The 144,179-nt window shown below is 40.0% G+C and overlaps 1 protein-coding gene across 2 annotated transcripts; it reads left to right on the forward strand.

Moving 5' to 3' along the window:
* Positions 1-771: 771 nt before the first annotated feature.
* On the forward strand, positions 772-112,028 carry TBC1D4 (TBC1 domain family member 4). 2 transcript variants are annotated; one of them, XM_074859503.1, is made up of 20 exons: positions 777-1,479; positions 64,919-65,521; positions 66,885-66,974; positions 70,562-70,666; positions 73,231-73,363; positions 75,250-75,341; positions 76,136-76,246; positions 77,234-77,353; positions 81,044-81,118; positions 82,078-82,304; positions 84,137-84,286; positions 93,308-93,468; positions 94,375-94,584; positions 98,216-98,374; positions 99,201-99,359; positions 99,813-100,057; positions 102,946-103,105; positions 105,335-105,504; positions 108,061-108,237; positions 109,790-112,028. In XM_074859503.1, exons 1-20 carry the CDS (start codon positions 964-966, stop codon positions 110,006-110,008), a joined length of 3,882 nt encoding a protein of 1,293 aa, XP_074715604.1. In that variant the 5' UTR covers positions 777-963; the 3' UTR covers positions 110,009-112,028. The 2 variants fall into 2 exon arrangements, with proteins under 2 accessions (XP_074715605.1, XP_074715604.1); XM_074859504.1 differs by lacking the exons at positions 102,946-103,105; positions 108,061-108,237; positions 109,790-112,028 and having other exon boundaries at positions 772-1,479; positions 105,335-105,496.
* Positions 112,029-144,179: the final 32,151 nt, after the last annotated feature.

Here is a 144,179-nt window from a genome sequence, read left to right on the forward strand (position 1 = left end):
ATAAGCTTTGTCCAGCTACTTTCTCAGGTAGAGGAGACTAGTTACTAACATTTACAGTAGGTGGCGGATTTTTCGTTGACAAAAGAGATGTTATCGCGATAACGAGGGGGAAAAAAAAGCCCCACAACTGGAAGCTCAAGCAGGAAAAAGAAACCTAGAAAAAAATATTTTAAAATTCAGTCTTGACTTGGCAGTGCCTCGCCAGGGACACACTACTGTAACACAGCCGTGGAAGTGCCTCCGCGCGTTTGCGACAAGGCAGTTTTTCCCTGTGTGGGGGAGCAGCCGGCGGGAGGGAGGGAGGCAGCGGCGGGAGCCGGGCGGCTGCGGCGCCCCGGGCGGGGGCTGCCCGCGCCCCCGCCGGCTCCGGGGAGGCTCCTCCCCAGCGCCCCGCCGGCTCGCCAAAAGCAAAACCAACTTGGAAAACCTTGGGAGCTTCTGCAAGCCGGGCGGAGGGCGGCCCCGGCGGTCTCCCCACCTCCCTCCCTCCGCCGCTCGGCGACCTTCCTCCCCTTGCGGACCTGCCCCCTCTTCCTCCTCCTCCCTCGGCGGCCGGTCGCGTTGCGGGGCCGCAGGGAGAGGCCAGCACCTCCCCGGGAGCGGCGGGGCCGGCAGCACCTGGCGGAGCGGGGCGCGGAGCGGCGGCCACGTTGTATTTTTGTTTGGAGCCCGGAGCGGTGCCGTCCCGCCCCTCGGCCGGGGTGGCCGGGCCGCGGAGCCCGCTCGGGGCGTAGCCTCTCCGCTCCTCCCCGGGGCGTTGGAGGAGGAGGAGGGTGACTCGGCCGTCCTTCCCCTCCGCGCGGGCAGGCAGGCAGGCAGGCAGGCGGCGCGGCGGCTCCGGGGACGTGCCCGGCGGGATGAGCGCTTAGCGGCGGCCCCGGCCGAGCGCAGGCCCCGCCGGCTGCACCTGGCGCCGGGGGGAAGCGGCGGCGGAGCGCCGCGCCCTCTGCCCGGGGACCCGCCATGGAGAAGCGCGGAGAGGGCGAGCCGCTCGCCCACCCCCTGCAGCCGGAGCCGGAGCCCGAGCCCGAGCCGCAGCCGGCGCCGCCGCCGCCGCCGGGGGAGAAGCGCTTCAGGCTGTGGTACGTGGGCTCGTCCTGCCTGGACAGGCGGACCACGCTGCCCATGCTGCCCTGGCTGATGGCCGAGATCCGCCGCCGCGGGCAGCGGCAGGAGCCCGGCGGTGCCCTGGGCAGCGGGGTGCCGGCCCGGGAGGTGCTGCTGCTGCTGGGCTCGCCCACGCTGCGCTGCGTCCCCGCCGGCCCCGCCAGCCCCGGCCGCCCCGCCGGCCCCGGCCCCGGCCGCCCCGGCAGCCCCGCGCCCGCCGTCTTCATCTTCGAGCACAAGGCGCAGCACATCGCCCGCTTCATCCACAACAGCCACGACCTCACCTACTTCGCCTACCTGATCAAGGCGCAGCCCGACAACCCCGACTCCCCCATGGCCTGCCACGTCTTCCGGGCCACCGACCCCAACCAGGCGAGTGGCGGCGGGGACAGGGGGAGGGGGCGCTGCCCGGGATACCCCCGCTTTGCTTCTCCCCCCGCCCCCTCCCCCCTCGCCTGACGGGACCCCAAGCGCTGCCCGGCGTGCTCGGACGGGGCAGGGCAGCGTTTGCGGGGCGCTGCGGGAGCGTAACCTCCCACACACCCACCCGCGGAGTGGGGGGAGCCTGTCGTGCCCGCTGCCGGCTCGTCCCGGGGCTGCACCAGCGCTGCACCGCGCCCGGCAACTCGGGCGGCTGCAGCGCCCGCGGAAAGGCGGCGGGGGGGCCGCGGTCCCGCGTGGCCGTGGGGCGCTGTGCCACCCCCTGCCCGAGTGCCGGCGCGCCCAACTGCCAGCCCGGAGATGGAGCCCCACTCTCCCAGCCCCCCTTCCGTGGGGAGGCCTCGCATCCCGCAACAGCTCCGTGACAAGCCCACAATTTGCTCTACGAGTAAAATGCAGAATGTATGTTAAACCGGCCTTAGAGAGGTGTAAATGCATGAAAGAAATCGCGTAGCCAGGATTGTGCTTTCTTGCAGACCCCCGGTCCTGCGGAAACCATCGGTTGTGACCAGTGGGCACTAGTTTGGTCACAGGTCACGCTAAGGACACCTGGCTGTGCTCAGGCACACTCAGTAGTGCTACAAACAACCCTAGGTTTGGGTGGAGACATTGTTGATAAAGTGCCAACCTGGAAAAAAAGACCTAACAGTAAGACTGTATTTTCCTGACTCTCTAACAGGCTTTGGCTCGCGCATCAAATGTGCAGCAGTCTTTCTCCTCCCTGCTTAGAGCATGTGAGTGATGGCGGTTTGGCGAGTAGGTTTGATCGTTGATTAAGCGTGGTGACAGCAATAAAAAGGCCTTTCAATAACAGTCCTTGGGCTGAGTAAGTTAAGACACCTTCCCCATAGTTTTCACAGATGTGTATGGAGGAAAGAATGCATGCAGTTGGAAATGCTGGACTTTACTGAAACCATTTATCAGACTTCCTAGATCTACTGAACAGTTGCTTGGGTTTCTTTTGGGTTTGTTTTGTTTAAGTGGAGGGTAGGAAGTATTAAGAAAACGACTGAAAAGTTCTCAGTATATTAATTTTTATTTGAGCCAACATACTGCCAGAGATTATAACAAGGGAGGGATGTAGATTGCGTACATAGCTGTGGCGTGAGCCATCATCAAAGATATGGTATCCCAAGTGGAGGTAACTATGCTTAACTTGTCGGCCACTTCTGCCACTGTTGTGCTTTGCCAGAAGAGAGCATACAAAAAGAGCACGAAATGGAGGGGATTGTCTCTGGCAAGGGAGGAGCCAAAATGTCCCTTTAGGAGTCTGACCATATGGACTGAAGGGAACCAAGGTTCCTGTTGTTGGCAGAAGATGCTGAATCAAATTTATTTCTGGGCTAGGTCTGCTCTGGTACCATGAGTTTGTGAGAAAACCTCATGCTGTAAGATAGTGGATCCCTATTACTTTTGGGAACATGCAAAATACTGCATACATTTACATTTTGGAGGCTGTTTCTGACTAAACCTTTTATCTGTATGTTTTCCCTTCTCTCCTTGTGGAGGAAAATGTCCTTACGTGCATGGAATTAAGTCAAATTGATACTATAGGTAAAGTCTTCCTATTGAACGGAGTTATTAGTGTGAGCAAGTTCCCTTTTATAAACTCCTGTCTTGTTCTGACAATATAGTCTAAATTTTATCTGTCAAATTTTTTTTTAACCTTATCATTAATAAAGAATAAGTCCCTGCAGGACGGCTACTCAGCACGTGATTTTCCAGACAAAGAACTGCAATAAGGGTAGTAGATGCACAGCCAGCACGTGATTCACAAGCATCTAACAGGTTTTTTTAAGGTAATCAGAAGGAAAAGAAGGTGGAATTTTTTCCCCTCCTGAGTTTTGTTATCAATCATTGAGGCTTGGTTGGCTTTTTCTGTGGAGGTCTCAACTCTTGATCTGGACTTAACCCTAGTCCTGAACAGATGAAATCAGGCTACAGGTTGCTAGCTCTGAAAATCTTCTTTTGAAGCTCTTAATTTTTTGTCATAAAATAGATGTTCTTTCATGCTTTCAAGATCTTTTAAGTATGTGCTTCTGTTTCATATTGGTTACATGAGCTTCATGATGCGTATTAGCTTAGAAAGTATTTTTCACAGCTGTTATTTTAAGACGACCTCATTTTCCATCTTAGGCCATAGTCACTTCCAGCCAACGTAAGTTGGCACTGCTACTGAGAGAAGTGATCCTGTCCTCTTCAAGCCTCGACCCCTCGTTCCTTCCTCTCAGCTTTGTCCTACGACAGCACAGCTGTTTGTGCAGCCACAGAGCAAACAGGATCGGGGAACTGACTGGTGTTAAACTTGCTTTTCCCCCACCTTTGCTGGATTAGTTCCAAACCGCTTCCCTTGTTTGCTTTTACTATGCAACCCTAATTCCCGTTACATCAAGACAGGTAGGCTGGAGGCACAGGGTAGCAATGAGTGGCCAAGAAGGGGAAGGGTCAGATAGCCTTTCCAGAAGTTATGCTGACTTCAGACTAGCCAGAGATGACTGCAAAGCCATGGTGTTATCCATCTTGGCAGTAATAAGCTCAGCAGCATGCTAAGTCACTCTGGAATGAAGGAATGGTGCAGGAGATATCATGTGGTCTTTGAGTGAGAAGACAGCTAGCCGTAATTTTTAATGGTGGATGTAAATTATGAAAGTGAGAGCATAATGAGTGACTTCCAAGAGGTTAGTGCTAGCGTGGTAACTCAAAAAATAATGTAGGTGAGAATGAAAGTTTTGGCTTTGAGCCCATTGCATTGTCCGCCAGCAGTATCTAGGATGCACGTCCATTCACTGTGACCACGTAAGGGGCTGTTATTTGCAGAAAAAAGCAATACTTTTTGCCAGTCCCTGCAAATTTCTTTAGCAGGTGACCAATAAAAAGCCAATGCAGTATATGCTCTGATAACATCAGGTGGGCAGATAACATCTTCTAATGTTATTTGCCATGCCTGAAGAAAAATGAGAGAGGGAGGTGGTACAAAACACCTTTACGTTTTACTTGAAAGTTTGCAAATTGTAGACAGAGCTGAAAAGTAGGAGCCAGTGGGTCAACTCCTGTTCTGCAGTGGTACTTTGGCAGTATCAAACCCAGAGCTTAGCTGTCAGTATGGGGGTGGATGCTAAGATGCTTTTATTAAGAGGGGTCTCTTTCTTTTGCCCTTTAATTACAATGGGAGAGAAAATGGCTGGAGCCATCTGACTGGTGAGGATGGGAACAGAAGTTTTTGACTTTTTTTCCCCCTCAGAATTATTATAGTGTCTGCTGCTTCTTGTAACTTTTGAAAGCAACAGCCAGATGAAGTGGATGAGGGTAGTTGCCTGTTTAGTGCTGGCTACTAGCTTCTGAATAGCAGCCAGAGATTTGTTAGTTTTGTACTGCTGTCATTTGAGAATTATGTAGGATGCACGGAGTCTGTCTGTAGACATCAGATGACAGCATTGTCTCATTTTATATTTGGCAGATTTTCTTCACAACCCCAGAACACCTTTTTTTTTTTTTTTAAAACTGAAAGTTAAAGTTTATAAACATAGCAGGCATACCCTTCTTCCACCCACCAAGAAAAGCCCTTTTGATTTTTTTTTTCAAGCTCAACTTCAACACATTTTTACCATGAAATACTGATTTTATTCCATAAACCAGATTTTAATTGTGTGAAACAAATCAATGCTGTTTAACAGTTGCGTTGAATTCCCTGCTCTCTGGGGGAGAGGCTTACGGTCAGATCTCTTTCTATGCTTTTCTTTTAATTATTATGTTGGTCTAGACTGTGCATTTTCTTCTTGAAACATGAATAAGCCTGTTTTGGGGGAATTTTTTTTTTAACCTGAACTGGCATCCTAATCTAATTATACTATAATTGATTCTTATTAGTGAAGATAGTTGTATCCTCCAGCAAGAACTTACTTAATGCATTTTGTATTTCTTTTAGCAACCTTATAAGCAGTGATCGAAATATGTCGTTATGAGATTTCAAAACTAATCCAAGCTAGCTGTGAAAGAAAAATGTTCTGATGCACAGACCTCAGTAGGGTTTAGCTCTTCTGTGTGTAATCTGTAGCTGTGGTGTTTTGCTGCAACTGTGCGTTAGGGGTCTAGGCTGCCTCAAGGAGAAGCAGAAATAACGGAGCATTTTGCTGACAAAGTAAAGCTGTGATAAGAACTGGAGAAGTAGAAGGCCAGAGACAAGAGCCAGAGGCTGCCTGTTTGTAACCCAGATCCCTGCTTTGTCATCGCTGCATGGGCTAAAAGTCAAAAATGTTTGTCTATTCCAAGACTGTGTTAGATGCCCGTTAAATAATGTATTTCAGTAAAGCAAGGCCATAAGACAGTTTATTCTGAAAAACAAGGCATCAGTACAAAGTCTTCCATTTTAGCTATTCAAAGGAGGCTTCTAAGCTGTAATAATACCACGTTCTGTAAGGCTTCTTATTGAAGAATGTAAGTTAGAAATGTTTGAAGAAGAAAGTTCATGAACTTTACATTCATATTTCTTCTGTGCTTTGATTTTTATGTGACATAGGAGCATGAGCTGAATGGCAGCAAAGTCTTGACATACTAAGTACGTATGTACAGCATTGTTGAAATTCACATTAAAATGTTGCAGAGGTTGAGTCATCTGATAAGCTGTGTTTTGGATAGTTATAACAGACATGATAAAAAAGATGGGCTCTGGGTTTTGAAGGATTATGCAGGAACTGGGAGAGATGCAGTTTGGTTGCTAGATAGACTTGAGTGCACCTTTATTGCAGAGAAAAGAGGTAACACTGTTTTCCATGAGAAAGATAGGTTGTCCCAGTTTTATCAAGAAAACAAGTCTTGGAGAGACCAAAAAAAATTTTTCCTCTTAAGTTTGTGTGGGTCAGAATTTCATTCATGGGGTGAGAAACTGAAAAGGGAGAACTCATAACAGAGTGTGGATGCTAAAGGCTTGCAATGAATGCAGAATTGTTCTGTGAGGGCCTCATTATCTCTCCTGTTTATATGGGGCATACAGCCTCAGATGAAAAGTCTTTCACTCCCTTTTTCTGTTGGTTGTTTTGTTTGTTTGTTTGTTTTTGTTTAAACAGTGTCTGACTTAAGATATGGGAAATGGAACTGAAAGTTGAGAGCTTAAGGTTTCATTTTTGTTTTCCTTAATGATAAATTCAGCACTTTTTTTCTGAAAATGAGAGTGCTTCTCATTTTAGGCTTGTAGAGCTATCTTTAAGGTCCAGTTTTGAACATCTTGTCCATAATAATTTTCTCCCGTGTCCCAAACAGAAGAAATAATAAAAACATTAAAATTGTTAACTGTTCTAAGTGGTGATATGTAGCCTCTTTATCCCTGATTAATGTTTAGGAGAGGAAAGGGAATGGTTTTAAATACTCTTATCTGCTGTGTTTGTAGAAGGAATTAATTCGTTTTTCCTTTTGCAGTTCCTGAAAACCACTCCGTTATTTGGGGAGTAGAAGTGACATACAGAGGATTGTATTTTCAGAAAGGCAAAATAAAATACAGGATGATAAATACATGAAATTATGGTAAGCTCACTGAGAGTGGCTGTAGGTAATACAGTGACCAGATAATAAGGGTATTTTATTTAAAGAAAGGTGCTTGTATGCATACCAGACCCAAGGCTCTTCTTCTGATTATCTGTTTCTATATTTTTTTGTCCTGTTAGAGGCAGTTCCTTTTAAGAATAATTAAATAGAAAACTGACTTCCAAAAGGTGTGGCTAGTTTATGTATGTCTTGGCACCAGGCAGAATCGTGATTTTTAGGGATGGTAAAAATCTTGGACCAAAATGCTTGAAGGTAGTGTTTATAAAAGTGAATGCTAAAAAAGATTCAATTTCTAAAGAGTCACTGCAGAATAGTAGTGTGACTGACTCCTACCAATCTCTGCTCTTTGCTAGAGTTTGGTATAGCATTTCATGTGCACAGCTCATCCTTCTTTGCATCTCTTCCATCCATCTTATCCATTTGCCTGGAACTCCCTGAGCATCTTGAGTTTCTCAGAGGTAAGGTGCTGAACACCACGATGAATTTCAGGGACTGATCACATAGATTGCTGTCTGGACTGTAGGTCATGCAGAATTTTCAGCAGCATTGGCATGGTCCCCTCATGGCACCAGCTGTCCTCTGCCATCTGGCTTTGTTTCCTTTGTGGTTTCAGATACTATTTCAAGTTCAGAGACAGGAAAAAAAGAAGTTTATTTCCTTGTGGCTTTTATCATTTGTCCCATATGTGAACTGTAGCGTCATCTACCTTCACATTCTGCACTTTTCTGAGGCACCTTTAGCGACCATGAAGAGATGACTGGGTAAAAAGACAAGACCTACTGAAAGTCATGTATAGGTCATTAAATAACATCGTGCTTGAAGGCCCCTGGAAAGCAAATTTAAGGCAACAAAATGATGTGACTTAATTCATCAACAGGATCTGTGCTTTTCTGTTCTGTATAGACTGTAATATAATATCTATCACCTTATGTTCTGACACAAATAGGTACATCAAGACCACATGCAATAACATGGGTTCCAAAATAAAGTAGAGCATCACTAATGCAAGATAGTGTATGATCATGTCATGAACAACTATATCTGCTCTGAAGAGGTCTTCAAAATATAAAAAGACAATACTGAATGTCAGAGGGTGGGTTGAAAGCACGAAATGTGGAAGTGGTTACCTCAGGGATGAATGAACTATGTGACCTCCTGTTTTGTGATGTGTTTTGGGTACCAGAGAACATGCATCAGTTTTCAATATGCACATTTTCACCCATGAACATATTGGGTTTTTTTCCCTTTCTGGTGTATTAATTAGGTAACAACTGGTAGATCAGTGAGGTGGGCAAATAAACATTTTGGCGATCCTGTAGATCTGAAAGTACTCTGATAATTCAGTCTTCCTCTTGGCATTGGTTGGAGGTAAGCCTGTTTATGCTGTAGGGGATTAATTCTAGTACTATATTTAGGACTGCAGGTAAAAGGACGTAAAAACCCAAACAAGCAAACAAAAACACATGCATTCACCCCAAAGGGCTCATTGTAGCCCATATTAGAGTCTTAACTTCTATTAAAATGTAGAAGTTAACTATATATCTTGAAAAATCTAGTTAGTCTTTATTCTGAACACAGTCGTGCTTTACCAGCACAAAACCTACCATTGTCTGTAGCTGTGCTCCCTTGCCTCTGCCTCTCCACAGCAGCCCTGCCGCTTGAAGTGAACAGCGTTACATCCCGCTGTTTGATGCGAAGCCTGCTTAAAGCCATCCCTCTCTTAACTGAAATCGGCTGCTTAGTCCTCCCCTTCCCTGCTGCAGGGAATTGGGACTTCCAGTGAGAAGTTAATTACTCTGTTCTCTTCTGGAGAGGATGGTGCAGTTGGGATTTCCATTGCTCCCTGAGCAGACCCTCTCTAGGCAAAAAAGGAAAACCATGGCAGCAGCATGGCCTCTAGGTATTATTTCACCTTCCTGAGGTGAAATTTTGTGTGTTGGTTTCTGCTGCAGTGCTTAAACATGTTTTTTCTGTCCTTTGACGTGGTTTTAGTTACTTAAGTCAATTGAACAAAAGCCTGCAACATGTACTTCAAAGGCTGTCATACCATGAAGACTGTTCAGACAGGGTAGATGGCATATAGTAAGTACATGTATAGCATGTCTTAAATTTTGTTTCTCTGTTCAGAGCCTCTGAAAGATGTCATGAACTAATAAGCGGTTACCTAGATGCATTACAGTTCCCTTCGGTTTGGATCATTTGTAAGAGGCAAAATATTTTAGTTAAACCACGGCGAAAAGTTATACTTTTTTTTTTTTTTTTTTTTTAAATGGGCTCCCAATGCCATTTAGAATCTCTGCTTAGTTCTTTGGAGGAATTGTATGTACTAAATCATGTTTTCTGACTTTATAAGTTGCTTGTAATAGTGATTTGTCTTCATTTCCACTCAAATTTGGTTGCTTTCTCGTGGAATCCATAATTTCCTTTTTTATTATTTTATCTCTTAAGAATTACATAGGCTTTTACAAATGATCTTTTGTGGAAATTTGGAAGGGCAATATGGCAAGGTTTTTCTTGTTCTGCATCTCTGGAACCACTGAACATAGGTAGCATTCTACAGTAAGTGCACATTGCACTTTTCTGAAGGATTGAATTAATTTAAAACGCAAACGTGAGAGAGATCCTTGTTCAAAGTCTGTGTGAAGGACTTGTAGAAGGCATTAGGTAAGATAAAACTGGTACTCTGGAAGTGTGGCTTTTTTCCAACTCCATCATCCTGGGCTCTGTGGTTTTCCCCCTCCCATTACAGCTGACTTTAAAGTATATTTCAGTCGTGAAGTTCATTTTTGCATGATGATAAACCTTAACAAGCAGCTTGCTCTGTTACAATGACTGGGGTTATGTTTTATTTCATTACTCTTCTTGGCAAGAACATGTAGATCTGCACAGTGCTGTTTAGAGATCCTTGATGCATTGAAAAACATGTTGTGGGAAGTCAGAATATTATCCTCTGGGGCAGAGCAATGACTGCCTTCCAGACTGTTCACAATTCTGTTTTTCCTAACAAGATCAATAAATATTTATTTTTTTAGGATGCTGAGGTTAAATATATTTCATGTACTCTGATGCCAATATGGGTTTCCTGTTATGTTCATTAAAAAAAAGAAGAAAAAAAGAGCAGTGTCCCAGGAACTTTGGGAGTAGTCAGTGGTCTGTGGGTTCTTGAGTATTTCTGAACTAGAGTAAATATTCAGTAACAGCAATGAAAGACCAGGACATGCAGTGCTAACTTGTATTTTTATATACCTTCCCATGGTTTGTTTCTTGCTTTGGTGTGATTATTCCTAACAACTTGATCTCAAGTTACCGTAGGATTTCTAAATAAAAATAGAAGTAGGGTAGTACATATTTAACAGAGTGGCACTTGCCAGAGAGGAACCAGTTGCTTTCTTTAGGACGGCTCGGCTGAAAGGGTAGAAACAATGCAGCACATTAACTCCAACTAAGCCTTGCGCTGAAAGCTGATGTATGACCTTCAGGTTGATGTCCACGGTGGATGGCAGTGCACATGCAAAGCTCTGATTCCTGCCTGCCCCAGCTCTGTCATAGCATGCAAAATTGTGGCTTTGGTAGTCTCAGGTGAAAAAATTAATTCCTGCTAGTGTGCAGATTAGAAAGAGAAGGGATTGTGTGTACGACCTGCTGCCATACTTGACAATGGAAATAAATACCAAACTGCCCTCAGTGTCATGGTTCTTTTATGGCAATCTAAGTAGTTTAGGATACAAATTGCCAAACAAGCTATTGTAACTATACTTTAAAACAAAACCATAATTTGAGATGCTGAAATGTTGCTCTAATGTGCAAATCCCATAGCATCTGATAAGAGAGCCATCTATGGAAAAATACTGCTCTTCCTGTAACATTTGGTTTAGGCTTGTGTACAAGACTTTGTTTTCTGTGGAGAAAGATTTTAAACAAGTATCCCTTTTGTAGAAAATAATTTTGGCCTGACTTTGTGGTCAAAGTCAATGAGAGTCCCTTAATTTTCGGTGCAGCAGGACTGCAAGCTTGAGCAGTGCAAAACAGTTTGTAGAGAGGATCCACTTTTTTTGTAAACTAACTACCTTATAAATGGAGGCAAGATGTTGGCTACTCTTCAGCAGCACTTTTTTGGGCAAACCTTGCCAGAAGAGAAAATCAAGTGGGCCTTTCAGGCACATCATACTTTTATCTGAATTATTCATGAAGAAACACACCCAGATTATCCATGGCATATGTGTGCATGTATTCAGATTTAGCTTTGAGGAAATTTGCTGACCTAAACATGGGAGCAGAGTGGGAGCAAGGCAACATGATTAAAGCCAGCTCAGAAGGAGTGGGTTTACATCCTGGCGCTGCGCCTTGGATTCCCTGTCTGCTTAGTGCTAGGGAGAACTAAAAATAATATCTGCAGTTTAGTGGGGTGGCGTGAAGTTTACAAAATGAATACGCTTCCTCCATAGTGACCTTCTCTCTGCAAAATCACCACGGAAGAAGGCAATATAAAAAAATTACATAGAGTACATCATGTATGAATGCTGGTTTGTTGTGGTTTTTTTCTTTGCTCAATATGCAAGTTGTCCTTGAAAATATACAGCATCAGAGTTGGAAGTGTGAGAAATGTGGAGACCAGTCCAAACTGCTAGATTAATGAGCTTGGTGTTTCTTTATGTAACCAAGTATTTTGTTTCTGTATGTTCACCCACTGTTCTGCACTTCATTTGTTTTACTTAATATCATACACTTGCTAGTTTAAGGGAGCTTTCTGTGTTTAGTGAAAATTATAGATTAAAACTTCAGCAATCCTTTTTAATGATACCATCAATAGTAAGCTATACAGAAGCTTAGCCGTGTGTCATTTTATTTCTTATCTGAGTCTAAATTTTTTGACTTGACAAGCTATTTGATACGCTTCTGCTCTGAGTTCTCACATGACCACCATAAAAAGGTCAGATTTTGAGAAGACGATTAATACTTGGATTTCTGCAGCACAACAGAGTGGATGCTTCATCTGAATTCTGTTATTTCTGGAAGTGTCAACCTCAGGCAAGCCAGGGATGTATATATGTACACTGCTGTTTATTACCTATCGAGTAATAAATCTTCAAGCATCACATTATAAACTGAATATCATAAGCTTTCCTGTTATGCTAAGCTTGAAGAAAAGTGTCAGAATGAAACATGGCAGTGCTAATTAATTGTTTGCTAATCCAACCTATAACATTGGAGTTTTTTCAGCTGTTTAGTCCTGCTGTTATGCTTTGCAATTGTACTGTTAGATTTTATACGCAAAGTATACCACCACGTGAAAAATTCCCGCAGAGTTCCCCTAGCTTTGACATTCATTTTGCCGATATTAAAATTCTTACTGTAGCTCTGTGAGAAGGTCAAAATACTCTGCAGAGTCCCACAGATTGTTGCCATCCTTGTAGAAATGTAGCACCCAGCTCTTGTGCATGCCTACACAGCCATGTACATAATAGTTAACACCTAATGAGGACAAACACACTGGTAAAATACTCAACTCTGCTATATAGTTTAGCCTTTTACATAATGATTTGAAGCATGCTCGCAGCTATATCATGCTTATGAGTGGGATTACTGATTTCAAGTAGTGACAGGTAGGGTGTAAGGTTTAAACCTAGGATGACCTGAGTTTATAGAAAGTTCAAGGTTTATTTTTGCATTACAGTCTTCTTTCCATCAGTTACAAAGTATTTAAATCTGTTATATATGTAACATACAGAAAATACTTCCTTTCAATCCTGTACTGGGCCACTTTGTGGGGAATAAAGGGTAGGCTTCATGGTGTCCTGTTACAGAGGTTAGTTAATTCACTTGAGCATACTGCTGCCACGTGGGCTCCCCAGCCATGTTACAGGGAGCAGCGTACATAAATCGTAATGGATCACTGCTCCTGGAAGGGCTGTTGTTATGTACCCACAAGAGCCCTGCAGGAAACTATGCAGGGTCTGCTTCATGCTTTCATCCTGGGTTTAATTGCTTTGGGTTGGTTTCAGGGGACTATTCAGTCAACAACTTAAGACTGTCCAGAGTGCACTTCTCTTAAATAGGAACAAAGTCACACAAGTTGTTCCGCCCAGATTGCACAGTGTTTTCCTATAGGATCACCAGCTGCTAAATGTTTACGTATAAGATCACCAGCTGCTAGAAGATCATACTGCTTTACTGTAGCACATTTTGGTTTTTTATACTGCTTTAGGTATCATCCTACCATCAAATATAGCAGCCTCTTGCTATTAGTATGTCGTAAAAATAATAGTCTTGAAGTTTCTTGTTTCTGCTAGTACTAATTCATATTAAAATGTCAAAATACCTTTCAGCTCAATTGAATAAGGAGGTGGATGAGGATATGACAGGTTTCTAATTCAGATTCAGTGCGTGGTGCTACTGTCAATTTGGAGCCCTTCAGAGACCTAAGAAAACATAACAATTTTTATCAGCATGTAGATTTGCTGGCTTTGTTTGTTGTATGCACTCGGAGCATTCATCCAGGGGAGCACATTTCTTAAAGGGATGTTTTCTCTAGTTGATGTCTAGAATGATCACAGGGTTAGGAACTGCAGTGTGAAGATAATGGGGAATATGGTACAGAAGTCAGAGCTGCCCACAGAACAGTAAGGAACACAGATCACTGTGAGGTCCCTTACTGCTTGTCAACAGATGCATTAGCTTTCAAATTTGCAGGCTTTTCCAGTCTTTTTACCATATGTTTATACAAGGCTACTGCTTATTTTCTCATGTCATGTCTCTTGCTCTTCTGTTTTTCTCAGGTCCTTGAAACTGTCCCAATCCAGGATTATAATCTTTTTTTTTTGTAGGAGTTGTCTGTACTGCATGCAGTACTGTTAACCATGAAGAGTCATGATTCTGACCATAGGAAAAAAAAGATGATAATCCATTTCCCCCCACTGCTTCCCACAAGCCCAGTGGCCTCAAATTAGAACTTGAAAGAAAAAAAAGCCATTCATTCTTTTGACTGCATGTTGGCAGGAGCTGAGCTTTTCAGATACAGCTATCAGGGTTATAAAAATTTTAACTTTATTCCTGATCATATTGCTAGTTCCAAGTTTCACATTTTAGAAATAGCACTTTTTTTTTTTTTTTTTGGCCATTAGCCTATTTTTTTTATTTTTTTTAATGTATATTCTGGTAACAGCTGTTTATTGAATAAAAACTTGAACATAAAACTTTATGTAAAAATAAGCATGCGTGATGATAATTTCAGTTGTAATAGAGCTAATGTTTTTAGTTGCTCAAAGTTCCTTTGTGTTTAAAGTTTGTTTTCACCTTCACGCCCTTTTTATAAAACAGATGACCTGGCACATGTTTATTTTTAAGTCAAGACTGTGTATGGCCAATAAGAAGTGAAAGTTAGCTTCCTTGGCGATCAAGGCAGTCCTATCACGTTTCAGAAAGAAGGTATGAGTATCAAAAAAACCCCAAATAAACCAAAAAAGCCCCAACCCCTACTGTGGAGGGAAAGGATGCTGTGATGTGTGGTAAAAGGCTGTAGTATTAGCAAAGTAACTCCTGGAGCATGACATGAACGGCTGAATCATTTATAGCTGGTACTGAGACAAATTGCTGCTGAAGGATGCTTGTTATTGCATGACTGCTGCCACAGCTGGTAGATTGCCTGCTTAAGAGCAAAGTAAACCTGAGCCTAGTAAGGACTGCTGTGAAAAAGTACACTCCAGATAAGCGTACTTTAATCTCTGGAACATTTAATTGGTTCAGCAGCATTTTCTAGTGCCTGAAGATTTCAAATGTGCAAACATATTCATGACATTGACATAATTATCAAATTCTAATTTATTTTTCTCTATGAATCCACTAGTAATAGTAGCCGAGGAGGCTTTCTTTTTTACTGTTAATACAGTTATGGTTCATATATCAAATTACAAAGTTAATATCTGTCCTTGAAAGTCTCCTGATGATTACTTCTCTGCATCTTAATGTAGTACAAGGCTGCTATTGTAGGTCACTATGCTGATCTTGTATCTATCTAATGAGGCTTAGTGTGTTTAATATGAGCCTCAGAGTATGCTTTCCATGCAACTATGTAAAATTCATCCTTTCAAAAATTTGTATTCAGTTTGTGGTTGTTGAACGTCGTCTCCATTGGAAGATTGTTTTTACAGATTAGTTATCCATATTTTTTTAAAGCATGTTTAACTTCTTATGATAGGCATTCTGGTAACTATCAATCAAATATTTTCGTGTATAAGATACTGTTTGAAATTTGATGTTTAAGACAAAGCGGGCTTCTACCTCCCTTATAATGCTTTTGTCTTCCAGCTTTTTTCCAAGCAAGCAAACTCAAAACTGAGTGTCAAGAATAACTCGCAAGCCCCTGCCATGGTGCACGGTGGTGAAGGGTGAGCAGGTAGAGTTTTTAACAAGCCCTTAGCTCTTTCACTGGTCTTAAAGAAGCTGGTAAGTTCACAGGACTTGAAACTGTATATAACAAAATTTCAGAGTGCCATTTCTGAGACAATATGACAGCATAGGTTAAAGTTAATGGGAGAAGAGGGAGCAATTCCCCTTCTCCGTGAGGGAATTGTAGTGCTTCCATGGGAGTGCTTGTAGTCTGCTGGAGGAACAATTAGTGGCAGCTTGGAGGAAAGGGGGAACCTTCTAGTCAGGTTCCTGAGTAATTAACCAGTGACTCTGACAGATAGATTCCTTCCACTTCATGAATCATGTTATTTCTAACACCAAACATGGTTAGTTGCCAGTTTGCTTACAGATGTAGCACTACAACTTTACAGAGTAAATAACTATCTAAATACCTTCTTGGGCATCATACTTCCCATTAGCTATGTAATCTCTTGTCTTTTTTCCATTTGGTGCTATTTTTCTTCTTGGCTCTATTTTTTTTATCCATCTTGGATGGTAGTTAATCAGAAGGGTTTAACATCACGGTATTCATTTGTTTTTCTGCTTTATGGAAGTCTTCATAGTTTGAATATAGTAACATGAAGGAAGAAAAACCCAAACCACGGTAGTTTCAAGTAAATTACTTCTAGGTCCTCACAGATTCAAGCACTATAGAGAACCAGACCCTTGCCCATGTCTTTTGACCAGGGAGCTCAAAGTGCTACAACAGGTCTTCATCACCCATTTCATCCAGTCGCTCCTTTCTGTCAACCTGGATGGTCTGAGTCTGTAGCAGTGGCATATATGACGATATACATCAGTGCATACCTATTGCTTCAGCCCATGGAGTATAAACAGATGGCATCAGCTAAGGAAAGAGAAGATATTAACTACATCAAGAAAATGGCATATTTTAAAGGGTGCTGTTGCATGAAAACGTGTTTGAGTAAGTAGCTCAAGCGTGGAAATTCCATTCATAAAAGTATTATTTCTCTTTGCCACTGTGGGGTTTTTTGTAGGTTGGATATAAATTTATCTAATTAGACTAGATACAATCTTTTAGAGATGAGTAAATTTTAAAGAAAGTACTGATTTTGTGGGGGTTTTTGACTTTATGTTCAGAATGCTTATTAGGACTATTAAAAAGATCAGATATTTTCAGGAATAGATTGAGTCACTAGCAATATTTAATAGTCCAGATTAACGAAAATGCCTCTTTCGAGCCTTTGGGGAGCTCTGATGCTTGTGTGTGAAGGATGCTTTTCTGTGAAGGATGATTTTGTCTCAGTAAAATTTCCCTGCAGCTTCTACCATTATTATATTTTCACAAGCATAAGTGACTTCCACTGTGCTCTTTCAGAATCTGAATATCTAATGTTTATATACAAGAAGTGCATCTGTCTCTGTACACCCCAAGAGTTCCTCAACACAATGGTATAATGCAGAAACATTCATGTGTCATGAAAAAACATCTAGACCTTGTGAAGTAATTTGGATGTGATCAAGTATAACTGAATTTTTCTAGCTGGTTCTGCAGTTTCACATAAAGGAATCTGCAAATATGGTACTGATGGCTGCTTTGAGCAACATGAGTCCTGTTGCAGCAAATAACCTCCTGTTTGTGGGACTGATCCTCTTAAAATGTCCAACTCTCTATATATTATGTAAATAAGTTCCTTTCCTATAAGCTTTTACTTCTAGATCCCTTGCTGAGAACATGCAGCAGGGATCATATATATAATTTCTAATAAAGTACCTTACTTTGGATTATTTCCCAGCTTGCGAACAACCTTTCTCTATGACCTTGCAGTCACACAGCCTTCTTGTGAGCTGCAGTTCCTGGTTGAACTCAGGACACAATTGCCCGGTGTTACAACTGGGCTGGCACAGAAATGCCGGTTACTGCACAGAACTACATTATTCTGCTAATATCTATATGCTTAAATACTTAGCAGTGATGATTCTTTCCAATCTTATTTCTAAAGGCACAGGCCTTTCAGGTGTTCTTGGACAAGTCAAGCTGATTTCAGCAAATTGTCTCACGTGTATGAATTTTCCAGAAATTGTCTGCAAGCCCAAAATTTGACTGGAAGGGTTAATCTGAAGAGAAGTGTAGTTAGGTCTTGTTTCCACATGAAAGCCTTTTGTGAATTTTGATTTTCACCAAGACCTTTACAAATGTACTTATTTGTTAGCTGATTTGAAACATTCTTTAATAGGAAAGTATCTAGGATGTCCCCTGTCCTCTTCTAGCAGGCATACTTCACTTTGCTATGAAGTATCAACTTTAAATAATTATAAACTGTTCTAAAAAGAATCTGTTACTTGTTCTGCCACAAACTCAGGTACTCAAGAACCTGCTATTTGATCTTTTTCCAAATATTGTTTTTAGTAGATTGCAGTTTTATGTGACCTTCCCATAACTTTGGGGTCTGTTGGAAAAAGCAGTTTTATTAGAGGTTTGCCATAGACATTAACAGTGAGGGCATCACTCTTTAACAAAGTCCCTTTTTTGATTGCAGGAGCCCTTGTAGATGGCAGAAGGTACAGAAAGTCTGTAGAAAATAACCTGGTGGCATTTTCTTGTATACTTACTATTTTTACCAAATGTTACAAATATTTTGTTTTATACACTGATGTCCTTATTAGCTGCTTCAACGGGTTTTCTGAGCTGCTTGTTACTATAGGATCTGAATGTTTTACAGAAGCATTATTAAATTTATTTTCACATTTGTGAGAGAAGGGAAGAGGTGTCTTAGTTTAAAAAAAAATAAAAATAAAAATCCCAGGAAGGGATTTTTGACTGGATAGAAATAGAAAATATCTGTTACTTGAATGCTCCATTTAAGATGTTTAGGAACTGTCTTGTCAAAATAGTTGATATATTCAGACCTCATACTTGCTTCTGTTCTATCTGTAACTTCCCAGCCTTCTAGCTCATCAGACTCCAGAATCTGAAATCAGTCACTTGGACACTGAGAAGCACACAAAGTGTTGGACACTTAAGCAAAGTTGAATCACTTTACCTATCACCATGGGAGATCACAGTGGTAGAAGAAGAGCAATGATCTCCTTTGCTACAGTTTATCTTCTGTAACTACGAAGTCATCCTCCTTTTCTGATTTCTGTTCCTCGGACCACATATGACAAACATTCTTATAAATGGAGCAGGCGGGCTGTCTTCCACTGCAGTTCTGGTTCGTTCTCAGATCATGTCCTTTTTTTGACATGAATGAGCCAGGGCTCTTGAGATAAACACATCAGTCTTTAACCACAAAAACTATCAAGAACCTCACTATATCCACTGCAAATCTCTGTCTCTTTTGAGCTAATTGTATAACTGATGGCAATAGAAGACTCATCCTCCAGTGTTAATGGAAAAAAAGGAAAGACATTAATTGTTCCCAGACACACACTGAGAGAAAACGTTTTGGGTGCTGGAGTGAGAATTATAGTGGGAACTAAATTCTGCATTCTGCTTCCAGCTCATCTTTGCCTAATCCCATTCCTTTGCCATCACAGCTCCTTCCCCGTGGCTGCTGCCACCGTGCTCGTGTGCACTCAGTGTGACTGTTAATATCTCGGGTCTTTTTCTGATGTCTGTGTTTTTGTCAGTCTTTTTGTATTGGCAGTCCTTGGTCCTCATCAATTTCTCTTGTTTGCTTTCACCTTGTTCCTTCTGTGATGGTTTGGATGCAGTCCCTGCTACTCTTTCAGCTCCCCCTGCACTTCTCTCAGTCCTCTCTGGTCCCCATCTTCCCTTCTTTTCCCTCTATAGCTTGTTATCCAGACTCAGTCTTTCCTTCGCACTCCTGAATTTGTAGACTCGAGCATATTGCAAATTCACTGTGAGCTGTATTTGCAGACAGAAATTGCTAAAGGTTGGATGAAAGTACTTTCAGGGTCTGGTTAGCATCCAGGGAGTCTGACCACTTACATATATTTATTACCGAGCACCTGTTAAGCCAACATTTTGGAGATATTTATAATTTGGATAGATTTTGATGGAGACAAGAGTTGCAAATTATACACAAAGACCAAATCAAAGAGTTTGCATGTCCAAATGCCTTGGAAGAGTTGCTTGTGGTGATTTTTTTTTTTTTTAACAGGAGCCAAAACCCAAGGAAAAGTGTATTTCTTTCTTAGCAGTGACTGAACTATTTTGAAGATGTCAGTCCAGAAAGCTTGGCAAAGTTGTGATCTAAAATCAGAACCTTGTAGCATGAACTATTGGCTCACCTGAGCAGCCTTTCATTCCAGGAGACATAAAAACTGTTGATTGGGGAAAACCAGTGCAAGGTGATGCTCTTCCATAGAGGAATGAACATTATTTTAAATTGTTGAATGTGTCATAGAGTTTTTCCATATGGATTTTCTGGGCTAGGGGTGTGGAGGGGTGTCTCTTTCTGTAAAACATTTTCAGCTCGGAAGTGATGAGGATTTTACCAAAAATGTGGGAAAAAAAGGAATGAAGCTGAATGTGTTATGAATTAATTTAATCTCAGACATGAGTATGTGGAAATGAGCAATTATGTATGTTAAAAACACATTCAGAATTAACATAGTGTATGTTTGCATTTTATGCTTGAGGTTGTAATAGAAGAGACAACATTTTGGAAGGGATTGGAAAAATTAAAGCCCTACTACTTGCTGTTATTACTTTGAACTTTAGACAAAGATTTCCATCTCTAACATCAAACTTGTGCTAATACTCATTAGTAAAGGGACTTATCTTTCCCTGGCTGGTGCTTACAAGTCTATATTATAGAATGATAAATCAGTATTTGAAATTCTGCTGATCAGTAAAATCAGTTGAAAGCTCGACTCCTTCACAGAACATCCATCCCACGAATGCAGGTTAAATAGGGTCAGAATTTCAGGTCGTTCTAAAATACAAATGCTAAATGTGAGGTGGATCTCCAGAAAGAGTTGAAGAGGTGAGAAGATGGGTAACTTGTCTTTTTGGCATCTCATCGGAGCCCAGGTTTCTGACGCTCATTCTCTGAGAGAGTATAGTAGCAGTTTACCCTTATGCAAGCCAAGATGAGGTGTATTCTCAGATGTGAGAAAGAGGCATATGCTCCACCTTATCGAGTATTGCTAGATATGGCATGGTTACTCCCTGTGTGTGAAAACAAGAAAGGCAGGAAAATCTACCACCCTCCTTTTTTTTTCCACTTAAAAGACAATTTCTTAATACCGAAAGCCACAAATGCCTTTTGTATTTTGAAAATACAAAACACACAAATTATTCTTAAATACAGTGGAGAAGAGGGCATTTTCCTTTGAAATCGCCAGGACATTGGACCTTTTTGACCTAACAGCTGCAGATTTGGTGGGCAGCTGGTTTTGCTTCCAGAGTGTTAATGCCTGACCTTTCAAACATTCAGCTTTCTGCAAGCAGCACAGTTCTACTGCTGCTGAAATTTTCCAGTTAAGAAGTATTGTTTCCATACATGTTTTCAACAAGGATGTTGTGTTTTCTTATGTATTTTGAGCACTGGAGCACTGTAGTTTCCCTCCAGATGGCTTGACAGACCAGCAAGAGGAACTAGAGAGGAAGTCTGAGGGTAGGAGGGGCTCTAAAAGTGGAGATTTCTTTTTGAGATCATCTTCAGGAAGGACAGAAGATGGTGATGCAGTTGGCTGATCCTTTGCTCACTGTTTCCTATTCTTATTTCTGAACAAATGGCAGGGGGTGCATCTTCTTGGTACAGCAGTATTAGGGTTATGAAGTGAACCTCAGCAGACCTGTTGGTCATCCCTTGTACCTTAAGAGCAGACAGTAAAGACAAAATACTCAGACTATTTATTGTGTGTAGTCCGGAGAGCTGGTGAAACCTGTACATGTGAGGTCCAGTGCTGAGCCTGCTTCTGAAACAAGAGAGCCCTAAAGAGATGTTTTTCAGGTCAGAGTAAAACTAGGAGGTAATTGCATGGCTTAGCCATAAGCACCTTGAGCCAGGAGCGTGATATAAGTTCCCCTGATTTTATGGAAAAGGTAGATGAAAATCCAGTCTTATTTCCATAATATTTCAGAAAAATAAAACTGGTAAATTAGAGATGCTAGGAGTTACTAGAGGTAATGAATCCCCCATGCAGTTCAGTAAAAGTAATTTCATTTTAAAGAGAAAGGCCTTCCAATAGCATTAAAAGTAATTTCACAGTTTAAATTAATTCAGTCATGCCTCTGTAGTAAAGAGTGCATTACCCTTTTTATTACCATCTGTGAAAACTGCTCTTAGCTACATTGGAATTCAAGACACAATGGTTAGACTGGTCTCCGCATAGTTGAAAGCAACTGATCTCATTCTTGAGAAGATATTTCCTGATACATACATCTGTTTATCAACTAGAGTTTCAGAAGGGAAATGATTACTCATTTACTGAATTTAAATATAAAGGGCAGCTTTTTGTAGGCTACCTTTTTGTAATTTCTGTAAATATACAGCAGCTACTTTTTAGAATATGTTAACATTAAAGGCAGATAGGGCTCTCTGAGAGGAAAAGTCTGTCAGCTCCTAAAAGATCTCCATTTATCTAAAACTAAATGTAAATTTCCCTGATATCTCTTTGAGACAGATATTGAATATTTTGAAACAGTTTTTTATCACTCTTCAGATTTCCTCAGGTTTTCAGTGATTGTAACACCTAGATTACCTGTGAAGACAGGAGTAATCTGTCTGCAGATACTTCAGTTACCCTTTGAAGATTCCAGCTATATCTATTAGTAATGCCTGCTTGGTCTCTTTTCATTCTCATCATAGAGTAGACAAACTGTGACAGTTTTTAATAGCTATCAGATATTTCTGAATTTGAGGCAGAAGCAAATTTGGTGCCCTGTATCCATTCAGTATTACAGACTTGTTAAATAGGTTTAAAATAAACAAATTTTATTTTTAAGTATGAGCTAAGATGCAAAGATCAAAATTTTTTGCCTACTGTGAGCTGAGGCAAATGGACGACCTAACATGGACAGAGGTCTGTTAAAGTACATAACGCTTTAAGTGGACAATAGTGTGGACCATATACTTTATTTTAGACTTAGGTTTTACAGAAACATCTGATTTTACTTGACGTCTGTTGTTAATACGCCTTTTCTATCAGGGGGAGTTTATCATGTGCCCTTACAGGTCCAGCTGATTTGCACTTGAAAATAATTTGTAAAAAATCTAATCTAACTAGATGCAAATATTCAAAATTCAGAAATAAGCTGAAATGTAACTCACAGACATCATCATGGAGTCTGACTTCTTTTTGACATAATGGTGCAAAATCTTTATTAATGATCTAGACAAGGGGATCGAGTGCACCCTCAGTAAGTTTGCAGGTGACACCAAGTTGGGGGGAGTGTTGATCTGCACAAGGGTAGGGAGGCTCTGCAGAGAGATCTGGACAGGCTGGAGCGATGGGCTCAGGCCAACTGTAGGAGTTTCAATAAGGCCAAATGACAGGTGCTGCGCTTCAGCCACAACAACCCCCAGCAGCGCTACAGGCTTGGGGAGGAGTGGCTGGAGAGCTGCCAGTCAGAGAGGGACCTGGGGGTGTTGATTGACAGCCGGCTGAACATGAGCCAACAGTGTGCCCAGGTGGCCAAGAAGGCCAATGGTATCCTGGCTTGCATCAGAAGTAGCGTGGCCAGCAGGGACAGGGAAGTGATCTTACCCCTGTACTTGGCACTGGTGAGGCCACACCCCGATTACTGTGTTCAGTTTTGGGCCCCTCACTACAAAAAGGACATTGAAATACTCGAGTGTGTCCAAAGAAGGACAACGAAGCTGGTGAAGGGTCTGGAGCACATGTCGTACGAGGAGCGGCTGAGGGAACTGGGGTTGTTTAGTCTGGAGAAGAGGAGGCTGAGGGGAGACCTCATCGCCCTCTACAACTACCTGAAAGGAGGTTGCAGAGAGCTGGGGATGAGCCTCTTTAACCAAGTAATGAGCGATAGGACAAGAGGTAATGGCCTCAAGTTGCACCAGGGAAGGTTTAGACTGGATATTAGGAAGCATTTCTTTACAGAACGGGTAGTTAGGTGTTGGAATGGGCTGCCCAGGGAGGTGGTGGAGTCCCCATCCCTGGAGGTGTTTAAGAGTCACAGCAAAATACAAAGTTGATGGAGTATGGTCCTTCAGTCTTCCTGACTTTTAAAGAAGGTCGTAATTGTGCTGGGGAGTGTGTCCCTTTATGTCAAGCTGTCACATCAGATTCAGTCCTTCATCCAAACCAGCATCCAGAGCACCATATCCTCACACTTTCAGCAAGAATCTTACCATTGACGAGGAACAAAAATTGTCATGAGTCTAATTTCTGGATTTATATATATATATATACATGCCCCAACTGTGGTATATAAAGAGAGGAGACATTTCACTCATTAAGATTATTTAATGATTTTTTGGTTGGTTTATGTTTTTTTTTTTTAAAGATGTTAATGAGCTGATGAGGTTTGGAAAGCTTTGGAACAGACTATGTGATGGGAGCAGTTGAGTGTTCAACAGTTATTTACCAGCACACCACTGGAATTAGGATTGCAACAGGAAGTTTCCATGGGAGATTGCCTCACGTACCCAGCAAAATACTAGTCTCTTTTAGTTGCTCAGTGCAAGTTTTACATAGCTCTAATGTTAAGTTGAGCAAAATTGCTGTATTTTGCACAAATAAGCTGCACAAATTGCACTATTCTGGTTTTCAAAGCAAAGGTGGGTGACAGATTTGTCTTTACAAGGAGAAACCCACAGGGATTGTTTCTTGATGTCAGAAAATAAACTAGGTTCTTAGTTGGTATTTGTAATACAGGAGAGACCAGAAAGTTTTTTAGCTCATCATTCTGCTTTACTCTGTCCATGGCACAAGGTCTGGGTTCATGCCACCTCCTACATCCTTTTTTTTTTACTTTAGACATAGAGCCCCCAGAGCAGGAGGAGAGCTATGCTGCACCCCAGAAGACACCTCAGTCTGAAGACCAAGCCTACCTCATTGTTCAAAGGGCATCCTGGAACGAACCCACCTTGCAGAGTTAACACTGCCATATCAGAGCTGTTTGTCATGTGTTTATAGAAGAGGGTCAGAATCTGTCTGGAAACCAGGCATACCAAAATAAATGCCTTTTCCTCAGAAAGTGGAATTGCTTTTTTATCAGAAGATTTTTTCTTCTGCTTTCTGCCTGTTTTTGAAAGCAGATGTTTGGCAACCGACTGCTCCCAGATTTCCAGCGTGGAAAGGTCCAAGCTACATCCCAGATCTGTTGGTTAGCTGGTCCCTCAAGCACTGGTCCTGTCCTCTGAGCAATGAGCCAGAACATGAGAATTCCTGACATGCATTTCCTTAGGCCATCACTCGTATGTTACAATTGATTTTAAAAAAAAGTTGCATATATTCTCACTTTATGGTGGTTTGAGGTCCACCATGTTCCACCTTCTGTTTTAGGGTTCCTAATCTGAATACAGTACTTTAAACCTTTATTGGAAGCACCAAAATACTTTTAAGGAACATAACCTCCAGGCACCATGGACAAGTATTGTGTTATGCAAGAGCTATTTCTAATGTATTAAAGATTAACATCTGTCTTGAAAGTTAATCAGGAGTAAACATCCTGTGCTGATGAGGTAAAAATCACTCTCCATTTAGTAATCACACCTATTTTTAAGAGTTCCCAAATTAGATCTAAAGCTTGGGTTTTTTTAGCCAGACATTGGTCCATGAAGTAGTCAGTCAAGAATATAATTTTTTTTAAGAATTGTATTGTTTGCAGTGACTGATCTTTTTTTCTTTGAATTTTCATCTTCACTATTAAATAAAAAAGGTAAACCTGTTCCTTCATTTTTCCATTGTTGCACTTTTAGTTGTAAGTACAGGTAAATTCAGGCTGATGAAAGTATTGATTAATCTCAAAAATATTAAGTTAATTGAACTTGCAAATGTTTATTAATGGAAGCATAAATTTGCCTCAGATCTATTTGTTTAAAAACACTGTTACTGATGCTTTTAGTTTTGAAGTCAATGCTCTAAAGTATGAGCTATTCATTCCTGGTTTTCTTTTAGTGCATCTAGCATACTTTATTTTAGGTTAAACATTTATTTTAAGCTAAAGAATGGGTTTAGATAATAAATTTCGGTACAGTGGTAACTCACTATGGTAGTAACTGTAGTACTAAAGGTCTAGAATTAAAAAACCATAAAATTACATATACAGAATAGTCTGGTCTACCAGTAGCGTGTTAAAAAAGATGGCATTGCTCCTTGGACTGTGAAAATTTCAAGAACATTTTTTCAAAAATTAAAAAAGATTAAATGGGGAAAAATTGGACTAAGAAAAAAAATGTAGTATATTCCTAGGGGTGAATTGAGACGCTAAATTTTTAGGGAGAAAAGAACCCAAAATCTAAGGAAGCACTGACTGTAACAGACATTCTTTGACATCTGTAGCATGTGTATAGGCTGAGAAATAAAGTCATTATTCATTTTGAAATACTAATTTGCATTTTGTGCTTCCCATGAATTTGGCTTCCCACTCTACGTTTACATTTGACATAAAATACCATAAAAGCACATAAACTAGTAAGGAAATGATGAGCAGTAAGAACGCCAGTGCTGCATTCTGAAGGGTTTTCTCTAAACACAACTTGAAAGCACAATAGTAAGATTTCCAAATACTTTTCAGTGTTCTTGTAAGTGTCAAAGCTCAGAGATTCCACATAGTTTTTAATGGAAAGAAAAAGATCACATATAATTGGGGAAAGCATGGTGCAAGATCATGCCAGCAAGCAGACTTGAGTCTGATGAACCTTTCTTTGGCTGAATCTAGCATCTGACAGTACAGAAATCATAGGTATGCTTATTTCTGGAGTTTGCTCAAGCTCTCAGCATCTTTGCTTTATGATTAGCTATTACAAGCTTCTGACTCTCAGAAGTGGAATAGGAGATTGTGATTTGTACTCCTGAGGTTTCTTGGAAGAGAATAAATGTAACCCCGCTCCTTAGCATACATTAGAGAGGCTTTAAGTGTTGGCCAAGAACAGTAGGACTTGCTTTCTCTCACATGCAGCCCCCCTTAAATGCCAGAAAGTTTTGATTGCTTTTGCATCCTCTTGGACACGCAATATGGGCACTTCCAGGGCCACCTTTTCCCTCACCATTTAGATATGAAAGAACACAACAAAACCTGGTTTGTGGAAGCAAATGGCAGCAGTAGGTACTTGGAAGCAGTGGCCCTGGGGACGTTTTCCCTGTCCAGTACCAGCCCGAGAAAAGAAAACCACAGTGAGCATGTGTTATGTTGCTTACTACACCTACCTATATTTAAATCTTTTCCTGTCATAAGCCATATGCTGCTTCTCCTTTGGAGGAGTGGGAAATATTGGTAAGTATGTTAGGAGAAAAATGCCCTTGGACAGGCAGTACATCTTCACCTGAGGAAGGAGGATGCAAATGTAGCATCTTCGGACTTGCTTCCCTTCAGGTTCTCTTCCAGTGCAAAGGCAGTTTACAAGGCTGTGCTGTTCTGAAGTTCCTAATATTTCTAGCAGTCAGCAGGCTGTTGGCCAGGGTGTTTCCATTTTGTATATAATTCAAGCTGTCGTATTTTAATTGAAGGGGAAGGACGTCAGTTATTTAAGGCTTCCTGGAATGGTTTTCAGAAATTAAACGTGCTTTAACAGTGATATTAATTGCACTGATAAAATATTTGCATCTCAGCTAAAGCCTTAGCTAGCTATTTTGGATATATTTCTTGGACCATTTCTCTCAGTTGCTTAACTTTCATTTTACTTGTTCAGTGGCTGTCAGAAAGGTTCCCAGACTGTCTGAAGACATCAAATCAGCTAGATACATTGGAAGGTGGCTTGAAATTTTTAAAACCAAAGTCCTATAAAATGGAGATAAACGCTGAAGATCTTTCTGCTATAGTAATTCAGTTGAAGTTCTTTATACTTCATCTGCTTCTATATTTAATTATGTTGCAATTTAAATTCCAGTTGGAATACAGCTACAAGATGACCTATGATGCTTTTAAACAATAACATTGTGCTTTTCTTTCCTGGAAAAATTAGTATATTGGATAAATTAGGCCATAGTTGACAGGATTAATTTTGACAGTAAGCTTTAAAGCAATGTGGTTGGAAGAAAATTTAGCAGATGTGCATATTTGCTGAAGAATCTGGATTTGCAGATTACTGCATGTTATGAATTGCAAATTAAGACTACTTGAAAGTTTCTCCACCTTCTGTGCCTGCAACTGTGTTCTTAGTCTCCATGGTCTGAAAAGCTTTTCTGCAACTACATTAGGATATGCTAAAAAAGTAACTCAGCTTTGTTACCTAGTTGTTTTGTAATGTAGTTCAATAGCCATAACTTAGTAACAGCAAACTGCAAAAGAATGCATTTTGCTAGTTACCATTAAAAAAAAAAAAAAAAAAAAAAAAAAAGCAAGAACATATTTCTTTGAGAAAGGGAGAAAATTGTAAGTTTTTATGACATCTGTTATAATGTTTTTATTTTAAAATGAACTTGAATGTTTCTTAGGAACAGACTGAACTGTAGGGAGAAGAAGCACGTGCTGCAGAAGAGCTGGGTGAATGGCACCAGGAACTGCCAGAAACAACTTGGGAACAGCTAAAGAAGGGGAAACAGTTCAAGGATTGTTCACATCGAAGTTTGGGTATCCAGTGATGGATTCACTGTGGCTCTCCACAAGAAAGCTACAGACTAAGAGAAATCCAGACTTCTATTTACAAGAGATGCAGACATTTCCTAACTTTAGCCATAAGCTTTTAGGGTGTTTATAGTTTGCTGTATTTTACCACATTATTTCACATGTTCTTGTATTTCTGTGGGATATGTCTCATACATATTTTTTTAAAAACTGCTAAATGGTGAAGCACCTTCCACTCAAGCTTATTTTTCTGAATGGGACATCATCCTGACAGGTGTATAGTCTTTTCTTTGTGTTGTAACTACAGCAGTGCTTTATCTCACCCTAAGGTGAAAAGATCATGTCAGACAGGTCTTGAATAGCAGGTGCAAAAGCAAAATAAGCAGGGTAATTTAGATTAACTAAGGGCTTCAGCTCAAAGTTGCTGAATACTTGAAAGGCTAATTAGGATTTTCATTAGATAATGCAAACTTTGGCATAGGTTTTTCCTTGGGAGGCAGTGACTGAGGAAATGAACACCTTCATCAGCTGCCCTGTTGTTCCTCAGGCATGGTGAAAGCCCTTGTGTGTTTTGCGATTAACCAGGCATGTTCAGGTGTTTCTAATTGAATTGTAAGTGCAGAGCTGGCCGCTGGTGGTCCTGTTCTGCCTCCCAGTTCAGCAAGGTTAGCTGCATTCAACTTGCAGGCTCTGCCCTCAGTTACCCTGATGAAACTCCAGACAAAATTTGCAGAAGTTTATTGTTAGATTTTGTCAGAAAAAAAAGTACATCCACCCCCCCCCCCCAAAAAAAAAATACAGCTTGATTTTTAAATTTTAGGCTGAATTAGCAGAACCACCAATGAAATAAAAAAAATGGTTGGATTAAAAAAAGCAGGTTGTCATTGAAGTACTGGAAAGTAAACAGGCTTTATTTGGATCATCTTTCTCTCTTCCTCCCTTCCTCATTTTAAGGAAAATCAGCTGAGACTTGAGGTAGACAGTCTGGCAGTACAGACACCTGCTAATGTAAAGATAGAACAGTTGTATACAGATCCTGCACACAGTTGATGCAGTGGCTGAAAAGCGACGAAATCCTTGTCAAGTAAGTAAGCTGAATTATCATAGTTGATCATTAAAAGTCCAGAGCATATTGGGATAGCTTTTAAAGACACTGGTCAAAAGACATCTCATATGATTAGGTATACGTTTATAAAGTAAAACAATATGTAGGACATGCAGAAATAATTGTAAGGTAAGGGCCTAAAATGCAAAATGTTTTGCAGTGGAATGCTTCTTGATAGGACAAAGCAATCAAACACCACTCCTGTCTAAACACAGGAGAGACAAACTTGAAGCTAATAGAATTAGAAACATTGTTCTTAAGCAATCACAGTATTTTTAATTGTGTACCCCAATCTGAAGCTTGTTTTCTAGAAAAGCAGGATAGAACAAAAATTACTTTTCTTAAATATTATTATAAGGTAATGACATCTGAACTGTCTCTCATCTGAGAGAGCTCATCTGAGCTTTTTTATCAGAGCTGTTTGACCACCTGTCACGTCAGTAAAGAAAGTTAATTTTTTCAGTGTAAATTTCCTTCTCCCCAACTCTCCCAGTTATTCATCCTCAATTTTAAGTCTTTCTGCATGAAGCTCTAGATAGCAAGACTTTGATCATCCTCAATCTCTTGCTTAACAGGTTTTTTTTCTGTTGTAACCCATAAATTTGTCATAGTTAATAAATTTCAGAAGTTGATGGTAGTTTTGGGGTATTCTTTATAGAAACAGGTACTGTTCGAATCATGATTTGTCAGTCCATACCTAGCAAATAAAAATATACTAGTTGTGTTTTAAAATTAATCATATTTTCCAAGCTAGAGTCTTCTGTGCACTGTATCTGTGTAATAATGAACAAGTATGTAGTAGCTCAGCCTTAAATGTTTCTTCAGGTCTCCTATACCTAAATTGGGATACTGTGGCATCTATCCTATAGTAGCAGAGATCAGTGGTCACAAAGTGGAGAAATAAAAGAATGAGACAAGAGCCTATTGATAAAAGATTGTGTAGTGCTTAGTGGGAAAAGTTTAAGCACCCATATAAGAGTTTACGAGAGTTAGATTTTGTGGAGTAGAGAGAAATTAGGTTTTCCTAACAAGAGTGGCACATCAGCTTTTGCTGGTGATTAACTAGAAATATTCCAGCTTGATAGGCAGATTTTTAGAAAGCATTGAGATTTGGTCATTGTAATACATGAATTTTTGTAGCACATCAGCTACACGTGTCAAACAGGGCTGTAGGAGTAGCAGCAGGATTTTTTTTAAGCAAACGAACACAAGGAGTACCTGTAGAGAAAGTTGTTCAGATTTCTTTAGGTATAAGTAAATTCATATCTTACTGTTTAGAAGCACTTAGAAGCTCAAAAGACCAATTAAAATAAAGGATAGTTTAGCAATACACATTTATAGCATAGAATATTCTAAAAATGTAAGAAGACTAGTTAAGCAAACATTATTCTGGAAGAAAATTAAGGTCCATCAGCATCACTGAACAGCCAAGGCACAGTAGTTCTTCCATCTTTACTGTACTAGAAAGATACAGTTGGAAACAATAGTATAGAATAGGGAAGACTGATGAGATTGTAGCATAAAAATCAGTATTTAAAAATATGCAAAGTATTATTCAGATTTAAACTCTTATTCCTAAACTGGAAAATGGTAGTATATTTAATTTCATGATGACTTAAACTAGATTCTGGTTATTATGTTAAATTTATCCCTGCTTCAATTTAAGAATGTAACAGTACATCTTGTATCAATAAATTTTGAGACAAACTTCAAAAGCATCACTTCTGGCTAGTTCATAACCACCAAACATTAAAAGTAATTTCACTTACAAAAATTAATAATTATATCTTCTATAGCTTCTAGATGAGTGAACTAAAACGTCAAGGTTTCAGAATTAATTGTGGTACCTAAAAAGCTAAATAAAAATTCTCTATGGAAGAGAAAAATAATGAAATAATTTCTTGAAGTAGTTCAGCAAACATCACCTGTAGTAAATATTTTGTATAAGGCTTTGAACGTGGTATCAGGTGTTTTCTATGTAAAGTTTTGGCCCCACCTCCTTAGTGCTCAGTTGCTAGCATTCTTGATGGAAAATAGAGTATGTAACATGAGTATACTTCTAGGAAAAGGAACTAATCTATGTTAACTTCCTACATGTGTTTCAATGGAAATTTATGGTGTCCTTTGGTGTATTAATAGATACAAAAGAACAGCTTTTGTAAAAGTAAGTTTTTGTATATGGTTTTCCTTCATGTTATAGTTAAGCATAGGTTTTATAAAGCTATGAAAGATAATGAAGGGACTCAAAGAGACTACTTGGTTTTAGTAGCTGCTTTAAGGTGTCCTATTTAAAGTTTCTAATAGTTTATTAGAATGTCTCCAGAGCTGACTTGTATGATGCTTTGTTTCATTCTCTTACCCTGCTCCCCCCAAAAAGTTCTTTTATCGTTGATAATGTGTCAGTGTAGTATGTCTCTCTCTTATTCCCCCTGTCTGTATAGTGTTTTCTTTTGTACAAACTGTTTTTTTCTTTACGAATAAGTAACTAAATCCTGATTTTTTGTTAATTGCAAAAACCCTTGTGTAAAATAATTTCACAAATACTAGTGCTTTTGTGCTTAGGATTTAGATCTAAATTGTTATTGCTGCATTGAGGGACTGAAGCTACAAAAAGTGCGTGTCCTAAAGCCATGGAGATGATTTGTATCCACTGCAGTGGAGCTCCTATTTTCCCATGCAAAATCTGTGCTCTAGTCATATAATTCCTTGCTTTTCTCTACTTGTCTTTGTTTTTTACTTATGGTGCTTTGGTTTTTACTTACGCTGTTATGAGACTTCTGTGGTGTTGCCGTGATAGTAAAACTGTTTACGCTAATGATGGCAAGGGATAGGCTCTTCAGAACAGCTTGCCATGTGGGTTGTACTTACAATATATTCTGGAATAGTCCCTTTGGAGAGCAATTCTAAAATAGCTTGTCCTTCATTAGGAAACTGACTAGAATAGCTGCATTGTTGGGACATCCATTATTTTTGGATTTTGTACCGGATAAAAGCTTGGATGGGATTGAGGAAAAAACAAAGGAGGAGTCAAAAGTCATAGCATATGTATCCTTATAGATTTACAAACTGCTTAAATACAGAGGTTGCTAGGTGCTTGTGCAGAGTATAGTGTTTCTGTATCTGGTGGAGCTGAGACATCAGTGCTGTGGAGCTAGTGCTTCAGAAGTCTATGCAGATGGGGGAGATAACGGAGAGGAGGATTCCTTTGGGCACTGGGGCCTATTCCCCAAATATTTTGGGCTAAGGTGGAGTCTAATTTTGATGTTCATTTAGTCATGGGAGAAGACAAAAGCTGAAGCTAGGAAAAAAATTCCACTGTAGTACAGAGACAGAGGCTTTAGTGCACCAAGTTATTCATCAGGCTGTTGCCTTCTTGTATCCAAAGAGCAGCTACCCTGGTACCTTCACTCATTATAGCTGGGATTTCAGATTGAGGCGTATGTGGGAGATAATGGTGAAAATCCTATGACTGTGTGTTGTATTTCACAAAACACTACTTTTTTGAAATGACACCTCCAGCAGTGATACAGGGTGCATCTGTTCACCAAAACGGCATTTCAGTGCTCAGATAAGAGGGCAGAGATCTGTTATGAACCCACTCCAGTTAAACTCAGTGTGTTGTGGTGGAGTCCAGTCATTCTTGGAGAACAGGGCTGCTGAAACAGTAAGTGTTAAACATATTGATACCAAGAAGCATACGAAGGCATCACTAGTTGTAACATTCCTGAAGGATAATGACATCATGAACGGCATGTGCTTTGCTGGATGTTGCAGTGTTTTGTGTGAAGTAGAGTTTTGAGTGGCAGATTTGATCTAATTACCATGAAGCTAATAGCATTAACAGTTGTGGTCTCATCTCTGTTGCACAGCTGAACGGCTAGAGTCAGCACTGCATTGCAGTGGGAGCTGTGCAACTATAATAAAGACACAATCTTGTCCTTGAAGAGTTTCCCATTTGAATTGACATACATCCTGCTGAAGGCATCTGCTCTGAGACATGGTTCTTGACTCTAGCGCCGATGGGAGTCTTGTGTTTGAGCTTGCCCAGCTGGCTCCCTCCAGAAGGTACGGGCTGTGTCCACACTGCGTGGCATCTGCTTGGTGTTTTATCTGGGTCTCTTGTGGGAGCGGTCACAGGGCCTCTGAGGATAGGTGGGTGCTTTGCATGGTTCAGAGCACTTCAAACATGAAGTTGGAGTTGGTAGCCACAGGAGTGACACAATGGCGTGATGTCGAAGTGATCGTATCGTGTCCTGGGAGTTGGCTGAAGGGAGGGTAGGAGGTGACTGAGGGTGGAAAGCAGCACTTGAGAGTTAGAGGTTGGAGGTACAAGGGGAGAAGGGGTCAGATTTGATGCAATCTGGCTGTTTTCCCTTATTGTAAGAGTGCCCTGCAGGAGATATTACTTGGCTTAATGTTTCATGATGATGATGAAGATGATGAGAGCCAACAGGGTGCATGGGATTGAGTTTCTATGCACAGTGTGGGTGAGCAGGGATGAGGCTTTGGACCAAAATTGGGAGCAAGTGGCAGGCTGAAAGGCATCAAACAGCATTTTCAAGGGATTTTATTTTGAGGCCTTAAAAGCACCAGTGAAAATACTTGGCCAACTACTTATCCATAGTGAACAAGAGAAAGCTGCTAAATGACTTGATAGGAAGAAGTGAACTACAGAGGACATTTTTTTTTTAAAAGGAAAGTAGGTGTGAGGAGACCTTTTTGACTGACTGCTGCATTTCTCTAGAGGAATTTTAAAGGCAGTTGTAGCCATTCAGACTGGTAGTATGAGAAGCAAATCTTTGAATTAATCCTAAAAAGTTTCTGGGTGCGTGGAGAGAGCTTCAGGTGAAGTTAGTAGCTGGGAAGCTGGTCACATCTAACAGCAACTGTGTGTACTCACCTATGTAAATGAAACTGTCTTACTAATGAAGAGGCGGTTCCCTTCTCAATGAAGAGGGAGCTCCTGCAGAGAACAAATGGGTGATGCTGAACCATCTTCTTCAGTCTGATTAATGTGGGAGTTTCAGCATCCGTTTTTATGGCTCATTTCCTTTTCATTTACGCACAAAGTAGGACATTTAAAAAAATTGTTCATTTTACTGATGCAAAATAGAACATTTGTGAATCATTGTTTATATTTAGCAGAAGACGTATTTAAGTAAAATGAATTTTCTATTCCTGAAGAAAATTTATGTATCCATTTATAAAGTTAAAACTTATTTCCAATATTATGCAGGAGTACGACAAAAGTTGTTGTAAATTACTTGGATTATTCTTTGTGTCAAATAAGGATTTTGCCAATGCTTCTCTTAATTCATGATTGAATGCTGGTATGACACTTGGATTTCACTGCCTTTGTATTTAATTAATGAGAAAAACCTAGACTCTGAATTTCAGAGCCAGAAGTATTTCCCTAATAGTATTATGAAATGTTTTCACAATAGGGTTGTCAAATTGCCTGCTGATTAAAAGTGTCATGATGAAAAAAACATGGTAATCTTTTCTGCCAGAATCTGTGAAATTTCACATTGCAGTTTAATACTGCTAATGAAATCAATTCTTTACCAGACTAAAAAGAAGTCTCAAACTCTAGAGTCACAACCTGTGCTTAGGTGCGATTGTGGGATTTGGTTGCTGATAGTGCTGGTGTTCTCCTATTCTGTATGGTTGCTGAGTATGTAGCAAAGCTGCTTTTTTTTTTTTTTTTTTTATTAATATTAGTATCCAACTTGGAAAAAAAGGTTATTGTCCAACAGTAGCAAACAGGCATGCGCTGTGGTTCTGCCAGGCACTTGCATCAGGGAACCCAGAAGACTGCAAGAAGGAATGCATGCATCACTGATCAAGCCATTACAGCAGATGCAAAATACCGATTTGAGATCTTTAGAACTAAGTTGTTCTCTAATAATTGTAGAACCTGATTGGTACTTATGATGTTTTTAAGGGATTTTCTGCTGTGTTGTCTTGATACTATGACTTCTCTGGCTTATCAAAGTATCTGGGTAAGGGAGGGTCAATGTGCTACAGGAGTAACAAGGTCAAGTATTGAAACCAAGCTGTGGCTTAAGAATGTTATGCAAATATTGATGTAAACTGCACTTGTTTGAGCTACAGGCATGGATTAAGAAAATGGAGTAGTAATGGGAATAGGGGAGGAATTAGATAAAACATGCATTATTTTTTACAACATTTCCATTTATCTTTGTCTCCTTTACATTGTTACAGTTATAAATTACATGTCTTGCCCTGCTGCTTATTTTTCCATTTGATTGTACTGAACAGCAAGGGTGGTTTCATGCTACTTCAGTGGTTAAGAGTGGGCATAAAGTTTGCACAGACAGAAACTTCCTGGATATATGCTTCTGCTATCTGTAATCTGTTACACCACAATTACAACCATCAGCTTCCTAAGGAGTGCGTATGTTAACCTAAGCTGTATCTGTTTCACTGACTACACTGATGAACTCCTTTCACTCTTCCAGCAACGTCTGAAAAATGTAAATAGAAGTATTTCATTCGCAAGCTTAAGATTTAAGAGGTCCAGCAGCAAAACTCATGATAAGGTGCTTGCACTGCATGCATTAGAACAATGCTAGAGGAGATAAGGGAGACAGAAGGATTGTTATTGCAGGAAGAGTTGATGGTCTTGAGAAAAAAAAATCTGCATCAGTGTGTTTAAAGGATGATCTTTGTGTTCTTCTATGTAATTTATAGAGTCTTGAAGTTATGTTATAAAACTTTACTAAAAAAATAAGTTTTCTTCTTTTAATGCTGCATCAATTCGTTGTGTTTTTCAGTTGACCTGTGAGGACTGTATCTCCAGAAAGACAGATGTTTCTGTGTTTGGGTTTTTGTTTTTATTTTTATTTTTATGTCTGTTCCTTTGTAATATTCAGAGCGCCTTAACCAATGTGTATATGAAATGGGTGCTGAACTTCCACCTGTTCCCCTTTTTTAAACTTTAGCACTAAAAAGCACTGAAATCTTGTGTAGTCATGTACAATAAATGCTTTAGATCTAACTTGACTACTGTAACACTTAGATTTTACAGAATGGTAAAAACTGAAGTGCTTCAGCCCCCAGTTATGCTGTTTCATTTATCGAAAATGATAAAACCTTAATTGAAACACATTCTGCACTTGTGCACCTCCACTTTTGAGAAGCTGCATGTATTTAGTATTTCACTATTCAAGTGGCTGCATTCATCATTAATGCAGTAAACAGTTACATAGCTATGTATCATTTATGTAGGAAAATGTTAGTTCCTTCCTGCCTTCTCCCTGCTCCCACCTTGTGCCTGATGAGCATCCTCCTAAAGCAGAGCTCTGATCCTGTGTCCTCTCCTGCTGCAACATCCTCGTGCCACCATTCCTCTAAGGTGCACCCTGACCACCCCATCCATCCACATCAGAGCTGGGTGTGCAAGGCCCCGGCTCGCAAGACACTTCCCCTGCTGTATGAGAGAGGCGCCTGAAGCCGCTGCTCACGGGGGCGAGCTGTGGCTGGGTATGTGCTTGTGTAGCTGCTTTCAAAAAGGGAAGCTTTGAAGTGCTTCAAAGAACCCAGTGGTATGTGTACCTTTTGATAAAAAGGATGTTTAGTACAAATAGGAGAATATACTGAAATATTAAGATAAGCAAATTTTGTGGTTGTGAACAATGATTCCTAGGGGAGAGCTGATGGTGACCAAAGTGTACCTAAGCAAAACTGTGCTTTCACCCAGTTCATAATGGCTGAATAAACAAACAACCTTGATAAAAAGAAAGTGGACTGAAGCACAGTCATGACTGTTGGTGTTACTGACCGGTATTAGAAGAGACAAGTTATAGGTAAAGCTAAGGTCTTCACGCTACTGAATTTTTCTAAACATCAGATCAAATGTGTCTGGGTTTAGTTTTATATGTTGTATTGCCAATACTTAACAAATAATGGGACTAGCCGTATCTTTTAAACTCTATAACCTTCCTAAAAATGTTTTTACTTATGTTGAGGGTTTTTGTTTTTTTCTTCTGGAAAAAATAGTTTAAGATTTTGGCAGAAGGGAGCTGTCTGTAACGTAACAGAACTTAGTTCATCTCATGCCAAACACCAGCACTTGATATCAGTAATCTTCGACTCAAATACTACTCTTGGGTACATTTATATTCCCATTGTTTCATAACACAGCGGGAAAAACAGTCTTTAGCAATTGCTAGTAGAGAAAATCTGCACACAGTGGGAGCTGAAACAGTTCTTGCAGTTGTGTAATAAAACCCCAAAACGTTGGCAATGCTCTGGTCTTGGAAGGGGATTTTTGTTGGTGAATGCTAGCAGTGGTTTCAGGCTGGTGTGCGTTGTTCTTTTCACGCTGTGTGTGATATTGAGTTACACTGCACGTGCAACATATAATCCTTAAAGGATGTGGGTGTTTTTCTCCTTCCCGGCCCAAAGGGAGTAACTTGTAGGGAACTTGTGACTGGTAAATTATGGCAGTATTGAATGACTGTCAGTATAAACCTGGGTGAAAACATTTGTACTACATAGTCAGATCAGGCTTTTCTAGCATTCAGTGGTGCTAGTCCCTGCTTTGGAGCACGTGTACGTTTTAAGGGAAAAGAAGATACAAGATACTTCCTGTAAGTTTCTTCCTAGCAAGAGTGACAAAAGCACAGTATATTTTCTTCCCTATTGTACCCCTCTCCCCATTGTTTTAACCACAAACCATGCTTAGAAACAGCAACATCACTTCCTAAGACAAACAGTTTTTATTAAATTTCAGGTGAAGATCCTTTTGACTTTGAAGGATAAAGAAGATCATTTGAGAAAGTAAGATATTTCTGAGGAGAGACGAGGGTAGTGTCACCCCTGCTTCCAGTTAGAGCAACCTAGTTCTTTACATTTGGGAAGGTAAATTAAAGCTTTTTAGGTTTAGGTACATTGTTGTTGTCTTGACGCTGTATGAAAGATGATGAGACTTCCATATCTGTAGGAAGATATTTCCCCCTCTGTGCGTACTCTGTCTTCTCAGTGCAGGAGACCTGTTGGGTGGCGGAGGCCCTGTTGCTGCTGGCTTGCCTAGAATCCACAGATCTAGTAAATTAGTCGAGTGCCACCTTTGAGTACATCTCTGCAGAACTCAAGCTCTCATCCATTAGACAGCGGCACTGATGTTGAAAGCCTTCAGACCAGCCCTGAGACTGTTAGAGGTGCAGGTCAGAGCATGAGACAAATTCCAGCTCTTGTTCAGACCTGTATGCTTTGCAGCAGGGAAAAGTGCTCAAGGGCTGGCAGCTCCACAGTAACTTTGCCATAGCTGTACTTCACTCAAAGTAGTAATACAGCATGTCATCCTCTACCACGCAGCTAGGGAAAAGCATGTCGACACAACCAGCCATGGGAGATGCCATACAGAAACAGAGTGCGTAAGAGCATTGTGGGGCTTTGCTTGGATGGATTGGTGCAGTGGTTTATCAGCTGCAAAGATGGCAGTTGCCTAATAACTGTGTAATGAAGATGTATATGCTGACTTCTGATTGATCATTGAGGCACCTAAAAAAAAATAAATTAAGTCCCACTTTCATTAAGATTTTGAGCCTCTTTAGTAATACAGTTTGATTCAAACAGGCAGAAGTCATGGTTAGAGAGGGATTTCTTTATTAAGAATTGATCCATAAAATCTTCTCACCCAATACATACATAAGCTCTCTAATGTGATATCTTGTGTGTCTCAAACATTTCTTTATTCCAGAAACTATGTCCCTTCCTCTAGAGTGGTTGCATGTTTCCATTCAGGTAGTGGGGTCATTTCAAAGGATTTTAAAAGGATCCACTGGATGATGACATATTGCTCTGACTTTATGATTCCAAATACTAGGTTTTGGGTAAGTTGTTAGCCTGAGTCTTATGGCTGAGAATAGTGCTCCACCCACAAGAATAAACTTGGCTGGTCTCAGTCCATCTGAAAACACTTTTTGTTCTGGGTGCATTCAGCTAGTTTGTGTTTTGTAATGGGAGCAACCATGTTAAATAGCTTTAGCAGCATGTCTCTTCTGTTTATGTTGATGGTTTTGGAGAGACTGCCAGACTGAATCACTGATGTAGCAATAATATTTTATAATACTGCAAGATAGTTGTTCCCTTGACTTATTACCATTGTCAAGAACAAAGTCTGGGTAGGGATTTATGTGCTGTCAGGTAGTGTCTGCCTATCTATCAGGAGCAGCAATGCTGCTGTTCTAGGAGATCTATAGTTTGGGAAAAAATCATGACATCTTTTGGAATATTTAATGGAATGATAGTTGGCACTTGAGACTAAAATAAAAGGTTTTTCTGTTGCATGAGGTATGGCTGACAAGGTGTATTCTTAGTCTGTTTTATTGATCATTTTAAGTAGGAGTTGTAAAGAGCAACCTTTGCCCTCTTAGTGTCAGAATGGGATCTCAGTAAAGAACAGATCTTATTATTGCTTGTGCAGCTTTCCCCAAAAAACTGGAAAAATGCTAGCTGCTGCTCGTCTACCTTCCGTCACTAAGAACAAAATCTCTTACTGAATTTTGCAGGCTTCCTAAAAGTGTCTTTTGACTCCTGCCATAATATTTAATGAAAGGCTGTCATGTGAAAGGTCTAAATCTGTTACAAGATTTAACTCCAAAATGATTCTTCTTACTTGAAGCTTAAGTTAGTTCTTCACTGTTATCCAACTATTTCTCCTTTGCAAGTGAGCTGTCTCCATAGCTATAGTAATTTCTTGGATAATAACTTCCAGTTCATAGATGGGGGGCAGGAGAGAAAAAGTGTGTGTGTGTGTGAACAGTTGAAGTTAGTACAGGTGGTATTACACTTAATGAAACTCTTTGATAATGGCACTTACAGGCAAAGAATCAACTGATACAGTGTAGCTTGGTTTTGTGGGACTTCAGCAGTACCTTGTTTCCCACATGATGGCATTGGAAGGTCTTCAGGTTGCTTTCACAGTGCCATTCAGCTTCCAGCAAACAGGTTCTTTCCTACAAGTTACTTAATTGTTATCATTTGCATGTGACCCTTTCTGACCTTATTTGCATCACTTATCCCACACACACTTCATTTTTCTGTTGTCATAAGTCAAATTGCCAAAGATGATCTCTCCTATAAGCTAGCTAAAACTAGGTTCTTTGTAGGATTTGAACCTAGATACAGATTTTTTTCTTTTCTCCTCTAAGTTTAGATTAAAAAAAACCCCTTTCCTTACTCTAGTAGTTCAGACAGAATCAGTTGGAAGAGCGGTTACAAGCAATTGGCAAAGTTTATCTGTAGCAGAACTCTTGAGTTTCAGTATTTCTGTTTCTCTTTTCAGATCTGGTGCCCTTTGTCTAAAATAATAAGAAAAAAAACCAACACCCCCCCCCCCCCCAAAAAAAAAAACCCCAAAAACACAAACCAGAACAACCCAGAAGTGCTGAAATAATAGAATTAAGATTCTTTGTATGGCTTCCTCAAGCAGGGGTACTAAATTGGAGAACTAGACTTTGGAGTGCAAAAATGGCTTCTTTGTAGGCATAACTTCATCATCATTACTGATTGAATAGAAAAGTTGACTCTACACAATCATAGGATAGTAGAAGGGCAAATGAGTATTTATTTGTACAAGTGACAACTTTGTAGACAGATTTTTTTTTCTCCATCTTGCAAGCTAATTACTTGTATAGCAGACTACTTTGTTTCTGAAAGTTCATATGCTTTCACAGAAAACTGTCAATGCAAGGCACAGTTTTGGTGAAGCTGGTCTGCTGATTAGGTTCTGTCTTAAAGAACCTTTGGCAGACTCCTTAAATTTCTTTTTTTTTAATCAGTATTGTTGCCCAAAGTTAACCATTTGGACATAGCTGGACCACCTTCCACACAAAAGGGAGTCTGTATCTCAGACTGATTTTAAAATATGTTTAGTTGCTTTCTGTGAGCAAGGGTCATCAAGAAAACATTGATTAATGTCTAAAGCTTGAGCAAGGATTTTTTGGAAGCTAGAGACTCCCTGCTATAAGGAAAGGGCTGGAAGAGCTTTCTGCAGCTCCTACAGCTGTCGAAGTGTGATAAATTGTTCAGTAAATGCACATGAGCTGATCCTGTAGCAACTCACTAGAGCTTTGTGGTGGGACTTTCTGAGAATCCCAGGCTTGGTAGACACAACTTGACTCAATCCTCCTTAGGATTTATCCTGCTAACCATAAACTCTGATTGGAAAGGTTCCTGAGCTGGTAGCAGGGAGACTACCCCCTCTGAAATGAATGCCTCTTTTCAGGCTTACGCATTAAGAAGGAAACCAGCTCTCAATGACCACATGAGGGTGTGGTGGAGGTCGTAGGGCACAAAGTTGTTATGCTTACTGTGGTATAGATGTGTGACCTTCCTCCTATTAGAGTGTGCTTACTACCAGAGACTGAAGTGGAAGCCTTTGAAGTGCATCAGGCAGGTAATGCTGAATGCGATAGGAAATGTCCTGCCTTCCCGGATGTTTATACTTTGGATGATAACAAGTAGTACCACCAGTCAGTAAGCAGCTCAGATGGCAGTTGCTCATTTTGCCATGCTAGAGGGTTAAACCACCTTTTGGATAATAGTGCAATATGAAGGAAAGATGTGAAGGCTTTTCTTTTATTTTTTTAATGCAAACTATTGTATTCCCTGGAGAAGAAGGTTAAATTTTGGATAGAAGCCAAAAATTAAGTACATAAGTTCTCATAATTAAGTAGTTGGATACTAGGAAATGCCCCTGTTGTCTTAATCCTTTTTTTAAAAACTGTGTAACTGAGGAGTTTGTGAAACATTTGTTTTAGGAGGAATAAGTTCTTGAAAAGTAGGAATTAGTTTTTGACTTACACAAAACAGCGAGAGAATGGTAATAGGAAATAACTAGGAAGACAATGGTAAGTAAATAACCAAGATGCAGTCAAAAAAGCTTCAACCATTCAGTATCATTTTAAATAACAGATTGGGTTCCGTAAACTTGGTTCTGAAGTGGCACTCATTAAAAATTAGTCTTTCCAATGACTTCAGTAGAAGCCAGACTAGATTTTTTTCTTCTTGTTAGATATTTAAATAAACTGGAAAGTGAAAGGCAACAAGAAGATAAGTTGTGTTTACTTGTCTTCAAAGGGACTCTTGCCTAGTTTGGGATACTTAGTAGCCTTGGGGTTGGTGTGGAGAGATGATTAAAAAATTGTGCTCTGTGTTAGTGGATTCTTACTTTGTGGCTGTTTCACGGTCTTGAGTTTATTCACTCATAGGCACCTACACCTGGGCTTAACAGAGGTGTTCAAATTGCCATTATAGTTGCTGATGGTCTAGTAAATTTGGCCTGTATTTTCTGGAGTGCTAGTGCCTGACTAGATGTGAGTGAGATGAAAGGCACTCTGTGATCTGTGTTTCTGCTGTGGGAATTCGAATTCTTCAGTCAGACTTATTTCAGGGGGGAAAACCAGCAAGCTGTTTGGGGATGGGACAGGGCAGGATGAGATTCAGCTACAGGTTCAAGTTACATCTCCTACATCAGATGACTACCTCATTCATGTGTAGTAATAAAATTCCTCTCCATCTTTTATTCACCATCCACTAAATTATTAATCCAGTCTGTTTAGTCATAATAAATATGCTTGTCTAAAGCATGAGAAAGTTGTGTTTTGATTGACAGTCACAGAAATACCATATGCATGAATTGCTGTAGCTCATTTTGTCAGAAATAATCAGCGTAAGACCCAGACTACGTATTTAAATACAGCTATCCAGGATTTGAAGATCCCTCACTAGGGATCTTCACAGTACTTCTACATGTGCTATTTGGAGTCCATCTTTCTGTTGAAAACAAGTATGCCAAAAGATCGATTTTACTAATTTTTTAATGTTGAGCTTGATTGTAGCTTAAGTAGCTATGTCATTGTCTTACAGTATAGCAAAATCCTTGCTGTCTCTGCCAAGGTTTAAGAATTGTTTGTATGCATGGGGGTTGTGTAACACTCCTTGAATTGAACCACTCAATCATTTCAGTCCTTTGAAGGCACACAACAAATATTCCAGCTTGGTAGTATAACACCCTTGAAAATATTCTGTGGAAGGAAGTGAGGGATAGTTCTTATGTATTTGGAAAACATGAAGTCTTTATGTCTAGAAGCTGTGGACGCGCACTGTGAGACAGGCTAACAGAGACATGTTAGCTCACCGCTGTCCTGCTGGGGATACAGCTCCATCTTGTTGCTTTTGCAAAGTCCAGCTGTTAAGTCTCCAATCTGGCTTCAGAGGCATTATCTAAGCTAGGGAAATGTTGTCCAATGATTTCAGTGTTCTTAAATAGCGTATGGTGTTGAATGACATCCTGCAAAGTGTAAATATGAACAGATGAAGGTTAAACACTCTAAATTGTTATAGCATTGGTGATAATGAATAATGTAGTCTTGGTGCGATCTTATCAGCTGCTTGAATCATTTGGCTTAATGCTCTAGAGAGCTATGACTGTAACCAATAAAATACTGCAATGTGTGTGTGGCTAAGAGGGAGTCGGAAGAAGGTATTGAGCTTGTGAAGGCAAAGTGATCTTCACAGTGCCTGAAATGACTAACAGTGTTAGTGTTCGTGTAAAACTGTAACACAGCTTCTCATTCAGTAATGGGAAAAGTCCAGATTGCTGCAGAACAACCACTCCTGCCATTTCATGAGTTACAGACTTTCTCATTTTGATCTATTTCCTTCTGTTTAAAAGAGGTAAGAAAGTTGTATTGTAATCTGCTGGATAGCTCAGAAGATTCTGCTAGGCCTTCAGCATTTCCTGGAAAACGAACGTGAAATCATCTGGTGAGATGAAGCAAAAATAAGAGGGAAGGGAAAACACACAAATAAAATGCACAATAAGAATTTCTTTCATATAAAGCAATTTATTAAGTTTTTTTTTTTTAAACAGTCTTTTAGTTTTCCAGCTTATCCTATGTTCTCAGCTAGTTGCTGGGCAAGAAACGGTGTGTTATGCCAGCTGCAGCTGATGTTTGCTGTGCACACACTTATGTGTGTATTGGCCAGCTGTGCAGAACAGATGCCTTCAGTACATGCTTGACAGTTCTCTTCTGCGTGGGTGTCTGCTTTACACAGCGACTTGCTCACTTTCTCTTGTCCCCCCTTGTCCTTCCCCAAGAAAGGTCGCTCATAAGGTGGTGAGATAGAGGTCAAATTCAGTAGAAGACATGGGCCCTAGATACTTATGAGAGTGAGAAAGACAAGAAGGAACTGATAATGCAATTTCAGAAACCTTTTTTTAGCCAGAAAATGAGGCTTACAGGCTGCCTGTAGATGGTCCTTGATGTTTCACATGCGACCTGTGATTAATTCCTTCCAGTCCCATGACCTGAGCGTGCAATGCTTCCATTGTGAGAAGCCTGCTAGCACACTATGATCCCTTTCAAAGACAGATGGGGCACCTCCAAATTAGCTGTGGAGATCCCAATAAGGTCTTTCACTCAGTTTTCTAAATAAGTAGGTGTTTCCTTCCAAACATTTTCTCCTTTTGCTGTCTAGGAACTGGGGAGTTTTCCCTTGAGAGGATCAAATATCTGAAGCAAGCAATGAAGTTTAGCTGCACATTGGGTAGCTTCTAGCAAAAGAAGGCCAGTGAACGTACATTCTCTCTGTCTGTGCTTGAGGATGTCATTTCTCAGTATTATCCTTCCATTCCTCATAACACTGGGGATGGGACACAACTGCTCATGTGTGAGCAGCATCCTGTATATTCCTGGTTGTCTCCCAGAGAATGACTTCAAATGCTAGCTGTTAGCAGTAACTGAGACTAACACCTCTGTGAGTGACAGAGCTTGTCTAAGACCAGAATTAATTCAGGCAATGTGGAATTCCAGTCCGAGTTTTGTTTCCAAACACTAGTTTTATGCAAAAAGGAAAAAAAAGAGCATTGTTATGTTCTGTTACACTGCACCTTTATTCTAATAGTTTCATTCTGTGAAATAATGATAATGCTTTGTAAGCAGAAATCAGCCTTGCTTCCTGCTCTGGAATTTAGTAGGAAGCTAAGGGTTTATGAAAAATAAATGTATTGAGTCCTGGGTGTTGCTACAAGCACTTTTAACCAGAATGTAAGCAGTAGGAACACTACTGTGAATGGTTAAGTTGGCTAAGCTTTCAGCAAAAGCTAAGATACACAGATGCAGTCTACTGTGGTGCCTGGTTTCTGAACCCTCAGAACAAGCTTTTGAGAACAGCTGAATCTCTTCCCAGCCCTATTGAGTTGGACTGAAGAACCATAGTTAGGCAAGTAACTTCCTTCCTAACAGATTAAACTTTTTTTAAGTTCGTCAGAAGTCTGTTATTAAACAGGAGCTGTGGAGAATTTATTTTGGCTTCGGAAAAGCATTGGAGAAAGTCTTTGCCTTGGCTTTTTGCAAGATGAGATGAGCAGACTTACTTGGTATTTCGCTCTGTATTTGAGGCTGTTCCATTAAGTGATAGCATATATAAATGGGCTGATGTCCCGCCTGTTGTTCATCAGCCACCACAGATCAGGTTGCGCTGTTCATGCTACTTATGTGCTGTGTAATATAAATTGACTTTACTAGAAGTCTAGTGCTAAAATTGACTTCTACAGAAGTATCTGAAATCTAATTTATGGAAATATGAAGAAACAGAACTTTATGCCTAAAAATAAACTTGAATGTAAATTGAGTCTGACCAGAAAATTGGAGCTTTTATTTTTTTTTATGTGATTCTCACCAAATTTTTGATAGTGCTTGCCACTGCTTTTAAATGTTTCCAGGCTGAATTCACTGTAAATCACCTGTATATCTTACCTCTCCAAGTTCACCTTCAAGTTGCATGGTTGCAGTGTTGTCAGTTGCTTGGTGCATAAAGACTCAGTACTATTTGTTGGGGGTTTTTTTAAAACACAAGAAAAGTATTTGGTGGCTTTTCCATGTTGCTGAAATTTGCTGGTGTGGCATCTTCCAAACCCTATTGGATTCCTTAAATGTGTAGGAAAATGATGCTACTATCTGCAACTTCAGAAAGACTAACAGAGATACCAAATGAACACTGCTGGTTCACCTTGTGTGTAGGCTCGTTAGAACCTGGCTGCCTTAGGAAATGTCAGCATGCGTTGAATGTGTGAATGACACAGGTGAAACGGAGGGAAAGCTTTATCTTCTGTTACCTTCCTCTTGGGAAACATGGACTTTGTTATTGGTTCAAGTTTTGGGAAGAGAGAGTTTCCCCTCCTCCTCTCTGGAGGAAGAGAGGGGGGAAAAAGGTGCAGATTTAACTTACTCATTATAGGTTACAAGACGTAATAAAGGCCTAATAAATACTTGGCCTTTGTGGGTTTTGTTTGGTTGTTTGGGTTTTTTTTAATATGTCAGATGGAAGTAGAGAAGCTTTTAAATTTAGACTGTAACAAACTCCAAAATACTTGCACTTCATTTTTCTGTCACATTATAGCAAAGACATTTTTGTTTAAATGATGAACTAGTGGGAGAGTCCAGCATTTGAGCAAGCCAGTTTCTGTTTGCTCCTCCCCTCCACTGCTAGCAAGTGTAAAGAAGAACATTTCCTCTGTAGCTTCCCAGTCAAATGTGTAGGACAGAAGGACCAAAAAAAGTAATCTTTTCAAGGAACAAACGAGCTACTTCAGCGGTTATGGGTTAGGTGAGAAAAAGTAACCAACATAAAAGCAGAAAACAAACCCACCCACTCCCTGCACCACCACCACCCCCCAACCCACAAACCAACAAACCTTTTTGACCTTATAGCTAGACTGCTGTTGTTTAAACATTCTGATACAGAAAAAGCTTTAACACAAGTGGTACTAATTCCCATGCAAAAATTGTCTCTTTTTTGTTTTTCTACTGCATAGCCTTTGGAATTACTTTATAGAAATCTTACTGCATACATCAGATCAGATGGACTTACGTAGGCATTTAAAACTCTGATCTTGCAGGAGAAGACCCTCTGTCCTTTCATAGAGACCTGCTGACTAGAAACGGTTGATGAGTCTATCTGGACTCTTCTGGACATGGCCTTGCAAGGAGAGAGATTAAAGCCTGCATCTTCACAACAATGGAGAAACACTGCTGGGGCAGGGGCGGATTTACTGCCAGAAAGAGCAGAGGTCTCAATTTTTCATCTCATTGTTGAGTATCTCAGAAAAGCAAGTTTTTCTTTTTCCCCCAAGCAGTTAGACTCTAATGAATTCAGTATTGTAACCTTAACCTTTTACTGGCAAACTTACTTCAGAGATCTGCCAAAGAAATAAAATTGCACTTGTAAATATAATGAACACTGTAGTAAACAAATTCATTTTTTTTCCCCTTCAGAATAAAATGAGGAATACTTTAGTATCTTCTGCTTTTAAAATTAAAAGCACTTGCAGAGGGTCCTCACTCAACCCTGAGAATATAGAAGAATAGGAATGAGGATGGGCATTGTAGCCTCTTGGCCATACCTCTGTTCCTTTGCCAAGCATTCTAAAGCTCCCTGTGCATGTTGCAAGGTTTATTTACTGCACCTTTGCATGTGGATGTGTCTTGGCCTCTCCTTGATGACTTCAGGAACTCATTTAAAAAAAAAAAAAAACAAGATAAAAAGTCTTGATGTCTGTTTTCTGGCTGTCTAAATGGGAAGCTCTTAGCCAAGGCACTCAGCTGAATGTGTCTGCTGATGTAAAGGTTAAGATGCAGAATCTCAAGTTAGAATAAAAATAAATCACTGGTGTGCACCTTGAGACCTGGAACTGAGGCGCTGCTCTAAGCGGCAGGCATAGAGGCAGCATTAGTAGTTGCCGAGTGTTAATTTTCTGCACTGATGTTTGAAGTCTGTCCCCTTGGTGTGTCTGTCAGTTGGCCACCGGTAGCAAAGGCGCACGGTAGGGTCTATATTGGCTTTTCAGCTCAGTGACTATTACTGCATTGGTCATCCATGCTATGTTGTATAACAGTGTGAAAAAATAAGTTTATTTAGCAGCATGCGGATAATAATGAAAATCATAATTGTCACTGTTTTTTAATTGTCTGTGCTAGGTTAACCTTGATGAGCAGCCAGACACCCACCCAGTTGCTCACTCACACCCTCACCCCAACTGGATGGAGGCAAAAATAGGATGGAAAGACTTGTGGACTGAGGCAAAGACAGGGAGGTTGCTTACCAGTTACCATCATGGGCAAAACAGACTTGACTTGGGGAAGATTAATTTAATCTATTGTGAATTAAAATACATTTGGATGTTGAGAAAAAAAGACAAAAAATAAAACACCTTCCCTCTCTCCACCCCTTTTTTTCAAAACTCAGCTTCACTCTTTCATTCCCAGCTCCTCTCCTTCCTCCACCCCAAGCAGCACAGGGGGGTGGGGAATGGGGGTTGGAGTCAGTCCATAACGGCTCCTCCCTGCCCCTCCTTCCTCCTCACACTGTTCCCCTGCTCTGGCGTGGGTTCCCCATGGGCTGCAATTCTTACCTGGAAAGCCTGGTCCACAGTAGTCTCTCCAGAGACTACAGGGGAATCTCTCTCTGCCCCACCATGGAGCACCTCCTCCCCCTCCTTCCCCTCTCACCTTGGTGTCTGCAGGGCTGTTCCTCACGCCTTCTTCCTCGCTCTTTCTGTGTGGCATTTTTTTGCCCTTTCTTAAATATATTTACCTGAGGTGCCCCGACCTTTGCTGAGGGGCTCAGCCGTGCCCTGCGGTGGGTTGGTTGGAGCCGGCTCAAACAGTTTGTGTTGGGCACAGGGTAGCCCTGGCCTCTCCTCACAGAGGCCACCCCTCTTGCCAAAACCTTGCCATCTACACCCAATACACAATCCAATTTTTAATTAGCTGAGAGGGCCTTGCAGGCTTCTAAACCCTAATGTGGCTTTTTGGAGAGTTTCAGTAGTTAGAAGCATCTAATTCTAAAGGTAAGTTTGAGGTCTTAATTATTTTGACATGTCCTTTTTACCTGTATGCAGAATGCAGAATTTCTTTTAGCCCTACAGACTAATTTTGTGGGTCCTCTGATGATTCTAGGTGACCACAGCTGACACAAGGTTGCAACAGTGGGAAGTATTAAAGTTGAGGAAATTTGGCTATTCAGGGGAAAACATAAAGAGTTTGTACTCATTCTGTGATTTTCATTCAGAAAGGCGGGGGGGGGGGGGGGGGATGGAAATCCAAACAAACCTCAACCAAGGATTGGATCCCTCATTTCTTCTTGGGCTGTCTCTGCCATCATCGTGTCTGTTTTTGTCCTCCCTTGTCACCTTAGGTTATCAGAGTAAATGCAGGACTGAAACAGTACAAAATTTGATTAATTTTGTATTTATACACTATGAACACAGCAACTGTCTAAAAATGTTGGGCTCCTCAGCTAGCGCTCTTTCAGACTTGGGGGTGTGTGGAGGCTTTGCTGAGCAGCTGCTTGGATTTCCAAGCTGAGTACATAACCTGAAATTGGCTGTTTCTGTGGTACTTGTAATGGGGCTCAGGACACATATTCATGTCCTGGTGGAAAGGTTTAAGGCTGCCTTAGCACAGGGTGTTTTATCATGAAAGTGTGGTGTGTGCTTTGCTAGATAGTGCAGGGTAGTGTTCAGATAAGCGGTGAAATAATATAAATACAGCTTTGTTGTTGACATGATGAAGGGATCTGTTGTATTATAAAGAGCAGCTCCCTCACCTGTTCAGTCTATTAGACATTTTTAAATTATCTAGGGACTTAAGAGCTTTGAAACTTCATTTTAACCAGTTTATGAGCAGCAGCTGCTAGGTAGAGTTCCATAGCTGTAGTTTGTAGTCAGTATTTATGGAAAGCCTGCTCACAAAGCCTCTGAAAGCTCTGGGTAAAGGTGGGGTGGCAAAACGATGATTTTGTAAATTAATGTGTGGAAGTACATTTTCTGTGGGTGTGAGCATCCAACCAAGCCTTGTAGAAACATAACGATGTCTGCAATCATATTTGTATGCAGCTATAACAATAAATAATAAGGAGTAAACATTTTTAGTGCGATATCTTGAGATAATACGGGGGAGGTGGTGGTGGGGAAGCTCTTCACCATCTCAGCTTCCAGGTGCATCTCTTCCTTCCCAGTTGCATGTAGGAACCCTTCTAAGGACCAACCATTTAGGGGGGTCCCTTTCTGATAGGAGTTTCATCAGTCCTCTTGTCACTACTTGGGTAATTCTTCTTGTAAATGTGAAGCTTTCTAATTGTGCTGCATATAATTATGGGATAAGAAACACACTGTTTTGTCCACTGCAGTTTTGATAGATACTTGGGAGTTTCAGGGTTGACAGCAAATTTGCTTTTAGTAGCTGGAGTTGCTTGCTCTTTCATCTCTTCCCCAAACTAATTTCATGCCTTAAAATATCAGGCCTTGCTCTGAAGGCAAAGTTCTGCTTCGTTTGAGAGGACCGTTACTGTGTCAGTAATTATGTGCTTTTCCTGCTTACACCCATATTACTGAGCTGTTAGCTACATGAACCATGATTTCAGCTTCCAAGTAGGTTCCTTCTGAGAACTGCAGGATTCAAAGTGCTGTATTTTTCCACATTTTAACATCATAAATGATTTGTAAAAGTGTAACTAGCATATACTCTGTTCTTATCAGAATATCGGATCTCAGGATTTGACCACTCCTATGGCTGCAGGTCCTTTCTTTTCCCTTGGAAAAGCATGATAAAACTCTGAAAAACAATACTCAGAAGAACATGAACAAAACCCAGTGGGTTATTGCTTCCTCTATCAAGTATCTCCTTCTGTTGTCCACAGCTTTTTTCCATGCAAGGAATCTTCTAAGTTCTGAAGCTGATGCATCATAACTATAAAGCAAATCATTCTGTAATATATAAATATTCTTCCAGCTATCTGTATGGCTTTTTTTCAGGATGAAACTGTAGGGTATTCCATAAACTGGGTAAAATGATACAAATGCATTTTTTTTCTTAGAAGAATAAATGACAGCTCTTTTACTGTAAATTTCTAGACTATGAAATGAGACATAATTTAAAGTTTAGGGGGAATCCTAATTTCTGAGTGGCAAGTGTGCATCCCTCAGGTTTTGCTGAGGTGGGGCTATTTGTGGAGCTCGTGCATTATGAACAGTTCTTAACTTCTTGGGAAGGTACAGCAAGCAATCAGCATAGCTATATATTAACGGTACAGGACTCTTGGAAAAGTTGCCTGCAAAGATGACTCTGCCTTGTTTGTTTGTGGTAAAATACTTATTACAGTCAACATATTTGGTCTTAATTTCCTGTCTATATTGATAGGTACAGAAAAAGCAAATAAAATAGTAGCACTGTCTGTTGTTCTTTGCCAATATCTGAATCTCACAGTATTCAGATATTTGCCATTGGAAGTAAGTCTTGTATGCCTTAAATCCTATATTTCACCTTCGTGTCACTTAAGAGCACTCGGTGTAATACCAGGAAGTTGTTACATGATGTGTATCTGTTATTACCTAGCATGTCTCTTTGAAGTGCTACCTTAAAATTAGTCTCCTGCTTACCTATTTATCCACTTAAACCTGTGATTTCCAGAAGTGATGAGCAGTCAGCTTTAAATAATTTTTAATTTTTTTTAACTCCAGAGACTATCATTTCTTGGTTTTATCTAAAAATTTCAGACCTGTCAATCCAGCAACTTATAATGGGCTTTGTTCTATGTCCCCATAATTAACTGAATTTGTAGGTAACGGACTTTTTTCTCTTGTTTTTTGCTTTGTTTAGCTCTTATTTCAGTATGTCCTTGACATGGATTGATTTCTAATAGGTGCTCAAAGTGTTTTCCTCTTGTGTTCTTAATACAGAAAGAGGGCACAAGTTTTAAATTTGCTGTTCGGTAGCATTTTTTACTGTATGTATGAAAAATGCTATTGAACCTTATGATTTCCTTGCAGCAACTCTGTGTGTCCTTCTAGAATCCCTGTCCGCTATGGTCAGCCTCAGAGAAGGCATCATCTAAATAAATTAGGCTAACAATTATCATGAAGCTGCTACTAATGGAAAGTAATGCAGTTTCTCAAATGTCACATGCTAGTGAGCAATTCCAAGACTGGTGTTTATATGCAATGCATCTTTGAAGCAGTCAGACAGGCTGAACAAGCATTGTGATAAGCATGAGGACCTTGGCATAAAATGGGTCCTGTCAGACTTTCTTGCTGCTTGGGGAGAGAAAGCATGTTGAAAAAATAAGATCACAGATAAAATTCAGAAAAATGGAAATCTCCACTCTGCACAGCGTGAAACACGGGTTAGCTGTCTCCTGTAGTAGAGTCACTAGCAGCTCTTTTACATCGCCTTGTAGACTCTTCAGAAGTGCAGTACTTTTAGTATGATATTAGGTTGAACATCCAAGTCTGAGCTAGTCATTCCCAGTGTTCCCATGAAGGGAAATAGGATGTAAAAATCTCTTTATGGGATGTAGGGTCAAGTATGTGTGGAGAGTAGCCTCAGCTAGGCAGGTTGCAACAGTGCAGAAAGCTGCTCTCATATGCCACTCTGAAGCTATTTACATACCAAGTACTGAATTTGGAAGCAAACATATCTGTTCATGTGTTTTTCTACTACTTCCACTTACAATTTTGTCCCTGTTTGCTCCAGTGCATCATAACCCTCTTATACCGCCCACTGAAAAAAAAACCTGAACAACAAAACTCCAAACAAAAAAGATTTCTATTTGGGTCAACTTGGCTTCTGTTCATCTAAAAATATGGAGACGTTAATATATTCAGTTTTACTCATTTCTATTCATGTAAATCCCTATGACTCCACTTAGTCTATAAATTTAATTGGGCTTCTCGAATGAATCATACGTTTTTCAGATTTTGTTTCTAGCCCATAGTAATTCTGAACTTTTATAGTGCTAACAAAATTCTCTTGATACTGTGAATCTGTTACACCTGCTTCATTGTATCATAATTCTACTTCGAAGTTACCTGATTTATGCAAGATGTTAAGTTTTTCTGAGAGCAAAGGAGAGATGAGCCAACTTCTATCCTATGCTAGCTTCAGCTTCCTGAGAGCTCATGAACAAACAGAAACTACAGCACCTGGGACTATGCCAAATGGTTTAAAAACTCCCTAGAGAATAATAAATCTAACTAGCATTGTGTATTTCTGTCATGTTTGGGATAACCCTTGCAGTTGAGATTTCTATTGTTCCTCCTTGAAATGTACTGGTATCTACCATGTAGAAATGCATGGAATTGTTTTGGAAGCCCTTGTGGGTGTCACAGCTCAAATTGGAAGGCATGCTTGCGAATCTCACCATACAAAAGACTGAGGGTTGGTGAGTAAGATGTATCTTGCCTTCTGAGATATGATGCTGGGAAGCACAGAACAGATATATTATGAAATGTGCCTGCTTTTATTGATACAACTGACATGTTTCCTCACTGTCTTTGCAAAACAAGTTTCAGCCTTGACTTCAGTGAGAACAGGACATTCAGACACGATCAAGAATAAATTCCTAATGTAGATAATTCCCAGATAGGCTAAGCTCCCCCAGGGGAGGGAGATTTGATGGGCGGGAGGAATGAAGTTCACCCCTCAGGGGAGCTTATTTTCCGATTTCCGTTAATAGTCATGTGTTCACTGCTAATTCTCACCAGAAAACTGACTTTCAGTTGCAGAGTGAAGTATTTCATAATCTGGGCTATTGTAAGTAAAAAATAGCTTCAACTGTAGAATGATGAAATTATAGATAAATGGAGTTTTAAATTCATCAGTCCAGAGAAAACTGTCGTCTTTTATGAAAGAAGAACTCGCATACATAATTCTGAAACTTTAAGTTACTCAAAGCTGTATCTTGCTTTGATTGTAGCTGAGCATGACAAGTAATACTTTAGCTGAAATAATATAAAAAACTCCTGTGGCAATCTGAACTGAATGGGATTTATATTATCCTTCAAAATAACTTATTTAAATCTCATGAGAATGCTGTTGTGTCAGTGGCAAAACCACTGTTCCCTTCTCATCCCTCCCCCCATCAGCCCAGAAGTGGGAGTTAAGTTTCCAGGCCAGACAGAAGTCTGAGGATTGCCGTGTTATATCTAAGCATACTTTTGCCAAGCCCTGGACATTGGGGCTGTGCTGCCCTTCTCCTCTACATGCAGGGAACGTACCTTAATATATAGGTACCCAAGTAAGGTGTGCTAATAGTACTAGTAAGATGAAGATACTGCCACAGAAGGTGAAGCAGTGTGGGCTTTGGTGTGCTTTAATAATGAACTTAAATTCCAGAAATCCTGGGTATATTTGTGATTGTATTTCTAGGACATGATAAAGCCTATGCCATTCTTTCTATGAATGTTGTTTGCAGTGTTAGCTCCAGTTAGTTAATGCAACCTACCTATTCTGCTTATCTGTGTAGAGTCAAGCCAATTCCAATAGCTGGTTCCCTAAATCTTATAGTTTATGCTGTTGGGCAACACTGGGCAACTGCTGGCTCGGAAATATCACATACCAGGCATACTAAACTGAGAAATAAAGATTAGCAGTACTGAAACAAGTATTATCTACGAGTAGCACTTGGTGAAGCACTGCAAAAGTTACTTTACCTGAGGTGTTGCCTAAAAACCAGACTGAAACTCCCCAGGTACCCTTGGAAACAACTCCTTCCCATCTGTCTTGGTTCTCTGTTTTCATCACCTGTTGTGTTCTCTTGATTACAGAGTAACTGAGTGCTTTCATGTTCCCTTTTTCCCTACAGTTTTATAGAACCCAGGTTCATAAGCAAAAAAAAACCCTCTCTCACAAACTTTTTGAGAATATATGCAAGTGGTCTCATGGGTCTTTATCAGACCTTTAGATTATTCATCACGTATATCACTATTGGCGCAAGAGTCTTGCCTTATGAAGCTGTGCTACTGAAAGGACCTTACTGTCACTTTACTTCATTGACTCGTTTGTGTCAAAGCTTCCTGGGAAGGCATTTCCTTTTCTGTTGTCCCTGGGTCTTGTGGGTTGGGTTTTTTTATTACTATTAATAGTAACTCTGTAGCTCTTTTGGAATTCCTCTGGGTGAAAAAGTAAAACATCCATGAATTTAATTACTTTCAGCTGTTAAATCTGAATTACTTACCCAGTCAACTGTGTCTGTATGGATTTACTTTTGAACCCTGTAACTATCTAACTATATTTATTTCTTTCCACAGCTAACATAAGCAGCTGATGAAATCTTAGTATTTTTAACAATTACTGATTGACAAGATTAGACTATTGTGACGCCCAGTGAGAGCAGAGAGTAGCACTTGGTGTTTTGTGGTGAGTTAGCCCTGCCTTCAGGTGTGGTATTTGTTATTGCTCTGTCTCCATTGGGCAAAGTGGTGATTCAAGACTTTGGTCCTAGAGGAAGTCTAGTTAGGTGGAAGCTCCCTGCTCTGCCCAGCACCTGGTTTTGAAGTGTTTGGGGATTCAGCATCTGGATCAGTATGGCCTTGAAAACCTCTTTCGCTGTGTTTATGCTAGGGTTGTTTGCTGGTTGTTATCTGAGAAAAGTTAATTGTACTACCGGTTAGGCATTTGATACTGTCACAAGATAATGCAGTTGCTCTTGTGAACTGTGAGATTACTGGACAAGCTGGAAGTTGTCCAGGTGTGTATTTCCAAAGTACTAGGAAACTAATGAGCGTTATTTGGTGGGGTGGAGAAGCTGTTGAAAGGCTATTAGGTTGCAGTCCATTTTTTTTCTACTCCATGCACACTGTTATATGTGCATGTCACCTGCTGCTTGACGCTGTGTTTGGTGTCCGCCTTTCTGTAAGCAGAGCCTTTTTTAAGGAGTTAGTAGTCTGAAACTTCTCAATACTGCTGCCGAGAATTTCTGCGAAAATATCAAATAGGAAAAGATCTAACTCCTTCGTTTCATGTCATCAAAGAACTTCTAGTAAGGGGGCTAGAAGTTATTGCAGTGCCTGACTTTTTGTCGACCAAATATATAGACACCTGTTAAATCTCTTAGACTGAACAGTGTCTGTAATTTTTCCTATCTGCCGGAATGAGTGCTGAATTACTAACCACTTCAATCTTCACCTTCAGTGATAGAAGAAGGAGGTGGTTATTGTAGCAAATCAGTTATAAAGCTGATGTCATCCATGGAAATCAGATGCATGTGGTCTTCAACCAAATCTGGGCTGATATTCACTTTAGAAGTCATCATGGTCTGCCATGTATGAGTTCTGAAACCTTGATCTCTTGACTTGGGAAAAACAGACTTTCCAAGGTGTGTTTGTTTCATAGTGAATCAACATGTTTGTTCCATCTTTTTAGATTAAAATCTTGATATTTTCTATCTGAAACTACTGAATTAAATAACTCTGCCGCATTCTTAAACACGGTGCATGAAGCACTTATTTCAGTCTTAGCACTTGCACTTTAAATCTGCTAAAATGAAGTTCACTATCTTCTGATCTGTATTTGAGAAGTGGATAGTGACCATAAATGGTCAAAATACTTCAACAAGCACTCCAACTGCTTTTCTTTTTTTTTTTTTTTTTTTTTCCGCAAAAGGAAACAATTGCAGAGAATGTATTAATTGTTTGGGACTGTCCACGTGACAGCCTTACCTTCTCAGGCAAGCCCTTTTAAAAATAGGGTCTGTGTTAAATATGATGGAGTTCTTAAAAACAACATTTTCTTTAATAAAACTCTTACTACAAAATAAAGTGCCAAATTATGTTAAAAATGCAGAGTTTTCAGGAGAAAATTCCTGGTTAATATCTGATTTTGTGCTTTCTTAGTTTGGAAAATCTTCGGTTAAAGCAGCTGGAAAGTTTAAGGTGGACTGATGTTACAAGCAAGCTGTACTTTGCTAAATCTTTCACTGGGAGCTACGTCCTGAACTTGGAAACAAACTAGAGAGTACTTGCATATACTCAAGGTATATAACCGATAGGTGAATTGAGACTTATTCTACCTATTCAAAAATATAGGGATCATCGTGAGAGCTCTGTACTGACACTTCTATGGGTTGCAGAGTATTCAAGCAGAGTGAGTGTGAGCTGTATCTGAAAGGTGGAGAAGCATCAGTCTGACTGGCCTAAACACAGGAGCAAAATACTGAATGCAAGAACCTTCCTTGCTTAAAGCAATGTACCTGTTGGACTATGCTGCCACTGCCATCATTGAAGTTCATTGATATACCACTGTAGAGTGCTTGCATGCAAGTATAAAAAAAGGCATCTGTTGTCTGCTCAGGCATCCAAACAATCTTGTAACTCTTACACATTCTTTCCTGTTAAGTAACTTGATCTGCCTTCTATCGTTATACTGCTTATCTAAATTTGGATACTTGGCAAAGCAGCATCTTGTGTGCGTGTGTAGCACCCAGAATGTGTTAGGTGATCCACAAGTTTCCAGTAGCAAATTAGGTATTGTGGTGGGTTCTCTAAGTGTAAACTGTGCAACTGTGGTAGACTTTTTTCTGCTTGTTGACTGTATCAAAACTGAACAGCACAAGGAATTCCTGGGTTGATCTCAAGTAAGAATTATTTAGGAAACTGAATTTTGTTTTATTTTATTTTGACTTACCTACATAAAATCTCTTTCTTTTTAGGCTGGTTTAGTGGTAGTCTTCAGCTTTGCCTTCAGCAGAAGTATGTGATCTCCCCAATATATGGCATGAGGTTGAATGGCAGAGTAATAAGTGCATTGCTCTATAGTAGTTCTTTAGAAACAAACATTGTTGGGTCCTGACCAGTCACCTGGAAAAAATATAGCCCAGGCAAATAGGAGGAAGACTCTTGAAAGCAAAATGTTACTGTATGCAATTCTTCGATGAGTTTTTGGCTTGTTCCTCATGTGTTTTCTGTTGCTGTAAGCTTTGAACTCATGAACCTGTAGAGAACAGCAGAAACATAAAAGCACTAGCTGCCAGGGGTGACAGTCATCTTGAAGCTCCACAAGCTGCTTTCACTGGGTCTTTCTTTGCCAGCCCCTGAGTTTCAGCTTTTCTGCTACTGGGCTTGTGTTGTGTTAGCCCAGATTTGAAGCAGAATGTATCAGAGTTGGTGGCAGATGCTTATTACTGCCTACTGAGAACCTGACTTTGTGTTTTCTAAACTGTATTTTTAGAAGTATGCTAAGTGCAGGTGGGTTATAGAAATGCTTAGCAAGTCATCTTTTTTTCTTTTCCATTTGTGACAGCATTTCTCTTGACTACAAATCCTCCTCATTGCTGTAAAACCAAAGATGGTCGGTATTCCTTCAGCACTAATTCAGCTGATGGAGACAAATTCTTCCATTCTAGTTTCTAAATATCTCTAGCACAAACAAAGTCAACAAATTGTTTGTGTGACTGCAAAAACTGAATCACTCTGAGCTGATCTTTTATCTCTTTATCAGAAGGATGCATTTTTAATGGTAAAAACTGAAGTGGAGCACTGTCACCAGCGTGTGAAGCAGCAGACTGCTGTAGATTTAGAAGTACAAAAGGTCTGGATGATCAGTGTTGTAAAACATTTATAGCAGTTAAAACAATTTTTTTCCCCTCTCCCACCCTTCTTTCTGGTTGAGAATAGTTACTGCTATCTGCACTTTGGCTGGCATTTGGGTATGTTTTTGTGCAAGATAAGAACTTTGCCTCAGTGTCGAATGCTTGATATGTAGCAGGATGTGATATGTGGCTTATTTTGTCTCTGTTCATGTTTCATTGCTGTTGCTGGGCTCTCCTATCTTGTGGACATGCAACTTAACACTAACTGAAAGGAGAGTCAAGTCCAATTGTTCCTAATTTTTTCTCACATTGGACTAGTTTCTAATTGATAGATGTCAAACTCTTTCAGTAATTAGCAAAGCATGGGGTGTTGATTTCTGGATGGTATCCTGTTTCTCTTTCGTTTGTTTTTAAGTATACATAGTTAGATCATAAGTAGGAGTCATTATTCAAAGCCAAGGCAGCGCGGGTGCTTCCAGCCCAAAGTGAGGAAATACTTGGCTTTTGAAGCATAACGGTTACTGCGTGGAGCTCTGACTATGCCGTGATACCGTGAACTGACCCTGAGGAAATGCTGCGACAGCATGGCCAGCCCTTTGTGAGAGGGGGGATCTTTCTGCAGTCACCTATCCCAGTCTGTTCTCGAGTTCTTTAGTGTTCATGACACTAAAGTTTGGTGACAGTTTTACTTGGACATGCCTGTGCTTCTGAATTGGAGCCCACACCAGAAGGTACTGACTGCTCCTAATGTGCGTGCATGAAGTTCGTTTTCTCATGTCTTTTTGTATGGTGGAAAGGATCTGACCTGCATCTTGCGTCGCGATGGAGTGAGAGGGGCCCAGCTTCTTCCTTGCTTTGAAAATAATCGCCTTGCTAGAACTGTTGTCATTAAATAGCCAGATTTGTTAGGCATGTTTATTAGATTAGTACTTCACAGTCATGCTAATGTATAAGCCTTATGGTATGAAGAGGGGCTTTGCTTTGGTAATAAATTCCAGACTGAAATTTTGCATGTGGAAGCTAGAAACAAACTAACAAGAGCTGCAACTGCTCTGCACAGTGAAATTCTGTCCAGCTGTGGAAATAATGATATACAGCAAGTGAATTTTCTTCTTTGCAATATCCATAGCGTTCAAGTTCTAAGTTTCGGTTAAAATTGAAAGCACTGCTCGGTAATTACTGCAGTACGCATCTGAATATTATCCCTCCAGCAAAAAGCAGGGCTCCACCTTTGTTTGCTGGAGGCTGTTGTAAATTCGAAGGGAGTATATAGATTTTTTTTTAATGCTTGACTTCTGTCACCTGTATTCCAGAAAGCGTGCAGTATCCCCATGGAGATACTCTGCCTATTCTAGAGTTGTGACAGACTGTTCTAGTGTTAATGCTGCAGCATGCATGATTTAGTAGGCTTGATAGCCTCTCTGTTTTGTAACTTCAAGATATTGGTGATAAACACCTCTTAACTGAAGTTCTTTTGGGGTTTTAAGGCAGGGGTGATAAAGTTGGAATTAATTTTAATTAAAACCTAGTTGTGTGACATGAGAAGACCTACAAAGAAAGTTTTAATTTGGTGTTAATTATTTTCCTGTAGTCCTTTCTTTGGTTTTAATCAAGTCAAATGAAAGAGCTTGCATTAGTTACATCAGTTAAACTCATGTTTCCAACATGAAAATACATTTCTGCATTGAACACAGTGAACTTTCTTGATGTGTAGTAGAATGGTTCTTGGCAGTACTATTCACATGCACTTTGAACAGTGTACTACTTATGCACGAGGAAGGTGTTTGCTCTCCATTATGCATTGACCCTGTTAGAGGTCTAGTCACAAGGGACAGAACTGGGTGGAGCCCATGAACTGCAGAGCTGGAATTAGCAGATCTAAGGTATTAATATATCTGTCTTCTGGCCAGAGTGAAGTGTTGCAGCCTTATTCTGCACTAGCTGGCCAAATCAATATACTGCAGTAACATGTAAGGTCTATAACCAAGGTCATGGAGGAGGTGGGGTGAAGGAGTGTGAGGTGCAAATGGAATAAATTGGGGCACCATTTGGCTAAAATGGATACTGTCATTAATTTCAGCTTACCAAAACTCTGTCTGTAGTAAACAGTGTTTGTGAAAGTATAACACCTATCACACTTCTTACATTGTATATTCAGAGATGAATCTTATTGTAGGTGGTGCAGAATTCTACCAGTGCTATCTGTTCTGATTTGAGTACAGCTACTTTACTTATTGAATCGCCACATATTGAATCAGATCTGATTGGGGGAAGAGGGATTCATAAAGTGTTAGGCTACTCAAATGGGAATAATAACAAATTTGAATTCCCAAGTGGTGTTTTTTTCTTTAATTAGACATATTAGATCAATCAGATTTCCCTGGAGTGAAATATTGCCTTTTTAATGTCATTATGGATCTCTCCTTACTTGACTCTTAATCTGCAGTCTTGTTCGTTTGGTTTTGATAGGGGTTTTTTGTTGTTTGTTTTTTCTCCTCAACCAAGTTTTGGAGTATTCCTCACACTGAGGAGCCAAACTGGTATCACAGGTCTAGTCTTGTACTTACGGTACCCCCTGTTCATCCTTGTCGTTTTGGCTTCTTGCATTTGTGGGGGTTTTGGTACCGACTCTGAAGAAGGATCTTCGGCTCCTACCTTTCTGCCTGAGAAGCCCTGTCCAACTCCCTTTGGGACATAGTCATCTTTTCCTTCTCTGCCCAGCAATATTTGGAAAAAGGTGATAGGCCCCTAGACCATGGGACTTGGGAGAGGCAAAGCATGGAAGAATTAAGTCTTCTTTCACTGTCCCAGCACTAGCACCACTGGGTTTGTTGAGGCTGGAAGTGTGCCTCTCTTACCCTGCAAATATACTGCCTATCCCCCTTTATTCCAGTCTCCCTCTTTAACATAACTATCATCAAGGCTTGACAACAAAAATTCTGAGTATGTTGAATAGATTAATTGCTTAAATACTTGAATGATTAATTTTCTTTATATGCAGGTGAATGCTGAAAAACTATGTGATAACTCATTTAACCTTTTCATTTTGTTCTACTGTTATAGCTGGTATTATATATCCGTGAAGATCTGCAATGATCCCGTGGGTTTTGGGAATAAGAATCCCATTTCTCCCCTTTGGCTGCTTAATTTCATGAGACTGCTGTCTTGGAAGCACATTAATGTTTTGAATGTTTCAGGAGTCTGTTTTCTTAATATTACTACACTGATTTCTAAAAGTAGTTAAGCAGTTTCATACTGTTAATTCAGTATTTAAAAATCTCTGTTCTGCTTACTATCTTGTCTAACTTTGCCCTGCAATTTCAACATTAACAGGTAATAAGCTAATATCCAAATCCAAAAAAGTTACACAACTCTGGTGGCGAAACTTTTGTGACTGGGGCTTCTTGATATACAGAGCAGCAAAATGTCAAAAAACAATGATACATGCCAAAGAAATGTGTAAAATGCCACATTGGGATGGTTTCTATGCTTAATAATTGTGTAACTTGTTCTGTATCTTGCACTTCAGGATAATATAGAAGCAAACTCTTGTTTAGACTCCGCTTGGTCCCAGTTATGGTTTTTGCCCAAAGTCAAAACATTAAATGAAAATATTGTGTTCATAACTACAGGCATTAAATGGATCTCAATTTTTCACCTTGTTTTATCACTTTAGTTCTGTGGATAGGTAGAAAAATAGGAAAAAAGTGAATACTGATGAGGGTGCACTCTAAAAAATAACATAGCCTGTAAAAATGGTTGTCTGAACAAAGGAGGGAATAAGAATTGGTTGGGCAGTAGAAGCTGAAACCTCTGCTCTAATGCTAGGATCCCTCTATGCTGAAGTGAAAATACTGTAGCAATTTATGTGGTAGTTAGAAGCAAAAGCTATACGGGGAGCAGGGATTGTAAAATAGGAATTGTGACTCAGATACTAGTGTCTGAAGAGTATGCACAATCTGGAAAAGATGGAAATAAAACCAAGTGATAAATAGCAGGATGATAGAGTGATTTTTTTTATTTTTTTTTTTTTTTTTTTTTAAATAGAATTGCAATTACTTAAAACTCTGTGGAGGAGATCTCTGAGAAAGGAGGGGATGGGTGGGGAATCCTACTGTGGTAGAGTTGGTAGTGTCTTATCGCCAGCCTATTTGGACATTCACTGGTGGGATGGGGGGGATAGATGTGTTAGGAGGCTATTGGGTATTATTAGAAAGACTTAAGGATACCTTCTCCAGTCTTTTCTCTTAGAAGTGATGAGCAAGTGGCAGAACCCAGTTGTTGGAGTGGAACTGATAGTATGCTTTTTTTAATAATCCAAATTGCCAGTTAAACAACTGACATTGTTTATTCTAGTTGATTGCATGTAGAATTTATGCATTTTGAATAGAATTATCATTGTCACTGTAGTTTGAATAGAAATATAAGTATATTGTCCTGTAACAGGTTCTGGATTCTAAAATGGAAAATGTTAATTAAAAGACAGCCAGCTTGTGCATTTTGCTAAAAGAGATTTTTGCTAAGAGATTTAAACTTTAGAGCTTCTCTAAGCACAGACCATAGAAAGAGTAAGAAGACCAACAGTGGAAAAAGAGCTGCATCTCAGAATATGAACTGACATGTATAAAGTGAGAACTGTCCATGTTCAGCTGAGCTGGCATGGCTGGGAGGAAGTGCACCTCAGGCAATGGTAAAGCGGCCTGGTAGTGAGAATGAGTGAAGATTAAATACACTCTACTATCTGTGTCATATCAAGACTAACTTTTAGCCTCACTGAAAACTGAGATGATGATGACATCTATAGGGATGAAAGCCAAATGGTCAGTAGATCTTAGGGTAATTGAACTTCATTTTGCAATAAATGAACTGGAAGCAGATCTGAGTTGAATGCCCAATGGATGAGGTGTGTGTAATGGGAGACAGGGATTAAGAGGAGGTAATTTTCCACTGTGACTTGCAAAAGTATTGGCATACAAGATTACTGCCTCATTAGCAAGTTTCAACTGGTATCCTGTGACTGAAAGAAAGAGATACTGTAGGGAGCATGGATTATTTACTAAGGTGTGACTTCAGAGTTATCTTTTTAATAGAAAAAATACTTTGAAACAAATTATCAAATACTATCGATATGGTGGGAAGCTGTATGGAATACAAAAGCTGTTGATTGATTGCATTGGATTAGGTGAATGGTGAGAACTGATTTCTCTTGGGAAGAAAATCAGATAAGGTATTCTCTCTTATCTCATTGTCACTAGTAACTTCCCCAATGCATGTAATGTGATACCATTCGTTACGCTTCCAGAGAAGGTGAAACTTGGTGAGAAAGAGGTTTGGTTAAGCAGAGGTAGGTACTGTCAAAAGAGCGACTAGAATCACTCTGGTCTGCGGTCAATAGAGTTGAAAAAGTCCTTGTTTTCTTTAGTGAAGGCAAAATGAGAAAGGAGCTTGCATATTAAATATGTTGATGCTGAAAGCAGATATCCTCCCAAAGTGATTGGGTTAAAATGGAAGGAGAACCAGGTGGCCTTAAAAGACTGGGTGATACAGAGCTGATATTGAGAGTTTCTGCTGGAGATGTGCAGTTTGGCCTTACAGGGTATAGTAGGAACCTATAGGTAAGAATGATGGAGAAGAGAGATTTGGGTGTGCTTCTTAATTGCATGATGACTGAGACAGCAGGGAAGTGTGACCTTAAAGTAAGCAATGTCATAGGATGGTTGGGGTGAGGTTTTTGTAGTAGATAGCAAGAACTAATGCAAATGTACATGGTACTTCGGTAGAATTTCCATATGCTTGCTGCCTGTATTCAAAAACTGTCAGTTGAAACTGATGGGGATTCCAGGTCTCTTTTTCTTAAAACTGTTTCCACAACTGACCTAAGAATGGGATATCTGGCTCTGCAAAATAAAACCAAAGAAACAGTGATGGCCCTATGCAAAGTACATCAGCAAGAGATACTGCTGTGGGAAGAGGGCGACAGAAAAGAAAAAGCAGTCTCAGTTAAAAAAAAAAAAAGAGTGAACAGTTGTCAGTAGACCTTCTGGTAATTTAAAGTTTTATGTTCTCAAACAGATTCCGGTAAAAAAAAATAGAAATTATTTGCTTTGCTTTCACTGCATAAACTGTCTACAGAATTTAGAATTTTCTACTTTTATTTTGTCAGCCAAGAAGCTAGTGGCACTCTACCTAAGAAATAACTTGTGTAAATATGTAAATTAACAAATATTTGACATATCACTGTGTGTGCTATCTCATTTGTGGCTACTAAACAGACCTTTCACACCATCCCTTAGGTTCCTGATGTTATCAGCAGCATAAGACAAGTCTCCAAAGCAGCACTGAAAGAAGATGCCAAACCAAGTAAGGATAGTGAAGATGCATTCTATGACTCTCAAAAATTTGAGGTCTTGTACTGTGGAAAGGTGACGGTGGCTCACAAGAAAGCTCCCTCCACACTAATTGATGATTGCATTGAGAAATTCAGCCTTCATGAGCGCCAACGCCTGAAACTATTAAACGAGCAGAGGAATAACGAGTCAAGTTTGGACTTACCCCTGTGTGAAGGAAACGTGCCAGCTTCTCCATCAGATAGCCCATTTGAGGAGCTGGACAGCCCAAATAACACTGCAGGGCACGCTGCGATGTTTACAATCGGTAGCCAGACCAACTTGACCAACCTGGCCAGCACTCGTGGCTCCTTTCCAGAGCGAATTTTAGAGGACTCTAGCTTTGATGAGCAGCAAGAGTTTCGCTCCCGGTGCAGCAGTGTCACTGCTGTTATGCAAAGAAGGGTTCATGACACAAACCCGAAAATACAGCCACGCAGAAGGCATGCAAGTGCACCCAGTCATGTTCAGCCATCCGACTCTGAGAAGAACAGGACAATGTTGTTCCAGGTGTGTACTAGCATGAGCAATTTCATGTTGGTTTTGCACTGTGTCTTCCCCTGTGCAGTTTGAAGCTGAGACAAGTTTTTTCAAGATAAGTAGTATGGATCCAGTATGGTTTCATGATTTGTCAGAAATATTTATATATCTGTTCATAAACAATTGGAATGCAAGTAGCTGAACTTTCTTAAGGAAGTCACCTTGACTCATAAGCTTAGGTAAATCTTAAGAAAAAGGAATTACTTATGGACTAATTGCTTACAGGAGCAGAGTTTCTAGGGAAATAATTATATGCAGTTCTGGTTTGTCTGTATTAGTGAGATCTAGGACCTAGCTGAAAAAAGTGAGTGTTCTTTCAAAAAGAGAATTGATGAAGACTTCCACATGAACAAATCCTCTGTGCAATTAAAAAGAAGCTCACAACTTCACATATGGCTTTCACAGCCTTTATGATAATTTGTATTAATGTTCAGCTCGCCTTTCCCAGATGAGTACGCAAACGTCTCTGCACTGAAGGCTTCTTCCTTCAGACCTCACAGTTATTTCTTCTCTTGTCTGAAGTGCATTTGACATCTTCAGTGCTTGTATTGAGAAAACAAAAGGACACTTAAAGGAGGTGACCCATGAAAGGAAAGATCTTTGGACCTTGAAATAACACGGGGCTAAATGCCTGGGTTTTGTCTTTCCATTTGCTTTAGAGATCATTCTTGCCTTTTATTCTTTTGGGGAAACGCTAACTGAAGTGAGAATGCATTGCCCTTTAGAAAGGCACAGCTATCACTAGTAGTGAAAAGAATTTAGCTGAAAAACTTCCTGAGGTCCATGGAATAAGTTCCATACACTTGAGAAGCAGTTTGGGAAAGCTGAAAGATAGCTTGCTGCAGAACCTGCACTTTTTCATCTGAAATTACAAAAATGAAAAGTATCACCTTAAGATCAACATAGTTTCTCTGCTGATCTATATGGTATAGTTTAAAAAAAACCCAAACCTTCAAATTCTGTTTTTTATTGCAGCTCTTAGTTTAGTCACATTGTTTACTAAAGGTTTTAGTATTGTCTGTCAAACATTTGATCTTTGGACCAAAATAACTCAAAAAGAAAAGGGAGCGGGGAAAAAAAAAACCAAAACAACTGTCTTCTTTCCAAGGCTTTTTCCTATTCAACTGAGTGTATTGTTCTTGCTGAAATATTCTTACTCAACATAGGCTAAATTATGGCACCCTTGTTCCTGCTGAGTAAGTGTTGTGCTGAAGGTACTCTATGTGAACAAGAAAGGGCTAGATTGTGAAATTTTGTTGCTGTTAATGTTGTGCCTCCAAGACAGACTAGTTTATGACTTACTTTTCTTCCCCCCCCCTCCCCCCCGCCTCAGGTTGGAAGATTTGAAGTTAACCTCATCAGTCCAGACACCAAGTCTGTTGTGCTTGAAAAGAATTTTAAAGATATCTCCTCATGTTCTCAGGTAAGCATTAATAAGAAGCAACATGTAGATCATCAGGAGAAAAGGAATCTATTTGTTCATAGCTGGATTGCCTTGCTGGTCTATAGGCAGCAGAAAAAAGGAAATGTAGAAATCTTTTTCAGCATTCTGTGCTGTTTTCCTTCATTTTGTTTCAAGGGACATTTTTAAACAGTTTATCCTATCTAAATAACCCTGATTGAAAGTAAATTGCTGTTTTACCCCATTGGCTTCTTAATTAAAAAAATGGGGGGGGGGGGGGGGGGGGGGAGTGGATTTTGAGCAGTTGTGACTAATGTATATGCAAATCCTGCATGAATTTTCATGCAGCTTTGGAGAGTACAGCTGTAGAAATTGGATATTAAACTGCCATTGCTTCATTAACACTTGAAGCAGTATTGAAGTACTGATTTGCCTTTACAAGAGCAAGAGCTGTTACTCAAATCAGGGCTTTCACTCATCTGGTAGCACTTTCAAGTAGATACTGCATAAAAATAATGCAAGGTCATTCCCAAAAAGCTTAAGTATGGAAAGGATGAGTGCAAAATAACTAGTCTGAGCTGTGGTAGTGGCAACTTTGATCGTTCAAAGTATAAACTCTTCTGCTTTAGGAAAGCATTGGATATAGTTTTGGAAGTAGCTTAATCTCCATTTACGATGCTTTGAGTGTGCTGGTTTTGACCGAGGAAGCTCCTGAAAGCCTCTGGAATGAAAGGAGGAGAGCATCAGATCAGCCTTCCAGAAAAACAGCAGTTCACCTGCATCATTTCTTCTGGAGAATATGGCAATAGGTGAACCTAGCTGTGTCCAGTAATAAATAAACGCCAGGGCTGAGGGATTCACCTTTCTATCTTCCTGTTGTTCAGCACCTGTTACTTGTGATACTTTCTGTTTTGAGGTCTTACTTTATTACCTTTTATCATTCGCCATGCACATGCATCACTTCAGGTGGCCTTAAACATTATTACTCTAATTTAAAGCACACTTCCTGGCATGCTCTAAACCTGTATTTCGCCCCCAAGTGCTTTCATTTTAATGCTAATAACAAATCTGCTCTTGCATGACTGTGCTACCAATGCTGGCCAGTACTTGTAACTCAGATGGAGTCTTGAGCTACCAACTAAAGGTCCAGGCTCTTAAGTAGACTCTGCTGTTTAACTACAATTTGGATTGCTCTTGGTAGAGAAAAAAGGCAAGTGCAAATACAGAATGGGACAGTGTAATCAAACAGGGATGTATTAATAGCTTTATAATAAATACAGATGAAAGAGATTCTTAAAGCAGTGGTACGGAAAGCAAAATTTGCAGACAGCTTGAGTCTTTTCCTGCTTTGTGGGTATACTGAGCTGAATAAAAGTGACACTTCAACTTTATATAATGGGCTCTTGGGTTGCCTATACATACTGACAATAGTCAAACAAAAGAGTCTTAAGCGGGACAACCTTTGTTCTGCTGACTTTAAAGCATGGTGGAGACCAGCAAGTCTATGGCAGACATTCAAGGCCTAGTTTTCCTTCAGTAAAATAACTGTGTACAGTAAATAGTGTTAGGTAATGCTGTGTGCTGGGCTTTGGAGGTGGGGTTTTTCACTCCACCTCTTCACTTTCATTTGGAGCAAAGCTTTTGTTATATTCCATGCTTGAATAACTCAAACAGGCACTAACAATACTGTGGGGTTTTTGGTTTGTTTGTTTTGTGGTGAGTTTTTTTTTAATGCAAAATGGCTACTTCAGAGCAGTCGGGGTTTTCTTCAGTGTTTAATAGAAATGAAACATTAATTTGTCCAAGTCTCAGGATTCAGTTGCATAAACCTCATTGGTACTTCTTTTAAGAACTCGGTGCTAGCCACAGGGCTTCTCTGTTATGGATTTATAGGGCAGTGATTTACTGCGTATTGTTAGACTGCAGCTTAGGAATGTTTGTTCTTCTAAGCTTTACAAATGATGAAAATGAGATATTCTCTTCGGCTTGCATTTGGGATTCTTTCAGTCTGGTCTAATAAAGGTATTTTTATTCTATAGCTTAAGTATGGTTGATCTGCTGCATTCAGTATCTGCACTCCATGTAATTGTCAAAGCGGCAAACATAATTGGTGATAAACCCCTGTGTGTGATGTCTAAGCTCAGGTGTCAGCTGTAGAAGTTTCCTTGTTGCAGCCTTGCTGACCTTGAGGGAACCCAGAGCAACAAAAAACTTTGCTCTTTCGTGGTGACAAGTCTGGCCACCCTCTTAAAGAAGTATGATGGAGGTACTGTTAATTGAGGAACGTACTGTGCTATTTATGCTTCAGTGGTGCAAGTGTCACATCCATCTGCCCCACAAATGTTCTGTGGAAGCTGAGAAATCGGACAGCAGTAGATTTGTTCAGACACTGTCAGCAGTGAGTAAACTACAGTCTCACCAAACCACCTTAAGTAAATGTGGTTTCCTTGCAGAACAGAGAGCAACATTTCACTGTTACATAGATCAACATGTTTATACATCTGTTCTTTTTCATTTTATGCTCTTGAAGACTTTATGTGTCTCAGAAAAATGAGTTCAATTAAATCAGGATTAGTGTGGACTATGGTAAACTGATGCTGTTTGTGCTATCTTAGATGCCCTCTGCACCTTTGTTAAGTTTTGTTTAAGTAGCACAAATGTAACTTCTGGAATTTTGTTTTTAAAAACTACCGCATGTAGTGACAATATGTTCAGTCTGTCACGTACTGCATTACCAATTTTGTCTAGAGTGTTTTCTGTAGTGACAAGCAAGTTGTTCTGCCTCCTCCCCTCTTTTACGATATAGGTGTTTTCTTTGGAGATGGATCCAAGCAACCAAGTTCTGCTTTCTGTTGTATTTGAACTTGAGGGATTAGACTTTCTTTTGGAGAAAATCTACGATTACCATATTCGGATGATAAAAACATTGGCAAAAGCTTTAACAATAGTGAGTCATGTTCCATGAATTGAGACTGGGAATATAGTGCTTCTTAGGAAGCAGCTCTCTTTGATCTTCTCAGTGCTGTTTTTATCAAGGCAGAGTTCCTTGTCAAGCAGTTAGACTAGGCTCCTGAAAGAAAACGCCGGTAGTAATGTGTAGTAAATCTTGAAACTTCTGGTATGTAAATCGGTCTCAAAGAATTTATTTAAGAATTTGGTTGGAATTCCACATGTCATCCCCTGCTCTTTTTGGTGTAGTCCTAACTTGTATTACAGGAAAGCTGAGATCTGTTGCTACTTTGATGCTACTCCAGCCCTATATTCTAGTGTGGGCTCATTACATCAAGTTTTCACTGTAGAGACAATTCCAAATACAACCTAGGACTCTAATAAGTTTGCTTCCCGAAAATCCAGTTTTTCCTAACGGAAGAAATTCAGGTCCAGGTCTATTGCTGTATAACTTTTGTTTTGATTGTGTAAAGAGCTTTATGTAACTTTTAAAAGATAACTCTTGCAGTTGTAAAATAGTTAATTAGGAGTATGCATTTATAGGTTCTTGAATTTTTGTATTGGCAAGTGTTGGAGTCTGGTAAATATTTTTAGGATCGCTTTGGAAACTAAACCTGTTCATAAAATAGTCAACTAATGCTGTTTTTAAATGCTCTTAGGGTATAAAACACGTTGATCACTTCGGTTTTATTTGCCGGGAATCTGTTGAACCTGGGTTAAGCCAGTACGTTTGCTATGTGTTCCAGTGTGCAAGTGAGTCTCTGGTGAGTATTTATTAATGATCCTAACCTTTCCATTGGATGAAGTCTGAGGCATTTTCTGAACCATGGGAGTCTCTGTTACTCTGCTTTGTCAGCTGAGTCTCAGTGGTCACGTCTTCTCAGGTGTAAGAAAGACCTTAGTTGTGAATATGAAAATATGCTATAGAAAATGCATACATTCTGTTCATATATAGCCATATCCTGCTGCTCTGCTGATGCACATATCAATAACAAATAGAAAAAAATCCAGATGGATGACTTCATACATGCAAACTGTGAGCATATTTGGGCTCCATATTTGGTTGTAACTCTTGCATTTCTAGTCATTGAGACACTTGGTTTCCCGTTAAACATGTCATTACATGTATTGAATCAATAACAAAGCTGGTGATAAAACCCAAACTTACTTTTCAGAGTATGGTTTAAACTACTGACTGGTCCTGCATGTGTCTTTAGCCTGCACATGGCCTTAGCATTTTCCCTGTAGTCTGTTTGTTTCCTCGGGAGAAGAAAATAGCAGCCTCTGATCAGAGAAGAAGAAAACCGTAATATGTGTGGATGTATCTAACTATAAAAAGATCCATTGGACATTTGATAAAGTATGTATCAACTGAATCCAGGTGCCAGTGATTTAACTGATACAGGTAGTAATAATGTGAGACACATACAGGAAATCATCTTGGATATTACATTTTTATTTTAAAGCTCTGACACTTTAAAAGCACTTAGTTTCTTTTCAGAAACATGTTTGTTCCTGATGGCTGTGCTAATAGCTGCTAACTCTTTTTCAGCCAAACTTAAAAATCGCTCTTCTAGCTAGCTAAAAATGTAATTTGTTAGTCCATTGACTAGTTTGAGAGTGAATAGATTTACATCAATAAAACTTGAAACAGCTAACAGCCCTAGATTTACAGTGGTAGCTGAGGCTGCACTTTTTTTCAAAATAAGACCTTGTTATAAAATCAGCTTTATCTTTGTATTAACAGAAAATATTATATCTGACCTATTGATATATCTGACCACACATAATTTAAAGACTTAAAATGTGTTGTGCAAAGAATCCATGTATTTATGAACCTCTTTACATATTCTAGTACTGATATATGTGGGTGTGCCCACATTGCAATATGAAATTAACATTCCTGAGCTACTTTGAGGTGCAATCGCTTGGACCCCAGTGGCAGTTTCACTGTGGCAGGGCAGAGCTGTAAAACTCAATGCTTTCTGGATTCTGTGATGGCAGGCAGGCTATGTTGGTAGACAGTCTATGTTGATAGGCTTGTGTATCTTTGCTCTAAACCTAGCTGCAGTTTGTGCTACAATTCTTATGATTTTAGTGTAGTCATAATCCATATGCTTAGCACTGTTCTGTGCATCTTCCATTTGAGGGGCATTGTTGCCAACTTTAAAAAATTATCAGTCTGTATTGCAAGACAGATATTCACTGTTCAATACCCTGCTTTATTGCTAAGAAGAGAGAGCACTAAGAAATTACTGGTAGTGCTTAAAATAATGTTGGTTTTTGTTTCTTTTTTTTAAATAAACAAGAAACCAACCAAACCTAAACATAATCAGGACACAAACTAATTGAAGTTTCCACATTCAGGTGCCCCCCCCCCCCAAGTGACAGACCCTCAAAAAAGTCTGTCTGTTTTCAATGTTAGTCTGCATGATTTTGGTCTCAAATATTTCAGCTTTTTTCCTGCTTATAAAAAAAAGCAACAGGTAAGAACAAGGACCTGATTCTGAAGTAGGATGCTAACTTCTTTCCTAAGATTGTTGTCAACCTGTTGTCTCCTACTTTCCATGCTAATGTAAGACTTGAGTGAACAGCTTTTCATAAGCATTGTATTCCCCTAAAATACAGACAGGGGAACTCCCAAGCGCTTTGTATATAAGGTCTGGGAGTGTATTTGAATGACTGTGGAGAAACACTGTCACCTCAACCTTTCTTACACAGAAGTTGAGCTTTTTCAGTGCTGGTCTGTGGGAGCATAGTACTGCTGTATTTGTGGTAATGGCAGAGGAAAGATCAGGGCAGACTGAAAAGCAGGCTGGCAGTACCTAAAGAGAAGTTGGTGGTTGTAATGAGGCTGGTAGCCAGTCTAGTAGCCTGGAGAAAAGTGAACTGCTGTGGGAAGCTCCTGTCTGCCAGCAGGATTGGTCTGTGGGGTTTTGTGCTAAAATGGTACAGTGGTGGGAGGAAAATCGTTGAGAGGGAGCATGTGCAGTTTACAGGAGAAACTCAAAGCTAAAGAAAAATAAATTAATGCTTTTTATTTAGCATATATTCAAGCTGAAAATTCCCACTTGCAGCTTCTTAAAGCAGTGGCTACTGCCCAGTAAGCTTGAGTAGCTGCAGTTAGATACTCAAAATTACACCTGAAAATGGTGAACATCCACAGAAAAAGCAGAAACCTGGGAATGCATCCCTGATGTCTTTAGAAGACAGCAAATAGGGTTTGTTTTTTTTGATTATAAACCTGTCTATGACATGATTTATAGATCTAATTTGATGTACATGGCATGCATTTTTGTTTATATACTTTTTCCTCTTTCCCCTATAGGTTGATGAGGTAATGCTTACCCTGAAACAAGCTTTTAGCACTGCTGCAGCTCTGCAAAACGCCAAGACACAGATTAAATTGTGTGAGGCCTGTCCTATGCATTCATTGCACAAACTTTGTGAAAGAATTGAAGGTAGCAGCCAAGTTCATTTTCTAATTGTGTTTTTCTGATTATTCTAGAATAATTTGAGTTATGTTAACCATGCGCTTTCAACTTAAACAATGTAAGAACAGAGGGAAAAATATCGCAATAAGCAATTCTTACCATCACTTTTCACACTCTGTAATCAAGTGGAGGTGATAACAGCAATGGTATTGGAACTGAATATAGTGTAGCTTCCATTATAAATACACACTCTTTCATCATCATACCTCTCTTAAATGTTAAGCAGAGCAGAAAAACCCACCGGTTCTCCTTCTGTTTGTTTGTTTGTTTTTTTTTTTTTCTGAAGATGCATGCTTTCAAAATAGGTCATAAAAAGACAGTTGTGATCAAAAAAGGGTCTTGCTATCTTGTGTGTTTGTTCTTTCCTGTGTGGGGTTATTTTTTCCTTCTTTGTGTTTATTCTCTTATGCACTTCAAAACCTAGTTCTATTATGGGGAAACAAATTATTAAGTTAGGAGATTAATATCTAGTAAAGAAAGTCAAGGCAACTACCTGGCTTCATATATGAATAAACAAACATTTGTAGCTTCTCTGGAAGCAATGTATGCCAGAACATGTGCAAAAAATCTTACAAGATAGAATTTAAAAAAAAAAAAAAAAGTTAGTAGCAGGATCTTATTTTTATAGTCAGTCCGCTATGTCTCCTTGTGAAGTGTTATATGCAAAAAAAGCAAGTATGTTACAGTAGTCTTGTATCTTCTAGTCTGGTGATGATGGTGCTGGTAATTGCCAGTTCTCCCATTCATTAAAAGTCAGTATTGCTACTTACCTCCCTCTGGTGGCTGAAAAGCAAAATATAAAACCTTAGTGGCATGAAATTCTGTTAGGTTGTGACTGGTATTTTTTGGCTTTAACAACAGATGTTCAGAAGTGATAAAGCTTAACTGGGAAAGTCTTCTGTAAATGAAAAACTATAGAGGCTGCCGTATAAGGCAGTGTAAGTATCTTGAACACAGTTACTTACAAGACTGGGATAAGTATCCAGTATCGGAATAAAATCTCTTCTAGGACAACAACTTGAGTACCATAATAGTATTTTCATGAACTTTGAACTTTGTGACTGAAAGACGTATTTTAGTGTCCCTTGGTTTTCATCTGTCTGCTCTGTTTAGAGTCTAGAAGTTTATCATAATCAAACCTAGAGCTTTATGACTTTGGAAAAATCTTTATCTGTTCTAATTGCAATTTTCTATGAATGATATCTACCATGAATGGAAAAACCATATATCTTCATCTGATTCGGGGGTTTTGTTTTCCCCCACAGTTTTTGTAGCTTCCTAGAACAAGCTCTGTGAGCAAATGTGCACTTTATCGAACATCAGAAATTCTTTAATCTTACAGCTTTTATGCTGTTCCTGCTTTTAAGTGTCTTCGGTTCTCTGGTATGACCTGTACCCTACCCATTCCTTGTGTAGAAATGCATCTAAATTTTTCAGTTAAAAGCATCTGAAAACTTCTGAGTATCCTGTCATTGAATATCTCTCCAGTTACATCTCTTTTCTATTCCTTTCTTCTTCCTCTCCCATACAGTTGTCAGGCTTCCAGCTGTCAGTGATCTCTTGGTACTAGGACAGAAGACATCAGTGGGGTAGGGAGCACAACCTTTTACACAGGAGCCAGCCACTTAGCTGCTTCTAGTTCTGTTTTTACTGCTAAAGAAAGGAGACAAAACCATGTGGTTTAGCAAAATCTGGAGTATTTTGTATCATGTATACTGCAGATACACAACTGTCGTACGTTAAACTTGTATAAACTCAAATGCAGGCTTACGTCTTCTACTATCATTTTTTTTAAAGTTTTTTGAGATACCATTTGAGAATCTAGAAGCTTTAATGTTCATTTCTTTTCTCAGGACTCTATCCACCAAGAGCCAAACTTGTAATTCAGAGACATCTGTCATCACTAACTGATAATGAGCAAGCAGACATTTTTGAACGTGTTCAGGTAATACATTAGAAGCTGTTCTTTCAGATTTGGAAAAGACCATGATAAAATGGACTAGATGATTTTGATTATGTTTGTTTTGTTATGTAGTTGATCTAGAATCTACTATTTCTTCACCAATCATACTGAAATAGCATACTTCAACCTAATCTCATGTGTGATATGCTGTTATTGGAAAAGTTTTGATTCCCAAATCTTCTGAGACAATCTGTGTTCATACCCAGAGTATTTTTTTTCTGAGTTTAGTTCTTCATCTGTAAACACATTTTCCTACTTGAAAGTGATGTGGGAGCGAGTTGAGAGCAGGTGAGACATGCAGGTATCGGGAACATGTCTGTCATTTTCAGAATTTGTCTTTTTTGACTTATTCTGAAGCAAGATTCTGGTATAAGCAAGTGTACTCAAGTGGATGAAGTATACAATGATTTAGACTTCCAAGGGCTAAGCTCCTCTCTAGCTTCCTGGAGAAGGGAGTGGCTGTTTGGTTTTCCTGGGTTCCTTATTCCATTTATAAGGCTATACAATGGCAGGCAATCTTAGAAGACAAAATGCGTGGGTGTAAGGCTCCCTCCTCTCCACAGCCTGTAACATTTTCCATGTGGAAGGTTTTGGTCTGCTTTGCTCAGGAGTATGAAGGCACACGAACAGTAGTGCAATTTGACATACTAATCGTTCACTTTGGCATCTGGAGTACCAGTATATTAATTTCAAAGAATACAAGTGTATAGAAGGGAAAATAAGCAAATTGTGACTTGAAAGGCAACTTTTTTCCTTTTCTTTGCTGTTACTGACAGAAAATGAAGCCTGACAATGACCAGGAAGAAAATGAACTTGTGATCTTACATCTACGCCAACTCTGTGAAACTAAGCAGAAAACGCACATTCACATTGGTGAAGCACCATTGGTAAAGCTTATTTTTGTATTATTTATCTCCTTCCTCCCACCCTATTAAAATGCAATCTTGAATACTAGCAGGGCCACTGCTAGAGTTCATCAGGGGTAGCTGAAGCTGGGTAATTAATAGAGGACTGTGAAAAAGAAGTGGTTTGATTTATAGTGGCATGCTTGGGTTTTTTAGGTTTGGGAGGCAGGAAGGGAGAGAAGAAAGAAAACCACTTATTTCTAGGTATAGATTTCCTTACAGTGTGAGGATACCTCTTCTGTCCTTTTCTTTCCTCCCTGATCCCCGCTCCCAAACAGTTATTTCTAGGGAGAACAGGGATGAAGAGGGCATTAGTTTCAGTTTAGACCGCGAACTTATCTAGCAAAGGAAATGGGTAACAGTATTGTTAAATTGATATACTTGTACAAGATAGTCTTTAGGGATGTGTGGTGGTTTAGCCCCTGCCGGGGTCTGAGACCATGCGGCCGCTGCCCCTCCCCCACAAAGGGAGTGAAATACAAAGCCCCAAGACTGAAATAAGGAAAGGTTTAATACAACAATGCAATAGCAACACAACAAACAACAACAATAACAATAACAGTAATAGTGATAGCAATGAACAGGGCAAAATAGCTACCAAATACAGCAGTTTGAAGCACGATGTACAAAACCACGAGTGCACCGCGCTCCGCGCCAGGAAAATGTGACCTGCCAGGATGTGACGTCCGCATGGTATCTGAATAACCCGGCTAGAGCTTCCCCCCCCAACTGCTGGGGAAACTTAACCCTATCCTGGTTAAACCAGGACATAATGGAATGTGTCTTTAACAGTGGTTTTTTGTGGGGGGTATGAGGTTTTTTGTTTTGTTTTTTTGTTTGTGGTATTTTTTTAATAAAGGCCAAGGGTATGTTGTTGATTATGTGACTTGGTTCAGCTCTAGTATTTCGAGGTCTGCAATTAGAAAAAGAATTGCCAAAGCTGAATTGTGTCCTTGCTCATTTCAACAGACTGTTTCTAACAATGCGATTCCAGAAAGCACCGCCAGTGGTGGCAGGTTTAAACTTGATGTTCTGAAAAACAAGGCCAAGAAATCCTTGACTAGCTCTCTGGAAAATATCTTCTCAAGGGTAAGATTAACAACTCATTGTCAGCAGCTCTCCCAGATATCCTTGACAGTAAAGACCTATCAGATTTTTTTTGGTTTTGGCCTCAGTCTGATAAATACTTAATGAAGCGATATCCCTGTTGTGAAATCTGAAGGTTACAGCTGGTTTGATTGTGACTTAACTGTGCTAAAGAGTTTATGGTAAGGCCACACATACAGAGGTAAAAAAGGCAACTTTCTGAATAATGAACATTCATTGTAGGTGGCAAGTGAGTTAGCTGAGCATTATCGGATGTGTTGCTTCAGAATAAAAAAAATTTAATCAGGATGGTTTCATGATCCCATAAAGAGATATGTTCTCTTCTGAAAGTGTGAATAAATGCACCTGCATAAACTGGAAAACTTTCTGTTCGGAGAAGTAATGCCTTACCTCTCATAGCTAAAATTGCTCATATTGGTCACTAAGAATCTTTAGAAATGAGTAACAAAGTTGTCCTTTTGCAGGAAAAATTAGCAATAGACTTGAGAAGTGAGTTGTTCTTCATTTCAGTGTTACGATGTGGAGTTGCATATAATTACTGGAACTCTCTTACATTAAATTGCCTTTTGAAGAAGAAGTCTGAATTGCAAGTTTTGCTTAGTGTCCCCTGTTCAGTAGGGAGTCGTGAAAGCAGAGAAGAGACACATAGAGGAGTAACTGAAGAAGGCTGGGTCCCTGGGATCCAGTGTGTCATTATAGAGAAGGTGTCATGAGCTATGAGTACTGGATGGCAAGGTCTAAATGCACTTTGGAGCAGTGAAATTCAGTTCCTTCTGCTAGTAATTTTAAAAGTACTTTGCTAAATCAAGGCCTAAGTTGCACTTGTCCTGCAGCTTACAAGGGCACATCATAAAGTAACCTACAAATGTAGGATGCCACCGATGTTTCCTATAAAGGAGGCAAAATATTATTTGCCAGGGAGAATCCTTAGAATTTAAGGTTAGGTGTGAATTTGACCCAGGGCTGAAGCTAACATTAAAACTCTCATGGTCAAATCTGACCTGTACTGTGTAGTAAGTTTTACACAGTAGGGCATAAAAGAGAGTGATGATGGGTAGAAGATCTGGGTAATTTCAGCAGTCTGAAATATCATCAGATGGTGACAGCTACAGTCATGCCTTTGCTGAGTCTAATTTCTTTTCCACATCTAAAGAACATGTGACTGGAAAGTGACCTAGTTCTGATGGTGGGTCACTAAGCCTGTGGTGGTTGTGGAACAGGCGTGCATCACTGGGAATAACCCAGTAGAGCAGCCCTGCCATATATGGACATACTAGCACTCCAGTCATGTCAAGGAGAAGTCATTTAGACGAAGTGCACTGCTTAAGTTGAAGAGTCTCTGAAGGGAAGTTGCTTATATATTGCTGTTTTGATACTGTGTTTTCCTTTTCACCAGAACCACTGTGACATGCTGCATGTTATAGTATAAGGACCTACACAGTCCATGACTGAGTTCAAGAGAAGTGGACATCCGAATCTGGGTTAGGGTCATTTTAAGTTTTCTATTTATGAAGCGGACTCGCTGTTCTGAGGAAGGTTGTCTCATCTTGTGGTTAGACAGTGGAATAGGCTGCCCAGGGAGGTGGTGGAGTCACCATCCCTGGATGTGTTTAAGGGTCGTTTGGATGAGATGTTGGGGGATATGGTGTAGGGGAGAACTTTGTAGAGTAGGGCTGATGGTTGGACTCGATGATCCAAAGGGTGTTTTCCAACCTGAATGATTCTATGATTCTATGATCTTTAACTTGAAACTGCAATAGATCAGGAACAGCTGTATGTTGTAGTGAATCATGATACACATAGGGGTTCATCCTTGCAGATCTATTTAAAGGTTACACAGTGTAAGACCAAGAAAAATAATTTACACTGCAGCTCAACCACTATTTGGTTAAAACAGGTATATACAGCAGGTATCTCTGTGCATTGCATACTGTGTGTTATGTGCATACATGTGTTGTACAATGACTGTTTTGACAGTTCTTCATCAGGCTATTACAACAAGCATAGGGAATTCCTAAAGGTATTTATGCATCAAATACTTAATGGTGTGGTGGGTTTTCCCCTCCTTAAGCCAGCTGCAAATCACATGGTATTGATGTAATGGGATGCTAATTATGCATGACTTTATTTTAAAGTATGCATCACCTTTATTTTGAAGTACATTTAATAACAAAGAGACCAGGAAAGAACTTCAGAGTTTTTTCTAAAGTTGGCATTCAGCATCGTTTTGTAGATAAAAAGATTTAAGTAAAAAGTAAGAGTCAGTATATTTGGGAGGGAGACTTAAGCAGCCTCAGTCTTAGCAAAATTAGAAATAAGCATGTAGTAACCAGGTATCTAGGAACACTTTAAGTCGATGGCTTCTTAGCTAGATAAATAGCATCAAGCGACATTTTAAGCTACTTGAAGGAGTAGCTACTCACTTTTCATAGGGAAGCATGCTGGGTTCTGTGCTCTGGCTTCACGTAGTCTCAGAGGAATGTCACTTTTTCACTTGTTTGTTTTGCTGGACTGATCTTATTTTTGTCAGGTTTGAACTGAAAACAGGCTGTGGCTTCCTAATGAGGTACCTTAGAAAAATAAATATAACCTCTGTTTGACCTCATGAACAGATTTCTTCCAGCCCATGCTGCACTAACCTCTTCTGTTGTTTTTTTTTCTGCACCAAAAAGCCCTTCTTACAGTATCAAAAGTGTGTGTTTTTAAAGCTAGTGAAAAACTTCCAAGTTATCGTTTGCTCTTGTTTTATTGTGAGGATCAGTGAAGAGATGCTTCAGGCAGAGTATTCATTTGTAATGAGTTTAAATGGGATAATGTACTTAAAGGGCACTCTAAGTCTTGAAAAAAAACCTCACCAGGAAAAAGTAGGCTAAATAAATACTGCTGATGTTGACAAAACTTCCCCTGGAGTTGCAAGCATACCAAGAGGAGCTCTATCTATAGTTTTCCTAAAACCTAGATTTTTTTTTTCCCCTGATAAAGTACTGAAAGCAACTTACTTCAGCATTGGAAGTGTCCAACATCATATATCACCAATGTTTTATGGGAGTTAAAGTTAGGAGTGGAAGGTAGTCAAAAGTATTGCAGCTCCATGGCCTCTTCCCGTGAAACCAGATGACTGGTAACAAATTCAGCAAAGATCTGCTAATGCTAATTGCTAGAAAATTTTCCTCAGGGTTATCTGCATTATAATTAAAAAGTCTTGTTTGTATCTGGTGCTGTTCGGCTGGATTTGCAGCCAGAGAGTGTTTTTTTACAGTTTTAGTGCTTTCACTACTTCTGCCCAGGTGGACTTAATTTGGCTGAAATGTCTAGATATGGAGTAAACTCTCTGTTGAGATTGTAGTATGTCAAATGCACGCACAGTACTGAAGTCTGGAGCTTTTTGAACTCGGCTGTTTAAGCCAACTCGGCTGTTTTGTCTCAGATGGATCAGGAAGAAAACAGAGCTGCAGATTTAAAACTCCTGGGAGCAAGGAGGGAGAAGATACAGTTTTGCCAGCTAAAGATGTCACTGCTTGCCCCATGATCTGTCATCTTATATCAAACGTGTTGTTTATGTCACGTGCCTGAACTGTCCTGTGTTCATCTGCACAGCTGTTGCCATCTTTGCCTAACCTTCAGTAAAAGAGGAAAAAGACCAGATTAAATTAATTACCTTTTTTCTTGCAGGGAGCCAACAGAATGCGAGGCCGCCTGGGAAGCATGGACAGCTTTGAGCGCTGCAACAGCCTTGCTTCTGACAAAGTAAGGAGCTTAGTTAAAATTGGCACATTTTTAGGAACGGGTGTTAATGAAGTGTAAATATGGCACTCTGCTTCCATTTGAAGGAAGTAGCACATCAATTTACAAAACTCAAATAAGAGTTTCCACTGGGAGGTGGAGGGTGTAAGAAAACTGGCATATATGTCGACTTGAAGCTAAACTTCCCTTGCTTTTACAAAAAGCAGGGAATTTCTGGTCAGCTTCTGCCTTGTTTCACTGAAGTAATTAAAAAAGGTCATATCTCAACAAAAGAAAATGCTCTGAAGGTGAGGAATCCTTTCTGTAAGTAATAGTTGCTTTAGGGAAGTAAAAATTTTTGACCTAAAACTAGCTGTCGGGGATGCTGTATGGGGGAAAGCGGGCGGAACTCTGTTCACTTTCTTTTTATTTCCTGTTTTTAATGTTTCACCTCACGTGAGGATTGGTTGCTGGTTTTCCCAGGAGGTGAAGATTCTGTTATGGTTTTCCTGCTACAGTTACACATAAACTGGCTGTGTAATAACAGTCTCTCTTCCAGGATATCACTATGACGGTACAGGAAGTATGCTCGCGATATGTCGGGGAAACTAGCTAAAAGCAGTTTCCCTAGTCTTTTCAATTCCTGTGTTTTCTTGAAAGAGCCAGAAGTCCGGTAGCTGGAATGTCGATCCCTGTGAAAGGATGCCTAGAGTAATTAGTATGTTGTTTGCATTGTATATATATTTTTATTCCTCCCTCCTCTTTTTTTTTTTTTTTTTTTTTTTTTTAAAGAAGAACGCTGCTGGTTTGGAGTGAATTATCAAAGGATGTCTGGTTTTGGTGATAATTAGCATACAATAGACCATGACCAAGAAGGGGGAGAGGCTTTGGTGCCCTGATGCAGTACACAACGCGTGGGGCTAGGCGAGAGCTCTCGTAGGGCACAGAGCGGCAGGCCTCACTCCACCAACACTTCCTTTCAGGACGCTTCGCCAGGCAATTCCCCACCCGCTACTCCTCCGGCGTCCCCCGTGTCCTCGGCCTGGCAGCCGTTTCCCGAGGAAGACTCGGACTCACCACAGTTCAGGAGGCGTGCGCACACCTTCAGCCACCCCCCCTCCAGCGCCAGGCGGAGGATAACCTTCCAGAACGGGAGGTCCCAGAGCGTCCGGTCCCCGCTGCTGCGGCAGAGCTGTGTCGAGACGGCAAGGTGAGTCAGGGCACGCTGCGCCACGCGCCTGCTGTCTCCTGCGATTTCGGTATGCGAGCCTCACCCGTGTTCCTTCTTACGGAAGCTGTTTCTGTACTGCTGTGGATTTTATTTATTTATTTGCAGCCTGTCTTCTCTGCCTCCGGGTAGTCCAGTACGTAGTCCGGTACTTCGCAGTAATTCCCTAATCCCTGAATAGTGGTTCAGGAGAGGCGTCAATCCAGTTAATTGATTGTAGAGCTGAATGCCGGCACCAGTTTATTTATTTATTTATTTATTTATTTATTTGTTGCCTCTGAACTGAGCCTTTTTTGGCAGTGTTGGTAGTCAGGCCCTTTGGATAAGAGGTCCTCACCACTTATAGCTGCAATGATGGTAGCCTGACGATTTTATGCCAGGGTGAAAAAGGCACTGACAGCTTCAAGTGTCTGTTGCTGTATTAGCCAAACCTCCTAGAGTGTATGTCCAGAATTAAAACTGGTGAGGAATCTTGCAAAAGGACTTAAGTATTAAAGACCTCCACTGAACTGTGAGGCATGCAATTTCCCTGTTTGCCTTTCTCCGGACCTTCCCTCTGTAACTTCTTTCCCCTTCCTTTTTGGAGATTCTCCAGCTATTAACATGTGGAACACTGTTCCTTCAGGAGTTCCTTCACTCAGTCAGAAGAGGTCCCCACAGTTCGTTGTGGGCCTCTTTGGTTGTAATTTCTTTCTATGCTTCCATCCTGTCTATCTGCAGTAAGTGACGGTGCAAACTCCAAAAGTTTTACAAGATTCAGGCCCAGATGAGCTGATTTTTTTCAGTGCCTGGCTATAATTTTTGTGGGCACTTTCTAAAAATGCCTTTAAATAATAACTTCTCACTTGTTTGATGTCTAGGTTAAAATATCAGTGTGAATGTCTCACCAGCTTGTAGTGAAAGGCAAAAAAGTTTATTCTGTTTAAGAAAATTGAAGGAGGTGAAGGGTAAGAAATTAGCCTTGAAGTAGCTTTGTTACACTGTGTTTCTGAAGAGATAAATAATGTGTTTTCTGTGGAGATAAACTTTCGTTGTTTTTTTTTTTTTCCACTGACCATATTGTATGCAAACAGGAAACCCTGACAGTTCAAACTGAAGGACTTGCTGACTTCACTTCTTTGTAATAACTTTTAAGAAGTCGCTGATTAAGTGGCATCATCAGCAGATTTTCAGTCAAAACAGTTTGTAGCAACTTGGTTCTAGGCTGGGATTTTTCCTTCTCTCCTTTCCTATTGAGGATTAATCAAAAATGTTAAGTAAAAGAAACTGAATTAATTTTTATGTCCCCCCAACACTTGTTACTGTTATTAATTAATGATTAACTGTGTAGTAGGATTATCTTCCTTGATTTAAACACGTCACAAAAATGTATCTAAAAATAGTGCATTTAAATAATGTCTACTTTCTAATGTGTTCTAGCAATACACATTATTTACAAAAGCAAGAGAAAACTGAAGAGAAGAAACAAGGTGGTTCATGTTATTGGAAGCAGGTTTCTAAGGATATTTTCTGAATGTTTCAGAGATTCTTTTTCTGAGTTTGCTTTGAGAATAAAATATGTCTAAAGGAATAAGTTGGTCTGCCTGTTCTGCAATGTCACTGAAATGTTTCTTAAAAGAAATCAGCTGTAACAGCAAAATAGCTCTCATCGGGGAAACTGTCCAGTAGTGCACTTGGTACATTTTATCTTCTGGGAAACAAAGTTATTGTGAGCCAAGATGAGGTACTTGGCCTGTATCTTTAATCCGGATGTTTTGTTGTTGTACCCGAATCCATGCTGACCCATCTGCTATGTTCTCTTGTTGCCTGCACAGTCCTGTTGTTGGGGTTCGGCGCGCTTTCAGTGAGAGTGAATCTGCGTCACCTGGTCTCCCCTCCTCTGTCTCTGCCCCTTCTTTCCTGAAAAGCTTTTACCAGGGCTCAGGAAGGTTGCTCCAGCAATCAGAAAGTGACCTCTCCAAGAGGTGAGAGCGTTGTCTCCTGCCTAGTTCTTCAGTGCCACCATATTAACAACAGAATTCCCAGTGCAATGCAGCACATGGGATCTCTCCCACTCTGCCTTTTGCTCCTGCATTTCTAACAGACTTCTTAAGTACTTGATGCAAATGGGCAAACAGGCTTTTGGCCAAAAAAGCCTGTTAAAAATAGAGGCTTGTCTGCTGACATCTAGTAGCTGTGACCTGTTTCTGTTGCAGTGTTGCAAATCTGTTGCATTGGTTTGTCACTTGAAATGCAGTGGTTTTTAGGAGAGTCACACCAATTTAATGCTTTCTCTGCTGAATGCAAACCAGCATGTGTTGCTGTGATCACTGGCATGTGATAATAAAAGCGATGTGAAGAGTGTACAGTACTAATGTGGGGTGCCTGTGCATGAGGAAGGGGAAGCGCCAGGTTAGCTGGGTGATACTGGCTGTGAGATGTTTCTAGAGAATTGGCAAATAACTTCCAGTTGAAGAGGAGTGGGGAAGAAGCGAAAATAGAGAAAGGCTTTCTGATATCAGTGTGAAAGACTGAGTATCTGAATGGAAGTCACACTTCCAAGCATAGGCTCTCCTTCAGGAGGGTGCTTGAGGAAACTGCATATGGGCTATTTTTCTGAAGTAGGCCTGGAGTGATAAGATGGAGCTGTAGTTTTGAACTTCATTATTTATTTTTTGTTGCCGATGCTAGCCTTTTTATTTCTCTTCTGTCAATGACAATTCCTTTTTTCTTCGTCCTTGTTCACTGAACTATACTTGTGTTTCTGGTACTCTTCATCTCTGAGTGTGGCTCTCCCCTAATTGTTCCCAAGTGTGGAGTTGTAGAAGGTGCTTTTGTAACTGTTTTTCCCTGGAAAAATAACAGTAGATTGCATTCTTACCAAAAACAAGTGTTGATGAGATCTGGATTCTGGATGCGTTAGGACTCTAATACATGGGGATTTCAGTTGTATGAGATGGGTGTGTAAGTTTGTAGGGGTGCCTAAAAAAACTTTTTGACCTTGTGGAGTGCAGTTTCATTAAACACAGATTAGTTTGTCATCTCCATTTTAGGGTAGACTGTAAGAAATTACGTCAATATGCAAACTAACGTGAGAGGCAGCTGACCTGAAGGTGGCTTTAAGGTACGTTTCAGTTAGTCACCTCTAATAATATATAGGTTAGAATAAATACGAAGTACATATCATCTCCTGAAGTACAGTACATCCTGCCTTGATTTCATTGACATTTAAAGTGTCTCTTTCTGGTCTCTAGTCTGTAATTGCTGTACAGCATGCAGCCAAAAACTAATGTAGACACAATTACAAAACACCTAGTGTGAAATTTCTACGGTTTAGGTCCTTTCAGCAGAATAAGGTGAAACATCCTTACAGGAAGGTGACTGCATAGTCTTAGTGGCAGGACCCCTGCTGTGCGCTGCCCCCCGCCCCCCCCCCCCCCCCCCCAGTCAAGAAGTAAATGATAAATTCACTTGCTGGTAGAGGGATAATGTAAACTAATCATTACTTAATTTTCAGAGGTCTTTCCAGAAGCAGTCTTAGAAATATTTCAGAGTTTAGAAGAGCAAGTCACCGTAAGGTGTTCCCACCTTTTTATCCAAGCACAAATGAATTAGGAATAAGCACTGTATGTTTTTGAAATTTGAGAGGAGAGATTGGCGTCTCATCCAGTGTAGAAGTAGACTTTTAATATTGCCTGTTCTAAACCTTGTGTCCAGTAATAGTTACTATATAAGTGAATTGGATGCCTAGATTTTTTCCATTTCCTACTACACTGCAGTAACACTAGACTGAGTAGTAGGTGAATTATTAAATTTGAAATTAAAGAAACTAATCAGTGCATACCAGGGTGTGCAATGAAATGGCAAAAAAATAACCTGTCTCTTACAGATTACCTGTTATTTGGGTTCCATTCCAACTTTGTTTCTGTGTTCCCTTCAGTTAGCAGACTTGGTCCAAGCTGAACCAATGCCCAGGTCAGTTTGTACAGGCAGCTGGATCCCATTAAACCTAGCTTTCTGGATTTGGGGAATATAGGTATTGAGTATTGTACTAAAACAGTACTTCAGTGCCAGCTGATTCCAAGCTGAGATGTCTAAGATATTACTCTTTCTGGAATTGGTTATGCGCATACTAGTCAAAATACTGTGTTTCATTATGATGGAGTTTTGAACTGTAAGGTGGGGAAATCTTCAGATTAGTACTTCCCAGAAGACCACTCTTTTTCTACTTTGGTTTTATAGTATACAGGTCTTTGATACCATTTAATCTTGAATTTGTGCAAAAACTCTGTGTGAAAATGGGATCTCATTAGACATAGATCTTGCTGGGAGAAACTAGGTCTGAACTGTAGTAGCAAAGGTGAAGTGTTGGCGTCTAATTGTGTTCATGAAGTAAATACAGCAAATCTAGTCAGAAAGAAGTGCCAAATGAATAATGTTGATGTGATAAGAGTGACTGAGGTAATCCAACTGTCACTTGAACTGGCTAATGGAGAATGAAATGTGTTCTCCAACTGGTGGTGGCTGAAACTCTTTAAACTTTCCCTGATTTAGCTTGCAAATGCAAGTTGTGCCATCAGGTTTATGAATGAGAGTAAGTTGAAATTTTTTACGCTGTGGTTTTTCTCTGGGTTGGTTTGTTAGTTTGGGTTTTTTTTCCTTTGGCTATTTTTCACAGAGAGGACCATCTTCTATCCCTGTAGGCTCAATGTGTGAGGTGTTCTTAGCGTTCCCGTGTGAGTGTATGTTAGGTTGGAATTGAGCACGGTGTGCTGGTCCTTTAAATATGAAGACTATAAGCTCTTTAACTGTTAGAAACCCTAATTAAAAGTTAAGTGCATTTTCCTCTCTAGGAATAATCATGGTTGTTATGCATTCATGAAGTGTTTCCTAGCCACACCACTACAGAAAAATTCTTTATAGTCTGACTTTGCATATCATGTAGCTTTGAGATCACACATGATGCAGCACGCAGCTTTTCTTGGTCTTCTGGTGAACTTTTGATGTGCAGGAGCAGAGCCAGTTTCAGTTGGAATTCGTTTTAGAAAGATGTTTGATTTGTAGCAGTGAGATGGGCCTATGCAAATAACACCAAGCCAGGGTCACCTGGATAGCTGGGTGTTAAAAAGAAAATTGCTTATTATATATGTGTCTTTATGTATTGGCTACTGTATAGAAGATGGTTCTGATATCCATGTTTACATCACATTTGGCATACGGTCACAGATTCAGAAACTGATACTAGAGGGTTGGAGTTACAGGGTACGGTGGCTCTCACCTGATTGTAGACATTTTCATCTCATCTAATCAATGGAGAGAAGTTGGTGTTTCTGCAGCACAGTTGCTCTCATCCTAATGTGGTTGTGTTTAATATTCTGACATTTACAGAACCGATCCTGCCTATTTATCTACCTTCCTTTCTGAGCACTAATACAACCAGTTGTGCCTGTCACTGGGAACATGTTCACTTAGAAAGCATGAATCAATGCCCTAAAGGTGCCTTGGCCTCCATTAAAAAGGAAGTCTCAGTTGACTTGCTAGGATTTAAATGACTGTGTTGGAGATACCTAAAGCCAGGAGAAAAATAATTATTCTCCAAATAATTTCACAATGGTGAAAGACATATCTTTTTACCTAATGTTTGTGGGGAGGCTGAGCTTTTTGGGTTAAATTCTGATGGTCACTACTGTGATGTTTTATGTGGAAGAGCAAAAACACTGATATGTTTTCTGCTTTAAGGAATGAACAGTATAGTAAAGTTGGGCATTGACACAATATTAGTAGGTCCCTTCAGAATGTTTTTACTGCATTGTCGATTCATTTGTTTAGAGAGAAGTCTAGGGTGGAAATGGTCTGCATAATCTTGATTTTTGACATGTGTGTTGTGCAGCATTTAATATTGAACACAAGCACACGTAAGGATTTTAAAAAATATATCCTGCCAACATAGAGGTAAACAAACAGGAATTTGCGAGCATAATCTGTTTTTAAACTTGCATTTCTGTAACTTCTGGAATGTCTGGCTTTTATTCAACAGCTATTCCTGAAAGCTAGGCTATTGGAAGAATCTGTGTTTTTTTAATATAAAAATAAAAGCAGCACTTTTAAAAATGGGACAACCTTCAGCATAGGTTTGACTAGCTCCCACTGTCTCTGTTCATTGCTTTGTTATGCAAGGATAATTTAAGCTGATTTATTGCCACTTGAATTTGAACAGATTGCTTTTTTAAACCATCTTAATTTCTTATGAAGAAAGTAAAATACTTAAGAATGTTCTTTAAACAAAATAGCAGAAAGTAATTATTCAGAATAAAAATATATGACAGGAGTGAAAAACACTCACTCCTGAGTGTAAGAGAGGTGTAAACTGATCGGAACTAGTTTTTCTTCCTCTCAGAGGGGAGGAATACTTCATGTATTAGGCTTCTGCCAGCTTAAGTCCTGGGAGTTGCAATACTAGCTGTCTTTCCATACTTGATCTGGGGGATTTTGTACCATCTCATCCTCCAAATTGCAAAGTAGGTGGAGTTGTTTCAATTGCTACTTAGAGCAATCAAGAGAAGAAGTTGAAATGAAAGCTAACTGGGGAAAAATGCAAACTTTGGCATGAGCTGCAACAGTGTTTATTCTCGAGTCAGTTGGCTTGCATGGACTCAAGTGCAAAATAATTCAGGTAAGTATTGTATAAAGTGTTCACAAGAAATGGGGTAGCTGTGTGGTTTTTTGAATACCAGTGTTTGGGAGCATTTTAAAGATCAGTTTTGGCAAGAGATTTAGGTAATAGAAACCAAGCAATAAGCATCTGTAATCTGAACAAGTTTGGGTTTTCTCCTTTTTTTTTTTTCTTTTTTTCTTTCCTAAACTAGCTGTCTCATCTTCATACTATGCATTATCTGATAGAACAGTGAATGGGAAGATGCTTCAGTGAAACTGAGTTGGAATTACCTGAGATAAAAAGCTTAGATGATCAGTACTCTGTACTTGTGAGTACTTGGGTTATCACTTGTAACAGCTTAAAGATGAAAGTACAGGCTGAAATATTTGAGGCATCATGTTGAATTTATAGCTTTTCACTTTTTATTGCATACAAGCTGATGAATGCATTTTGGTTTCTGTGTTGGGTCAGCAGCATAGGTTAAGTAGCCCTATGGAGAACCATTATTCTTCAAACTGAACCATGATCCATTTGTCTTAAATATAGAGTATTACGTTGTTACCATTTTTCCAGAGCTGCACGGGAGGTATGTTAAGTGATTAAAACATGAACTGTAAGTGAAATAAATTGGAAATACTCCATTTTGTGGAATTTCTCTGTTGGACTATTTGGCTTTGTCTTTTCATATGTCTGTTTTACCAAGCTGAAATATGGTGATGTAGAAGCTGTACCATAATCTAGTTGTCATTTTCTTAAATAAATAAAAATAAAGTGTAAAAAAAAAATCAGTTCTTACAATCATGTCCTAGTTTGCAGTTCAGTTCTTAAATATCTCTTCTGTAGTTCATTAAGATTTTACATACTGCCACCTCTGAATTTGCTGTGCATTGACTCTGGTGCGTTTCATCTTGCTCAGTTGTTGGTAGGTTGCAGCAGGACAGGAACTTGTAAAAAATATTTGTGTTATTTTCTTCTTGGTGGGTATGTCACTGTATAACCCAAGAAATATTCATCTTCTGCCTTGCTTCAGTGTCTGTGCTCTATAATCCATAGTTTATAGAGCAGTTATAAATTTCTTGAGTTTGAGGTAGCAACTTTTTCTTAAACTGGAAAACTTCATTAAAAACTGGAATTAATGATTGAACTATTTCTGCTAGTTGACCTTGCAACATGTTTCCCATGTAGATGTTTAAGCCTGTCAGAACAGGGTCTTTTCTTAAGAATTCTCAAAAATTTTTTCGCATGAGTGTTTGAGGTTCAGTATCAGTGTCCTGGCAGGAAAGTTGTGAGTCTCTGTTTCCCCAGGTTGGGAGGCTGTGAAAGCTCTGCTCTGCTTTTCAGTAGCAGTGACTGAACTCCATTTAAGTCATTGTTGTTTTAGAGCTGCTTTTACTCTTAGTCTCTCTGCTTACATTAATAAACCTCTTCATTTTGCAGGGAGCTGATAGCTAATAGTCAGATATACTTTTTTTCTTTACCTCACCCTGTTTAGAGGAACTGTATGAGGTGTTGCTGGCCTGTCTGAGCAGAGCACCTGCCTGCCCGGCTGTAAAATCCATGGCTATCTTAAAACCTGAAGTAATCTTGCAAATTGACCAAGAGCGAAGTCAGCCAGTTAAGTTTAGGTATGAGAGATGGTAAAGTCTAGGGAATAAGTATTGTGCAACTCCTGTTTCAAGGTGGGGAATATATAGTTAACTCATCTGTCTTTTGCGCCAGCCTTCTGAACCATTTCAACACAGGATAGGAGACGCTACCATTTTACTCAGATTTCTTCCTGCTTTTACTCTGTAGGATATTGTTTCACACCTTCAGATCTGATATTAAGCTAGGACTCGTCTGCCTGTCTTGAAATGAGGAAACTCTTTGCTCCCTTTCTAGCCTTCCTGTCCTAAATCTTGGTGTTTTCACAGGTGCCTTTGCCTTCCATTGAATATGGCAAGGTGTGCACATGAGACTTTGAAAAGTTTTGTTCTAATCACTCATCAGACAGCTCTTTGAAAGAGAAGGTGATTAATATTAGTTGCTTGAACTGCCAAGGGAATTTTGAAGGGAGGGTTTAACAACAGAAATACAGTTCCTCAGAATTGTATGGTTTGCACACTTCACGAGGTAACACATGTGACTAATCCTTCCCACTGTAAACTCCATGACTCAAATTATGTAAACAGTTTTGTTTCATACCCTAAAATAGCCACCCTCTTATTCTGACTTTCCTGTAAATTCTACTACTGTAAATTGGACACTATGCCTAGGACTGTCTGCACATTTAGGGGCACAAGTAGCTGAATGTAGATTTTTGTACATAGCAGTAGAAAGGAAGTTTTCATTCCCTTGTTATGTTCCCTGGAATGACTCAGTTTTTGTGTTCTGACATGTGATATGTAAGAGTTGAAATAGCAAGAAGTAGTTTCTTTACAGTTATTTATAGAAACATGAGTTATAATGATTGATATATCCAAACTCAGTTCCTTGTTTCCAAGAGTTGTTGGACTGAAATACCTTTGGTTTTTCTACCTCTACAGCACCTCTAGATTAAAAATTAGTTTTGTAGTCTATGTTTAGCTAGCACAAGCAGTGGTTACCCCATCACCAAAGACTGTGTAAGAGTTAGCCAAAGAAGACTGTCACAGAGTTTTCTGTTGCTGTCTTGGTTAGTACAACATGGGGCTTTACTGAGACCACTTACTAATAGTTTGCCGCATAAGGAACTGAGGCACTGTAGAAACTAAATCAGGAGTGGAGAATAATTTGGACTGTTATCCAGGGCTCCCAGCCAATGATGCTGTCTTAGAGGAGAGCAGGGATGGTGCCTAATGCTGGGTAGGTGAACTTGAAGACACGGTTATTTCCCTATGAGGATATGGAAGCAGGGTCTGATACCTGCGTATGATAGTGAGTCTAGTTTGCTCACTGAGGCTTAAAGATGTCGAGGAGCTGTTGTAGATCATAAGCGTAGCGACAACTTTGGTCACCAAAAAGGCCAGTTCTAGCTTGGTGGATTATCATTCAGCACAGAGTATTTGATACAAAAATTGCTGATTGAAATGGTGTAGCAGGTAGACTGGTGTAGCTGAAACTTCATAGTCTGGCTCCCTTGTAGAGCTCTCCTTTTGTGCAAGCCAAATGTGGGGAGACGGACCGCAGCTGGCAAACTGTGATCATCTGCAGCTGACTTACCACTAAAAACATAGTGAACATGTTAACATGCTGGGTTTTCCTTTCATCTAACTCGTTTTAGGGACTTTGCACTGTAGCATGGAAATTCTTCACAGGATTAAGGTTTGAGTGTAGTTATGGCTGCGGTGATATAGCAGTTTTCTCCGTGATGAAGAAGAAGCTGCAGACACAGCTCCCTGTATTTGATGCTGTCTTCTCAATAAGCCTGTAGTTGTGTGTCACACTGTTGGCATTGCATGGAAGGATTTGTGGCAGATAATCAGTGTACCCATTGCTATACGAGATCTGTGCACCTACTTTACTACTAGAAATGCAAAATGCTGAAATATTTCTGAAAGTGGCTCAAGTACTTATGGAAGCTAAAGGTCCTTTCCTCTGGCAGTAGTCAGTAGAGAGGTGTGCTTGGTGTCCTCCTAAAATGACCTCCCAGCAAAGCCTCCCTCTATCCTCTCCTTGCCTCTTTCAGCAACATAAGTTACTATTAAAATTACTGTGTAAATATTTCTACATGGCAACTGGGGAGGAGATCAGCTCCTTTCAGGTCATTGTGGTAGGAACTGAGCCTGCCCTCTGCAAAGGCTCTGTTCCTTCAGCTGGAGATGCTGATGAAACATGAGGGCATTTGGCCCCATTTATGCAAGTGAAGTGTCCACTTCTTGAAGCATAGGAAGGAGGTTGCATGATAAGGCCAGAACATTGTCTCCAGTGAAGTAATCACCTGTGAGCTCATCATGCCATTTAAAATGGCACTAAATGGAGAGTTGTGCTCTGCAAAAGCAACATCTGTGTTTTTAGGGGTATTGCATCAAATCACCCCTGTTTGGCAAAGAAAAACCCATTGCTGTCAATTTTAGAGGCTAAATATTACTGTGCTTTTAATCTTAGCTTTTCAGAAGGTTCAGCTTTTATTCTGAGCTTCCAGCTGAGCACTGTATGAATGCCGTGAATTCTTCCTGGTGGTAGTGCAAACTTAACAGCACTGTGTTACAAGAAAACAATAGGGCACTTCTGTGTTCAAGGTGAAGCTTACACACAGCACGCCTCTAAAACTTCCCAGCAAATGCTCCTGCAGGTTTGGTTGTATATTAGACAGACTTAATAAAGATTTTTTTTTTTTTTCCTCCAAAGATGACTGACTTTGATCACCCCATCTGCTTTTTCTTTCCTTCAGTGATGGGGAGGGAAAGAAAAGAACATCAAACATCTGCAGCAGTGAATCTCTAAATGCTGTGGGGGCCACGCTTACACCTCGCCGCATCTCCTGGCGGCGGAGAATATTCCTGCAGGTAGCTTCACCTATGAATAAATCTCCTTCCAAGATGCAGCATCCAGGTCTGTGTGTGCTTTTAAAGAAAATAAACAAGCAGTTGTTACTGAATAGTTCTTACTATAGTAAACTGCAACATGTGAAAATATGAAAGGGAGAAGGGAGTCAGCTTGATGCAATATTCTTGCCCGAACCTCGCTAGAGATCAGTTGTGCTCAATTGGCTTTAAGTCTTTGTTGCTTTGAACAGAGTTTTGTCATCAAAATCAAATTGATTGCAATCTGCCATGGCTGCACTGGTAGCAAGGAAATGAAGAACTACCTCTTGCTGACGAAGATATCCTGTAACAGTTAGCAAATTTTTACTCTAGCCTGCTTACATGATAGCAGTTATGGCAGAAAATATTAAATTTTCTGCCTTGTCCTTGTACTGCACATAGCACCTGTTGAGTGTGTTAATAATTCTTATAGCTTTAGGTCCTTTAAGTTAGAAAGGTCTGAAATATCTGAAATCCTGCTATGTTGATAAAGTCCCGTTGGCAGAATTCACAATGATATTTAAATGACAAGCTTTATATTTAGTGACCATAAAGTGCTATAGCACTGCCTATAGTGCAGTTTAGCAGATGAAAAAAGTTGCTTTTAGTGTAGAGCGTGTGGTAAATCACAGCAGTAAACAAGCTCAGCTGTAAAGGAGACTTTATGAATAAATGCCTCTTTGTAACTCTAGAAGGAGCTAGCAGGGGAAAGAGTTGAAATACTGGGTGACCCTTTATTTAGCTTTATTTAATTTAAATAAAACACTTTATTTAAAAACAATTCTTTGCTGTTGAACTGCATTTTCTCTGTCTTTGGAATTGGCACCTCACTGCTGAATGTGGAGGACAACTATTTTTGTTCTGCTGTGACTTAGATTTTTGTGATATGTCAAAAAATCTGAGTTTCCTGCAATAGCTTTCTGGTTCTTTGCAGATGGTCATGATGGAGGTGAATTGTTACCATTATCCCCTCTTGCTCCACCCCTGGAGGAGGACCCTCTTGTTCTAGTATTGCAAAATGAAGATGGTCCAGATAAAACTGAAGAGAGGAAAAACTCAGAAGAACTACAGAGTCTGTGGAGAAAAGCCATCCATCAACAAATTCTGTTACTTCGAATGGAAAAAGAAAACCAGAAGCTGGAAGGTTAGCTCTTTAGAAAATATCTCTAAAAACTATTACAAATTCTGCTGCCTGGAGTTGAAAATTGTACTGGTGTTGGGCACCTCAGAGAGAGATGTGGTTCTGTAACTTTTTGATTAACAGTGCTAGAAAAAAATGTGTTCACCCAGTCCTGTCTCAGAGTGTACCAGGTTCTCTATCTACCTGCCAACTCTTAATGAGTCACCGTAGTTAAAGAAGAAGGTGATAATTTTTCCTTTTTTAGTGCATGTTAGACAAAAGTTGCTACAGTCTGTGTTCTAGCTGACTATGTCTAGGAATTCTAATGTGGAGTCAGGAGAACAGATGCCATGTGAACTCTTAGGTATGGTAAACCTTACCCTCTGTATCTCGTTTCAGTACTTTGCAGCACATGGCATTTCTGTCCAGGCTTTCTGCCCTTCATTGACCACATCACAGTGGTAATTGATAAATATTTGAATCCAAATGTGATTTTTGAGCAACTGGCTCTTGAGTTATGTCAGAAAGTTCATTTTTCAGAAGATGAGCACTGTACACTGAAAATTGAGTGCTTTACTGAGGGATCTGAAGTTGGCCATGTTGACTTGGTAGCTGCCTGAGCTTCTGGCTAAGATATTTCATTATGACTGGTCAAGACTCAAACCAATAAAAGATAGGATGCAATGTCTATCCTAGCATAGAGAAGTTCTTCAGTATAATAGACTTAATAGTGTTTGGTGCAAGTCAAAAATTTCAAATGTCCTCTCTGCAATTGCTGCCCTCATCCTCTCCTGTATGGTGTATAACCTCATTATATGGTAGCCTGATTCTTCAAACAAAATATGATGATCTTGTTAAGGTCAGTTAACTCTTTTTCCTTCTTTAGTGGTGCTTACTGAGAAGGCAGGGAGAGGAAAGAAAAACAGCAGGACAGAAGCCTTTCCATGTCCCTACAAGCATACATCCTTGAACGTATTTCCTACACATGTAGTATATTTCTCTGTGCACTTTCTCTACAGTTTGTCTCCCTGTTGACACACACTTCTGTGGAAACTCCTAGATTCATAGGGAACATCTACAGAGAAGTCTGTTTTAACTTCAGCCCAAATCTTCGTTTATTGTTTTAGCAAACGGTTAGTCTGCTGTTGTGGGGTGGGGAAGCTGGACGTCTGCTGTAGTGACTGTTTTCATGTTATTCACGCTGGTAGTATGAGCTGCTGAGGGACAAACTCTTTTCTGTACCTGCCCTGTATGGCTGGAGGTACTGAAAACTGTTAAATCAGTCCAGTTCCTTAAGACTCCGTTAAAAGTTATTTCCATTCTGTGACAGATATGTAGAAAACAGATATGTTCTGTCTGATCATTTGTGGTGAAAAGAGGAGTGTAAGCAGTGGAGACTCCGAACTGGCACTCATCCGCCAGCCCACATTTTGCTTTGTGCTCTAAGGAACATGTCTCCGTTCTTGTATGTAGGTTCATAAGTACTGCTAGTGAAACTAGTGCTCTAGCTAGCTGGAATTCATCATATTATTTTCAAAGGTGAAAAGTAAACTGTCTTAATGCCTGTCTCTAGGCTTCCTTCCTGTGGGCTGCTCTAACATGGGCTGTTTTATGGACAGGACGTATGCAGAACTGATGCATTCCAAACAAGCGCTGTTTTGGGCAGTGGTTGACATTCTAGCCTACAATTAAATGTAGATCCCAGGAATGGGAAATGTAATAACAGAAATGCAGCCATTTCTCTGCTTGAAGTCAGGTTCCTACCTGTGAATTTATTCAGCTGTATATGACTGGTTTAAGACTGGAATTGATGTGGAATTTTTTTCAGTGGTTTTCTGTTAATGTTTTGTTGATTTTTATTTACAAAATATTAATAGAACCTCTTTTCCTGTTCCTTTTGCTGTCGAGGAGACTTGAATACTATTAGCTCTTTGTTTTACAGAAGGTAAGTTCTGCGAATTGCACAAACTTGCTTATTTTTTTTCTGAGCAGCTAAAAGCTCCTTTTTCCAGTAGATCACCTAAAAATATCAGAACTAGAAAAAGCAGCAGGCCACCTAGCAGTGATCAGGAAGAACATTAACAAGGATGGTTGCAAGTAACCAAGGGTCGCACAGCAGATAGGGCAAGTACAGTCAACAGGCAAGCTTGCTGACTTTCACTAGGGTTAACTGCAGAGCCAAAGTACCATTCGGTGAATGATAACCTGTGCACTTAATCCTGGGGTTCGTTGTCACACTGAAATATGTTACTGTTTTGAATCTGCTGCGTACTGCTTATGAGAGTGAGCATTCTCAGATGAAATCATACATCAATAGAGTAGCATTTAAAATTGTCCCAACTGGACTGCAAAGTCTTTTGGTGAGATCGCATTCCCATTTTTATGGAAGTGTACCTTGCATAATAGTTGCTTCTACAAGGCCCCCTCTAGTCTTGAATAGATGCGGTCTCAGATGTGTAACATACAGCTTTTAGAAATAATCTGTCATCTACATTTTTGGAGTGGGCTGGGCAATGAACCTACGGATTCATCCAATATTGGCTATATCCAAAGTGATGATTAGGCAAAGGAACCAATTGTCTTGTTTTGCAGGTTGTATAAAAACATGAGTGAGATTTTGCTTTCACCTAGGGATGATGGTGGGGAATGGGTTACATCTGTAAGATGAAGGAGTCAAGTACTGCACATGGATCAAGGCAAATTTGGGATAAATTCAGTTGTAGCTTTCAGAGCTTGTGTTGTGAAATGTGCAATTCAGTCCAATGATAATTAAACGTATCTCTGTAAATTAAGACACATTCAGGTCTTGATTGCAGTTTTTTACAGTAGTAGTATGAGGAATTTGACTGTTTTTCTGCATGCATATCATGTATAATAAAATAACCACAGTTAATTTCTCAGTAATGGAAATGAAAGCTGCTCCTCTATGAAATTCCAGAGTAATAGTGCAGCTTTATTTCAGAAATAGTGAGTCCTCAGGAATAAATAGCTTGTGCCAGTTAGTGCTATGCAGGAAACCTTTTAAGCTTACAGCAACATGAGTTCTGTGCTTCAGCACAGGTGTACTTTTCTGGATAAGGTTCATGTTGGTTCATTCTAGTTACTTCTAGTCAGCCTGATAATGCCAGGTAGCAGTGCCAAGAGCTCTTATCACTCTCTTAAGGGACATGTAAAAACTGGAACCAGTGTGATACACTTCAATTTAGAAGACTTGCCTAGCTTGCTTGCCTAAATCTCTGATATAAACATTCATATGTTTGGGACTTTCCATACCAAAACAATTGTAATGTTCAGTATAAGAGAGAGAAAAACTACCAAAGGTGTTTTTGCAGTTGAAAGAAGCAGCAGATGGGTTGAAGCTGATGCTGTTGAGTGGGTTTTTTCTTCTTGCCCCAAGCATTAAAAAATGTTTTCATGTACTTTATGAATTACAAATGTTCATGGCCCAGTAACAGAAGTTGAATTGTTACCTGCAGCATCTTATGACAAAAGACCGGCCCCATCTCGACTATTAACTGATGAATTGTAGAAGCTGTATTTATCCCTAGTCAGATTATCAGATAGATATATCTAACTTGAATGGGTTTTGTGTATTTGATGTTTCTTGTAACTTTCTGGTTTTCCGTGTGCTCTTCCTTTGTGTCCTGTGCTCTAGCAAGCAGGGATGAGCTCCAGTCAAGGAAAGTAAAACTGGACTATGATGAAGTTGGTACATGTCAGAAAGATGTCGTAAATGTTTGGGATAAGAAGTTACTAAACTGCAGAGCTAAAATCCGATGTGACATGGAAGATATTCATTCCACTTTGAAAGAAGGTATTTATGTAGGATGGCTTTTAGCTATGAAAAGTTTTGGGGTTTTTTTTGTTCCCTTTTAATACTGAAGGAAAACTGCCAGCAATACACTTTTTCTAACTTGTAGTCTTGTTATAATAATTACTTGCCTGGAAAGTATTAGCAGAGTTGACAATTTATTTTGACTTTTAAAAGTCGGTTTATGGAGTTAGATATTGAAGGGGGATGTATGTGAAAGTCCTAAAGTAGTATTTTAATTTAGTTTATGCTTTCACAGGTGCTTGGCTGACTTGAGAGAAATGGTGTCTTTCAGTATGAGTGGTTCTGTGTCCTTCCTTTGGTATGCAGCATTAATGCTTTTAGGTTTGAACTGAGCATTTTATAATCTGTACATCTTTCTCCAAGCCTATGGACTGACATGAGAGCAGCCCTTTGGGAAGGGGCAGGAGGAGGTGGACTTCCCTGTATTTTTACCCCTGTGAATTTAGTTCAGCCTTTCTAAACAGGCTGAACTGCATTCTGTATGTGGTCATGCATCTTTTCCTGCTGGAGGCTAACAGCTCAGAAGCGACAAAACAAGTGGTCTGTACCTCAGTTGTCCAATATACTGCTCAGTGTAATTACCGTAAGTTTGTAGTTAATATTTAGTTAGTGGGACTGAACTGTGGTTACTGAGTGAATACACTGAAATGTGGACAACTTCTGAAGCTGACTGTTTGTAAAGGATCCTTCAGAGTGGTTCAACCAAGATTATGACAGGGCAAGATGATGACAAAGCAAATTCTGGTGTTACAGCACTAAAAATAAGCCCCTGCTTAGGCGTCTTGTTTTTTTGACTGACCTGCAGGTGTACCAAAAAGTCGCCGGGGAGAAATTTGGCAGTTTTTGGCTGTTCAACATCGAGTCAGACACAGACTGCCAAACAAGCAGCAGCCTCCCGACGTCTCTTACAAAGAACTTCTGAAACAACTGACTGCTCAACAGCACGCCATCCTTGTAGATCTAGGTATGTCTGTTTGTAGAGGGGAGATTTTTCTGACTTGTTTTGTGAGTCTTTGAGTGAAAACACCCCAGTCTTAATGGAAACTGTTACTGGAGATAGATGCTGCTGTATCAGCACCATTTTCCATATCATCAGGATATGTTTTGTGTATGCCACTTAGTGTCTTGTAAGCAGATGATTTCTTAGGTTATGCTACTTGTATTTATGCTCTTCTACATCTGTCTGAAAAGAGAAATCAGTCAGTCACTTCTGCAGGTTCTATGCAGATGTGAATATTAAATGAGCTCAATGGATACAGTCTAAAATCAGTGGCAAAATACAGATTGATCTGACTAAAGTCAACCTGCATATGAAAGCAAAGAGAAATGGTCTATGGGAAGAGAGAAGTGCTGGTTGTCAGATTTGGGTTTCTTTGAAAAGAATTTAATATCAACTACTCTTCTCTCTCTACGTCAGGACGGACATTCCCTACGCATCCTTACTTTTCTGCTCACCTGGGAGCAGGACAGCTATCACTCTTTAATCTCCTGAAAGCATACTCTTTGCTGGACAAAGAAGTGGGTTATTGTCAAGGTATAAGCTTTGTAGCTGGAGTGCTGCTTCTACATATGAGTGAAGAACAGGCCTTTGAAATGTTGAAATTCCTCATGTATGACCTTGGCTTCCGTAAACAGTACAGGCCAGACATGATGTCGCTACAGGTAAGTCAGTCCTTTTAAAGCAAACCAGAATTTTAAGTGAGTCTCAGAGGTTGCTGATGTTTTACAGGGCCTTATGAGGCTTTTTATGCTGTTCTGGAGGTTGTGAGGTGCATGTAAATGTTATTGTCGAACCTCTCTCTGCCTCTCAATTTGTAAACAGAGAAGTTCAGAACTTGCAGACTTTTCCTGTCACACGTCCCCATCATCTCCTGTTGGGAAACTCCGCTTTCTCTGCTGTTTTGCTCTTCCTTTTCTTTGCCTCACTTCTCTCTCTTCCTTATGCCAAAAAAAAGATGTGCTTGCATCTGTATAGATGGAGTTTAAAAATAAATTGGATTTTCTTCAGTCTGTGAGCACTCATGTAGATTTTTCTCTTGTAACTCCGAGTCAAATCAATAGTGACACCCAGTGGCCAGCCAATGTACTTACTCTGCAGCCATGTACTTGGGACTGCTCTGTCCTGCCTCATCATTTGCACCTCTTTTCTCTCATCTTCTTCTACCCCAACACCCTCAACACAGAGAGAAAGCAGATGATTTTTTAATCATTTAGTTTGTTTATGAAACAATGCGTACTCTGCAATATTAGTCTTCTAACAGCTAGCTATAGATACTCAAGGCTGCTTAGGAAGGAGACAGAAAATCTTTCAGATCTGTATAAACTTCAGGGTTTAAAGTTTGAGAAGTCTTTCACCTTGAGATGCAGCTGTCCACTGACTTTAATTAAAGCCTCTAATATTATAAAAGAACATACCACTGCTGAGTTAAAGCTTGTAATTCACAGTGGAGAAGGAGAAAACTAAGAGGCAGATACAGAAATCTCATATTTTTTCATGCTCCCTGCATAGCAAACACTTCTAATTAAATAGAAACTTAAGGGGGAATTTCAGTCCACTTTTCATGATCAGTCACTTTAGGTGCTTATTTGGCAATTGTCCAGAACAGTAGAATAGACTGTAGTTAAAGAAACTGTATGTGCTTATTCTAAAAATGATAGAGTGTTTTATTGTGGATGTAAGTATGCTATAACAAGTTTGTTGTGATGAATTAAGGGTGAAGAGCCGTAAAGAGCATTGTTCTACCTCTTTCCTGTCCCATTCCCTGCCCCCACCCCCCCCAAATATGTTTTGAATCAGTGGGGGTCAAAGTGTGATAAATATGTGGTTGTGTGATTTTTTTTTTTTTCCCCCTAGAAGATCCTCTCTTAGTGTTTGTATTTTTATACTGCAGTTGTAGACTTTCAAAACATCTGATTGTCTGAGAGTGTTCAGATGTCCAGGATTTCACCTTTTCATTTAAATGAGTCTGAAACTTTCATTGTCAGAAGCTCTTAGGACAAACAATTTTTACGTTTGAGAAGGTTTACTGCTTGTAGTACTGTTTGCCCTTTAAATGAAATGACCTCTCTTTCCCCACAGTTTGCTGCTAAGCAGTTATCCCGTTCTAGACAAAAGTACAAGTTTTGTCTGTTCAAGACAAACTAGACTATTGAAGATGACTTAGAGGATCTCACTAAAGCCTAACCGTTTGTTTTGGTTTTTAACAGGACTAGAGCACTTGCAAATTCTTCTGCATTTACAGTACTGAAACACAAGTAAGCTTATATGCAGAATTAGCTTCTGTCCTGTAGAAGAAAAATGTTGGGTGTTTCTTTAGGATAATGAAAACTTATTTGACTTATATTTTTAATTGCTGTCTGGAAAAAGTAGTAATCTAGATCCTTAGTTCATAATGAACTCATCCAGTTGGTTTACTCCCTCTGTGATGCTACTCTAATTTCACATGTAAATGTGTTTTGTATCAACACTGTCAAAACTGTGCTTAATTAGTATCATTGGCAATTAAAGCAGGGACTCAAATGCATGCACAAATCTAGTTAATTTGCCTGAATGAGAGGTGATCTGTCTGCATGTGGACGGTGCTGACTGATCATTTCAAGTGCAGTTAGTTTTTGGTAGGGAAGAATCACGACCACTAAAAGTAGGAAAGTAGCTGGATCCAATAAAGTCATTTTCTTATCGAGGAATGGATTCACCTTAAGTATAAGGCATTGTTGACAGCAAAACTGGACCTGACAGCTAATCAATACATGTCTGCTTCTCATCTTCTGCTTTCTGAGAGAAGCATCACTCTGGGCTGGGATCGATTTACTGTGGAATATAAACTATCAAAATTGTAAGGAAATAATTCGCCACAGAGTGATATTTTTAGCAACGAATAGCAACTTTTAACCACTTTGATTTGCAACCTTTTACAGGTTGTATAGCAACACTTTTTGCATCAGTATCTTAAATTTCTCTGGACCACTGCCATGTGGGAGGTGTGCTGGGAAATACATATGTGGTACATCTCTGTTGACCCACCATATCTAATGTACTGTGTGGGTACAGAAAGCTGTCTAAAGTGATGATGGTAGCATATGAGTTTCAAATGCAGCAAAAATATGGCCAAGATTAAAAGGATGAAAGCCAAAATGTGTAAATTTAGCCAGAAATAGTTCAACTCTATAATGGAGAGTTTTGACATCTTGGAAGAGGTACTTCTATTTTCATTGCTGCAAGACTGACAGCTCTGGTTTGTTGATAAAGTTAGATCAATACAGTCTCTTCTTACCTTAGGCCTGTGAATCTGAAATGATAATTAACAATCAGGTTCAAACTGTTCTTTGTTATTGACTACTGTGTTGGTTTTAATTCATTAGGCACGGGTTGCTTATATGTGAGTAGATATCACTTCAAGGCCCTAGGCAACAATGAAGCTTCATTTTACAGTGCCATCTGTACTGGAGTTAATTTCCCTCAAGTGAAATTTGAATGCTTTGGAAAACTGAGTAAAGCTGAACTTTTCTTTCTTTACTTCCTTCCCCCCCAACCCCCTCATGCACTGTAGATTCAGATGTATCAACTCTCAAGGCTTCTTCATGATTATCACAGAGACCTGTATAATCATCTTGAAGAAAATGAAATCAGTCCCAGTCTTTATGCTGCACCGTGGTTTCTTACACTGTTTGCATCTCAGTTTCCATTAGGATTTGTAGCCAGAGTATTTGGTAAGAAAGTTTATTCTATTGCAATGATAGAACAATTGTTGTCCATTGTGTTTTGAAACTCTCAGGGAGTAGTTCTCTACATACTAGGGACATCTGGGGTGACTATTGTGGGTGGCAAGTAGCAATGCTCTTCATGGTGGGATGTCAGCTCCTTTTCAAAGAGGCAAACTGAAATACATTCTTTGAAGCATCAGACTTGAGTAATTAAGTATGTCTGCTGTTATTAACCAAGAGACTTCTGAAGTGTGAACAGTAGGAAGTTGCAAATGTATTTTATGCATCAAGCGTTCAGTTTATGGCTATAGAAAACTTGACATCTTGTTGAACTTGCAAACTGAAAAAAGATAATGCATTAGTTTTCAAGATGGTGTTTCTGAATAACTGATTCTACAGTGCTTTCTAATAAAAATTTGGGTAAACTTGAATTTAGAGGCTGTTTCAGGTTCTCATATTGAACAGTTTCTTAGTCTTAGTATGCCTTTTATTCCATTTAGATAGCTTTTTCATTATATGCTCCTCTTCAGATAATGTCTAGTACAGCGGCTTAAATATTGATTGTGCCTTGTAGTGTTTACAGTATCAGCATGTCAAGTACTTGGGTTTGTATTCTTTTATTGTCAATAAGAACTGCCAGCTTAATGAAATCTCTAGTAATGCAGGATTTTTAATAAATGTATTTATTAATTTAAAACTTGCTGTGCTCAGGTATGCACCAAGTAGCTAGGAGCATATGTCATGTACTTCCCCTTAAATCAGAATTTTTTTTTCATTTGATTTTTCTCATTTCATATGGCACCTTTTGTCTTTTTTTAAGAAATTCAACCTGACTTTTGTCTCATGTTTTATTACTGGAGTGTGTTAGGTTTTCAATTTGTTTGGTGTGGTGGTTTGGGGGGGAAGAAAGGTTTGGTTAGTTGGTTTTGGGTTGAGTTTTTTTTTTGACCTAGTGATTTCTCCATTACAGAGTTTTTTTCCTTTTACGGCAGACTTTTTTGACTGTTCTTTGGGTGAACAAATGATTGGTGTATCTGTTTTTCAGTGGTATTCACGTGATTGGTACATCTTTTTCCCAGTGGGATTATTGAATTCTGGGACACTCAAACATTTCATGTTTTGTTTTCTTTTTGTTTTGTTTTTCAAGGCTCAAGTGTTCTGTTCTTTTTTTTGCTTTAGTAGGCTTTGAATTTTGAAAACAAATTTTTTTAAGGGTGGGAAGGTCAGTGTTCATTTCTCTGTAAATGAGCTGAGTAAGGCATGTTCCCTTTTTAAAACTCAAGTTACTATGTTGGTTTACTTCCTAATGCTTTGGATTCCTGCATCTTCAGTGTCTTATGGGCCATTGCCACATACCAGGAACAGATGGTTAAAGTGTACCCATCACAAATTATATACTTATATTTATGCTGCTTGAATGTGCAGCAAAGACTTGAGAAGAGAGACTTTTAGGAACTGTGTATGAGTGAGATGGCTGCCTCACCAGTGTCCTGGTGCTACTGTGTGATAATGGAATAGGGCCAGGGATGCCCTCTCAGTATCAGGATCAGAAGCTGAGTTTGTTCAGCTGTATGGCCTTGCTCTTGGTGGTGTGACAGAGCCAACAGCACAGGAGGCTTGTTTGAACAGCTCATGTGCTGCGTTCATCTCAGTAACTGCAAGTCCACTGCTGCTACCGAGACCAAGTTTCTAGTTACTGTGATCAAGTTTCCAGTTTCTGTGCAGTATGTGTCTACTGACTTCTACAAAGCCTGGACTTTCCCCTCACATCCACGTAATTATACCTCAAAGTAAGGGTTTGGGGCTTAAATTATAGCCAATGTGATCACTACTATGGGTTTTGAAAATAATATGATTAGTTATAGAATCTACATGATTGGTTTTTAAGGACTAGCTTTTGCCTGTGAAAGCAGTAGAACATCATGATCCGCTTTTCAATTGCTTTTCAGTCATAGATGCTCTTAAAAACAGTTAGCAGTTAACAGTAGACAGTAATCGACATTCTTATTGCAGATAACAGTTACAGACATAACAAGCATGCGCTATTTTCTTTAATGCTCTCTCACATCTGTAAGATGAAAGAAAACGCTTTAACATCATGTTGAAATAAGATTGCACTTCTGAACTGAGTAAATCAGCAGTATGATTGATTACAAAGAAAAATAGCTAATATATATATTTATCCAATGACTTTAGCTCTCATTTTCAGGATATTTTAATGATTTTCTTTTTTAGACATTATTTTTCTTCAAGGAACAGAAGTAATTTTTAAAGTAGCACTGAGCCTGCTTAGCAGTCAAGAAACATCTGTAATGGGATGTGAGAGTTTTGAGAACATTGTTGATTTTCTTAAAACCACTATTCCAGATATGACTCAGCCTCAAATGGAAAAAATTATTACTCAGGTAAGGTCGTTTTTCTCTTTATGTTTTCCCCTCATTTACTTTACTTTAAATGAATCATGCCTAAGGTATATGTGAAAGTCTTCTCAGTATGTTCCTTTTGGTTTGAAATGCAAGAGTCATCATCCCAGTAACTTGTATAGAAATAGGATATCAGCAAATTTCAATGGGTTTTGAACTGCAATTTTAGCAAGACTTTTATTTGCTACCTCAAGGTTTAGTACAAAGGTTCTTTTGTGCCCCAGCTATTGGGAAAACATGACTTTGCTTATAATTTTCACATCACCATCAGAAGGGTAAAAGTAGCCAGTTTTCAAAACCTAAACCCAACTGTTGCTCCCTGCTTGTGGGTGAACAGTCCAACAGTTTGTGACAGGAAGCACAACTTGCCATGATGGGATGAGGGCAACATCACAGCAACTTCCCCTCCTGATCCTTTAAATTCTGGCTGCACAGGGCCACGTACCCCAGTAGGAACTTTTCTGACACTTCATCTTAAAATCCTACAAGTTTAGGAGGCTGGTGAGGCCCCATTTTAATGATCTGTATTAAAATCAAGGTCAAGCAAACTTTTGTTGTTCTGTTCTGGGGGCAGCTTCTATCCTCCTGGGGATCACTTTTAGAGTATCCTCACGCAACTTCCCCTTCTCACCTCAATCCTGTCCTTGGAGGGATCACATTTGACAGGTGCTTGGTGCCAGAGGTAAAAGCCCTTCAGGACTGATCCCTGCCTGCCTTATTTGGGTAAGGAAAGGGAGGACTGGAGTAGTGTTATTTCATCAATATCATTGTAACTTCATGGCAAAAGGCGAGAATAGAAGAGAAACAAAGGATTACTAATGCTGATATAGTAAAACCTTCTTGTGAAATCTGTCAGTGGCTGGAATTTTCATGTCTCTACATTGTCTTCCTCTTCATTGAAGCTGCAAATTGAAAATGAGCCTCAGTCTAATACCTTAACTGTGAACCTGTGAACAGTTTTCCCCCTTCAGGAGGTAATAGAAGAGATCTAGAAAACCATCTCCATATGCAGGAGTGCGGTTAATACTGATGCATTCCTATGGCTTGGCTAACGCTTGAATGTTTCAAGTGCTTTCAGTTAAGAATTCATTTTTAGACAACATGTAAATCTTAATTTCCTCATTGCATTGGTTGTGATTGCCATGCTAAACCTGTGTCAGGCATGTTAGTGTCTGTCTTCACAACTCACTGATTCTGGCAATGGTCGAGATGGTAGTTCAGTATTTTTGATACTATTAGAAATTAAATCTTTGTCCTGTGGTCTGCCTGGATTGTAGAGCAATCGTGGTGTAGTGAGCATGGTAGAAGTGACTTTGTGCAAAGTCAAGTCTGATTGAGTGAAGAATGGGTTATGTTGCCTGAGTGGAGGTGGATGTGGTTATACACAGGTCAGTTCAGCTCTGAGGGGAAGGTTGTCTGCTTGCCTATGGTGTGGTCTCATGCTGAGCAGCCTTCTGGATCTGCATTCATGTGTAGACTGCCTATATTGTATTGCTTCTACCTAGGCTGGCTGCAGGTGGAGTCGTTTGGCTGTCTCAGCATTGTAATTCCCAGGACTGTCGTAGTATAGCAGATAATGAAAGAAAAATGTAGACATTATGCAGACTATATATATAATACATCTATATATATATACAGATGAGGAATTGACTGGGTAGCTACATAGAGGAGAATGGCACTTGCCCAGCTTGAACGCCATATGTAATTTAAAGTTTTACCTTATTTGAATTACCTGAAGAACAGTGAACGTAATGCAGAACTTGTTTTGTTGGGGGATCTGTGTGTGTCTTCTGTTGGTGTAATGTTAGTGTTCTCTAGAACAAGGAACAGAATTAATGTCATTGTAGACATCCTTCCCTTCCTAGTCTGAACTATTTGGTAACTTTCAGAAGCTGAGAGACTGTGACTAGATGTATAAACAGATAAGTGTCATATGGTCCCTGTTAGATGTTCAGTTCCATAGTCTTCACAATGCTTTGTTACCAAAGCATCCCAGTAAGAAAATAGTCTATCTTCATGCAGAGACAGAGCACAGGGAAACTGTAACCATGAAGAGTGTTTTTATAAAAGTCTATAAATGGGCACTTGGAGTCAAGAGATCCAGTTTTGAGGGTGGAGATCTGACAACTCCTGGATTATTCTTCATCATTGTGTGATTCTGCTTCCATCACAAGGTGACTTGAATTTAAAAATTTCTTCATGAACTTCTTAATATTTCTGAGGAAGAGATGATAAGGCTTGGTCATATTATAAAATTCTTGGATTAAATAAGACTTTTCTGCTGATACATCTCATAGTAAGAGGTGGTATTTGATAATTGTAGAAGCAATGACCCAATCTGTTCTGAAGTCTGTGATTTATTATGGCTACAATAAGAACTCTAGAGGCTAAAATGTTCTTACTTCCCCTTAAAATAATTTTTTGAGAGGGACAGAAAAAAAAATAAAGTTATTAAAACAGAGTTGCCTCTTAGCCAAACATTCATGTGGAATAAGTGCTCTCAATTGTAGTTGAAAATTGTTTTTTCTCTCATGGCAGGTGTTTGAGATGGATATTTCCAAACAGCTCCATGCCTATGAAGTAGAGTACCACGTTCTTCAGGATGAACTGCAGGAAAATGTGAATCCTTGTGATGAAGGTGAACCCCTGGAGAAGCTGGAGAGGGCAAACAGTCATCTGAAGAGACAAAACATGGATTTGTTGGAAAAGCTACAGGTAAATGACTTAAGACTAGAAACTCATGGAGAGGTCATTTCTATAATTCAGCCAATTGATTTACTTCTGTTAGACGTATTTCTAGCTCCTTTGTCATTCCTTGGACTTTTCCTTCTTGATGCAGATTTCTTTTTCTCAAACTATATCTACCCTTATGTCCCATAAAGTCTGTTGGCAAAATATGTGTATCTTGCTGAGAAGTAAATTCTCTATCCCTTTGTATCTTTGCTTCCCTATTGGAAAGTTTTAAGAAATAATCCATAGTGCACTACGCTTGCTTTCTCCAGACCTTTGTAGGCAGTATCATTCTGTTTCCTTCTGCTGAAGCTCATAGTCCTACTTTTGAAAGGTGGACTCTCCTAGCAAACTTGAATACAGCTGAGTGCCCACCAGACTTTGCCCAATAAAATCATGCTTTAAAAGTCTGCTCTTCCTCCCTCACTATTCACCCTTTCTCCCATAGCCTGGCCAAGACTTGTTTCAGGTTTCAATATGTATTGTCTTGCATTTTCCTGAAAGCCAAGCTCTTCTTTTTGCATCACCAGGCCATTTCTTGTTATATTTGTTACTTTGAACAAGTATTGGGAAGAGCTGAGAGCGCACCTTCAGATTCTGATACCTGAAAATAGAAGCAGGAAAAAAAAAGAAAGATCAAGTCCTTATTACTTTAGTGTTTATGGGCTAATGGTGCTGTGCTGTGTTCTTTTGATATTGAAAACAGGGATCACTTGCTGTTTTGACTATTTCTTGCTTTATTTATTTATTTATTTATTTATTTATTTATTTACTGCTACCTAGTCTTTTACCTCTGTTCTGAAAAATACATCAAGGGTGTAGAATAATGATGAGTGACTGATTTGAAAGGCTCTATTGTAGCTCTTCTGTTTTTCCAGAGTGCCGTATTGTAATGCATCTTTGTCAGTTGCTTCACCTGTTCATCTTTTTGTTTGTATAGCTTCTTCATTCCTCTGCTTGGGCCCTTTCCTAGAAACGGTCAGAATTCCCCCACTTCCCACAGCAAGACATTTGCTACTGCTGCAGTCCAGGGTTTCTGATTACTAGTCAATGGTTGTTTTTTTTTCCCAGAGGAAGTTGTAGGTCTTTTATTGTAGAAGAGGGAAGACTGTCTGCTTCTAGGCTTAGTGTTAAGGTTCTCTTTCCCCCTAACCTCTCCATCCTGCTAATTTACTTTATTACATAGCTCCATCACTGTCAGACAAGTTGTCTCTTCCAGTGCTACTCCAGCTGCTGATTTCCTTTTTCTCCCTGCAGCTCCAGTTCCTTGTTACCCTGAACTGTCCTGTGCTTGCTGCAACTTGCATGTCTTCATCCCTCTGTAAAGCTTTCAGAAATCCTTCAGATTGATCTGGTCACTATAAGGAGATTCTGTGTGTGAAACACAGTAGATGTACCTTGTATCATTTGCCTACACAGATGGTTTTTAGGAACATCGGTGTAATTAAGTTCTTCCCTTAACGTATAGCATATCATAATATAAAAGAAGTTATTCAGAAAGTCTCAATTTATTATAAAGTAATGTTACTGCTTACAGGTTGCTCACGCTAAAATTCAGAGTCTGGAATCCAGCCTGGAGACTATTTTGACTCGAGAGAACAAAATGAAGACTGTAATACAGTCCCTGGAACAAGAGAAGATAACATATCAAAAGACTCTTGAACAGATAATGAAGTATTTGCCAGCAGAAGCATTGTCTGACTGTGAACTGCTCCTGAAGGAAGTAAACTACAATCCAAATAATAAAATAAAATAAGGAGTAAGCCATAAACCAAGGTTTTGTAGGCAGCATTTCTTCAAAAAAAGGGAAAGAAAAATGAGTATGCTGCTTTCAAAGGACTTAGCAATAGGCAACGGTATTATCCAAAACTAGTGCTGGGACACTCATAGCTACAGATGGGCCTTCAAATGTCAGTATGCAAATTCAGGCTATTAATTTTTTTTATGATTGTGTAAATAAACCACAAGGGGGAAATAAAGGATTCTCACATGTAATTATGATGAGTAGATGTATATTTAGAGTTGACCTAAAGGAAAAGAGAAAGTTCAGTAGTCAAAGCCAAGATAATGGTGATCTACAAATTCACTCTGGATGTGCTTGTCTTGTAGTGAAATGAGGATAGCGTGTCTTTATATATATATATATATATATGTATGTTGAATAATACTTGAAAAAAAAAAAAAGAATGTAATTTTCCCTCCAAAGAGCAGCATGTTTCACATCTGTGGAAAATCTGTGAACTCATGCGTGCCTCTTTTTTAATTCTACTGACATTGTGTGCACAGACCAATAAGCAGAATAAGCATCATGACTTGGTTTGTACAGAAAGAGCTCTAGTGCCATCCGCTGCCTGGGCTGTACTGGTCAGCAATGTAATTCCACATGCATGTTGGAAATGGAAACAAAAAGCATCACGTCATAGCTCCGCCTCTGTAACCCAGAGCTGAGAAATAGATATCTCTACACACTCGCAGAACTTGTAAAGACAAGAGCTAACAGTGACTGCTACTTTCTTCCCGGCCTGTTTGTTTCCACCTGTCCTGGGGTTGGTCATGATGACAGGAGGAAGGAAGCAAGGCTGTGGGATGGTATTTATTCTGATGTTAATTTTGTGCAGGAGACTTGCTGTTATAAGAATTAGGCATGTAAGGGGTGCTCTTTTAACCAAAGAAATACTGGAAGAAGCCTTGTCTTACCGTAATGGGAGCCAGAAAGCTGTTCTTAAATTTTATATGAAGAGAAAATTGAGGCAGGTTGCAGGAAGTTGAGCATAAATGCACAAGAAAGGACCAAGCAAGTTTCAAATATTGTGTACATTTCAGTTTTCACATACACAGTGGATATACATTTCAGAGGGGATTCCGAAGTACAGGTGCAGTTTTAATAATGCTTTCCAGGTTATTCCTGTTTTAATACTGCTTTGTGGTCTTCTTTTTAAATCAGAAATCATGAATTTGTGTGTTCTGGGCAGAAGGTGAGGTAAGCTCTGATCATTTCAAGGGAGAAAATATGTTTATAAAGGTATGAAAAGATGCATATAGTTTTGAAAATGTTTTTGAGTGGAATTTTTGAGAAGGCTTAGACAAATGTGTAATAGACACGTATTTTGGAGTGCATGTCTGAACGGTTAATTGAGTGTTACAGTGGCTCATGTTATCTCTTACCATTTATACTGTATTTCAGGAAACATTATTTTAGTAAGAAAAACAATTAAGCAAAGTGCCAAATCCAGCGGTGTCTTTATGCATAAGGTTGTCCACTTTAGAAAGCAAGGACTGAATGTCACTGCTTTCTAAGTATTATGCTTTATGTTAACATAAAAGTGAGGAACAACAATGCTGATTTGTTGCACACTGCTGTGGAACTTAGGGGCTTGGGGTCTCCTGGGTTGTTTTTTTGTTGTTTTTTTACTTCCATGGTGTTTTATTTGATTAAAGATATTGATTTACTTATCAGTCTTTCTTTTTACAGTTGGGGTGAAAGGTCTTAACACCGTGTATAAAATTACGTGGAATCTAGATATTTCAAGAATATTGTATTGTACTAGGTGAAAAGGCAGTTCTTTGCAGTTTTGTTCAGCGTAAGTTTTAGCTGATGTATACATACAAAACCAATCCCAGGAACTGCAGTAGCGTGTATTACAAAGAGTCAAGGTTATTCAGATGTGTCGGGTTTTTTTTAAGATGCACTGAATGTGCTTTATCCTCTGATTCACTTACCAGATTTTTCATGTAATGCCTGGAGAAATTCCAATAAATGTCATTGCTGCATTTCCCATGGCCTATGGCTAGTTTTATTTTTCTACACTTCAAGTACCAATCTCATTCTCAATAATACTGTTTATGTGAAAGATGAAAAAGATCTGGTTTTAGTTTCTAGTTGTGGGCAAAAACAGTACAGGACTGTAGAAGGACAGATATAAGGATAGAAATTCTTATCCAGGAAGATAGTTTTGCGTTGTTCTTAACTGAAGATGGAATTATTAAAAGGTATTTTTCTTCTGTAGCAGTTCATTTAGTACATATGCATGTTGAGAATAGTAATTTGATGAACTCAACACTGTGCATCTAGCTTGGGAGGAGGACACCGTATTAACAGTAGGAATAAACTACAGAAGTAAAACCACAATGAGGTAAGTGCTTCATGACATTAGGACATTTGTGATAGTGTTTGTGTTCCGAACACGTGTGCCTTGTAACTGGGTACCTCTAGGGTGTCTAGCTTGAAGTCTTCACTCAAGCAGATATCCTCCAGACCATCTTCAGATGCATGACCAGCAAGATGATCTAGAAGTCTGTGAATGGTGTGTGTGTGTCCATCTGTTTTGTCTCTCTCTGTCATGTAGGTAGCTTTACCGCTGTTCTGTTCTGGTTGCAGGTGTGCAACTGTGAAGAGGGGAGTCTAAGGTGCAGTGGGCCAGAGACAGAGCTGCAAAGATACTTGCTTGGGAGAAGGGACAGTTCCTGGATTTGGACAAATTGCTCTTTTATTCCTATACCTTGTTTTTGTGTTTGGAAAAAAAAGTTTTCAGAATAAAGCCATTTGTTTTGTCTGAGCTAAGCACAACAGTGCTCTCAGTTTTTGCAGTCAACTTACAGAGAACTAACTCAGGAGGAAAAAGTATCTGCTATTTTCAGGAACAGCTAACTTAGACTGGCTTCTGCTGGCAGAGGGCTTTTTTAAAAGTCTGGGGAGACATCCGTCCTTTTAGCTAGCATACTAGTCTATAATTGAAGAGTACTACTTGCCAGGAATACAGTTGAAATAGGCCAGTCTGGTAAGAAGGTCTAATGTAGGGAACACTCTGGTATTCACATCTTTTATGTATGGAAAACTTGGCCAGAAAGTTTTGGTGTTTTGTTTAGGGTTTTTTTTTCCCCTCTTCTAAAAAGGAGAGTATCTATTTCTCTCCTAAAAAGACGAATGTTTATTTAAGGTGCCTTTAAGTTGAATTTTGTTTACTTTTCTCTAAAAAGGCATCAGATTTTACTGAAAAAGATTAGTCTCCTGATAAATGTCATGCCTCAGTTGAACACCTGACTTGAAATCACAAATCTAGCTAATCTTAAGCTGTCTGATTATGCCCTCTTCAACATGATACTGCTTTGCTTAATATCACTACAAGAAAGTCTAACAATTTGTAACATAGGAAAGAATTTCAGCAGTTTAGTCCAAGAAATTGATATCACTAGTATGATCCAGAGGGTCTATGTTTGGACACTTAATCTAAACCTAGGTATTAGAGTGAATAGCCTTTTGTGCGCTGTTAATAGTGATTATCCACTCAGTCTTTGTAGTCATAGATGGGTGTTGACAGGCATGTGCAGGCCGTAACATGTCAAGCTTTATGCCAGGATACACCATCCGTTTGAAGATTTGTAATTGATTCTGTATTTCTGTAGTTCAGCTTTTACTGTCAGTGTTAGCTATTGAATGCATTTAACATATGCTTTGCTTTCCTCAGTCTTTCTAGTGACTAGAAAGAATGAAGTTTAACTTTCTTTTCCAAAAAGACTTATTGAATGCTTAGCTATATCCTTCCTCCAGACATCTGGTGTGCAAGAGATAGAGTTTATATGCTTAAAGTTTAATATGTTAGCTCACTCTGTCTGAAAGCATATTAAACTCAGCAGCAACAGTAAAAAGCTGGGGAGTAAAGCAGAGATTTACTGTGTGTCTTGAGCAGATAATGGTTTGTGTGCTGACTGGCTTGCAATGAAGTGGAATCTGGACAGATTGGCACTCGGTGTGTTGTTTGCCTTTATTTTAATGTTGACCTTAATTCTGGACCAAAGGAAGGAGCTGGCAGTGCTCCTTTACCAAAATGTTGTGTTGGAGTTTCCTTGGAATTGAGAAGGTTTTTCACTCCTTTACTATTCTCTTCAGAACTCTTGCTCAACAACCACTTCTTAACAAAGGACTTGGGAATTGTTGATCGTAGTCTTACCATCAGAAAAACTTCTCTTGGATCTCATTCAAACTGTTCTTGTACTCAAATTACAACTTATTCAAGTCTTCACTCTGATAAAAGAAAGTTAGTAGGTTTTAATATACTGTTTTTATTTTTGGTTAGAATGCGTGCTGAGAGATGCCATAAATGCCATACATCATGTCCTGCCGGAATGTACATGGTGAGAAGTATTGAGTGAGCTTGTGCTTGTAAAATGCTGGACTAAGAGATGTGACTTCTTGGTGTGGTAAATAGGTCTATATCCAACTTCAAAGTAGAGACTTAGTTGCACTGACTATGTATACTCTTATGCTGTTATCTGTCCAAATGATTACTTCAATCGCCTGTGCACACTTAGTATTTGGAGTTGCAGCTATTTACATGTATATGGCCATTTTTGTCTAAAAAGCTTAAACTGCTTGTACCATCCAGTTTTGAGTGTGAATGAAGCAGGAATGAATCATTCTGTATAGTATAAGCATTCTTTTCATGTCCAGAGTAGCTGTCCGGCTTGTTTCAGAACAGAAGACACACACAGTGAAGAAGGAGCTGGTTTGAGCCTATAGTTGCTTTTCCCTTGGCTGGGCAAGTGGGCTACCCCAAACAGAATCATAGAATATCTCAAGTTTGAAGGGACCCATAAGGACCATTGAGTCCAACTCCCTGCTCCTCACAGGACTACCTAAAACTAAACCATATGACTAAGAGCATTGTCCAGATGCTTCTTGAGCTCATACAGGGTTGGTGCCATGACCACTTGCCTGGGGATCCTGTTCCAGGACCGGCCACCCTCTCAGTGAAGAACCTTTTCCTAATGTCCAATCTGAACTTCCCCTGATGCAGCTTCTTTCCGTTTCCTCGTGTTCTGTCGCTGGTCACCAGAGAGAGGAGATCAGCACCTCCCCCTCTGCTGCTGCCCTTGAGGAAGTTGTAGATTGTGATGAGGGCACCCCTCAGCCTTCTCTTTTCCAAGCTGAACAAATCAAGTGACGTCAGCTGCAACTTGTAAGTCTTGCCCTTGAGGCCTTCCACCATCTTCATAATCATCCTCTGGACACACTCCAAAAGTTCAATGTCCTTCTTGTATTGAGGCACCCAAAACTGCACACAATACTTGAGGTAGGGCTACACCAGTGCAGTGTAGAGTGGGACAATTACCTCCCTTGACTTGATGCACCCCAGGACACAGCCATTTTGGCTGCTGGGGCACACTGTTGACTCATAATCAACTTGCCATCAACCCAGACTCCCAGATCTCTTTCCACGGGGCTCCTCTCCAGCCCCTTGTCCCCCAATTTGTATCTATAACCCGGATTACCCTATCCCAGGTGCAAAATCCAGCACTTGCTCTTGTTAAATTTCATACAGTTGGTGATTGCCCAGCTCCCCAGCCTATCTAGATGTCTGTGTAAGGTCTCACTACCCTCAAGGAAGTCCACAGCTCCTCCTAGTTTATTATTGTCAGCAGTCCTACACAATAGAGATACTTAGGGGCATGGTGTGAAGAGTGGATCCAGGCAAGCCACAGCCTGGTAGCAGCCGCAATAACGCCATGCAAAGCCTGGCTTTCTAAACATCCAGGAATGCTGTCTGTGCACGGCTCTGGGAGGACTGGACATCACCTCTGTGCTACATCTCAGGGCTCCTTGCTTCAGACGAGGTCAAGTCTGGTCCTGTGGACTGCGTACCCATTTGTCCCATGCAGTTTGTGCTCCTGAAAGATGTCTTCCAGTTTAGTTTCATGTGCTGAGAGAGCACTAGGATGCAAACCAAACTGGAGCAAGTAGGGGTGAGTGGGAAATTTCCTTCAAAATGTACACCTGATGCTAACTAGAACCCTGCTGTAGGCCCCCAGTGCTGGTCAGCATGCCATCAGTACTTCTCCAGGAGAATACAAGACTAGTTTTATATGAAACTGCTGAGCTGCCTGCACTGTTCTCTCCAGCACTCAATAAAGGTGCTACAAAAAGCATTTGTCTTAAAATCGGCTAAAGTTGATGCTTCTGGACAAATAGTACTTACTAAATTTGGACCTGAATATTGCCCACGAGGTGTCACTGTTGCTTTTGTACGTGCAGCTCGTGTGTGTGTGTGACGGTGTCGTGTTGCAGGGCTGCTGTGCTATGCACAGTATGTGAGCAACACACTGTGGCTCTTATTTTAGAGAGGAGAATTAACTTATTCTCCTGCCTGATGAAGCATGATGCTCTATTTGCACACTGTTTGTAGTAAAATGTGATGTTTGTGGTCAAAGAATTTATTGTAATGAGAGGATTTACTAAATGCCAGATACAGCGTTCTCAGAAACAGATGCCTCAGTTGCAGTGTTTAGCCTCTGCTCTTGTGTGAGAGAACTATGGAAGCACTTTTACACCCTACAACAGGCATATTGTCCCCAGCAATCTGATCCTGGCTGTCTCCTTCTGTACTGTTCTGGTCGAGCAGGATTTATTTTTATGTCCCCTGAAACCAGTATTGAGCTGATCGGATCTAACTGCAGTCCAATTCTGCATTTACTCATTTTTATTTTTTTAAAATAAGGCTTCCTTGCAATAAGCTTCTCCATGCCCACTAAGTCTCAAAGAACCAGTCCTTCCCAGGTTTTCTTTTAATTGATCTTACTGGGTTTTCAGTGATCAGAACAAAAATGAAGGATTTGCTCCTATTTTTCCCAGAACTACAGAGAAAACATGATCTGCTACTTCCATCTTCCAGTTAACACTTTTTCCCTCCAACAGCATTGCTTTCAGATGTCACACTTGTTCTGAAATGCAGAGGACACATTCAATATAATGTGCTGTTCCAACCACCAAGGCACAGCTGTTCTCAACTACGTCTGGACAACAAGCACAAGGCATGTTTACCTCCAAACCAGAGCCTAATGTTCAAACCATGCTCAGGTAATTATGGCATCAGCATTTCCCTGAGGACTTCTGGGCATAAACAAAGAGACCACATCTCTTCTACAATGCGTCTGCATTTGTAAAAGCACCAAATTATAGATGGGCCTAATGGGTTGAAGGTGCTTAAAGCTGGGCCAGTGCACTTCATGTGCAATATACCATCATTTGAAAAGCTATCACGTTGTGGAAACATCATTCAAGTGCTAATTTAAATAATACTAACATCTAAAATGAAGGCATGCTCTGACATTTATAGGTTTAATGTCTATTTCTGCACTCTACCAAAATAGATGGGCTGTGGGTGGATCTATGATTATTGCTGTGCATTAGCAAGACAAAAATTGTGTAGGCAGCTGGTATTATGCCTGGGTAAATATAGATGAGGGAGAATCTACAGTGTAATTTTTTGATGTCACATGTTTATTTAAGAAACAATTAGAAACAACGTTAACTTCAGCAGTGCTTAAGGCTTTGGAGAGGGAGAAAGGATCTTAAAAATTTGGTCACCAGATATGTCCCCATCCTGTACAGCCTGTGGTCCTGGCAGCAGCGATGGGGTTGCGCAGTCCCGGGAGCAGTGATTCCCTGCCATCCTTTGCCTGCAGAGCAATCACGGCTGTTGAGGCTGGATGTATTGCCAAGCCATCGTCCTGACCAAAATTTGTGATGTTTGTGTCCTCTGCCCTTGTGTTAATCCTGAAAACTTCAGAGAGCTTTGATGGGCTGAATGAAATGGGTATTTTTTTTCTGACTCCAGATATTGCATGTTGTGGAAGGAGCAAAGGTAGCAACCTTTTTGGAAGAACATAATTTTATCACTTTCTGACTAAAACAAGTAAAAGTTACATGGTCCCTCCTACTCCGAATGGACCAGTGAAAAGAAACAAGGTGTGCATAACCACTAAATTGCTCACAGTGGCATAACTGCTTTTAGTAACATGTGCTTGTGCATAACTACAGCAATATGTCAATTGGAGGGTAACTTTTAACAGTTTTCTAATTGAGACCAATAGGTAAAGTTCTCCACAAAGCTTTTGGTTCCTCTTTACTGCAGCACTATGTCAAGTTTATTCTCACACAGAAAACTACTGCTTTGTAGGAAAGGGTTGGGTCATTTGGTTATGTCAGTGGGTGGGGGGAAACATAAGAGTGCAGTGGATAGTAGCCCAGCTCTGACAATTGATACCAACTCCTTTCACAGCCTGACCTGGGAGGTCCCCATTGACCTTCTTAGAACAAAATGCAAACTAGTATTAAACTGGGATGTTTCTTTTCCTCATATTTCTCCAACTTTACATCCTCTGCAGAAGGACAGGATCCTTCTGCATATCTTGTCTTCCCCTTAGGCCAGCTGGTCCCCACGTGTGTAGTCTTTCCCCTCCTTTTTGCATTCTTCACAAAGGCTGAGACCACTGCCAATTTCCTTGGCTTGTGGGTGATCTCACCAACCTCAGCCTGCTGGAGAAACATAGCATCAAAGCTCTGTGATTTTCTAAGAAAAGCATTTGCATCAGCTTGATGGGCAGTAGCATTGCTGCCCGTCTCTTGTGAAAAGGCGGACAGCCTTGTCTGGCCGTTCCTTGGAGTTAGTTTGCATGCTACTGCAGAGGTTCCCCACAAGCAATGCAAGAGGATGCTTCATATGCCTGCCACAGCTGGCTCCTTGTTAAAAAAGTCCAGGGTTTGGATGACTGACTGTAAGACCCCTAGTACATGAAGGTGGTGGGTTTTTTTAACTGTCTCTCAGTGGAAGTAATCCTGATACCGTTAAACAGCCCTCAAAGAAACTTTAATTTAGTTTAGTTGGGGAGACTGGGGATGTGTAAAGTGGTTGTATGTGGGAGGGCAGAAAGAAATGGAATTATGGCAGGAAATCATAAAGTAGATGTGACAAACACAAAAGCTCTTAGAGAAGCTTATTAATACCAAAGCACATGATAACATGCCAATTTTTGAGGATTTCTGGCTTCTTGATATTTGTCCTACTTCTTACAAAAAGTATGTATTTTTTCTAGCACCACCTGAAATGATCATAGCATCCTAGAGAGCCAAAGCACTAAAATGATGCAAATTTTCTAAGTGGGGAACCCTGCATTTTGGAAACAATATTTAGTTGTGATATAACAGGGCCTAGAGAGATGCTACAACATAGATCTGGTAAGATGGCAAAAGATGTACAGTGTCCCAAGAAATTTACCATTAAATCAAAGAAGTGGGAAGAAGGATGAGAGTCAATTGGTAAGAAGAGCAGTGTGGCAATTGCAGTTGGTAAGAAGAGAAGTGTGGCAATTGTCCAGGGCAATTATGATCAGTTTAGGCAGATGTACAATTATATTGTAGATGCCTGTTTTTAGAAGTGGGAAGGCTTGATTTAGTCTTCATCAAGCTTTCTGGCTCCGCACTGACTTTATAAAGATGCCTTCAAAGAGTAAATCTCATTCATCTAATTCTGATACCCAACTTTCTCTGGCTGTGGTGGGTCCCAAAATATTTGACCATTCCTTTCTTTTCTCTCACCTGCCCCAGACACCAGCAAGAAGAGGAGAGGTGTGGTACTGCTTTTCTTTCCCTCTATATAATAACCTAATGGTTAGCACAATAGTTAAGGAATAGAAAAGCCTGATTTCTGGTCAGAAATGCATCCTGGAAAGAATGTAAGTGGAAATATGTACCATGGGCAGCCTTCACAGTCTGCTTGTTTATTCTTATACTTAGAGATTCAAATAATGATCATGATTAAACCCTCAAAGGATCTCAGTTACTGAATCTCTCCCATTTATGGCATGCTTTGAGGGTAATTATAATGAACATGCTATTAAACAAAACATGAACCCTCTGGCTATCTGGGCTGTGGCAGATCCTATGCTCTTTGGAGCATGTATAAATCTCTCTCCCTGCTCCCCTGTGTGAACCAGGATCCTGATAGGACTTTCTGGCCCTTTCTTGCTCCTGGTCCCCAGAGTCAGGGTCTCTAGCCACCATGTCGGGGAGGACAGGAAAGGGAGAAGAGGGGAGTGTGATGCTCTCACTGTCCCTCCTGCACATGCCAGGACCTGAGGCACTGCTGTTCTCCAACTGCGGTGTCATCTAAGCTAGTAGACTTTTTTTTCCCGTTCCTTTTCTTTCTCCTCATCCCAGTCCCAGGGGAGTCAGACTCTGAAGAGAGTCTCAGTGTAAACCTCTGAACACAGAAATAAACTGTAGTCCATCCTGTGTGCGATAGGAAAATTAATAGCAAAGAAACTTTGCCTGGAGCTGCAGGGAAAGGTGGAGGAAGAAGGATTTGCTGCTGCAGATGCCTTAAGTAGATAGTGTGCTGGAGTTTAGGGCCTGATTCTATATATCTATCATAAAATAAATGTGTGCTCTACCACCATCTGTAGTGTGTGCACAGCAGCAAACCACTCCAGACACAGCTAAAAGCGTAATGGCCCAAAAGCAGGGCAGGAAAAGAAGAAACAGGAGAAGGAGGGAACATGTATTGCAGGAGACAACAAGGACTGGGGTTGCATTGGGCATTGTGAGGAGAAACCTGTGCCACTTTTCTTTGCATGCTGGAGGTGCCTGTCACCATGAGGTCTAGAGTCACCTGTCAGGTTAGCGATATCTCTCTTGGGCTCTGCCAGCAACCCTCTCTAAGCTGTAAACATTTCAAGATATAATGGTTACCTCCCTTTCACTATAACAAAGCAGGGAGGAAAAAACGCCTACAACCAAATCCTTGGTAGCCCCTGAAACACCCTGATGGCCCCCACAATAACGGCTCCCCACAAATAGGGTTCCTTTACCCACATGAAACAAGCCACGTGCTAGGTTTTGCTATAAAACCAAAGGCACTTTAGCACTGGTCAGTAAAACTTTTCTCCCTTCCCAAAGAGCAAGTTCAGCACCATTTAAACTTCTGAAATCCAGGAAAGGAAGAGGTGAGCTTTTGAGTGAAGATTCAGTGCACAAAACCCCCTCATCTATTGGGCCTGGCCTCTGAACTGTGGGTGAAGAGGAGCTCTTGTCTTCAGAAAAATCCAAATACCAAGCCAGGCAGTTAGAGCACATGACCTCATTGGGATTAGGTTTTTGTGAACGAATGCAACAGCATCCATCTGGGCTGTTTGTTTCTTTTTTTTTCTTTCTTTTTTTTTTTTTTTTAATGTTAAAACATATACATTGCTCTGTGCATGTAAATGATAAATACAATTTCATTACAAAGGGCTCAAGGGTGTATAGCATATTTCTTTGATTTTGCAGGGCCAATAAAACTTGTGTACTGAGAGTGGCTTCCTTTGGGCATCCTTTTACAGAAGCTTTTAATACTTCCCTCCACATGAAAAGCCACACACAGTCATGGCTATTATACTATGTAGTACAGCACTGAGCTTGCAAAGGTTTAGGGTGTTGAGCTTTCTGCAAAGTCTGCTACCTAAGTATTTAAGCACTTTTCTCATTTACATAATCTAATTGTTACATTCATTAACAGTTACTCTCTCTTCCAAATCCTACATCTGATCTCCACTAGGCAAATATTGTCAGAGCAATTAAAAATAAATGCATTGGATTTAGAGGGAAAGAAAAAGAAACCAAAAAGATGATCACCAGTTTCTCAGCAGGGTTTGCAACCCTTTAACCACAGTGCAGTGGTTGCCAATTCTACCTCCTTATTCAATTTTGTCCCTAATAGCCACAGAAACAAAGAAATGTCAGTAAAAGTAACTGTTTCACTTGGTTCCTTTCTGACCACAGCCTGCACTAAAAGCTTTGTTATTTGCTCTTTGCTCTGCATGCTGGAGGGAAAGGAGAGAGAAAGCAAGGTAGCTCACAGAGGGCAAGGATCGCTGCAGATGTGGCAGGGAGGGATAGAGCAGCAGGGCACCAGGCTGAGATAGTGATGACCTGGGCAATTGAGAAGTGATGTAATCTTCAGAGAAAACAAGATTATCTCAATGTGCCCTCCCTGTCTGTCTCCTACCCCTGCTCCTTACACTTCAGCCCAGAAACCTAAAGTGAAGAGTCAGATGCAGGTGGTGGTGGAGCAGCAGCAGACAGAGCTCCACAGAGGACCGTGGACAGCAAAGGCAAGGTGGACTCTCTAGGGACTGAGGAGTGGTGCCCAGCTTTCCTCTGCTCTTTCACCAGCCTCTTTGCAACCCTCCAATGAAGGCTGAGATAGGAATGTGAAGCAGGAGTGTGTGGCTCTAAGCAAAAGGAGCATAGGGACTGTGAGGACTGAGGGAGGCGAAGACCTAAGGAGGGCAGTGGTCATCATTGTGTGAAATAGGCAGGAGGCAGCTGGGAATATTAAGCTGTGAGAAAGGAGAACAACTTTTCTTTAAGAAAATGGATGGAAGAGGCAAAAAAAACAGAATTAGGGAAATGGACATGTGGGTTGTGGAGGAGGTGTCAAACAGGGCATCAGTGTTACAGATGAAGGCTGTGTAATGCCCTGGCTGGAGTGTGAGGTTCAGCAGACTATACGAATAATAAAAATAAAATTAAAAAAAAGATGGTCATAGCTGATAGCTACTAGTAGTGCCATGCTATGAATAACAGTATTTGAATGTAGTGGTTAAAATGTCTCCTGCTCTTTTTGCAAAACCCTTGACTGTGAGGAAACTCATTAGGAAACAGTCAAAACTGTTAGTCATTCTCTATTTTGTTTCTATCACCCAAATATAAAAATAGCACCAGAAAAATTAAACCTGCAGAATTTTATTCATTCCTCTAACAAAGAGAGTTAGGGGTGCTTGCTGCTAGATTTTGGGAGACTGAAAAGACTAATGAATCTGAAACTCAGGCTTTGTGTAAATTTGCAAAATATACACAATTATAAACTTTGTAGAACTTTTTTCTTAATTTATGAAGATTAGTTTAACCATAGTGCTGTTGGCTGCAGTGTCTGATTGTTATCATCTTGATTTCTGGATAAATTCTTTCCAGAGACACCCACTGTATGGAGATACCCACACACACCAACCTGGGTTTGCCCTGAATAGTCATGAGCTGTCACCTCAATAGTGCCACTGAGGTTATTCCCTAGAAACTGATGAGTGGGAGCTAACATTAATGAGCGTTATTTTAGAGTATTGAGCCATGACTCAACTTTCTTAAATCCGAAGGAGATTTGGTGTATGTGAAGAATGATTGCTGCTAGTATCAGGATTGAAAGGGAAGTACTGTATTAAATATATACTTAAATGCTTCATAAAATACTTAATAGAATATATACTTATACTTGCTAAAGTATATAGTGGAAGAGGGTAGTCTCACTTGGAACAGTTATGTAGGGCTAGAAATCTTGTCTGTGTCATGGATGTCCTTCAAACCACTGCAAAAGAGAAAGTCTCATCTCAAAGCTAAGGAAAGGTGGTGGGTTAGAGGACAGTTATTGTCCAGATTTACCCCACAATGTGAGGCACTTTGAGTGTTTCCATGCAATCTCTGCGGGGGGTGGGGGGTGGGGGATGGGGGGGAGGACTGGGAGATGTCCACAGGATAATCCAGACTTTATGCTAACTTTCAAGTAATTTAGTCTGTCTCAAACTGGAATTACTCTCTGGAGGGACTTCTCTTGTTTCACTGACCTTTGAGGAAGTGTTAAATTTATCGGGTGCACATAACTTAGTTGGGTAAACCTAGGCCTAAATGTTGGGTTTTCCCTTTTGTTGGAATGGTGCTATCATTGCATGCTGTGTTGTGGTGAACAACTCTTGTGTCACATAGTACCCCAAAAGATTAAAGCTTCTACCTATAACTTGCCTCACTTGGACCTGCTAGCAGAGCACAAGCCTGTGGCAGAGGTGTTAGGCCAGGTATCTCCTGCTCTTCAGAGCAGACCCTGAACAAGGAGGAACTTGAATGTTCAAGAGACTATCATTAAAATGGCCAGACGCATAGGACCAGATTGCAGCCAGCCCAGCACTAGAGTTACAGGTTGTTTTGGTGTGGAGTCCTACTGCAGACATGAAGGTCTGACCCCAGCCAGGACTGATGCTGATAATGTGGCTGCACTGGGAAATGGCGATGAAACACCTACATGCTCTTGCCATGTATCAGCAGAAGGTGACAGCAATAGAGATCTGATCTTCTGTAACTGCTCAGTGGTGGTTACCTTGATGCAGGTTTTCCATATGTATGGATGCAAATGGTCAAATCTGGTGATGTTTTACAAGTCCCGCTCATAACCTTGGCTGTGCATGATGTCTGCATGTTGAAAGCCTTCTGGAGCTCTTGGCTCTCCTCAGTTCTCCTTGCTGATGGTGGGTTTTGGTTCTGAGTCATTTTACCCCAGGGGAAATTAACAATTCTCACCAGAATTCTCATTAGGTTTCTAAATGAAAGGATATGAGTGCGAGAAGTATTAGCAGTTAAATCTCTGCTTCTGTCACAGAATTTCTGTTGTCTCTGAATAGTGGCACTTACCTGTGCTGTTCAATGCAGCTGAAGACAACAGGGTAAATATTGCAATAAGGATGAATTCCAATATGTTAAACATGCATTTTTAAAGTTATCTGCTGTATTGTTGTAGGTTTTTTAAACAAGATTTTCTTGCTCTGGAGTCTGAAAACAGCATAGCAAAATGTTAATGGTTTTGGTTTGGGGTTTTTATACTTTTTTTTTTTTTTTTAACTTTAATCCTCTTTCTGTATTTCAGGGCTGGAATGAAATCATAAAAGTTAACATGGCTCTTCAGATTGTTCTTCTTTCTGTAAGCATGGCTTCATAATGGAGATTTAGTGGGCTGTAAACAGGATGTCGTATGGTGCTCTCTGTCAAAAATTAATGATGGCAATGAAGATTAAATTATTCTTCCGTGAAAATACAGCACATACGCAGGGAGATGTTTGCAAGCAGGCTTAAAATAGGCCATTCCCTGAGGGCAGCCAGTAAATTCCCCAGGCTGTCCTGGTGAGACTCTGGGTTTGCCACAAAGGGGAGCTGTGTTTAGTTCCTGCAAAACCCTGGGACACAAAGGGAGGCTTTTGTTTCTCTTCCTTCTAGGTGGAAGCTGTAGGCTGTGGTGCCTGGATAATCTGATATTTGGCTACCTGCGGTGTACTCCCATTGCTCCAATTTACACTGCTGGCCTGCTTTTGCTGCCCTTCATTGTCAGAGCTCAGAATGTTTGAGTCTGTGGGGATTCACTGTGAATTCGGCTGTGCATGTTGGAGGGGGATGAAGGGAGAGGGAGAAGGGATTTTCCACAAATGGAAACTGAAAACCTGCAGCATAGCTATATGGAAAGGCTTCCACTTCATCATCTGCTTCTGATTTTTCCCCCCTAGATGCAGCGTGAATATGTCAGTGAGAGAAAAAAAAAAAAAAAAAAAAAGTTTCCTGAGACAGGTTTGTCTTGATGCTGGCTAGTATGGATTGCCTGGTGTGCCAAGCAAAGCTGTTTCATGTGAGGCATGGTTTTCTGTAATGCAGCTCTCAGGAAGCCTGTGTGGCTGCTTTCTATTTCATTTTTTGGCGGTAGGTGGCTGTCTGCCTCTGCAGAGGCTCAGTCCAGGCCAGAGTATTCCCCAAGCTGCCTGCTTCTATATTCCCCAAACCTGTTTTCCATATTACCACTTGGTAAAGATGTAAGTATTAAGCAGAAGATTTCATGCCTTCAACAAGGGCATGTCTTTCTCAGTGAATTCATTCCTGGTACAGGGGAGAAAATTAGAAAACTACATCTTGGAGGGAAGACGTCATCGTGACCTTTTATTCCCTTGTGGAAGAACTACTACCAATATTCCAGTTCAATGATCTTTGTCTTCTCACAGCTTCAGCGTTTACTGGTTAGGATCCTGAAAAGCATCACATTTGGGAATTTTTATATGTTTGAACACCTTCTTTTTTCTTAGTCTCATAAGCTGTCTTGATTTTTTTTTTTTTTTTTAATTCCCCCCTGTCATATCTTGTGTGTCTTCTCATGTGAATTCCCTTTTGGGTAGATCTTTGTAGCTGTATAATTCTTTGAGCCATCTAGACCTGGGAAAACACATCTTTCCCCCGGTTTTGAAGCCTGTTGTCTAAGAAGACAACGTGTTTGTGTATGCTTAGAATATATGAGCTGGTAGAAGCAAAAGGGGAAAGAGCTGACTACGGTACCGACTCCATCCCCTTGCATGGGGAACACAGTATTTTGTGGTGGAAAGTGGCTCATTTCAAGTGGGTACTGTGCCAGACCTTTGGCGTGCACGGATGAATAAACTGAATCACACCTGACATTTTAACTCTGCTTTGAAGCTCCATCACAATAGTGAAGCTAACTTGTATCTGATAGGTAAAAAACAACTATTCCTGTCTCTTTGCAAAGATCTCTGCTCCTTCAATTATTTGCGTATTTCATGGGGAAAATTACTACCCTAATAGAGTTAGGCTTTCAGTGAGCAGTGAATATTGTTGTTGTTGCTCAAGAAATAACTGAATAACATAAATTATGTTGGTAAAGTTAACCCAACCAGTGTGCAAGCATGTTTTTCTGTTTTGACTCATCAGTTGGAGATTACCAGCACTGGGTCTTGCTTTGGGGCAGAGATGACCTTTTCTGCCATAGGCAAGGGAACTTGGCAGGGCTTCTCAGGTTTGCTTTTCAAATATGCACTCTATACCTGGGTAGATGTGTGACATTTTTGATGTTGCTGTTCTTTGATATGGGAAATGGTGGTTTTAATGAGATTTTTCTTCTTGGAAAGGTAGATTTTACTTTATATGCTGAGACATGATCCTTGGCTCTTCCAGTTGTACTGGGGAGAACTGTGAAGTAACCACCTAGCATGGACTGTCTAGAAGACAGAGTGAGGACAAAATAACCCTTTGTGCCTCTGTGAGCATTGCCCAATACACTGCGTACTCCTGTGCTATGTGATGGGCAGCTGCCTGTACTGATTTTCATCCTCCACCAAACACACGCTTCCATATTTTCCTATTCTGGTCCCCATGTTGAGATCTCTGCCATGGCTTCAAAGTATGCATTTTGCTACTCTGGATTCAGCGCAGTGGGTCTGATTAATTCCTGTAAGCTGTGTAGTCACTTCTATCTCTACAGGATGAATGCAAGTAAGGTCTAAAGCACCTTAACAATGAAGGCCTCTCAGCCCTGGCACAGATCAGGGATTTGCCACCTGCTCTGTATATCTGATTTGCAGAAACAGACTCTACAACTCAGAGAGAGTTATAAAGCAGGCATGTTTACTCTGATGCTGGGGTGCAAGGGACTTTCTCCACAAAGCTTGCACACCAACAGCACATTTTACCAGAAACTACAGAGTGTGGATATACATATTCATTGGGTTACACAATACAAATATACATATGCATAAGCAAGGCCGGGTTAGTTCGAAAGGCTGGTGTCAGCAGTTTAAGTTATCTTTGTGCCTGCGCATTAACTCCTGGTGGTCGTCTTCGGGGGTCTTTTGGAGGAAGGCTCACAGACTTCTTCACCTTGTACTTTTCCTCAGAGCATGCGCAGATTCTCTTAGCCAATTTCTTGAATAGCAAGAGTGGTTCCAGCTGGTTTACCACCTCTATCTTATCTAAAAGAACTAGTATATTAGTTTCTACCACCCATATATGGCTATCTATCTACTACAAAGACTAAACTTATTAGAACACATCTGCTTTCCAAGGAAGTGTCTCTTACTTTTGCCAAACATAGTAGTTCTTGGTAAGTTTCCACAGAACATTCAGGGCAAGCAGTATTAAGCAATATTCAGAGATCATTATAAGTTGCTATAAGTAAATAAGTTGCAAAGCAGGTGATCATTTCCTTGTATCATATCCAAGCAATTTGCAGCTGCTTTTGCAGCCCAGGGATGAGTATATGTGGGTCTGGGACAGAGACCAGACTTGTGGGCACCCTGTGGAGAGAGGATGGCAATGTGCTCCACATTGCAGAGTGAGCTGGAGAAGTCTGCTGTGAGTTTCTGCAAGGCTGTCTCCAAATGTTGCTTCGGTCTGGTGTGGGAAAGGGAAAGAGATGAGGAAAGATGTCATTTGTGGATCACACCTATCCAGGTCCTCTTTTTACAGCTGTGGTATATCTTATTTTAGAGGAAAAAACTTCTGTAAAGGTATGCCTGAGGGACTGTGGGAGGACCTTTTTGTTTAAATCCTGCCCTCATATAAATGTTTGTCCAAGAATCCCTTTACTGTAGCTGTCTACTTCTGAGGAAAAAATCCAAACTTCATGGGCTGTTTGAGCAATGTATTGACACTTTTTGTAATGTCTGTCACTCACACTAAATGCAAATAGTGACTAGGGAACACTTCTGCATTTTCAGATAACTCATCTGTACTTCACCCATCTGATGAATTGGCTTGAGTTGGGGATTCTTGCCACCAAATCCCCAGGTATGGTTTTTAAGCATCAAAGTACATGACCAGCTGAAGTTTTATAAATACTGCCTAGTTTTTTCTCTACCCGCAAACTGTTCAAGAAGCACAGTTTAAGGGGTAATACAGCTACTGCTCACACTGGACTCAGGATGCAGGTGTCACATTGCCTCCTGGATTTTCCAGATCATCAGTGAATGAGTCAGTTCTGAAACATGATTAAATCAAATAACATTTTATTTAATAAGACATCTTCCTTCTGGCATAAGTCAATTAAGTAGGCATGTCTAGACTTGTAATGAAATCCCTCCAGAATTTGGCCAAGGAAAGGTATTAGCCATACTGAAAGGCAAAGGCTTTGCACCTAAGCATTGTGCAGCTCAACTGAATTTACAAACACAAAGTTGTAGACTCCTTAACTGATCAAGTAAAGGTATTGTTTTCAGATAAACCATGTTCTTATTTTAATTTCTTGGATGTGGCTATCAGTAAGATAGAATCCTAATCACTGCTTAAAACCTGACCTACCCTGAAGGAAAAGTAGCAGAAAATATGAAATTAATTACTAGTAACTTAACAAAGGGGATTGTAGCAGAAACAGTTCTGGAGACACCGCTGTCCTTCGCATAACATGTGGTAAAACAGAGGTGAAAACAATCAAGAATGAATGGCCTTCATTAAATTTCTGTTAAAAAAAATTTGAATTGCTCTGTAATGGCAGCAATGAGCATAAATAAGGAATAAGAATGTCTCATTTTAGAAAGTCTGTCCAGACATGGACAACAAGAATGAGTCTTGAAATTATTGGGGGTTTTGTGTATATTTCAGGAATTTTTCAGATATTATCCTGTGTATTTCAAATAAACCAGAAAAAATATCGATGATTATTTGAATAAAGCATCCAACTTTTGGCTTCTATTCATCACTAATATTTGATTTTTCTTGCCACGTGTTGCTGAACTTCAAATAAGCTAGTCAACATCAGAGGCTACCTCAAGCCTAGGAGAAAGTACTTGAGAGGAGATACTCTCTTTCTCCACTGATTTATCTCAGAGAAAAAGACCGTGAATAATTTTACAAGCTTCTAATACATTGTACTTCAAAGACATCTACAGTGGAAAACATCTTGTTGCTGCTCTGTATTTTCAAAGATTTCTTTTTAAATTCTTATTTTAATAAAAGCCAAAACCTCTGTTGCTTTAATCCAATCTCTTTCTGCAGTTCAGTGAAGGAATCTTTTTCTGGGATCCTGTGTTCAGTAATGTAAATCTAGTCAATAAATTCAACTCCATGTATTCAGCTGCACTATAGAGAAGCTAATACAGCTGGGATATCACTCTTAATAACCTCTACTCTTTGTATCTGTGGTGGTCTTAGAGAAGTACAAAGGGAGATAAATATATCTCTTCTAATCAGTACATGCTATATTTGGAAGATCTCATGTGATGTAAATTTCCATTGTCATATCATTGCAGGAAAAAACCCCACAACAAAAACCACCAAAACCCACTCTGAGTTCACAATGCCTGCAACACTGATGGAAAATCATGGTGTCCCACAGTGGTCTGTGGGTCAGTGTGTCCTTCAGCAAATTACAGGTACCTTAGTGCAGCATTTGCAACACTCCTGTGAAAGTAAATGAGGACTCTCTTTCACATTTGAGTTGCTCTTGAACTTCAATGAATCTGGTATAATAAGCAGGTCTACGTATAAGGCAGCACAGGCTGTAAAATGAACTAGCAAATACGTGCGGCAGTAACAGAAAATCTCAAAGGGAAATGAACCATAAGAATGGTACCTCAAACATAACTGGCCAGTCTTGCTTGGTCCATTTCTCAGGTTTTACCACAGGAATGAAAGCTGTGAGCTTTTTTTTTAATAAAGCTTGTTCATAAAAGGGGCATCTCCTTGTAGTGGACACTCCTAAAATCTCCTTCTCTTTATTCTGGAGCTGACAGGCAGCACGGCTGGTGTATCTCTCTCTTTGTTCTTTCTTTTAAATGCTGCAGTTTCATTCACCCTCTATTCCTCTGGAAAGACCTAGATGAAGTGTGATTGATTACCTGCTTGGATCCGTAGTAAATTATTCAAAATGTTAATTTGGACCCATTCATGCTCAGGGGAGAGAGTAGAATTTAAAAGGCTTTTTAAAAAGCCTCTTTCAGTTCTGAAGTTTATTATGAGCACTGAGGGACTTTACTAAACTTAAGGATTTCCCTGAGCATCATATTGTCCCATCCTGTCAGGTCCATAAGATACATCATGGGTGCTGTGACAAGGAAAGTCATCTGAAAGACATGCTCATACTTTCATAAGGCCCAGTGCAGACATGACACTGTAGTTCACCATAGACCTTATCCAAAGTCCACAGAACTCCACGTCACTATTAGTCCCAAATTTGAATTTTTGTTGAAGAAAAGAGAGAGGGAAGAAAAACAAAGTGACAAAAAACATATCACTGGAGAAACAGGCATCACCTTAACAGCTATACAGATGGCTTTGCTTTGTTTAAGAGTCACAAGTAAGACTTCTATTTATTACTAAGTCATTGGTATACAGAAAATAAGCCTGGACAAGCTGGCTCCATTATGTATTTCTTTGAGGGACCAGAGTGTTTCACTTCATAGGTTAAGATTTCAATTCCTGAGCATTCAACAATTTCTTCAAAAGGCGATTCTAAATGTAGTTCATATTCGGGACTGCATTTATTGTTTGGTGACTGGATTGAGTCCTGTAAATATTGTGCACAAACACAAAAGGGAATGCTAACTTCTAAACTCACTATAAGAATGATCTTATGGTTGGTATGAAAGAGTTAAAAATATGTTAAACATCTGCATTTGAACAAATTAATCCCACCCTCGTGATGTGATTGCCAATCATTATAATAACATCCAGATTTTTGTGGACTGGGAAGCTCTTTATAGAGGAGGTCGGTATTGTTAGCCCTGTTTAAGCTGAGGAAACTGGGGTATAGCAAAGGAACTGGCCCAGCATCACTCAGACAGTGATGGAAGTGACAAGAACAAAATCCAGATCCCCTTTGTCCCAACCCAGTGAACTAAACATCACTATCCTCATTTTGTGACAGGCAAAAACTGACCCTAAGCAGAATGGAAAGGCATAGGACCTGTGTCCTACCTGACATCCCAAACCTGGGTGTCTCACCTGGGGCATCACTGCCCCAGCTTGAAGGCTCTGGGGACTCTTCCATTCCTTCCAATTTCTATATTGTCTGTTCTGGCAATTGTGAAAAAAAAAAAGACAAAAAAACCCACTTGGTTTTCTTTTCTGAATTCCAACCAGACCATTGTGCTGAGCTGAGCATTTCTGAATTGAAGCAAATCCAACGGCAGTGGCCTTGCCATAGGCACACCCTAATTAACACAAAAAAAATTCCATATGTTCAACCCTTCATGCAGGCATGACTATTCTGTGACATAAATGCTCTGATTTGTCTTGTGTAGGAGTTTTCACACTGGGGCCAACTTTGACTTGTGTCATTGCCCACATCTGTTTACCTTTCAGGTGGTTTATCTTCTTTTTCCCTCAATCCTCTGTGGCTACTTTCAAAGGCATTTGTTTGCTTCACCAGGTATTTTTAACCTCACAGTCTGTTTTATCTTTCTTCATCTCACAGTAAAGTTATAATGCTGAATTTATGACAGCAATTATTTTCATGGCAACAGACTGTGGCATCACAAAACAGGATTATGATGACTTCACCGAAGAATCAAGAAGAAGCAGACAGGTTCTGGGTAGGGAAAGTTCTTTTTTAACAAAACATAAATATCTTCAAAAACAATAGGAGGAAAATTGTTGTTAAAGTCAAATTGCTAGTTGCATAAACAAGCTTTGTTATCTTTCTCCTGATGAGCAAAGCCTTCCAGTGATGCACAGTAAATCTTTGAGAAACATTAAAATCCTGGAAACTCTTTTAGTACTCATTTGTAGTTTACTCTGATGTATTTGGACTTCTTTTTTTTTAACTGAGTAGGGATGGGTCTTGAAGTCTTCAAAGAGCGAACTTTCACAAGAGCTTTCCGTTGCTACTATTATAACTATTAGTATTCTACAGTACATATGGGGCAAGAGGTGTACATGGTACTTTACAGATGAATAAAATGACAAGTCTTTGCCTCCAGCTGCACTGAACCATCTAAACAAAGGAGAAAGTGAAGCTTGGGTTAGGCTGGAAATAAACTCTCCTGTGGTAGTTCTGTACTTTGAACTTCTAAATGCAGGCAGTTAATGATTTTTACTATTTGCTTGGGTTTTTAGCCAGTTTCTCAAAACACTCGTGCTCTTTTTTAAGACTTGTCAAATTTCAGGCAACTCATGATGTGAATCGTAGTCTTACCAGAATTGATTAGTTCATCTTTTCTCCATTTCTTCTCTTTGGAAGTCACGTCTAGGCAGTTATTACGGCTTTATCAGGGCAATCGATGCACTCAGATGTGTTGAGCCTGGTGCTCCAGAGCACTGGAGCTAAGACTTGCAAGCACAGGTGGGAGCGAGCAGCAAACCAGTGCAGGCAGTGGGTAGCCAAAACAGAGCTGAAGCAAAGCCATCAGGCTCAATGAGGGGGGGGGGGGGTTTGAAATATTGTGAGGTGGTTTGATTCAGTAGAAACCTTCTTTTGACTGAAGCACCACATCCCTAGTGTGGGAACAGGCTGAGACAGGTGTGATTGGAGCTTGGCTAAGGTACTTTCCCTTTTTTTTTTAATGCAGAAATTGCACATTGGGGCAGCCTCTGAGATGCCCAGACTTATGACAACTTGTGACATGTACAATATCATAAAGAAATAACCAACAGGAAAAAATAAGGCCTGATAATGTCATTTTTGTGAACATATGAACATACGGTGAACAAATCACACAGAAGTGGAGGATTCTTGTAACTGGACTTCTAGTGCAGAAATTCATCACTTCTATAGACCTTGTATTCCTGACCAATAATGGCTGTTCCTGTGCAGGAGAAAATTGCTGTGATATCTCTATCTCTCAGGTTCTAGTGATAGCTGCGTCTTATGTACTTGAGGATGGTATTCATGTATGCTGACACTGCATTGTATCTTTTTGGAGTCAGTTGGAAACGCTGTGGACATCCAAGCCAGACTGCTCATTTTTAATGGGGGTATTTTTTGTATACAAAGGATCTACTTTAGCTGTGGAGACATCGGGGGTTAATGGTGTGTTTCATGGGACTCAAGCTAGCCCTCTGCAACAGGGATGAATTTCACTCTGACCTGGTTTTTGTTAAACCCTATGCAAATACGGCATTCAACATTTCCCTCCTCCCAGCTCTGTACCACCTATCTTTATTTTTCGCTAACTCCCCAAAGCCCTAATTTGCAGTGCTAGTATGAAAAATCTGACAGGAACATATGACAGGTCTGGCCAATCTCTCCCCTTAGATGTAAGTAAGACAGTTAATAACCTTTTTAGAAGGATGAGGCAGAAAGCCTGTATATATCATCTCTCTGTATTAATAGGCTACATATGTGGCCCATCCACTGCATCTGTCTGGGGAAAACACAGGTTTCTTATGTTGTTATAGGTTGCTATTTTCATGGTGCAGCTGAAGAAGATGTTGGTGCCATCTGAGCCAGTTTTGTCAATCAGTCACCTGAAGCACATTCACGACCCACACCATTCAAATGTCCCAGCTAACAAGAACTCACCCACTACAATTGTCAGAATTTGGATTTTATAAAGGGTATAAAAAGGTTCTTCAAATTGCAGATGTTCTTAATTTTCTGCATTTGTGGGGGGGCAAAAAGCAACTTTTAATATTTTAGATAGTTATGAATGTGGGTTTTTTTTTCATAAAACCTAAATTTACCAGAGATGTTTCATAGGTGTATTCTAATTAATGGACCATGTAATCGGTGACTAATCCTGAAAGACTTTTGTAAGACTGCAGAGCTGTACAAGAGTTTGTGTGCACCAGCCAAAGGAAAGGCAGATTCTTGGGAATGTAGACCCAGAGGCATTTGACACTGGTCTCTCCATGGAGCACCATCAGGTTTAACATCAGCCTCTGAATTGCTGCAGCCTTGGTGAGGCAGGACTATGTGCTAGTGTTATGTTTCCACTAAACCCTGCTGTCGTTCTTCCTTCCAGGGATCTGGCAAGGAGCGCCACAGAGTGAAACAAAAGTGTTTCATTCAAGGATCACAAAGCCAAACTGCAACTCAGATTTAGCTGGATATCCAAAAACATTAGCTCACAAATGAGGATGGAAATACTCCCCAAACAGAGTTCAAAATTCTTTGGCAGCCTGGCTTGGTCCGGGGCTGCCGATACCGCAAATTAACAGAAATTGGTGTGAAGGCTTGTATTTGCGTGTGCTCGCTGTCTGTGGACCAAACGGTCCACAGCTGACAGGTTTGCTGCAAATCCGCTGAGGACTCAGCTGCCATGCCACAGGGCCATGGTGTGCAAATCAGCTGCCGGGGCTCTGCTGGCAAGGAGAGAGAAAGAGGAAGCGATGTGCAATCTGTTATCCTGTCTAAATATCTGTGGCATCAACAACCGCTTTATAATGATTACAGTTATTTGATCCCCCAATTTAATTGTGTTGTAAGAATCTATTTATTACGTGGCTGCCTGGTTTCTGAGGGCGGCACAACAAAAGCCTTGGCATGGCCAGACCCTCGATGTTTGTCAGTAATTTGCGGAGGCTCATCTACTGACTGCTAATTTTGGTAGGGTGCAAGAGGACCGCTAGCAGACGGTATCTTTGTTAAGAGCAACATCAGCAGTGCGAGGGTGTCTGCAGCGAGAGTGCTGGTGATGGCTTGAAAGAAGGAAACAAAGGGAGGCAGAAATGCACATCCTAATCCAAGGGAGCCGGGGAAACCACTCGCCTGACCATTTGCCACGCAGGATGGAGGCAGGAGCAGAAGGAAGACTTTCAGACCAGCTCAGCTGCCTCCTCCCAGGGCTGGAGACCGGTTGCCATGGATATCTGCTGATGGGAGCAGTGCCACGGTCGGGGGGGACTCTCTGGGGTGAAGGATGAAGTGGAGAATGCCTGTGGATGGGGTGGGCAGCAGCAGGGATGTTTCCACTGGCAGAGAAGTCAAAGGGGTGAGGGGGCTGGATGAGACCTTCCTGAGTGTAGGGCATCCCCCCGATAGTGACACTGATGGGGTGACTTTCATGGCATTAAGCCTTGGGATGAATTAACTGTGCCGCAAGAGCTCAGAGGGTTATTTCTGAGCCATATCTTTGCCTTTTCTCTGTGTGTGTGTGTGTGTGTGTATCTGTGTGCAAAATTTGTCCAGGTTGTGCTTTGAAGCTTCTGGTTCTGCTTCCAGCTGTGAGGCAGATGAAGAGCTGGCATTGGCAATAAAATTGTGTGTGCAGTGCCATGCTGGAAGTTATGGTGTGGGGTTTTGTTGTTGTTGTTGTTGTTGTTGTCTTTTTTCTCTCTTAAAGAACCCAGTGCTACAACTTTATTTTTGAGACCCTGGATGCTGATTTCAACAGCGTATTTGGGTAGATACAAGTATTTCTTGTACAACTGAAAACATTGTGATTGCCTGAACCTGTGTATTTCTTGCTCTGCTGCTCACATGCTGCAGTCCCAATTCTCTCCTGTTTTACTGTTGCTCAGAAATGGTAAATGCCTGTGTAAACAATAACAAGCAGTTATTCTTCTGTTCTGCTGAATTAGCAGGAATGAACTCTAGGTATGATCTTCTGCAACAGTATTTAATAATGATATGTGACTAATGTTTTTTTACAGCCCTGATCCCTCATTGGGTCATCTGCTGCCACAGTAGTTTAATTCAAACCTCTCTGTTTGAGCTTCATCACGGTATGACCCTATAAAAATAGGATAGAATTTACCTGAAATATATAAAATGCATAGATTTGAACTTGTAATCATGTCCTCCACTAAGTAAGTCCTGATGAGGTGCTGTTAAAGGTTGTGTTTTCTGTGGGTAGAAACCAGCATGGGACATGGAGGTGAGGTCTGAAGATGAAGGACTGGCCTTAGCTGACTTGTGACTCATTTAGCTGTGATGTACTGGTGATAAACTAGTCTCGCTGAGGACACAACATGGATTTATCTTCATTAAAAGAAAAGAAATACATACATCACTGATTCTTTATACACTGTGCATGGAAACACATCAATGAAAATTTATTCCCAGAGGTATACTCATCTCTAGGCAATGTTCCTGCTTCAAGATGCTTAGGAGCTAAAGAGTGATCCAGTGGACATGAATATGTTTAACCTTAGAAACGTGAGTAATAGCCACATTCAAGTGTCATCAAAGTCAAGCATTTGCAGGATCAGGACTTTAAAGGGTGCAGTCTTGTAGAAACACTCTATGCATTCTGCTTTGATGAATAGAAGTGTTTGCAAACGGCAATATTTCATGGCTAAGGACATTTTATGATACAAAACTCTAGCTCAGCTAATATGTAAAATACCGAAGGCAGCAACTGCTCAGAGTATATTTTTAATGATTGTTTTCTACAGAGGTGATTATGGGTACTGGTAGATTTTCACTGAAAGACTTTGAGCTAGTCACAAATATGATTGTCAGGTTACATTAACGGGTACCCACATATACTCTTGATAAGTCAACATGTGTCCTAAATGTCACAAGACAAATTAATCCCTGGCGTAATATTGTTAATTGGTAGGGTTGTAGGAACGATTAGTCCATTATGAATCATTATAAATCCATTCTAGCAATTGGACAGATTTTCTTGTTTATATGAATGAAAGGAAGCAGCAATCATATTTCCAATCTGCTTTCATGGTGTAAGCAATAAGGTTAGTACTGAATCCTGATTTTCTGTATTTAATAGGAAAGGATTCTATACAAAGGCCAAGAAAAATAATCCATATAATATTATAATTTCCTAAAACTAAGGACACCAAAGCTATCATTAAAAAAATTCAAATCCAGAAGTAACTACAAACAGATTCAACTGAATGTTAAGAGTGGGAAACTACATATTTTGAGGGAGTGACGTATTTATATTGACATAACTGAACAGAATTTAGCTTATTAAATGTAATGTCCCTACTGAAGGGAAAATTCTATCAAGAGAGGAATGAATACACAGCTAGTCTAATTACTTTAAAAGTATGTTGCAGCTATTAGAAAGCAAGGAATTCTAGGTAACATATAAAATTAAGGGGTTTTAAAGGTAAAATATGAGTCCTTGGCAGGTGCCATCTCAATATAACTTGTCAGGATGGGAAGGGGCCCAGCTTTGAGAAGAAGAGGAGGTCCACAGCTAAGATCTGCTGAACACTGGAACTCACCTCACATGTAGTTTCTTTCATGTGTTAATGTGCTATTTGTCATTGCACATGGAAAAGTAGATAATGGTTATGGGAAAACTGACTATCTTACACCATAATTCACTAAAATAAACTTATCAGTGTTTTGGGAAATGTCCTTAATCTGGTCATTAGACACTTGTCTGTAGGAAAATGACATATTCATCATGAGTTTTACCTCCCTGTAACTTACTTCCCAAATTTGTCCACAGCCTCTTGTCCTGCTGCTTTGCTCATCACTATGTCATTATCCTGCCTATCTTTGCCATATTCCAGCTTTTTGTTCTGCCCGTCTGTCATTTGCAGTATTATATGTTACTACCCACAGGGCAGCACACACAAAACAGTTCTGTAATGATTTAAGCATTTTACATAATTCTTAATCTTCAAGGAAATTTAATGTGAAGTGTGGACAAAATGGAGATGAAGCCATGCTAATCTTTTCGGCATTCTTTATCAGTTGAAGTGGACGTTTAACTCATAAGCAGTAGTGTCCTTTCTCAACAGCAAGGACAAGCTAATGAGCCAAAGGAGCAAATCATTTAGGTCTTCTTTGCAGAAGAACAGTTTAAGAAGCATAACATTCCTTGTCCAGGAGAATAGACTTATCTAATACAGAAATCAAAGGAGACAGTTCTAGCTGACAAGTAATCCTTCAATCTACAAAAGATATAGGACAATCAAAACAGTGAAATCACATAGGTGTTTCTTTATATTTTGGCCAGATAATGTTGAAAGATGTGAAGAGCCATTGGACAGAATGACTCAATCTCTCCTCACGGTACCTACAGATCAGACTCTGGCAATGTTAGCTCTATGCACTGTCCTGCTGTATCCACAGAGCCAACTTTTGGAGTAAAGGGAGTATTCAATGATTAGCTGTGTGCTGAAACCACCAGGAGGGTGATTTTCGATATGGAGGCCAGTCCATTTTGGTCTGGACTCAGAGTGCTGGGTCATTGCACTGGAGAATTAATGTCTCTTGACCTTGATGAAGGGGAAAATTTTCCCTCTATCCCAGTGCCATTGCATAGGTGTGACACTGACAGCAACAAAGCTGCAGACAAACAACAGTGGCTATGTAATGGTTGGAAGTGCACCCAAGGGCTCCTTCCTCAGTTCTGGTCTCCACGATGAGGCTGGTTTTGAGAGGGTAAGTCTTATGTTTTGTTGAGGAAATGTGGCTGCTACAAATTTTACAGTAGACAATGTCAGCATGACATAGTAATAGTATTTTCTTATTTTCTCATTGCATTTCATGGTGGCATGCTGTTGCATGCTATGATGTGAATGTTGTGACACTATGGTGCAGGTAGCTGCAAAGTCATGCAGGGATGTGTCTCACAAGAAGCTGCATGGGAGTCTGCCTTACTAGAGACTTGCACATGAAAGGTATAGTTTTGATAAACCGAACACTCACATGCATAATTAAGCAGCTACATGCTGTTGTGTGTTGTACCAATTTGATGATCAAGATGAAGTGCAATAATTTTCAAAAGTAATAAGGGAAATATAAACAGCAATAATATAACTATGTACAGCAGGAGCAAGACAGAACTGGCATTAGTCTTTGTTAGAACAAGGGAATGTCTTTGTAGATCCACAAACAATATGATCTCAATAATATCTGAACTTGGAAACAGATGTACAGTATATTCCCTCCAGCAGTAAGATTTTGATTTTCCACTCCTCTGCCAGAGAAATTACAAACAATGAGAAAGTGGGTGGGAGGGGAAGGAAATGAAGAAATCCCCGTATCTCCAAGTGTCTTGCTGTGGCAGTATGTTTTCAAAAGCCACGTTAGCTGAGTCACTCAGTACTCTGAGACATTCCCCATTAAAATAAAACAAAACAAAAATATCTCCTTGTGTAACTGCTTTAATACCACAAACTACATAGGATATATAAGAAATTTAAGCAGAAGGAGGATCTGAGAACCTATTATATGTCCAGCTCTAGGGAATCCTTTATCACAAGCAATGAAACAGTGCTCTACTTGCCAAGACAAACTTGCAATTTATTATGAGGTAGCTTTTCAGGACTTACTATCACTACTGGGCACTGTTAAATATCTGGCCCATGGTAGGAATGGCCCATGGTAAACTTTAAACTGGTGAAGAATGACATGGCGAATGCATGGGGAGTGTAGCCCAGTGTATTGCTTGTGTCACTGAAGTGGCAGAAGAGACAGAGAGAGAGAAAGAGAGAAAGACATGCCAGCAGGTTGGACTCTTGCATCTACTGAAACCTGAAGGATGGAAAACTGTGGGAAATTTGTCTGGAAATGTCTTGTGTACATACAAGCACAGATGGTGCAGTTCAAAGGCACAACATCCTCTTTTCAGAAAGACAGAGAGTCCTCCTTCATAACATTTCACTACCAACAGGAGTGAGGAAGATTTCCTGAGATAGGGAATCTATACTCCTCTTGTATTTAGGCTTAAGCCTTGTAGTAGGCATGCATATGCTGCAAAGTGCAGCTACTCACGATGACCTGGTCTGTTGCAGACAGCAAGGTCTCAGGAAAGCGAGCAGAGTGCATGTGATGCTCTGCCTTGCAAACCTTGGTCCTTTCCCCAGAGAAACAACTGGCCAAGACAGAAAAAGTGCAGAGAATGGCCAGTACGTCTTTATTTCAGTCACTTGAAGTAAGTCTAAAGTCAGCTTGCTGAATACTGTTCAGACTTGCATTTCTATATGACTCTTGCCTGTGGGTTGCACGTTTCGTCCTAAACCAGAGCAAACTGTGTTTATATGTTATAAAATGTAAAGACTGGAAGACTCTACCACTGTTGAAATACATTGAATTGTGTTGAAATATGAAATACCTTTCATGTTTTCAGGTACCTGGCAGAGGAGGGTCACATCATGAAGCCTTGTACCCACTCTCAGCTGCCCAGCTCCTCTGCTTCAACTTGGACCATTTCTTTCCCCTCACTGGAGCGCTGGCATTGGTCATAAGCCAGTCCAGACCCTTCAGACAGAGAGGACGTACATCAAGAGGTGTGTACTGATACTAAAGATTTCAGATTATTGTCTGCTGAATGCCTGCAGTGTGTCTTACCACAGGTGAAGCTGTTCCCCACGTGGGCACCAAAAGATTTCCTCTAGGTAAAACTGACAGGGACTGCTGAAGGGCATTTGTGACCATAACATGGGAGCTTGGATGACTTTTTAAGAACTTCTGTGAGTTTTCTTTTTAACACATGCCCTTTTATTGTAGGGATCTAGACCACTTCTGATGTTCTTGAGCTCTCCTGCTTTTGTCCATGGCTCGTTATAGCTGTGTTTTCAGTCTTTTACTGTAGACTTAAAGCTTGGTACCAGATACTAAAGATATTCTGTGATTTGAGGGGGAACTTGAAGAAGACTTTCTATGAACTCTTACAGACTCATCGGCCCTAAGCTGGGCATCTAACACAGTGCCAAAATCCTGAGCTAGTCCCCCCTAAAGCTCCTTTAGCAAAAAGAAATAGGAATCCTCAGACAATGTCATCTCACTCTAATGCAATTGTTAGGTTAGATGTAATGCCTGCACTCTCTGCTCTCTATAAAATGACCTTATGAGACCTGGTCAAACCGAGATGGCCAGTGAATCCTATCCTGAATGCCTACAACCTAATTTTCTATGAATGCAGCTGTGGCAGCTGTTTGCATCTGTATGTCCCACTTTTAAGCATTTGCCAGGTTATCCTAAGTGAAGAGATTTTAGTGGACAGTTGGCTGTGGCTGTTTTGAGCACTGTCTGCACCACAGGCAGTAGGGGAAGGAAAAGATGGCAGTGGCAGCTCAGTGAGGGCATGGGACGCAGCTACAACAAAAGGGGAGTCTCCTTTTCACTAACTTGTTACACTGAGCAGTGAAAATGGATGAGAAGGTCTAGCTCATGAAGAGCTAAAATGCCAGGAGATACTCATAGTGGGTGAAGGAAGGTGTATATCTTCTTATTTAGAGAACTTTTCTTCCTGTTGCATAATGAATATTTATCTTGTGCCTTGCAGGGCTTGCTGTTCTACCTTCCTTTTCAATACTTTGCGTTACCAAGAAAGACAAAAGAAATTAGTTCTCCTGAGTTTGAAGCACTATTTTATTTGGGTTTTCCAAACACTGCAGCTGTTGTTTCCGACCAGCAGTGCTCAGGAACAGGAATGAATGAAATGAGGAAATTTTATCCACTCACAAATCCTAATTTTTACTTACTCAGAAGTTTGTGGGAAGAAGCAAGCAAAGATGTGCTTTAGTTTGCAAGGAGGATGTTAGCAAACAGCACAGGCATTCACCCTTCTGAGTCTGAAAATTCATTTCCCGTGGGTTGGCATCAACTTTCTTGTGGTTCAGGATGTTGCTGGACTCCTGATTCTCTTCTCTGCCTGCAAATGCAGCACATTAAGTGCTGACAGTGAGCTGTAACGATGTTGATAATCAGTGGATAAACCCTGAAAGCCGGCCAGAAGTGTTTCAGCCATGTGTGCCTCCCTTTCCATAGTTTCTTTCTGAATAGTATGTTAAAGCAGTTCTGGATCTGATCAGGAGAGATGTCCACCCACATGACTTAGTCTATTAGTGTTTATCAGCACTCTCTAACACAAGTCTAGTCTATCAAACATGTTTTTCGTATTAAAAAAAAACATTACTATGACATTCCAATCATAATTCAGCACTTGATGGGCTTGTCTAAGGCTACACCTCATGTTTAGCAAGGTTTTTCTTCTGTCTCTTGTTTGGTTTTTTTGTTTGTTTGTTTTGTTTTTAATATCAGTCAGGGAATGTGAGGCAATTGAAAAGTACTTGAAGGTTTATGATTTTGTCCAGCGCTTGTCTTTAAATAATGCAGTCCTGTGTCCAAGAAATTGATAGATATGTAGAGCCATAAAAATGAAAAACCTAATTATCCAGTATTTATAGTCTTTCGCTTCTTTATATAATAGCACATTAAGCTTTCTTCCATTGTGTGTATCTATGCCCCTGACAGGCACTCAGGAAAATCTTTTTTTGCCTCGACTTCCCAGGCTTCAGCTACTACAAAGAGGATCATTTTCCTTCACTCCATCACCTTGAAGATGATGCCCATGTAAGGAATTATAAAATAATTTACATCAGAGATAAAAAAATACCTCTTACCTCATCCGGTCTGTCATACAAGCTAAGTATTTTTCTAATGAATTTCCAGTCTAATTTTAAGCAGTAGGAACTTCAAATATGGTTTAAAATATCCCACTGATTTCTCAAACAGCTAGCCCCAGCTATATGGAAACAATTCTCTGCCCAGTTTTGATGGTGATTAGCTTTTATATAAATGGCCCCATCCTCACGAGCACAAGGAATAACAAGTATTGTTGTCTTGCCAGGAGACTCGTACCTGCGAAGGTAGTTCTCAGCCATGTTTAAGACATATGGAGACTGCAATAATAACTCAGCAACGATTTTCTTCTGTGAACTCCAAGCCAGCATCAGGGATCATACTTCAGAGTCATGTTATTACAGCAGTAGATGATCTATTGCCAACTACCTAAGTACAAAGAAAACTTGCCGCAGCTAGGAAGTGCCCACTAGAGACCAACGTTTCCCTGCAACACTTCATCTTTTTTAACCAAGGGATAAATACATTTCTTTAAGTTCTTGCTCACAGATTTTCCTTTTCATAATTCTCCCTGTGGGGGGTGGCTCCTGCTAAAAATATTGTCTGGGGATTCAGGTCCCAGAATACTTGTATTCTCTGAGATGTGGTGGAGGTTGTAGGCAATCTTGCAGGGCCTCTGGTGCATCCAAACTGTAGCTCACAGTCCTTCTGCTCCCTTCACTGTCAGTGAAGGCCACCCTGGCACAGGAGCCTGCAGTATAAGGGGACACTACCTATTGTGAACATTGCTTCAGAGCCAGAGATGCATAGGAAGTGGTTTTAATGTCTGAAGGAGAATCTGTGAGGCTTTTCCTAGCCTTAATCAGGATGAAAAGATGAAAACCTGGGATGGAAAGGGATCAACTTGAAAGAAAAAAAAAGCCAAAAATTGGACTGGGCCATTTGGAAATTTTTGTTCCAGATTTTTAGGCTTTGTTGTTATAAATGAGCTACTTTAAAGAACAGTTATTTTGATCTCCAAAAAGCAGCTATACCTCCTATAAAAGATAAGTACAAACCAGCACATATTAATAAATAAAAACTCGTAATTTCAAATCATAGAGAACAGTCCAGTACTCAGCAATCTAACACTTTCCAAGAAAAAAAAAAAATCAAAGAAAAATTCTCAATTAGAAATACTCAGTGGTTCTGCACAAAGATTTCTGAGCCCATTGTTTCACAAACACATCTGCTGGTGTAACTAAGAAAGCCCCTGGGAGAAGCAATCCTTCTCTCCCATCCCTACCTGCTCACTCCTGCACTGCACCCATCCTTTCTGCTGGGGCCATGTAGCATAGATGAGGAGGAGAATGCTCCAGA

This window comes from Strix uralensis, chromosome 2, assembly GCF_047716275.1.
Source record: "Strix uralensis isolate ZFMK-TIS-50842 chromosome 2, bStrUra1, whole genome shotgun sequence".
In the NCBI taxonomy this organism is placed as follows: domain Eukaryota; kingdom Metazoa; phylum Chordata; class Aves; order Strigiformes; family Strigidae; genus Strix; species Strix uralensis.

Bases quoted from the DNA above. Each gene is read 5' to 3' on its own strand.
- TBC1D4 (XM_074859503.1), top strand. From the start codon at position 964: ATGGAGAAGCGCGGAGAGGGCGAGCCGCTCGCCCACCCCCTGCAGCCG. The intron at 76,247-77,233 runs GTAAAGCTTATT...TCATTTCAACAG, and splicing joins ACATTGGTGAAGCACCATTG to ACTGTTTCTAACAATGCGAT. The intron at 94,585-98,215 runs GTTAGCTCTTTA...CCTGTGCTCTAG, and splicing joins AGAAAACCAGAAGCTGGAAG to CAAGCAGGGATGAGCTCCAG.